This window comes from Hyperoodon ampullatus (assembly GCF_949752795.1).
Source record: "Hyperoodon ampullatus genome assembly, chromosome: 9".
Lineage (NCBI taxonomy): Eukaryota > Metazoa > Chordata > Mammalia > Artiodactyla > Ziphiidae > Hyperoodon > Hyperoodon ampullatus.
In genome coordinates, this window is record NC_136922.1 from 12179729 (window position 1) to 12323907 (window position 144179).

Here is a 144179-nt window from a genome sequence, read left to right on the forward strand (position 1 = left end):
TTGGAGGTAACCACTATTCAGATGACCATGAATTAGTTTTTTGTTTCTGGTTTATTTCACTCAACATAATGTCTATGAGATTTATCCATGCTGTTTTGGGTTCTAAGAACATACAATTTTTAAATTCTTTCTCCTATTGATAAATATTTGGTCATTTTCAGTTTTGACTATTATGAATAAAGCCACTATGAGCATTCTTATACACATCTTTTGGTGGGCAAATACACTCAGAAGTTTTGAGCATATTGCCTAGGACTGGAATTGTAGTGCCTTAGTCTGGTTTTGGTATCAGGGTAATGGTGACCTCATAGAATGAATTCAGGAGTGTCCAATCCTTTTCAATTTTTTAGCATAGTTTGAGGAGGAAAGGTAGTAGTTCTCCGTTATGTTTGGTAGAATTCTCCTGTGAAGGTGGCTGATAGTGGACTTTTGTTTGCTGGGAGTTTTTGTTTTTAAATTACAAATTTGGTCTGTTCAAATTGTCTGTTTTTAATTGATTCAGTCCTGGTAGGTTGTTATGTTTCTAGAAATTTGTCCATGTCTTCTAGGTTGTCCAACTTGTTGGCATACAATTACTTGTAGTATGCTCTTATGATTTTTTTTCATCTCTGTAGTATTGGTTGTTATTGCTCCACTATCTTATCTGGGTCCTCTCTCTTTTCTTATTGGTGAGCCTGGCTGAACGTTTATCAATTTTACCTTTTAGAAAAGCCAGACTTTGGTTTCACTGATCTTTTCCCTTTTTTTTTTTTTTTTGTCTCTATTGTATTTCTTTCCTCTCTGATCTTTATTACTTCCTTCCTTCTGCTGACTTTAGGCTTTATCTGTCCTTTTTCTAATTCCTTTAGGTTGTGGGTTAGGTTGTTCATTTCAGATTTTTCTTATTTCTTGAGGAAGTCTTGTATCACTATAAATTTCCCTCTTAGAACTGCTTTTGCTACATGCAATGGGTTTTGGAGAATTTTAGTTCTATTTTCATTTGTCTCAAGGTATATTCTGACTTCTTCTTTGATATCTGCATTGACCCATTTATTTCGAAGTAGCATGTTGTTTAGTCTCCATATTTTTGTTCTTTTCCCTTTTTTCTTTCTGTAATTGATTTCTAGCTTCATACCACTGTAGTCAGAAAAAATGCTTAATTTTTATCCTCTTAAATTTGTTGAGACTTGTTTTGTGGCTTAGCATGTGATCTATCCTAGAGAACATACATGTGCATTTGAAAAGATGTGTATTCTGATGTTTTTAGATGGAATGCCCTGTAGATATCTATTAAGTCCAACTGGGCTATTATGTCATTTAAGAGCACTGTTGCCTTATTAATTTTCTATGTGATCTGCCCACTGATATCAGTGGGGTGTTCAAGTCCCCCACTGTTACTGTATTATTATCAATATCTCACTTTATGTCTGTATTTGCTTTATATATTTAGGTGCTCCTGTATTAGGAGCATATATGTCAATGAGTATAATATCCTTCTCTTGTATTAATCCCTTTATCATTATATAACGCCCTTCTTTTTCTTTCATTATAACCTTTGTTTTAAAGTATACTTTAATCTGATATGACTTTGCTACCCCTGCTTGTCATTTCTGTTTACATGAAATATCTTTTTCCACACCCTTTCACTCTGTGTCTTTAGCTCTGACACCAGTCTCTTGTAGGTGACATATATTATATATGGGTCTTATTTTTTTTAATCCAATCAGCCATCCTATGTCTTTTGATTGGAGCATTTAGTTCATTGACATTTAAAGTAATTATTGATAGGTGTGTACTTACTGCCATTTTATTACTTGTTTTCTGGTTGCTTTTGTAGTTCTTCACTTTTCATTTCTTCTTTTTGTTCCTTTCCTTGTGGTTTGATGATTTTCTTTAGTAGTATGCTTGTGTTCCCTTCTTTTTAGTTTTCCATTGTGGTTACCATGGGATTCATATACGTTAACCTGTACTTACTTGTTTTAAACTGGGAATCAAATATTTAAGTTCAAACACATTCTAAAAGACCTACATTTTTTACTCCCCTCCCCTATACTTTGTGGTTTTGATGTCATATTATACATCTTTATTTTTATTCCTTGTTTAATTGTAGTTGCTTTTGTAATTTTTTGTCTTGTAATCTCCATACTGCCTTATTGAGGTGGTTGATCTGCAGTCCTTATTATATATTTGCCTAAGTGGGATTTTCCCTTTCCTGTAGATTCTTACTTCTTTTCCACTTAGAGAAGACCCTTTAACATTTCTTTTAGCATAGGTTTTGTATTGATGAACTATTTTAGTTTTTACTTATCTAAGAAGTTCCTTCTCTCTCTTTTAATTCTAAATGATAATCTTGCTGGGTAGAGCATCTTAGGTTTTTCCCTTTCAGGACTTTGAATATATTATGCCACTCCCTTCTGACCTTCAAGGTTTCTGCAGAGAAATCAGCTGATGGCCTTATGGAGACTCTTTACTTTTCTCTTGCTGCCTTTAGAATTCTCCCTTTATTTTTAACTTTCGCCATTTTAATTATATGTCTTGGTTTGAGTCTGGGTTCATTTTGTTTGGGACCCTCTGTGTTTCCTGTACCTAGATATGTTTCCTTCTTTAGGTTTGGGAAGCTTTCAGCCATAAATTCATCAAATATATATTCAACCCCTACCTCTCTCTTTCCCTTCTGGGACCCCAATGATGCAAATGTTATACGCTTGATGTTGCCCAGAGATCCCTTCAACTGTTCTCATTTTTCCTGTTGTTTTTCATTTTTTCTGTTCTGAATTCCATTATTCTATTTTCCAGATCACTCACATTCTTCTGTACCATCTAATGTGCCATTAATTCCTTCTAATGTGTTTTTCATGTTATTGTATTCTTCAGCTGTTTTTTATATTTTCTAGTTCCTTGTTAAAATTCTGTGTTCATCTATTCTCCCTAATTTCTTTAGAATTCTTATTACTAATGCTTTGAACTCTTTATCTGGTAAATTGTTCATTTGTTTCATTAGTTGTTTTTTCAGGGGTTTTCTCTTGCTCTGTCAATTGAAACAAATTCCTCTGTCCTCTCGTTTTGTTTCTCTATGAAATTAGGTGAAACAGTTACCTATTGCAGTCTTGAAGGAGTGTCCTTGTGTGGGAGTGACCCTATACAGTCTGCATGTGCCCAGTTACTTTGCGGGAGAAGCTGGATCTGATGTGAACACGAGTCACATCTTTCCCCGGGACGTGGGTACTGGAGGACGGGGTACTGGAGATAGAGGGGCTAAGGCCAGAGGCAGGTGTGAGCCATGACTTCTCCTCTGCTCAGTGGTCATCATTGCCCTATCAATGAGAGTTCTCTTTAATTCCTCATTTGCATAGAGGTCTTTTTTTAAATCATAGGTGGATTTTGTCAAATGATTTTCTGCATTAATTAATCTTGTGGTTTTCTTCTTTAGTCTATTGACACAGTGAATTATATTGATTGATTTCTGAGTGCTAAATCACAATCCTGAGAAAACTCCACTTGGTCATAATGTATTATTATTATTTTTTTTTTGCAGTACACGGGCCTCTCGCTGTTGTGGCCTCTCCCGTTGTGGAGCACAGGCTCCGGACGCACAGGCTCAGCGGCCATGGCTCATGGGCCCAGCCGCTCCATGGCATGTGGGATCTTCCCAGACTGGGGCACGAACCCGTGTCCCCTGCATTGGCAGGCGGACTCTCAACCACTGCGCCACCAGGGAAGCCCCATAATGTATTATTATTGATACTTTTATACAGTTGCTGGCTTTGATTCAGTAATAATTTGCTGAGGATTTTTGTGTCTATCTTAATGAAGGATATTGGTCTGCAAGTTTTCTTGTCCTATCTTTGTCTGGTTTTGGTATCAGGGTAACCCTGGCCTTGTAAAATAAGTCAAAAAGTGTTCCTCTTCTATTTTCTGAGTTTGTGTGGAGTAAGTATTATTTATCTTTTAAATAATTATTAGAATTCTTTAACGAAGAATATGGCTATTCAGGTTATCTATTTCTTCTTGAATACATTTTGGTTGGCTGTGTTTTACAAGGAATTTGTCCAGTTCATTTAAATAATCAAATTCATGGGCATTCAGAATATTATCTTTCAGTGATTACATTCTATCATACAGTAATGTGTGTGTTCTTTTTTTCTTGATTAGCTTGACCAGAGGTATCAGTTTTGCTGATCTTTCCCTAGCAACAGACAGATTTTTTTCTGTTCCTTTAGCCACTTCTTCCAAGGACTATCAGGGTCTCATCTGCCACTTCACAGCTTTCTCATTGTCTACTCCTCAAATTTCTCCCCTAAGAGGCATTCTAGTGTCAGCCGTTGGGTGAATATATTTTTTCATACACACTATGTAAGTATTAGAGATAATGTATATGAGTTGTCTATTACAGTGTCAAGCACATAAATGTTCACCTGGTAATTATCACCATTACAATCACATAGTTTTAACAGAAAAGAAAAACAAATTTCCATCTCAAATGGCAATATGTGTCCAGTAATCCCTTGAGCTTTTTTCCTCATCTTCCTTACTCAGGTAGTTCTTATTTATTGTAATGTAATAATGGACCCATATTTATAGTTTTAATCATTAGGTAGGCCTGTCAGTTTTACTCTGTTCTGCCTCCTACAACTTTCTTAATAATGAATTGTTTATGATGGGGATTAAAAGAGAGTCAGTGCAAACCAATCCAGCATCTGGAGCCACAACTCCAAACATGTCCTCTACTGAGCATGATTCAGTGGTGGACTTATCATGATTAGGGTAAAAAAAACACAACACAAGATAGATGGATATTTCCAAGAAAAAAAAAAAAGCTACCAAATATCACACACTTAGATATACTTAGAAGGAACCTTTATTTTAATGATGAAATTCAGCATATTATCTTTTAATTAATTTTTACTTCTGAAATGGAAAGAATGCAAATTCCTAGTGGTAAGAACAGCTCTAAAAGAATGGATTTTGGAAATTAACTAACATACTCAATCTATGAACTCAGTATTTACAGGTCATTTTGTCTTGGCTGGGCATTGCATAAATTGCTATATGTAAATCTATGACCCATTCACTCCATTCCTGTCATTTTTCTTTTTAATGTTGCGAAGATTTTTTGAAATTTTAGTATTAAAGTTAGTAATTTAGTATTTGCAATTTCAGTATATAAAAAAAGAAAATTTCACTTTTATCATGAGTCCCTTCTTCCTATGGAAACAAGTAACTGAAGGTTCCTTACAGTTTAGAAGCAACTCCCCAGGGAGGGAGTTTACCTTCTAGAGGGGCTCTGAAGGCTCCTAGGCAGGAGCTCAGTGGGAAGGTAGTTTTCTGACTCAGAAGAGCTGGCCATAATTCCTGCATGTACACATTTCCCTTACACATTCCCATTTAGATACTGACAACCCCTGAATTTTTATCTCCAACCTGGGCTTCTACCCAGAACTCCAGATTTATCTAACTGCCTCCTTGACGTTTCCAATTTGATACCTAACAGAAATCTCCAACTTACCATGTCCACACATGAACTCCTGATCTTATCTCCCCTACACGTTTCCACATGTTCACGTTAAAAACCCTGGAATCATTCCTGACTCTTTCTTTCAAAACTGACACCCAATTAATCAGCAAATCATGCAGACATTTCTTTTAAATTATATCCTAAATCTGACAACATCTCACCACCTCCACTGTTAACACCCTGATCTGAGCCACCATTCTCTCTCACTTAGATTTTTTAATAGCCTTCTACTTTTCTTGCTTCCACTCTATTCTCAATATAGGTTCCAGTAAATCCTTTTCAAAAAATTCTAAACCAGATCATGTGACTCCTCTGCTCAAAACTCTCCCCATCTCACAAAGAATAAGAACCAAGGTCCTATGTCCACTCTATTTTAGATTCTTTTTCCCATATAGGTCATTATAGAGTATTGAGAAGAGCTGTGTATTACAGTAGATAATACTGTGCTATACAGTAGGTCCTTATTCATTATCTATTTTATATATAGTAGTGTGTATCTGTCAATCCCAGCCTCTCAATTTATCCCTCCTCCCGCCCCTGCTTTCCCCCCTGGTAACCATAAGTCTGTTTTCTACATTTGTGACTCTATTTCTATTTTGTAAATAAGTTCATTTGTACCATTTTTTTAGATTTCACATGTAAGTACTCAAATATATGCCCAGGAGCAGGACTGCAGGATCATATGGTAGGCCTATTTTTAGTTTTGTAAGGAACCTCCATACTATTCTCCATAGTGGCCGTATCAATTTACATTTCCACCAACAGAATAGGAGGGTTCCCTTTTCTCCACACCCTCTCCAGCATGTATTGTTTGTAGACTTTTTGATGATGGACACTCTGACTGGTATGAGATGATACCTCATTGTAATTTTGATTTGGATTTCTCTAATAATTAGTAATGTTGAGTATCTTTTCATGTGCTTTTTGGCCGTCTGTATGTCTTTGGAGAAATGTCTATTTAGATCCTCTGCCCATTTTTTGATTGGGTTGTTTTTTTTTCATATTGAGCTGAATGAGCTGTTTGTATATTTTGGAGATTAATCCCTTGTCAGTCGCTTGTATGTATAACTGATACACATTGCTGTACAGCAGAAACTAACACAACATTGTAGATCAACTGTACTCCAATAAAAATTTTTTTAAAAAGAAAGTTAAAATATGCAAATGCAATAAAATATTTACAACCTATTAAAAAAATAACCAAAGTCCTTCAATGCCCTGCAAGGCTACACATGACCTGGCACCCATTACCTCTCTGATCCCATCTCCTACCAAGGTTGTCTTTGCCTCCTGTACTCCAGCAATATTGGCCCCCTTGCAGCCAGAGCTCCTGTGCTTTGGAGGAATGGAGAAGAGATGTTTGATGAGGGTATGTGTACAAGAAACAGTCTGCCACACTAACTCAAATTTTTAAAGGACATAAAATGTATTCCATCTGCATTCCATATTTTTATTTTCAGCCTATTATGCTCTGTGTGGTGATTTAAAGGATGCGTGAAAGTTCTGTGACACTCTTTCTATCAAGAGGTGGGTATAATAATTCCCTTCCCTTTAAATAAAAGGAGGACTTAATCACTGCCTTAATCACAATACTGCAAAATTGATGCTATGAAACTTCTGAGGCTTGATTAGAAAAGGCCATGCAGCTTCTGCTAGTTTCTCTTGGCATGCTGACTTTTGGAACCTCATCACCATTCCATGAAGTGGAGAGAGCACATGAGAGACCATGTGTAGGTATTCCAGGTAGGAGCCATCAGCCAGTGTCAGCCTCCAGACAAGGGTGAGGAAACCGGCTTTCATGTGATTCAACTCCAGTCTCAAGTTGCCCCAAGGGATACCACTTTGAGCCAAGCTCTGCTCAAACTGCAGATTCATGATCAAAATAAATGACTGGTGGTTTTGCTTTGTCATCCAGATACGGATAATGGAACGTCCTGTTTCCACACCATTTCTGATTTGTATTTCCACAAATTAGCATCTACTTCATTGCCCTCCTCCTTCCATACTTCAACTTTTGTCTCTCTCCCCCCACTTTGGTGCTTCTTTTGTTCTTTCTCCCATTTTATTATCATGACAAGCATTTTAAATAAGCAATTCTACTGAAAGAGACATATTGGCCACACATATTTGAGAATTGGTTTTTGATGTTATAGCTTTGAAATATATTGCTTTTCATTATGTTGATGTAGTTTCACATTTTTATATACTTGGATGTAAGTGATTTACAAAAAAAAAAAAAAAAAAACCGTTGTCACTCTAAACAATTTTGATGAAATACCAAACTTAAGTCCTACCAGTCATGTTGCACAGGCTGCTATGAGAATCATTAATCTTCACCTGATCTGTCCTTTCTTTCTCAATATAAAAGACACAATTACCCCTTCTCTTTAAACTACCAGAACAATATAGTAACTAAAGTAAATATACCAAAACTTTTACTTACAGAGGCTATCTCTCAATGTTGTTAACTGGTGATTTTTACTTCTTCATGATTGCCCCAAATTTCCACAGTAAACATGTGTTCCTTTTATAATAATTAAAAACAGATTTTTAAATTATGTATAACAGCATTATTAAAAACAAATTCTAAATTGTTTTCTCTTTAAACAGGGGTGGGGCTCTTTTCATTTCACATTCTGTTTTTTTTTTTTTTTTTTTTTTTTACAGTTTAACCCAGAACTTTTATCATAAAGAAATCAGGCAACCAGCCCAGGCTGCAGGGAGCTGTAGGCAGTGTCCTCTTCTGTTCAACATTTCCAAAGTTTTACTCTTACCTAAGCTGGGGAGTTAGCTCTCCTAGTCTAGTAATCTAAGAAAATTTCTTTTTATTGGTACATGTTTTATTTCTCCCACATAACTTTCAGTTACAATATCACAATTTAAAAAAATCGATTTTTTAGATCTACTTATTTTTCTCTGTAGGTCACTTCAGCTTAATTATTATGTTTTTACACTCAGAGGCATTTGTAGCAGCTGCCTGTTTTATCCCTCCTCAAGCCATGTGGCTCTTTCCCATGTCTTTCCATCCTCTCGATGACTAGGCTTTAGTTATCAATATTTTTCAATTAAAAAAAGAAAGATTGATGTAGAAAACAGCAGGGGTTTCTATTTCAGCATCCTTTCTCATGGATGCTTATGGGGTTAGTGCATCTCTGTTCCGCTAAGGCTCTCTTCATTTCCAGCTGGATGAATCCCATGAACTAGGGTGGCTGAATGTTCCTTCCCAGAGAAAGTGAACCTAAAGTGGTTTCGGAAATTCTAGGGCACACATAAGCCAGTGCAATGCCTCTATTATTATGAAAGTTGGTCCAAAGTGATAAAATCATGTGTTTGGATCTAACATTCTCCACAGAACTAAGACGCTAAGTGGGTCTGGTTTTTCCTTTTGGGACCAAATACTAAATGGGACTTAGCCCAGGTCTCTTACTGCCACTTCTTATACTGAAAGGGATGGGGTTTATATGAATAGTGGAGAACTCTTATTTGAAAGAATAAAATTAACCTGCAGTTCTGTGGTGAGTTGATTAGCAATAGCTATGACCACCTTCTTAATTCATTTCAAGATGGTTTCTCCCTCACTATGTCAAGAACAGTTTTCACCCCTATTCTGGTGACCCCTACATTAATGCTTGGCAGTAACTCTGATCTCTAACTAGATCCAGCTACACACTTCACACTCCACGTGGATAAGCACCTCAGTGGCACATGTTCAAAACTGAACTCATGATCCTCTTCATCCCACAGACCTAGTCGTTCCCTCAGGACTTCCTATTTCGAGGAACGGCTCTCCCAATGCTGACAGCACCTGTTGTCCAGGACAGAAATCTGGCTCCTTTGTCCACTGCTGTATCTCCTACTCCTACACCCAACACAATGCCTGACACATAGATGGTACTTAGTATTTTTTTTTGATGAATACTGAATAATTTTATGGGAACTCCCATTAAATAGGACTCTCAACTTCCTCAAAGACCAATGAAATGGATTATGGTTTATCCAAAACCCCAAGCGAATCTCTACTGCCTCTAAAATCCAGACTCTTTTCTCATGCCAAAGCTACCACTATTTACTCAAACAGCTGAATGCCTCCTAAAATCCCATCATTATTGTGCATCAACATGCAGTTAAATGAATGAATTGATTATAATTTTCTCCACTCTACCAAATTTCTACTTCTCAAACTGTGCTTCAAGAATGTGTCACTGCTGGAAAATGAACACTAACTGTGCATTGAGGGCATTTAACAGCAAATTTGAGTGAAATGTTGATATCTTGATAGCAAAGATTTCTTTGAGCTCTACTAAGCATTTCTGAAAGCAAATTGTGTCAGCAGACTGAAATTACATACAAAATTACCTAAACTATTTTACATATGATACAGTCACACTTTGTAGGAGATGAAGCTTTCAAAGTGTAGGGGATGAAGCTGAATAATATCAACCTCTGGTTAATTACCTCCAATCTAAGTCTCTGCTCATGGAAAAAGGCATAAGATGCAACTATGGTACTCAACAGTGTGAGACTTCAGGTAAAAGCAGAGGATGCTATTACAGCCCTGGTCAAATACATGGGCAGTTGTGGCATTTCATCTACTATTTTAGAGACTCTCTGAGTACTTAATGCAATAAGGGATGCATTATTCCTGGACTTGGTCCATTACTTTTCTTTGCATAGTACAAGCAGAGTAGGGCATACCTTGGAGTAACAAAGGAGGCTTCTTCTTATGCTGAGCTTTCCTTGCTCCAGACCACCTTAATTACATTAAACAGTTGTTGGTTAACTAAATCCGTCGGAGGTATACCACTAATTGTACAGCCATCACACCTTGAGGGCAAACAATGTAACTCCTCAGTCACCTGCTCTCTGATTGATCATTCTCAGTTCATGCTTTTGACTATTCAACAAGATCCTGAAAAATAAGTAATGAAACCTACATGTGAATTAGAACCCAGTAGAAAATCCTTCAATTCTAAAAATAAAAATCCAAGGTATTGCGTCCATTTGAATAGTTCAAAAATTTTTAACAAGAAATAAGTTTCCTAGATAGGATTAGGTAAGAGTACCTCTTCTCTATTTAGTTGGAATGTTGTCATATTCTGTCACTTAACTCCTTTCGCGGTCACAAATATTTCATGATAATAATAGCTAACATTTATTGAGTACTTACAAAGTGTCAAGTACCTTACTTAGATCGGGGTTTCTCAACCTTGGCACTACTGATACTTTGGACCAGATAATTCTGTTGTGGGACATGCATTTAGGATGGTCAGGAGCATCCCAGGTCTCTACCCTCCCCTACCCCACACCCAGCTGTGACAACCAAAAATGTCTTCAGAAATTGCTAAATATTCTCTGGCAGGCAAAACTGCCTCCAGTTGAGATCTACCACCTTAAATATATCAACTTATTTATTAATTCTCCAAACAGCTGCATGAGGGAAGTTCTACTTTCCATTGTATCGGTGAGAAAACAAGAGGCACAGAGAGATTCAATAATTTATCTAACACCACACAGCTCCTAGAGATACAGCTGGTATTTGACAAAGGTAGTCTGACTAAAGAGCCCCAGCTCTTAACTGCTGTCCTAGAGACTTGACCCCTTTTTGACTTTTTAGGGCTTAATGAAAAGAGACTTGTTGGATCAGAATCCCTTCCAGAGTTACTGAAACGGAACTGTTTCAGCAATGAAGACTGATTCAGGGATTGAAACTGACTTGAAAATAAGAGGGGGAATAAGGTCTCCACCTTACTATGTATATCTGAGTCATGGTAATGGAAAGAAGACATTTTTTAAATGGAGGTTCAACCATGTATAAAAAATCTAAAATCCCACAGCCTGGTAACTGTGTTCTTCTACCACCTAAATCATTTTTAGATCTAGGTAGAATAGATGCTTAATATAATTTAGGCACTCCTCTTTTAACAGAAATATCTGGCCCACCAGCCAGCATCATTCTCATCATTAGATTCCCTCCCCTAATTGGAGATTTATATCTTCCAATTAGAAAATTCATTTGCAGATGACCCTTGTTAAAATGCTAATATCCACATTAAGCTCTGTTAAGTCTTCGTTTAAATAAATTAATCAGGTTAGTTAGTGAGTCATTTAGCAAGCCATTAGTAAGTAAATTACAAAACATAAAGTTCTCATGGCCCAGTCAGAGGCAGGGAAAATCTGGTTACAAGGTGTTTTGCAGGGAAGCCATACACAGGGCTGGTGGCACAGTGTGGGGCAGTACAAGATAAGCAAGGTGCTGGGTGGGGGACAGGTGGCCAGCAGTGAGAAGGCAGGGAGAGTCACATACAGGAAACCTTGCCTCCTTTCTGTCTTCCCCAGTTCCCTATTTGACAATCTCTGTGCCCCCTCATATTCCAGAGTTCTTCCCTCAAAAGGCAGACTGGTCCCAGGCTATCCAAGAGAGCTGCACAGCAGACCCGCCACTTTATAGCAAACTATGAGGGGCTGAAAATCCCCGAAGTGGCATTGCTCTTCCTTGAATCAGCTACTCAAACTGCCTTCTACTTGAATGATACACAGATTTCTACGTGCAGTAAGCCTAAGCCTGAATTTGCAATGCACATGGCTTTTCCCTGGTCCTGGCTTCTACGAACATCTGTGGAACACAAAATTTCACCATTTTCCATGGGACAAGAGACACAGGGTGAGGGTGCTCCCTGCTATCTCGTGTAGGCAGACAAAAAGGAATTTCATCCCTTCTCCCCCTACTCAGGACCTCTAAATAAATGCAAGGAGACAACCACTCGTTTTCTTTGATCCAGAAAGTGCCAGTCACTACATGCAAAGGCTTCCTATTTGGGGTGCCTATTGTGAGAATTTTTCTTCAAAAAAAGAAAGAATAAAATGCAACTGAAATTTAAACTAGGCTCCGTAATTAAGCACTTTAAAGCTGCTCAAAATAATTTTCAAGCATTTACATGCTAACAGAAAATGTCTTAAAAAATATGAATAGACAAGAAAATCAGACCCAAGGTTCATAACTGATATAACAGGCAAAAATTTTATTGTGGAACTATTAAAGGCCAATGGTTAAAAAAAGGAAAGAAAACCATGATGCAGATTAAAAAGCTATGTTGGGTAGTTAATTGCAAAAGTGACCAGATAAACCTCACCTAAGCATACTGCAGTTATCAAGTAGGCTTAGAGGTGGAAAGCTGCCCTATATCTGATCAAACTACCTTGCCTTTTGAGAAAATCAGGGTGAAAGATAAGCATATACAAACTTGGATCTTAAGAAAAAAAACAAAAAACTTCTACTTATTATATTTTGCAACTATGATTTTTTAAAGTGGTGGCCTTAGGAAAATCTGCTTTGGCAAGCAACTGCAGAGGCTCCTGTGGAGAGGAAGTGAAAAGACTGGGCTTATATACAAGGGCTGCTGGCACGTTCAAAGTGCAGGGGATAGTTCACAGAGTAAAATGTAGTCCCAAGTAAATGGGTTTCAGGCAATTTCAGTGTTAAGATAACATCATTAAGAGTAGAACAGATTGTGCTCAAACCCTGCTGTTTATAATTAACACGTTCCTTCCAAATACTCCAGGGTCCCTGGTAAATAGTCTTCTGCTCACATTCACCCAGACCAATCAGAGTATTTTCATCAGATTCCATGCTGGGCCAGCACCTGTCTGGACAAATCCAATAGAGCCAAAGAACTCCTCTCCCTGGCCAACTGAGTAGTTGGATGAACACAGCTTGGCTTAGTCATTGTCACAGTGTCCATATGGCTTTGAAGCTTGTTTTCACAAGAAATCATACAAGTATTTTATTATGTCAAAGTTCACCGTCCTATAAACAAAAACAGATAGTATGTTAGCATCCTTACCGCCTAGATTGCTCAGCTTTGTATGTGTGATTCTGAGAATCACATGCAAAATAATTCACAACTATTGCTAAACAATCCTAAGATACTGTCAAAAGCATCATGATAGAATTGATATTATTTTTTTAAATGTCACTAGGAACAGAGTTTCTTTAAAAAGTTTTTTCCCCAACGCATAGTTTGCTTTTCTAAAAAAAGGAAACAAAGTTAGAATTATCCAACATTCTGTATTTCAGTTATACTACAGAAAGTTTGGATTTCATCTGAAAGCTATTTGCTTTTTGTCTAATAACCAGAATAAAGTAATTAGAGATGCAGAAGTATTTAAATCTTCTTTGCTTTTGAACATTGTTTATTTTCCAAAACACTTGTTTTATCATTACATAATGCATAGCTCATCTGTCCTCATTTGTAGTTTTCATTCTTTTCAGTCTTTTAACACTGGCTGACCTGTGTGTGTATTGTAACTAAATCTGTATGATACAAGAATACAATACAACAAACAGACGATGTGAATGTATATTTTTGTACTCTGATGGCAGGCAGAATAAAATAGCAGGAAACAGAGACATATAATTATTTTCCTTTCTCTAAACTCATTCTTCACTATAAATATTCAGACTTGGAGGTTTATTATTTGAATAAATGGTCAAAATAATTAGATATAATGATCTAGCACTAAGTATAAAATTAAAGCCTTAAAGTATTCAACTCTACAAAAATAATCATCCATGTGAGAACAGCCTTTAAAGATGCACTAATTGCATGCTCTTATTTATTAAACCATCATCAATTAGTGTTTTTGTCTACCATTTTGTAATACACTTTCTAAAAAAGTTTCTAAGCAAATGACTGACATATCAAATATTTTTAAAAATCTGGAATGGGGAACTATAGATACTGCTTATGAAAACACATTTTAAAATAGCTCAAATGAGATGCTATGGCTATTGTGGTACCTAATGATGGAATGAAGAGTACTTTAATTGTTTCATTACAATAGTGTCTCTTTGAAGAACACTAAAACTTTCCAAATTAAAAACACTGCCAAAACAATTCTGTTATCATTAGCAGTAATAAAACAACTACAAATAGTTACTAAAATAAAAACTTATCTCAGGCATAAAGACACAAAAGGTATGGTTATTATATCATAAAGCTGTTTATTTTTATGTGCTTTTCTTTCATTCAACTCTAGAGTCCCACCAAATTTACTAGTAACAAGGTACCACTAATAAATCATTTTTTTAAAAATCATGAAAAGGTTCTTCATGATTGGTTGAAAAGATCTTTTTTAGAGGATTTTAGAAGGAGACATAGTAGGCTATTTTTACTCATAGGTAAAAAGGAAGGTTGAATTTGTATATCTCTCCAGGCACATTTCCCCACAATGATTTTGGGTCTTAAGGTTATAAACCTAAAGTGACAAGGTAAAGTGAACTTAATGATAAGTTTTATTGTCTTTTGGATTTTTTCTTTCTTTCTTTTTTTTTTTTTGCATTGAGTGGAAAAGAAAAAGTTTAGAAGAAGCTAATACGAAAACAATTAAAATTCCAACACTATGGGACCAGAAGGCATTATTTGATAGACTATTACAAAGCCATACAAAATGGTCAATATGAAGCCATAACTACAATATTAAGAGAGGTAAGGAGAAAAGAGAATTGCAACTATGTTGTGATAGCTACAGAGAAATGTTTGTATAATGGACTAGTACTAGAACATAAACAAATGAAAATACCGTGATTTGTTAGTGGTAGGACTCCTTCATCTTATCTAATCATCTATTTAACACTGCAGCATAATTTATGCAATAAATTTTTCTTTTTAGAATGAATGGACTGACTTAAAAATACTAAGCAATTTACACTAAAAACACTTAAACACTTAAAAACACTAAGCATTTAGAGGTTCACTACATTCCATTTCTCTGCTTTGCCACTGGGAAGTACTCAAGCAAACTGAATCATACAGGTAAGATTTTTGAACTTTTAAAAAAACTAAATTAATTGTGAAATGAATATGTAAGATCATTCCTCTAAGAAACATTTACTGCCCAAGATGTATGACTACCTTTCTCTATCATCTTTCCACCCCCCAGTATAAACAGGTGACTTACCCAACTGATCCCCGCATATATTATTTTAAGACACAGCAGAATTTGATAGAATAACCACAGGGCAACACTAAAACTTAAATCACACATTCCAAAGATAGTTTTTAAATACTACAGGAGATTCTCTCTCTCATAGGACACAAATAATTATTTTCTAAAGTAAGCATCTAGAAAGAAACAGGATAAACAAAAATAATGTTGGTGGCACTCTGCCTAGGGGGAATTCTTAAACCAGAATTTAGAATACTTTACACTGTTCCTTGGTCAAGAACATTCTCTATGTCCTCCATCTCTTCCATGAATGAATGTTTTTTTTTTCCTCTTCCAGGCTTAACTGAAAGTTGGCTCCCCCCGAAGGACCAAGCCTCTTCTTCAGATCTTTCCAGTGAGGTGAGACTCTACTGCAGCCCAGGCAGTCCTGGCAGGTGGGCTCGGTGTCCCAGTGCAAAAAGCTCGGCTCCTCTGAGACTCAGACAATTCCACTAACCACCCTTTATCCCCTTGTCACCACCTCTTAGTCAGCTAATAATGCAGCACCCCGTTCAGTCTTCCTCTCCATCCCAAGATCTGCCTCAGCTTTAGTGACTTCACGGCACACTATCCCTCTCTCTTACCTCCAGTGGAGACAACTAGTTCACGAACCTCTCTTCGCTTTCTCCTGATCTACAAATAATTACTGAGTATTATGTGCCAGGCACTGAACTATTAGCCCTCTACTGGCTTTACTGCCTTCCTTCCATTCCTAGCTTAGACTCCATGGTTTGTCACTTCAAGCATTCATTTGCTAGCATCCACTGAATTCACCTGGCAAAACCCCAATCCTATGTGATTTCAATTACAGCCCTTTGCTGTCCCAGTACCTGGCATATGGAATGCTGTTGGAGAAGATCACAAGTTTCACAGATTGCTGCCACTGTAAATTCAAGGTCAGGAACCTCAACTGGGCCCTCAACACTAGCATCAAGTTGCTTTCCTTGTCGGCACTTTCTCCCATTCCCCACAGCAGCTATTTCAAATATCCATATTCCTCTCAAACTGCCAGTACTTCTGCCCTTAGTCTCAATATTGCCTCCTCCTTTACAGGCAAAATAGAAAACATCAGATCAGACCTCCTTCAACTTCTTGCCCCCAAATCTCCCAATTCAGCTCCATCTGAATCCACCTGTTCCTCTTATTAGAATGCAAAGGGATTCCTCTCTCTCATCTAGGCCTATTTCTTTAACTAATGTTTCTAAATACCATGTTTTACACCTTTTCAAGGACTTTGTGCTTTAAATTAATACCTCTCTTTTGTATCATTAACTCTCCTTCTCTACGAGTTCTTTCCTATCAGCATTTAAATATGCTCAGATCTTTAAAAAATAATTACCTGCTCACAACCCCACAATCTGTTTAGTAGGTAACAAGCCTCTCTTCCTCTTTATAGCAAAAATAGTCTAGAATGTAGGCACATGAGGATAGGATACAAATCTGTTATACTTCTTGCTATATCCCCAAAGCCTAGCATAGGGATTATAATGGACAACACAATAAATCTCAAGTGAATAAAAAGCATTCTATGTACTGCACCAACTTTCTTATAAATACGACTTAAATGCCCTATAACCTGACTTCTACTCCACTGTATCCCGAAAGTGTTCTTGATAAAGTTACAAATGACTGCTTTACCATTAAATCGGATAGACTTGGTCTGATTTCTTGACAATTTTGACCATTACTCCATTGCCTTAGGTTTTTCTACCTTTCTTGTATAATACACAACTTTTTATATCACTGTTTTGTCCACTTAAGCTTGTATGATGAGTGTTTTCCTGTGTTTTTATCCTTCAAAATTATGATTTTAAATATCCACACAATGGTTTTTTTGGTAAGAATATATAATAAATTACTGATCCATTCCCTTACTTTGGATATTTAGGTTGTGTCCTGTGATCTAATTGTTCATTCTCTGCCACGGGTGTCTGGAACTAGGGCTACCTACTTCATCTGTGCTAACTATCCTCAGGATCTCTGATCTCCACCAAACCTCGATTTGGAATGAAACTCTGTCTCCTTAGTAGCTCCGTTCTTCTTGCCGCCCCCAGAGTCAAGTCCACAATTGTTCCCTTTCATCTGAAATTTTACCGCTAATCATGATTTTTAAAAAACATGCAATACTTTGGACATTTGGCATATATTAAGTTTAAAGTCTTGTGCTGGGTTTGAGTAAGGCAATGACCGACACAGTCTCTGCTCTGAGTTTCATGGACTTATACTGCAGGGAGGAAGTTCTAATTACTGAATTAATTATTTACGTAAAATAATGATAAGTCTCAGAAGATAAGGGGACCTGTATAACTGTTTATAGTGTGTGTGTGCAGGCGTGAGCGATGGGAGGTCATTGTATGTTTGAGATGGCTTCTTCAAGGAAGAGACATTTAAACTGAAATCTAAAGGTTACGCAGCAGTTAGCTAGATCAAGGAGAGGGGGAGTTGGGAAGTGCTGCATATGCAATGAACGATGTATATGAAGAACTGAACACAGCCAGAGCGGCTGAAGTGCAAATACCTAGGGGAGAAGATGTGCGTGGCAGGTGTGGCTGGGCGTAAAGGCCAGGGCCAGGTCACTGGGGCCTCGCCGGCTATTTTAAACATTCTGTCTTTTATCCGAAGAGTTATGGGAAACTATTGATATTAAAGACTTCTAAGTAGGAAGGTGATATTAAATTTTTATAAGATCATTCTGGCAATAGTGTGGACAACAAATTATAAGGGAATAAGAGTAGGCAGAAGACCAGTTAGGAAGCTACCAGAGAAGAGATGATGGCGGCCTGGTCTAGAGGGCTAACAGAACAAATGACAAAAGTGAATGAATCTGAGATACAACAGGAGGGACCCAACAGGCTCAAAAGGACTAATGCTTGGGTACTGCGGGTGTGGGAGTGAGAAATGTCAAAAATGACTCCCAGGATTCAGGCCTGTGCAACACGGCAGACTGCAGTGCTAATCACTGAACCAGGGAACACTGGAGGAAAGCTGCATCACTCCTTTTTTGTTGGCAGGCAGAAGCAGAGGTAGGAATTCCTGAGTTCAGTTTTGTAAATACATTGATATAGGCGGGAAACATCCAATAAAGGTCAAGAATATTAGAAAAAAGGTCTGGCCTTTAAAAACTGGGGAGTAAGATTAGTGCACAGATAGTTGTTGAAGCAGGGGTAAAGCTAAAATTACCTAGGAAAAAATATAGTATGAAAAGAAAAAAGAGCCAAGCCTCACGGACCCGCTACATTTAAAGGTCAGGTGGAGAGGATATGCTGGCAAATGAGCTTCAGAAGAAACAGCCAAAGAATAAATATGAAAACCAGAAGACTGGAATCATGGGCTCTAGGAGAAGAGAGTTCTGAGAGACAGAGAGAGAGAGAGGTCAACCGTGCTGGGTGCCTGAAACAACAGAACAGATAGTCTGAGGACTGCAAACGGTTCTGGTGCAAGGGAGGAGATGGAACTCAGAGCAGAAGTGGAAGAATCCACCTTAGACAGTAAGAGGATCCCAACCTACTGATGAAGGAAAGACAGAAGATGGGCACCCATGTAGGTAGCTGAAGAAGTTCTCAACGGATAGTCTCGATTGAGCTCCGTGAAACAGTGAATGCTGAACTGAGTGAGTACAGACATTAGGACTTGTGGTTTGAATAGAGTCAAGAATCTAGGTTGAAAAGAAACCTATGAACCATGTGCTCTACTGTTCAATACATGAGGTGGAATGGCTGGGAGGCTGGTCAAAGATCATCAGTCATAAGGAGAAGAGGAAAATAGAGCCAGACTGCAAGAGTCTCACAGAAACCCACATTTTCACAAGAAATTGGGGGAAAGTAACAATCTAGAAATGGCAACAAGAAAAAAGGATAGCACTTAAAGAGCATCCAACCCTGAGGGACTGGGGTTTGAGAAAGTAAGAAGCTACCAGTAGAGATAACTCTAGGGAAAGTAGTATCTCCAGGTAAGAATCAGGTTTTCATTAAGGCAGTGACGAAGAATATTAGGGAAAGATAAAAGGATGGGGGAGGGAGGGAAAAAATGGCAGGTTAAATCATCAGAAAAGAAGTACAAAAACATCACTGGGATGAGAGGGTGGATGAGGGCAGATGAGGAAAGAGGGAGGTGACTATTCTTTGGACACTGCCCATGGAAAGTAAGAAAGAGTAAACACATGTAACAAAGCAAGTTAGAGTTCCCAAGCTCTACAGCAAAATTCCAGGTCTACAATTCCTGCTCCCTTCTGAGGCTGTAAATGGATGTGCACTTCTCTGGATGTGTTTAATATCAATGATGCTGTGGATTAAGCAACACACAGTTCAGTTCGGTTCACTGCATATTCATCATATGGGGCACTCACAAACCTGTCCTGTACATGATTATGATGGGGCACAACACAACACATACAGTCACGACAAAATCCCTGAAGTAAACATTCAGCATTCAAAAGTTATGCCTTTGAGCCGCAGAGCACAGGGAGATCAGCCCGGTGCTTTGTGACCGCCTGGAGGGGTGGGATGAGGAGGGTGGGAGGGAGGAGATGCATGAGGGAAGGGATGTGGGAACAGATGTATATGTATGACTGATTCACTTTGTTATAAAGCAGAAACTAATAAAAAAAATAAAAAAAAATAATAAAAAAAAAGTTATGCCTTTGACAGATGCTCTTAAGATACAGAGTTTAAATACCATTATTTAGAAACAGAAAGTTCCTGCTTTATGGTCATGTGGAATGCATTCCAAAAAAGTGTCTGCTCAATTTCCTCAGTGTAAAAGTTTGTCCAGTTTTATCATAACAACACATTTCAAAACCTTCATTTCAAGTTTCAGAGTCTACATGTCATCAAAATATCTCAATACCTGCTTCATAGTATCACAGAACTTTTAACTCAGAAGAGACTTTGGGGCAGAGGCTGCCAACCTGTGGACTGCAGAAACTTTAAGAAACTGTAAAATTCATTAGAGGAGATCTGCGAATCCATACCTATGTCAAGCACTGGTTTTATTTTTAGGCTGAATGATGTTCCATGCCTATATATTATTAATTTTGAAACATACAAAAATACTTCCATGATTTTAAAAGAGTTTTAAAATGGAATCATCATATTCAAAAAGGTTGGGAAGACACTGAGTTACGGCTTGTCTTGTTCCACCTACCAGACTACCCACACACCACCTCTTCTACTACAAGTCTTGACAAACTGTTGCCCAGTTGCAACCATAATGGCTGGAACATTTTGCCTAACAGCAAGTACACCTCTTCATGAGGAAACTCGTTACATTTTTAGATAGCTTTCATTTTGACAGACATACTTTCCTCCCTTGAATTTCTAATGCTCTAGAATTATCAAGAATTCGTTTCATCCATTTTGCACATGACAGCCTCTGAAATACTTGAGGTGGTTACCATATCCTTCCTAAGCCTTTTCTCTCACACCTTGCCCCTCACTCAGGGATGTGACATGGTTCCTCATTCTACTACTCTCCTCCTGCCCCCTCAGCATGTACCCATTCAGTAATGCCCCCTTTTTAAAACTCCAAGCACAGCATAGCATACCACATTTGATCTGCCTATGGCAACACACAGTAGACCTATTATATCGCTTGAACAAGACACCAAGACTTTTAAAACCCTGCAGTCATCTAAAATACTTAGAACTTAAGCCAGGTCTCTTCCATCTTGTTTTAGTACCTATGAGGTTTTTTGTTTTTTGTTCTTTTAATTGAGGTAACAATGGTTTTTAACATTATATAAGTTTCATGTGTAACTGTATTTTGACTTCTGTATACACTACAGTACATACTAGTTTTTTGTAGTCAACTGCCCATTAAATCCTACCTTGCTACTATGTGACCATTATTTCAGTCTGTTAAGGTCTCTCAGAATCTTGATTTTTTGCCATATAACATGTTAGCTAATTCTCCCAATTTTATGTCATTTGTAAATTTGATGAGAGGGTTCATTCTACAGTGAAACTTATGCATTCTTGGCACTAAAATGACCTTTTCTTGCTTAAATGACTAATGACATTACATTAGAAAGATTAATTTTTATATTTAGTATATCATTTACATAATTTGACATTTAAGTTAACAATTATTCTACACTTACCTAGCAATAGCTCTGATGAAGTCTAGAGATACTGTGCATTTGTATTTTGGTCCATCAAGCTGATCGTCATGGCCAACCAGGGTTAATAGCTGAAGAGTCACTAAAGAGGTAATCTAAAAATAAGAAAGCATTTTTATAAGAAAATGGTTTAATCAGATTACATGATGCCCTTGTTTCTGAAATAGTTTATACTTTGATAAAGATATAGAACTGAATTCACAAGAACATCTGCAAAGAATATGACTACTTTGAAATTTGTATATACAAATTTGTACATATGCTTAAAGTCTTAGTTAAACCAAGGATCAACCTTTAAGGACTCCACTAGAGACAAATTTATTTCATCTAATGACACACACGACTGCTAACCTTTAAAAACTATAAACAAAGGACATTCCTTCTCTCCATAAAAAATTTATGAAGTTTCTACCTAAATAGCTCAGAATAGCAAATCTGGACTCCCTTGAGAACTGAGCAGTTAAAATGTGAAAGTGGGCCTTTTTCAGAGCTGGATAGCTGGTTACGTAAGAAATACATCCTTCAGACCTGGACTTAGTCTTCTTTTAAAACTGATCACCAACTAGGTAGTCAGGAAAACAACGGGTGGATTAATACTGGCAAAAGCAAAAGTGTATTTTGACAGGTCAAAATCAAAATAACTTCACATGCATAAGGCCAACAAAAGTGTTAAATGCTCCGAAATCCAAGAAAGAAAGCTGACCCAAGAGCTGAAATTCTTTGAGTAGCCCATTCTCTTCTCCCAATTTTTTATTTTCATCTCCTGCAGGCCAACAGAAAAAAGAAACCAGCAATGGCAAGATCTGGAGACTTGGTGACCTGTAACTGCCCGTGGCAATATAAGGGATAACAGTTATAGTATCCGTAATACCTAATCATGTGTCTTAGGAATAAAAAAATGCTCGCTTAACTTGAGATCAATACCTTGAGATGCAGTAAACATTCTGAGTAATAGTAGTAGTGATTTGCTTCGTACCAAGTACCTATACACAGCATCTCATTTATTCCTCTTGACCCTACAAGGTGGACACTATCATACTCATTTTATAAACGAGCCTTAGAGATGTTAAGTAACTTTCCTCAGATCCCAGAACTGGAGGTGGCTTAACAAGAATTCAAACCTAGAGTGCTAGCTCACCGTATTATGCTGCAAAGACTCCACTGTTTCCCATTACAATTTTTTTTTTTTTTTTTTGCGGTACGCGGGCTTCTCACTGTTGTGGCCTCTCCCGTTGCGGAGCACAGGCTCCGGACGCGCAGGCTCAGCGGCCATGGCTCACGGACCCAGCCGCTCCGCAGCATGTGGGATCTTCCCGGACCGGGGCATGGACCCGTGTCCCCTGCATTGGCAGGCGGACTCTCAACCACTGCGCCACCAGGGAATGCCCTCCCATTACAATTTTTTAACTTTATTATTATTATTATTATTTTGGCTGCGCCAAACAGCTTGCAGGATCTGTTCCCTGACCAGGGATCGAACCCGGGCACAGCAGTGAAAGCACCAAATCCTAACCACTAGACCACCAGGGAACTCCCTCCCATTACAATTTCAAAGGGAAAACTGTTACGCAGTGTTCAGTTGGCTGTCATTACTTTATTAACAATTTTTTAAATGAATATATGGATAGATTACCACAGTATTTTATGTATAGAAAATACTACATTTAGCAAATGTAAAACATTTTTTCAATTAGAAAAACATTTTGTATCAATACATCGAAATATGAAGCTCTGCATTCAAAAGGCTAAGACTTTAATTTCTAATATTACAAATTAGATTATGTCTTGAAACATTTATTTTTTTAAGTAAATTTATTTATTTATTTTTGGCTGCACTGGGTCTTCGCTGCTGCGCACAGGCTTTCTCTAGTTGCTGCGAGTGGGGGCTACTCTTCATTGCGATGAGCAGGCTTCTCACTGCGGTGGCTTCTCTTGTTGCGGAGCATGGGCTCTAGGTGCACGGGCTTCCGTAGTCGTGGTTCATGTGCTCTAGAGCAAAGGCTCAGTAGTTGTGGTGCACGGGCTTAGGTGCTCCACGGCATGTGGGATCTCCTCGGACCAGGGCTTGAACCCATGTCCCCTGCACTGGCAGGCAGATTCTTAACCACTGCGCCAGCAGGGAAGTCCGGAAACATTTTTTATAGATGTTCTATGCGTTGAAAAGAACATGTATTTTGAAGCTGTTACGCTCTCCATTCTACATATATTAGATCAAGCATGTCTGTATTGTTGAAATCTTATAAACATCATTTTTTATCTACTTGAGGGAGGTACTAAAATTCTCCCCTTATAATAAGAAGTTTGTCCTTTTCTCTTTATAATTGTTAGTTTTTGCTTTATATTTTTGAATCTATGTTATTTGATGCATACATTTAAAATTATAATGTTTTGCTGGCAAATTAAACCTTTTCATTATCTAATGGTCCTTTTTTTCAAAAGTAATGGCTTTGCCTTAAAGTGTGTTTTTTTCTAATATTAATATACCTATATCAGCATTCTTTTAGGTGCTAATCTTCTTTCGTATGTACTTTTCATCATTTTACTTTCAGGTTTTGTCTTTTCTTAACTTTAGATAGTGCTCACATAAACAACATGTAGTGTGATTTTCTTTTTATAGTCAGTCTAACAACAGTCCTTTTGGCTGGACTATATATACTCCATTTGCTTTCACTGTAAAGATATTCTAAAATTTTATTTCTACCATTATGTCAAGCTTTCTATTTCTCCTTCTTCTATGTGTCTTTCTTATTCCTTTCTTGCCTTTTATTGAACTGAATTATAATATTTTGAGGACTGCCCTGGTGGTCCAGTGGTTAAGACTCTGTACTTCCAAGGCAGGGGGCGTGGGTTTGATCCCTGGTGGGGGAACTAATGTCACATATGCCGTGGGGTGCGGCCAAAAAAAAAAAAAATTAATCCCCACTGAGATGTAGACATTCAAGAAAACACTTGAAAAAGATGGAAAAAAAGATATGAATTATAATATTTTTTCATCCTACTGTTTTACTCTATTACCTTGGAAATAGTTTTATACTCTAATTTCCATTTTAATTTTTTCTTTGGCCCCCAAGCTATTTAAGAATTCTTCTTTAATTTTCAACTCATAAAGTTCCTCTAGTATTCTTCTGATTCTTTTTTAAGGGGGGGATATCACAGAATGTAGTCTGTATGCTACCAATCCTTTGAAATTTGATGAGAAAGCTGGATTCTTCAGGGGGAAAGAAGAAGGCACAGGGACACGAATGCCACTGTGGCAGAGTGAAATTGACCACAGTGGTCACTCTGCCTGTCCTGCCTGCCAAGCCCCTTCCCTCTTTGTCCCAAGAATGTCTTCAGCTGATGGCAAATGAGTGAAAAACATGCCCACAAAATGGGATGACCATCATAGGCAAACTAGGTGGAGTGAGACAAGAGTTTTCTCTCTTACTTATACACATACTTATATCCTATCCTCCATTTTGCCTCTTGGACTGCAAAGCCTAAAATATTGACTATGTGGGCCTTTTACTGAAAAAGTTTGCCAACCTCAGCATTTAAAAAATTGCTAGATTCAGACAATTAATTTAACCAATGTAGAAATAGAGATGTTCAGTGACTTGTCCAAAATGATAATGACTAGATAATGACAGAAACTTACTTGACTAGGATTTAGGTCTCCTAACTACAATTCCAAAACTTATGAAAAGAATGACTAAAATGCGATCATAGCTGAGAGCTAACTTCTAATAAGTTGTATTATAATCTTGCCTGAATAAAGAATGTGTTAAAAGAATGAGGATGATCTGTAAAAACGGGAGTGTTCAAGAGAACAGACCTGTCAGTGTGCCTCCAGCCAACAGGACCAAGGGATCCTTACCCATTAACTTGGAAATCTGGTATGTGCTGTAAGTATGTGCTCACCGTGGAGGTGTAGTTGTCCAGCTGTCATTCTGTTAATGATTTTCTTAGTAATGTTTTATATGCACATATGAGTAAAGCTGATGAAAAGGTAAAAAAAATGTCAAGTTACTCAACATTTTTATAAATGTGCTCCCATTTACCTAGTTTAGGAGTTAAGCTTAATGAAACAGAAAATTAAGTTGGTTGTTAAAAATGTGTGAAATAGGGGGCTGGAGGAAGATGGCGGAAGAGTAAGACGCGGAGATCACCTTCCTCCCCACAGATACATCAGAAATTCATCTACACGTGGAACAACTCCAACAGAACACCTACTGAACGCTGACAGAAGACCTCAGACCCCCCAAAAGGCAAGAAACTCCCCACATACCTGGGTAGGTCAAAAGAAAAAAAGAATAAACAGAGACAATAGGATATGGACGGGACCTGCACCAGTGGGAGGGAGCCGTGAAGGAGGGAAGGTTTCTACACACTACAAGCCCCTTCGAGGGCGGAGACTGCAGGTGGCGGAGGGGGAAAGCTTCGGAGTAGCGGAGGAGAGCACAGCAACAGGGGTGCGGAGGGCAAAGCAGAGAGATTTTGGCACAGAGGATCGGTGCCCTCAGGCACACATCAGTCCGAGAGGCTTGTCTGCTCAGCCGCCAGGGCGGGCGGGGCTGGGAGCTGAGGCTCGGGTATCGGCTTTCAGTCGGAGCGCAGGGAGAGGACTGGGGCTGGCGGCAGGAAGAGACCCTGAAGGGGTTAGTGCTAGCCCGGAGGGAGTCCGGGGAAAGGGTCTGGAGCTACCGGAGAGGCAAGAGACTTTTTTCCCTTTTGTTGCCTGGTGCGCGAGGAGAGGGCATTCCCCTCCCTCCCCTCTGCCTGAGTGAGCCAGAGCCCCCGAATCAGCGGCTCCTTTAAACCCATCCTGTCTGAGCGAAGAACGGACGCCCTCCGGCGACCTACGCGCAGAGGCGGGGCCAGGTCCAAGGCTGAGACCCGGGAGTTGTGAGAGCAGAGACAGGGAAATCTCTCTGTGCAGCCTCGGAGGCAGCGGATTAAAGCTCCACGGTCCATTTGATGTGCCCTGCGTCTGTGGAGTGCATGAATGGACAGCGAATCATCCCAAATTGAGGAAGTGGACTTTGAGGACAAGATTTAAGACTTTCCCCCCTTTTTTCCTCTTTTTACAACGAATTATCTCAAATTAAGGAGGTGGACTTAGCAAGATTTCAGACATTTCGCCCTTTTCCTCTTTTTAAAACGAATTATCCCAAATCGAGGAGGTGGACTTGGAGAGCAAGATTTTTGATTTTTCCCCCTGCTCTCTTTTTGTGAATGTGTATGTGTAATCTTCTGTGTAAGATTCTCTCTGTATAGCTTTGCTTCCAGCATATGTCCCAGGGTTCTATCGGTCCGTGTTTTTTTTCAATAATTACTTTTTAATTTTAATAACGCTACTATATTTCATACTTTATTCTATTTTACTTTACCTGCTCTTTCTTTTTTTCCTCCCTTCCCTTCCTCCCTCCCTCCCTCCGCTCCTCCTTTCCTTCTTTCTTTTTCTTTCCTCCATCCCTCCCTCCCTCCCACCCTTCTTCTTTCCACTTTCTTTTTCTTTCCTTCCTCCCTCCCTCCCTCCTGTCTTTCTTTCTTTCTTTCCTTCCTCCCTCCCTCCCTCCCTTCTTCCATTCACTCTTCCTTTTGCTTTCATTCCTCCCTCCCTCCTTTCTTTCCTTCTTTCTTTCCATCCTTCCTCCCTCCCTCCCTCCTTTTCTTTCTTTCTTCCTTCCTTCCTTTCTTCCCTTCTTCCTTTCTTTCCCTCTCTCTTTCTTTCTTCTACTAATTATTTCTTTCTACTTTTTCTCACTGTTATTCTGAGCCGGGTGGATGAAAGGCTCTTGGTGCTGCAGCCAGGAGTTAGTGCTGTGCCTCTGAAGTGGGAGAGCCAACTTCAGGACACGGGTCCACAAGAGACCTCCCAGCTCCACATAATATCAAGCAGCGAAAATCTCCCAGGGATCTCCATCTCAACACCAGCACCCAGCTTCAGTCAACGACCAGCAAGCTACAGTGCTGGTCACCCTATGCCAAGCAACTAGCAAGGCAGGAACACAACCCCACCCATTAGCAGAGAGGCTACCTAAAAACATAATAAGGCCACAGGCACCCCAAAACACACCACCAGACGTGGACCTGTCCACCAGAAAGACAAGATCGAGCTTCAACCACCAGAACACAGGCATTAGTCCCCCCCACCAGGAAGCCTACACAACCTACTGAAACAACCTTAGCCACGGGGGACAGACACCAAAAACAACGGGAACTACGAATCTGCAGCCTGCAAAAAGGAGACCCCAAACACAGTAACATAAGCAAAATGAGAAAGCAGAAACACACACAGCAGGTGAAGGAGCAAGATAAAAACCTACCAGACCTAACAAATGAAGAGGTAATAGGCAGTCTACCTGAAAAAGAATTCAGAATAATGATAGTAAAGCTGATCCAAGATTCTATTTCCCAGATCCAAAATCTTGGAAATAGAATAGACAATATGCAAGAAACAGTTAACAAGGACCTAGAAGAACTAAAGATGAATCAAGCATCGATTAAAAACACAATAAATGAAATGAAAAATACTCTAGATGGGATCAATAGCAGAATAACTGAGGCAGAAGAACGGATAAGTGAGGTGGAAGATAAAATAGTGGAAATAACTGATGCAGAGCAAAATAAAGAAAAAAGAATGAAAAGAATAGAGGACAGTCTCAGAGACCTCTGGGACAACATTAAACGCACCAACATTCGAATTATAGGGGTTCTAGAAGAAGAAGAGAAAAAGAAAGGGACTGAGAAAATATTTGAAGAGATTATAGTTGAAAACTTCCCTAATATGGGAAAGGAAATAGTTAATCAAGTCCAGGAGGCACAGAGAGTCCCATACAGAATAAATCCAAGGAGAAATACGCCAAGACACATATTAATCAAACTGTCAAAAATTAAACACAAAGAAATCATATTAAAAGCAGCAAGGGAAAAACAACAAATAACACACAAGGGAATCCCCATCAGGTTAACAGCTGATCTCTCAGCAGAAACTCTACAAGCCAGAAGGGAGTGGCAGGACATAATTAAAGTGATGAAGGAGAGAAACCTGCAACCAAGATTACTCTACCCAGCAAGGATCTCATTCAGATTTGATGGAGAAATTAAAACCTTTACAGACAAGCAAAAGCTGAGAGAGTTCAGCACCACCAAACCAGCTTTACAACAAATGCTAAAGGAACTTCTCTAGGCAAGAAACACAACAGAAGGACTATACCTACAATAACGAACCCAAAGCAATTAAGGAAATGGGAATAGGAACATACATATCAATAATTACCTTAAATGTAAATGGACTAAATGCTCCCACCAAAAGACACAGAGTGGCTGAATGGATACAAAAACAAGACCCATATATATGCTGTCTACAAGAGACCCACTTCAGACCTAGAGACACATACAGATTGAAAGTAAGGGGATGGAAAAAGATATTCCATGCAAATGGAAATCAAAAGAAAGCTGGAGTAGCAATTCTTATATCAGACAAAATAGACTTTAAAATAAAGACTATTAGAAGAGACAAAGAAGGATACTACATAACGATAAAGGGATCGATCCAAGAAGAAGATATAACAATTGTAAATATTTATGCACCCAACATAGGAGCACCTCAATACATAAGGCAAATACTAACAGCCATAAAAGGGGAAATCGACAGTAACACAATCATAGTAGGGGACTTTAACACCCCACTTTCACCAATGGACAGATCATCCAAAATGAAAATAAATAAGGAAACACAAGCTTTAAATGATACATTAAACAAGATGGACTTAATTGATATTTATAGGACATTCCATCCAAAAACAACAGAATACACATTTTTCTCAAGTGCTCATGGAACATTCTCCAGGATAGATCATATCTTGGGTCACAAATCAAGCCTTGGTAAATTTAAGAAAATTGAAATTGTATCAAGTATCTTTTCCGACCACAATGCTATGAGACTAGACATCAATTACAGGAAAAGATCTGTAAAAAATACAAACACATGGAGGCTAAACAATACACTACTCAATAACGAAGTGATCACTGAAGAAATCAAAGAGGAAATTAAGAAATACCTAGAAACAAATGACAACGGAGACACGACGACCCAAAACCTATGGGACGCAGCAAAAGCAGTTCTAAGGGGGAAGTTTATAGCAATACAATCCCACCTTAAGAAACAGGAAACATTTCGAGTAAACAACCTGACCCTGCACCTAAAGCAATTAGAGAAAGAAAAACAAAAAAACCCCAAAGTTAGCAGAAGGAAAGAAATCATAAAGATCAGATCAGAAATAAATGAAAAAGAAATGAAGGAAACGATAGCAAAGATCAACCAAACTAAAAGCTGGTTCTTTGAGAAGATAAACAAAATTGACAAACCATTAGCCAGACTCATCAAGAAAAGAAGGGAGAAGACTCAAATCAGTAGAATTAGAAATGAAAAAGGAGAAGTAACAACTGACACTGCAGAAATACAAAAGATCATGAGATTACTATAAGCAACTCTATGCCAATAAAATGGACAACCTGGAAGAAATGGACAAATTCTTAGAAATGCACAACCTACCAAGACTGACTCAGGAAGAAATAGAAAATATGAATAGACCAATCACAAGCACTGAAATTGAAACTGTGATTAAAAATCTTCCATCAAACAAAAGCCCAGGACCAGATGGCTTCACAGGCGAATTCTATCAAACATTTAGAGAAGAGCTAACACCCATCCTTCTCAAACTCTTCCAAACAATATCAGAGGAAGGAACACTCCCAAACTCATTCTACGAGGCCACCATCACCTTGATACCAAAACCAGGCAAGGATGTCACAAAGAAAGAAAACTACAGGCCAATATCACTGATGAACATAGATGCAAAAATCCTCAACAAAATACTAGCAAACAGAATGCAACAGCACATTAAAAGGATCATACACCATGATCAAGTGGGGTTTATTCCAGGAATGCAAGGATTCTTCAATATACGCAAATCAATCAATGTGATACACCATATTAACAAGTTGAAGGAGAAAAACCATATGATCATCTCAATAGATGCAGAGAAAGCTTTCGACAAAATTCAACACCCATTTATGATAAAAACCCTGCAGAAAGTAGGCATAGAGGGAACTTTCCTCAACATAATAAAGGCCATATATGACAAACCCACAGCCAACATTGTCCTCAATGGTGAAAAACTGAAACCATTTCCACTAAGATCAGGAACAAGACAAGGCTGCCCACTCTCACCACTCTTATTCAACCTAGTTTTGGAAGTTTTAGCCACAGCAATCAGAGAAGAAAAGGAAATAAAAGGAATCCAAATTGGAAAAGAAGAAGTAAAGCTGTCACTGTTTGCAGATGACATGATACTATACATAGAGAATCCTAAAGATGCTACCGAAAAACTACTAGAGCTAATCAATGAATTTGGTAAAGTAGCAGGATACAAAATTAATGCACAGAAATCTCTGGCATTCCTGTACACTAATGATGAAAAATCTGAAAATGAAATCAAGAAAACACTCCCATTTACCATTGCAACAAAAAGAATAAAATATCTAGGAATAAACCTACCTAAGGAGACAAAAGACCTTTATGCAGAAAATTATAAGACACTGATGAAAGAAATTAAAGAGGATACAAATAGATGGAGAGATATACCATGCTCCTGGATTGGAAGAATCAATATTGTGAAAATGACTCTACTACCCAAAGCAATCTACAGATTCAATGCAATCCCTATCAAACTACCACTGGCATTTTTCACAGAACTAGAACAAAAAATTTCAAAATTTGTTTGGAAAAACAAAAGACCCCGAATAGCCAAAGCAATCTTGAGAACGAAAAACGGAGCTGGAGGAATCAGGCTCCCTGACTTCAGACTATACTACAAAGCTACAGTAATTAAGACAGTGTGGTACTGGCATAAAAACAGAAAGATAGATCAGTGGATCAGGATAGAAAGCCCAGAGATAAACCCACGCACATATGGCCAACTTATCTTTGATAAAGGAGGCAGGAATGTACAGTGGAGAAAGGACAGCCTCTTCAATAAGTGGTGCTGGGAAAACTGGACAGGGACATGTAAAAGTATGAGATTAGATCATTCCCTAACACCATACACAAAAATAAGCTCAAAATGGATTAAAGACCTAAATGTAAGGCCAGAAACTATCAAACTCTTAGAGGAAAACATAGGTAAAACACTCTATGACATAAATCACAGCAAGATCCTTTTGGACCCACCTCCTAGAGAAATGGAAATAAAAACAAAGATAAACAAATGGGACCTAATGAAACTTCAAAGCTTTTGCACAGCAAAGGAAACCATAAACAAGACCAAAAGACAACCCTCAGAATGGGAGAAAATATTTGCAAATGAAGCAACTGACAAAGGATTAATCTCCAAAATTTATAAACAGCTCATGCAGCTCAATAGCAAAAAAACAAACAACCCAATCCAAAAATGGGCAGAAGACTTAAATAGGCATTTCTCCAAAGAAGATATACAGACTGCCAACAAACACATGAAAGAATGCTCAACATCATTAATCATTAGAGAAATGCAAATCAAAACTACAATGAGATATCATCTCACACCAGTCAGAAGGGCCATCATCAAGAAATCTAGAAACAATAAATGCTGGAGAGGGTGTGGAGAAAAGGGAACACTCTTGCACTGCTGGTGGGAATGTGAATTGGTACAGCCACTATGGAGAACAGTATGGAGGTTCCTTAAAAAACTAAAACTAGAACTACCATATGACCCAGCAATCCCACTACTAGGCATATACCCTGAGAAAACCATAATTCAAAAAGAGACATGTACCAAAATGTTCATTGCAGCTCTATTCACAATAGCCCGGAGCTGGAAACAACCTAAGTGTCCATCATCGGATGAATGGATAAAGAAGATGTGGCACATATATACAATGGAATATTACTCAGCCATAAAAAGGAACGAAACTGAGCTATTTGTAATGAGGTGGATAGACCTAGAGTCTGTCATACAGAGTGAAGTAAGTCAGAAAGAGAAAGACAAATACCGTATGCTAACACATATATATGGAATTTAAAAAAAAAAAAATGTCATGAAGAACCTAGGGGTAAAACGGGAATAAAGACACAGACCTACTTGAGAATGGACTTGAGGATATGGGGAGGGTGAAGGGTAAGCTGTGACAAAGCGAAAGAGAGGCATGGACATATATACACTACCAAACGTAAGGTAGATAGATAGTGGGAAGCAGCCGCAGAGCACAGGGAGATCAGCTCGGTGCTTTGTGACCACCTGGAGGGGTGGGATGGGGAGGGTGGGAGGGAGGGAGACGCAATAGGGAAGGGATGTGGGAACAGATGTGTATGTATGACTGATTCACTTTGTTATAAAGCAGAAACTAATAAATAAAAAAATAAAAAAATAAAAAAAAGAAAAAAAAAAAAGAATGCTCAACATCATTAATCATTAGAGAAATGCAAATCAAAACTACAATGAGATATCATCTCACACCAGTCAGAATGGCCATCATCAAGAAATCTAGAAACAATAAATGCTGGAGAGGGTGTGGAGAAAAGGGAACACTCTTGCACTGCTGGTGGGAATGTGAATTGGTACAGCCACTATGGAGAACAGTATGGAGGTTCCTTAAAAAACTAAAACTAGAACTACCATATGACCCAGCAATCCCACTACTAGGCATATACCCTGAGAAAACCATAATTCAAAAAGAGACATGTACCAAAATGTTCATTGCAGCTCTATTCACAATAGCCCAGAGCTGGAAACAACCTAAGTGTCCATCATCGGATGAATGGATAAAGAAGATGTGGCACATATATACAATGGAATATTACTCAGCCATAAAAAGAAACGAAACTGAGCTATTTGTAATGAGGTGGATGGACCTAGAGTCTGTCATACAGAGTGAAGTAAGTCAGAAAGAGAAAGACAAATACCGTATGCTAACACATATATATGGAATTTAAAAAAAAAAAAAAATGTCATGAAGAACCTAGGGGTAAAACGAGAATAAAGACACAGACCTACTTGAGAATGGACTTGAAGATATGCGGAGGGGGAAGGGTAAGCTGTGACAAAGGGAAAGAGAGGCATGGACATATATACACTACCAAACGTAAGGTAGATAGATAGTGGGAAGCAGCCGCAGAGCACAGGGAGATCATCTCGGTGCTTTGTGACCGCCTGGAGGGGTGGGATGGGGAGGGTGGGAGGGAGGGAGATGCATGAGGGAAGGGATGTGGGAACAGATGTATATGTATGACTGATTCACTTTGTTATAAAGCAGAAACTAAAAAAAAAAAAAAAAAAAAAGTGTGAAATAGTATTGTGCTCATTAAATGAGGTCATCTGTAAAGCAACTTAACACAGTGCCTGTAACACAGTTAGTATTCAATAATATGAGCTATTATTTATATTATTACCATGTATTAGCACTACTTTTTAATTTCAAATTTAATGACTAGGTTTCTTTTCTAATAGCCCATTAATTTACTGAAAACTCACTCTATTTTATTTGAAAACAGTTTCACATATATATATATATATATATCCTATTGCTTTCTGAATAATATGCCATGCTTGTTTAGAAAATAAAAAATAAAACTATCTGCAGGTTTAATATATGAGATTTATAAATATTGACCACAAACTATTGGTTACCTGTGGGGAGAAAGATGAGGGGAGGGACAAGAGTAGGGAATTAAATGGTAAAAACTACTATGTATAAAATAAATAAATTACAGGATATATTGTACAGCACAAGGAATATAGCAAATATTTTATAATAACTTTAAATGGAGTATAATGCCCCAAAATATTAAATCACCATGTTCTACACCTGAAACTAACATAATATTATAAACCAACTATATTTTAATTAAAAAAATACTTCTGAACAGGTCAAGAAAAGTAATGTGCACATATATAAATTACTTTGGAGAAACACTCAATGTGTCAATTTCACCAGGAAATGAAGATTAAAAAAATGAATTGACCAATAAAACCTGTATGAAAAATATAACAAATTAAAAATTATATGGCAGATTAGACCCAGATGTAGAGAAAATTAAGGAATATGAGGATAGTTCTGAAGAAATGATACAGAATGCAAACTAAAGAGGTTAAAAAAAGAGAAAATATGAAAGAGGTTAAAAAATAGAAAAGACAAAGTGAGAAGATCTAACATATTCCTAATCAAAGATCAAGAAGGAAAGGAGAGATGGAAAGAATAGGCCAGAAGTAATATCTGAAAAGACAACGGATGAAAATTCATTCAAAAAGATTAAAAACACCAAATCACAGAATTAAAGGACCAAATAAATATAAACAAGGAAAAATCAAAAGAAATCCATACCTAGACACATCATAGTGAAAGTACAGAACACCAAAGATAACGAGTTCTTAAAAGTAGCTAGAGGGCTTCCCTGGTGGCACAGTGGTTGAAAGTCCGCCTGCCGATGCAGGGGACACGGGTTCGTGCCCCGGTCCGGGAAGATCCCACATGCCGCGGAGCAGCTAGGCCCGTGAGCCATGGCCGCTGAGCCTGCGTGTCCGGAGCCTGTGCTCCGCAACGGGAGAGGCCACAACAGTGAGAGGCCCGTGTACCGCAAAAAAAAAAAAAAGGAAAAAAAAAAGTAGCTAGAAAAGGAAAAACAGATTATCTTCACAGGACTGGCAACTGGACTGACAGGTGTTTTAAGAACAACGATGACAGATAATTGAGAAGCTAATTTAAAAAAACAAAATGGTGCCAGGTACCACAACAGTAACAGAATTTGCTGTTTTCTCAGGTTTTGTTTTTCTACTTTTTTTTTTTTTAATGGAGTGTGCTGGATGTCTCTATAATTTTGTTCAGATGACTGCAGAACCTGGAAAAGCTGTTGCTGCTATTCATGCATAACATACTGCTATTGATCTTTTTATATAAATAAATAAGTCCATCTATCTATATACATATATATATAATTTGAATTTTTGGAAACTTTAGCTGTGCTGTCAACTTTGGAGAAGTATCCCAGTTGTACTGTGTTGGGTTGGCATTGTACAGAAATCAACAGCCATATTGGTCTAGAAATGTTAAACATAATTTTTTCCATTTGTACAGGGGTAACGCACTGTATTAAATATGTAAGGTCTTATCTACATGGGTTTGATTACAGAAACTAATAAAGTATTTTCTAAATAAAAAAAAGAACAATGATGAAAGACATAAAATAGTGGTGTATTTTCAACATACTGAAGAAAGTAACCGTTAACTCAGAACCGTATGGCCAGAAAAAACAATCGTTTAAGACTGAGAATGAAATAAAAGGCACATTTCCAAACTAAGAACAACCAAAGGTTTGCTATCAAAAGATTCCTATTCACTCAAATTCCTAAAATGTACCTCCAGGTGAAAGTAAAGGAATCCAAGTTGGAAGGTCTGAAGTGCAAGAAGGAATGAAGAATGAAGAAACTGATAAATGTGATGGTAAATCTAAATTAATTTGCCTGTTTAGGTGATAACAATACTATATTTTGGGTTTAAAAATAGGATTAAAGTGCACAATACCAGTAATACATAACTTGGGAGTGGACAAAATGAAGTTAAAATGTCCAAGGTCCTATGGTATCTGAGAGAATAAAGGTACTCACTAAATTTTGACTTTGATAAGTATGAATGTTATAATATTTATAGTAACAACTAAGAGAACAGAAACAAGTGTATGTACTTTAAATTAGAAGGGGAAACCTGAACTAGAAAAATCCAAAAGAAAGTAAGAAGAAGAAACAAAAATAGGTAAGACAAATATAAAGTATAAAACAAGATAATAGATATAAACAGAATTACATTAGTAATTATATTAAAAGGTAACTAACTTTTGCAAATAAAAGGCAAAGATTAAGTGACTGAAAAAATAAATCCAACTATATACTGTTTAGGAGAGATACATCTAAAACAGAAGAATATGGGAAGGTTAAAAGTCCAAGAACAAAATGAGATACATGAAGCAAACTAAAGAGAAAGAAAAATGATGAAGGTGTCTTCATGCCGACAAAAGAGAATTAAAAAGAGATTTAAAGAAGGGCTCACTTAGTAATGACAGAATGCAGGCCCTGAGCTCCTATCTCTCACAAGATGAGTGGCTTCAGACCCTTACTATGAAGGGATGAGACACAGAACAGGATGAGCAGCCAAGGAATAATGGGATCTTTGGGGGAAACTGAGTACTGCTGCAAGTCAGGACAAACTCATTTTCCTTCCCAGTTTAGAAACAGGTAGGGATCATGATGAGAAAGTAGGTCTGAAAGTTTAATGAATGGGAGGCTACACAGAAAAGACTTGACATCATCTCCTATGGCAAAATATACTCATTAACTTTGTTCCTTTCTATCTTTCTACAAGGAATTCATTTGCTAAAGTAGGTTAGTAATAGACATTTGAAACTCAGATTAATCTCCCTTTATTATTAAAAATAGACTTCTTTAGTAGTTCTTTTTCTTTTAATATAGAAGATATTACTTACATTTTACTTTCCCACTGGCATTTCCTTATACTATTTCTCATAACTTCTACTTTCCTGTGATTCAAATACTCTCACATATTTAATTCAATTCTTTAATCCAAACTGTATGCTATATTTACTCTTCTTCCATTTTCTTCATAAACACAAAATCTGTCTTTAATCTAGTTAAGTTAGAATTTCAAGAATATTTTCAGATATCTCACTGTCTTATTACTTTTACCATATTAGTTACAGCAAATTACCAAAGGCAATTAAGTTGAAACAGACAGTCCCTTGAATCACTTTCAGTTCTACCAAGATTCCATGATAAATGAATCACATAAATTACACAAGGGATATAGTACCACTTTAAGATGTAGCAGTCAAAAAGCATTTCCAAAATATTAGTAAGATGACTGCTCAATTTGTTGGGGGGTGGGAGGGTAGGGTCTGATTTAGGAGAAGCTTATACACAAAAAGTCTAAACCAAAGTGAAAATAATTAAATTGTCATGTGATTTTTCACATTAAAAAACACTAACTTCAGAGATCTTTTACTCCTTGAATTTACCATATGAACAAAACCAACATACAAATACATAATTTAGGAGAATGTTACATAAAGCAGGAGTACTTTGCCAGTTTATGAAAATAATGCGGAGTAAAACTGAAAAAATCAAATACAAAGATTAACTTACGGGTTCAACATTTTGAATCTCAAACATATTAATTTATGCCTAGATGAAAAATTCTGGAAAAAATATATGAAACTTTTGGAAAACTATTTCTATACATGTATAAGTACCAGAATACCCACCTTCCTCTCCATTATTGAATCCTGAAAATTACCTAATTTTTATTTCCCACTGCATATCCATGAAACTCTTGAGGACTTGGTCTAGGTACTGTGCATTCAAAGATGAATAGGATCATGGAAAATACTGATTTACTTCCTTGCCCAATGTTAAATGTTCATGACAAAATGATGAGGTCACATCTGCAGGCTGGCATTAATGCCTAAATATTTTGATATGGTCAGTAGGAATATGGCAAAAGTCTGTAAACAGTAAGGGTACTCAGGACCAGACTCAGTTTTGTATGTGAGTGTGTGCAAACGTAAGATAGAGGTGGAATCAGAGTCTTTCTCATCTGCTGCAGCAGCCGAGGATTTAGTAACAACGAAAACAGGCACACGAGTCACTACTGTTGTTAAGACCCCAAATGAAGGAAGTGATTTAGTTCCAGCAAATTAGAATTAACTGGAATATTTTGCAGGCTATAAAATTGATGTCTTAGAAAGATTTAATCTTTGTCGGGGAAAAGCTCTCTAAATAATGGCAAAATATATTTGAATATTTTGAAATCTTTTTTAGCACTGTCCAATTTACAGAATGCTTTTCATCCAATTGAGCTAAAATAACCCTAAAACATATTTCATAAACAAATACTAACAACAAGCCTAGCCAGAAGAAAATATATTTTAAAAAAAATACAGGAGGCCTTCTGGTCCAGATAACATGGCACAGATTCATATTTACAGTTCTTCCCTGCTAAGTGCAACTATAAACCCTGGAAATAACCTAAACAGCAACCAAAGGACTCTGAAAGGTGGAAAGAGGAAGGCAGACTGCTTAAGGACCCAGGAATGGAGGAATAATGTAGAGGCAGGAAGTCTGACGAATCCCCACCCAACAGCACAAGGTGACCCAGGCTCAGCATCTCCTGACACCCAATCCAGAATAGAAAGCTACCCAGGTAGGCTTATTTCTCTCCTGGACTGAACAGGAGTCCTGCCCAAAGGCTGGCAGTTGTACGTTGTATATCTGGCAAAACTATCCCTCGTGAATGAAGTGGAAATAAAGACATTCTCAAATGAGGGAAAACTAAAGAATCTGTCACTAGTAGACCTACCTTTGGAGCATGGCTAAATGGAGTTCTTTAAACAAAAGGGAAATAATAAAAGAAGGAACCTTGAACATCAAGACAGAATACAGAACGGAAAGAGCAGAAATATGGATAAAGTAGACTATCTCCTCATGAGTTTTCTAAATCATATTTGATTAAAAACTGACACCATCTGATAATCAAGACAATGATATTTAAAAAGTGGGAAAGTTAAAATAACCTAAACGTAAGTAAGGTTATCCTATTTCATTGGAAGTAGTAAAACATTGATACCACTTACAGAACTAAACATGCAATTACCATATTACCCAGAAATTGTACCCTTTGGGCATGTTCACACAAAAACCTGTATATGAACATTCATAGTAGTTTTATTTGTGACAGCCAAAAACCGGAAAGAACCCAGATACCCTTCAATGGGTGAATGGTTAAAAAACTGTATATTCCATATCATGGAATACAACTCAGCAGTAAAAAAGAATGAACTATTGGTACATGCAACAATTTGGATGACTCTCAAAGGAATTAATTATGCTGAGTGAAAAAAAATGCCAATCTCAATTGTTACATACTGTATGATTCCATTTAAACAAACTCTTGAAATGACAAAAATTTTAGAGGTGGAGATTAGTGGTTGCCAGGGATTAGGGGAGCAGGCAAGAGAGAGGTGGGTGTGGTTATAAAAGGAGGGGTCCTTGTGATGGTAGAACCGATATATTGACTGTGGAGTGAGATACACAGACCTACACATGGAATAAAATTTCAACTAACCAAATACACACGACATACACAAAAATGAATACATGTAGAAGTGGAAAATTTGATTAAGATCAGTAGATCGCATCAATGGCCATTTCCTGGTTGTGAAACTGGGTAAAGGGCATGTAGCAAGAAAGAGCCCTTATTATTTCTTTCAACTGCACATGCATCTACAGCAACTCAAAAAATGTTTTTAATTAAAAAATAACAACACTGCTAAAATACACAAAATATAGAGGGCTTTGAGAAAGACCTTATAAACTGCCAGAAGGCATTTTATCTCAAAATATTTAAGTACCTATGAAGTAGATACTTAAACCTACTCATAGAAATAAAAACATTTTTGACCTTTATTTACAGGGATTTTAAAGAAACTATTTGATAAAATATTGCTCAAAGAGGGTAAGTTTGAGAATATTATTCAATATTGATAGGTCACTGGGGTGAGGCTATATGGGTTTTTAAAAGTTTATAGATTACAGATTTTCCCACTGAAAGCCAGATAATTAGTTGTGACTTGTGGTTCAGCCACAAGGAGGATTTGTAGCTGCTGGTTTCATGCTGTGAGCCCATAAAAATATCACAATGTTGCTCCAAACCTGTGGCTAGTACAACTTATCACATCCTCTAAAGCACAGAAGGATTATAGCAAAATTGCTATTATATAAATCCCAACCTCAGTGTTCTACATTTCCCCAAATTCTACCTTTTATTTCTATTTTTTTCAATGGTGAAAGTTTTGTTTTTGTTTGTTTGGAGGCTATAGCAACCAAATGCACTTCAAAACTTACTAATTATCATGAAATAAAATTATGAGCTAGCCCATCAGGACTGGAATCCTTGGAGATCAATGCCTCATTTCACAGATGAGAAAACAGACATCATAAAAGGATGACTGGCATTATCAGCCCCTAGTCAGTCACCCGTAACAAATTAATATGTTGGACATGTTAGCAGATGTTTCAAATTATTAATCCAAAAGTCCCAATGAAAAAGAATATCACATATATACCATGCAAGAGGTTTACTAGAAAACATTTTAGAGTTGTGACAAACTTTAAATTAAGTACTTAATCCTAAGAATATTTAACATATTAAACATTTAACATATTTAACATATTAAAAATGCTTAGCCAAAATAATGCCTCACTTTGGGTGTTCATGAATATTAGAAGGTGGTCTGCCAAGACTATGACTACTGTAGTGAAGACCCCAGTCAGTGCCTTTTTTTTTTTTTTTTTTTTTGCGGTACGCGGGCTCCTCACTGTTGTGGCCTCTCCCGTTGCGGAGCACAGGCTCCAGACGCGCAGGCTCAGCGGCCATGGCTCACGGGCCCAGCCGCTCCGCAGCATGTGGGATCTTCCCGGACCGGGGCATGAACCCGTGTCCCCTACATCGGCAGGCGAACTCTCAACCACTGCGCCACCGGGGAAGCCCCCAGTCAGTGCTTTTATCTTTTCTTCTACTGCTCTTCAAAGTTCCTGAGAATGACACATATGTAACTGGCATTCACTCCTGAATGGTCAGTTCTACTGAGTATCAGTGACCATGGGTAATTAGTAGTATAGGGAGTGGAACTTGTTATTGAGTCCAGGCTCTATAGATTAGATATAGACATCGACAGATCTGTATCTACAGGCTATAGATATAGGCGTTGTACTAGGCACTTTATTTTATTTATTTTTAACATCTTTATTGGAGTATAATTGCTTTACAATGTGTACTAGGCACTTTGATTCCTTCAGTCCTCACAACGGCACAGCCACGAGTTAGGCTCTTTTTCGAGAAAAGGAAACATCTTCAGAGAGGTTAGTAAATATTCAAGATCACTGAGCTAATAGTGGTAAGAGTTACATCTGAATTCAAAGCTTATACTCCTTACACTACTCCAAAGGGAGATGCAGAATATAGGGAAGAGATCATCGTATTGAGACAGACTAAGGAAAGCTTTACAGAAGAAGGCACAAGTAAGGAAAAGTGAGTAAAAAGACAACTCTGGGGGCTTCCCTGGTGGCGCAGTGGTTGAGAGTCCGCCTGCCAATGCAGGGGACACGGGTTCATGCCCCGGTCCGGGAAGATCCCACATGCCACAGAGCGGCTGGGCCCGTGAGCCATGGCTGCTGAGCCTGCGCGTCTGGAGCCTGTGCTCTGCAACGGGAGAGGCCACAACAGTGAGAGGCCCGCGTACCGAACAAAAAAAAAAAAAAAAAAAAAAAAAGACAACTCTGAAAGCATTCCACAGTGAAAGGGGATACTGTGAGTCTGCTGGAGGTTAGAAACACAGCAGCAAAGGCACTGCAGATAAAACAGAGGAAAAAACTTAAATGAAATTGTAGCAAAAAGGATAAAGAAGTATCTCAACATAGGCAAATGTCCTGCCCCAGGGATACAGGTAATAGCCTTAAGAATTAACTATCAACAATCCTGTGAACAAAATTATCAGATATGAGAGGTGTGATATTACCAAAGTAATATTAATGTGGAATTTATTAATCTTATGACACTTAAACTTTTCATAAATCAAATTTCATATATTAGACATAAAATTACTGTTTTTAAGGTTTAATTTTTAAAAGGTAAATTAAGGTGGAGGAAAAAGCACAATTTCTTAAAATCTGAAATTATTAAACAACACTGAAAATGGTATCCCAAAGCAAAACTTCCTATACATTTGTGGATTAAAGATAATTTACCAAAAAAATTCCTGACTATAAATCATACAAAATATATAATAGTTGAATAAATTAAAAGTTAGGATACACATTAAAAAATTTTAAAGCAAAGATATGAAAAGGTCTTTCCTGAAACACTGGAATAATTGTCAAGAAATACCATTTTAATTACGTAAGTAAATTTAAATTTCTGTGGGGAAATTATTCCTCCCCTTCTTGGTTTCTATCACCTATGAAGACATATTCCTTTGCCAATAATTTTCAGATTTTAGGGAAGTATACACTGTTTTCCACAGCTGTTTTTGTTGTCTATTGTATCAAGCTCAAATTCAAATGAATGGATTAGCCTAGGAAATGGGTTTTCTTTTTCAAAGTGAGGATTTAGATTTTGTGCTAGGAAATACAGAATAAAGTTTAAAAAGAAAGTTGTACAAAAAGTCAGTCATTTTACCTCTAAGTTTTAGCCATGTTTCCACTGATGTTTCTCCTCAAAATATAAATTCTGGTTTTTACTCTTTGGTTTAAAAATAAACAAACAAAACTAAAAATCTGAAGCATCTTACTATCAAAGAGAATAGTATTTCCGTAGTCTTTATACACACACACACACACACACACACACACACACATATATAAACACACATATATATACATATATATGTAACATACTGACACTAATTAAAGGATTTTATTTTACTTTAGCTTAAAATAATCAGTCTACCTAATTCAAAAGCCAAAATATTTATTTTTCCCCCTCTGACTAGCACCTATGTCATGACTGAGGCATTCACAAAGAAAAATAAAAGCTAAAAACCTCCTTAAACATAAAATGTTTTAAAATTTACATCTTTAATGGGGTTGTACAATATTTGCTTAGTTAATCTGTGCTCTGTGTACTATTATGTTCTTTGTTCTCATCTATCTAGGGGATGAGCTGATTATTTATGTCTTAACAATAGGAGTTCATGTACCACAGGGAGGATTTTTTTCTTAATCTGAGAGGCAGTCACTAACAAGCTTCAGCTGGAAGTGCTTGATGTTAAAACAGTGTGAACCTGTTCCTGGGCTAATAAACTATGTTCTTTCTGCCAACAAAAGGAAATCAATTTACAACTGTAATTAAATTTTAACATGCTCATTATTTTTATACTTTCATAGGTTAGTATATATGTCAATTGATTTGTGAAATATCCTATCCTGCTTATTTTGGAAGAGCTTTACAATCTGAAACATTAAATTATTTAAATAAAAAAACTTAACATGTCAGTGTATGAGGTCCACCCAACAAGCAACACATTTGATCTGATTTCAGGCAATGTGATAATTCATGAACATATGGCATATATCAAGAAGAGTTCAACCAACATTTTTATGCATACAAAGGAGAGGTAGTGAGTGCAGCAATGGAAGGGAGGGAAATACTCTCTTTTATTTTAACTTATTTTAAGTTAATTCAACTTAAAAATCATCACAGTGGGGCTTCCCCGGTGGCGCAGTGGTTAAGAAACCATCTGCCAATGCAGGGGACACAGTTCGAGCCCTGGTCTGATAAGATCCCACATGCTGCGGAGCAACTAAGCCTGTGAGCCACAACTACTGAAGCCCACGCACCTAGAGCCATGCTCTGCAACGAAAAGTCACCGCAATGAGAAACACGCACACCGCAACGAAGAGTAGACCCCGCTCACCACAACTAGAGAAAGCCTGTGTGCAGCAACGAAGACCTAATGCAGCCAAAAATAAATAAGTAAATAAATTTATAAAGAAAAAGCATCACCGTGAATTTGTATTAAAAAGAAAAAGGCAGGGAACGGACTGTTACTCTTCAAAACACTCAGATAAACAAAAAGTGGCATGAATGTTTATACCTAGAGGAATTAAAGATAGCACCTCTAATCTCTGGAACTTTTTAGCGTACAGATGACTGCAGATCTTTAGTATCCAGAAAGACCCTAACTTCATGCTTAGAAGAATGGGAAGTCATTCATTCAATGAGTGAATCCCATGTTCAAGGCACAGTGCAAGAGACACAAAAATGAAGACAAAGTCTGTGCCCTCAAAGAATTCAGGGTATCAGGGGAGACAAACATATAATACAATGGCAATAACACAATACGAGTGCTATACTAGTGATATGGATAAATCCAATTACCTGACTTTAGAAAAGGTAATGACTACTAGGAAGGGAGGCAAAATGTGAATTCATTGAGAAATGGCATTTGGGGGGTGGACCACGAAACGTAAAAGAGAGTTCAACAGTGGGGAGGACAGCACATGTAACAACACAACAAGGAAAACGGGTGTGCTTTCAGTGAAGAAAACACCTTACTGTGAATGGTGTACAAGATGAATAAAGACAGTGGCAGAAAATAGTGCCAGTCTCTGAAGGGCCTCATAAGAAATGCTATGAAATGCAGACTTGTTTCTGTAGATAATGCAACTCACTAAAAAAGCGTAAGCAGAAAAATAAGACCATATTTATTTTTTAAGATTTTTGCTGATGACTGTATGCAAAATGAATTTGAAGATGTCAGTGTCAGGGAGACCAGTTAGGACAGTGTTGCAATGGTCTAACTAAGAAATAATGAAGCTGTGGATTTAAGGCAATGGCAGTGGAGGTGGGAAGACAGGAATAAGTTTGAGACATTTGTGTTTAGGAAGAAAAACAGACTGAGCTTGTTGAACAACTAAGTGAAGTGAAAACAAAAGAGGGTTCAGAGACAATTTTTCCATTTAACTAAACTAAAAACTAGAAACTGTATTATCTTTGTTTTTCTAGTACCTAACATTGTGCATACCATGAAGTATGTGCTTAGTAAAGGATGAACAAGCAGGGCTTCCCTGGTGGCGCAGTGGTTGAGAGTCCGCCTGCCAATGCAGGGGACATGGGTTCGTGCCCCAGTCCGGGAGGATCCCACATGCCGCGGAGCGGCTGGGCCCGTGAGCCATGGCCGTTAAGCCTGCGCATCCAGAGCCTGTGCTCTGCAACGGGAGAGGCCACAACAGTGAGAGGCCCACATACCGCAAAAAAAAAAAAAAAAAAAAAGGATGAACAAGTAAATGACAAGTTTTGAAACTTAGGTAAGGCTGAAAAAATCACAGGAAAAGGTTTAGGGAATACTTTGGTTTTGGATACATCAGGTGTTGATAAACATGGCACATTCAGGTCTGATTGTTCTGTTGGCAATCTGGGCCCAGAGATAGAGGAAAAGGACTAGAAATACAGAATTCAAAAGTTATCAGCATAGGATTTCCCTGGTGGTCCAGTGGTTAAGAATTGGTCTTGCATTGCAACAAAAAGAATAAAATATCTAGGAATAAACCTACCTAAGGAGACAAAAGACCTTTATGCAGAAAATTATAAGACACTGATGAAAGAAATTAAAGAGGATACAAATAGATGGAGAGATATACCATGCTCCTGGATTGGAAGAATCAATATTGTGAAAATGACTCTACTACCCAAAGCAATCTACAGATTCAATGCAATCCCTATCAAACTACCACTGGCATTTTTCACAGAACTAGAACAAAAAATTTCAAAATTTGTTTGGAAAAACAAAAGACCCCGAATAGCCAAAGCAATCTTGAGAACGAAAAACGGAGCTGGAGGAATCAGGCTCCCTGACTTCAGACTATACTACAAAGCTACAGTAATTAAGACAGTGTGGTACTGGCATAAAAACAGAAAGATAGATCAGTGGATCAGGATAGAAAGCCCAGAGATAAACCCACGCACATATGGCCAACTTATCTTTGATAAAGGAGGCAGGAATGTACAGTGGAGAAAGGACAGCCTCTTCAATAAGTGGTGCTGGGAAAACTGGACAGGGACATGTAAAAGTATGAGATTAGATCATTCCCTAACACCATACACAAAAATAAGCTCAAAATGGATTAAAGACCTAAATGTAAGGCCAGAAACTATCAAACTCTTAGAGGAAAACATAGGTAAAACACTCTATGACATAAATCACAGCAAGATCCTTTTGGACCCACCTCCTAGAGAAATGGAAATAAAAACAAAGATAAACAAATGGGACCTAATGAAACTTCAAAGCTTTTGCACAGCAAAGGAAACCATAAACAAGACCAAAAGACAACCCTCAGAATGGGAGAAAATATTTGCAAATGAAGCAACTGACAAAGGATTAATCTCCAAAATTTATAAACAGCTCATGCAGCTCAATAGCAAAAAAACAAACAACCCAATCCAAAAATGGGCAGAAGACTTAAATAGGCATTTCTCCAAAGAAGATATACAGACTGCCAACAAACACATGAAAGAATGCTCAACATCATTAATCATTAGAGAAATGCAAATCAAAACTACAATGAGATATCATCTCACACCAGTCAGAAGGGCCATCATCAAGAAATCTAGAAACAATAAATGCTGGAGAGGGTGTGGAGAAAAGGGAACACTCTTGCACTGCTGGTGGGAATGTGAATTGGTACAGCCACTATGGAGAACAGTATGGAGGTTCCTTAAAAAACTAAAACTAGAACTACCATATGACCCAGCAATCCCACTACTAGGCATATACCCTGAGAAAACCATAATTCAAAAAGAGACATGTACCAAAATGTTCATTGCAGCTCTATTCACAATAGCCCGGAGCTGGAAACAACCTAAGTGTCCATCATCGGATGAATGGATAAAGAAGATGTGGCACATATATACAATGGAATATTACTCAGCCATAAAAAGGAATGAAACTGAGCTATTTGTAATGAGGTGGATAGACCTAGAGTCTGTCATACAGAGTGAAGTAAGTCAGAAAGAGAAAAACAAATACCGTATGCTAACACATATATATGGAATTTAAAAAAAAAAAAAATGTCATGAAGAACCTAGGGGTAAAACGGGAATAAAGACACAGACCTACTTGAGAATGGACTTGAGGATATGGGGAGGGTGAAGGGTAAGCTGTGACAAAGCGAAAGAGAGGCATGGACATATATACACTACCAAACGTAAGGTAGATAGATAGTGGGAAGCAGCCGCAGAGCACAGGGAGATCATCTCGGTGCTTTGTGACCGCCTGGAGGGGTGGGATGGGGAGGGTGGGAGGGAGGGAGACGCAATAGGGAAGGGATGTGGGAACAGATGTGTATGTATGACTGATTCACTTTGTTATAAAGCAGAAACTAATAAAAAATAAAAATAAAAATAAAAAAATAAAAATAAAAAAAAAATTAAAAAAAATAAAAAAAAATAAAAATCCTGAAAAAAAAAAAAAAAAGAATTGGTCTTGCAATGCAGGGGATGCCGGTTCGATCCCTGGTCGGGGAACTAAGATCCCACATGCCACGGGGCAACTGAGCCCGCGCACCACAACTACTGAGTCTGCACGCTCTGGAGCCAGTGTGCCACAACTAGAGAGAAGCCCACACACCGCAACGAAGAGCCCAGGTACCGCAACGAAAAGATTCCGCGTGCCACAACTAAGACCCAACATGACCAAAAAAATAAATCAGTAAATAAATATTTTTAAAAAAAAGTTATCAGCATACACATAGCATTTGAAGCCAAGGGAATACATAAGACACTCTCAGAAAACCTAGTTCCCCTTCTTATTCCTAATTATTGGAAATTCAGCTCTCCGCCACTATTCAGTGGCCAAGGTGAGAGAACACCTTAGGTTCTAGAGGTGACTTGGGAACAAGGACCTTAATGTCTCACCTAGGGGAAAGGACGAGGACTTGGTGCAGCACCAGCTCATGGAAAGTGTCTACTATGGGCAGATGAGGCCAATATCCTCCAAAGGACTAGGATAAGTTGTGAGCTGACAAGGAATCAGGACAATTTCTCATAGGAAACCCCCTTAAGCATCAACATTTCTTTTAATCAACTTTTTACAGAGTATTTTAAAATGTAGCACACATTTCCATAATGTAGATATTTTCTAAATCATTTAACTCCTAAATTGTTCTTATTAAAACTCCTATCCTCATTAAAACAATCCAGTCATAAATCTCTAAGGTATGCATTTGCCTATATAGTCTCTGTATTAACAGATTTACTTGAATAGTCATGTATAAGCACATATCCATATAAACTTTTTTGTGTGTGCTTTCAGCAAAATATTTGCAAAGTCAAATAAAATTTATTGGTGTTCAATATTTTTCCCCAAAAACTGTGAATAAAGGGTATATATTTGGTATATTTATTAGAAAGGTAGTCATAAAATATTGCCTACAAAAGTAAGGTTCCAAGATATTATTTTATTCAACAGTTGAAGGCATAATTTATGCAGTATTTCTACCCCTTAGGCAGTATCTTACATGTCACCCTTAAGCAATGGTTCCATTTCTCTAGAGTTCAGTAAACATGCCTACTGCTGGGCTGATATATTCACAAAGGCAAAGTGGTTACACTGAAGAAATTTAACAGCAGATTTAGGGAAGACAGGAGAAAGGCAGGGGTAAACACTGTCCTTCTACAAATGAAAATGAGAAAGATTTTATTCCTGGGCAACATAGTAAAATATACTTGTGCTTTTTATTACCCTTGGTTATACTTAGTGTTCCTTACAACAACAGTGCAGCTGGTGAAAATCTTAGTTCAACTGTACTCTTTCCAAATATGAAGCACGACAAAACGGTTTTTAAAAAGTCCCCTGAAGGGCTTCCCTGGTGGCGCAGTGGGTGGGAGTCCGCCTGCCGATGCAGGGGACGCGGGTTCGTGCCCTGGTCCGGGAAGATCCCACATGCCGCGGAGCGGCTGGGCCCGTGAGCCATGGCCGCTGGGCCTGCGCATCCGGAGCCTGTGCTCCGTGGCAGGAGAGGCCACAGCAGTGAGAGGCCCGCGTACCGGAAAAAAAAAAAAAAAGTCTCCTGAAATAGACACCTACTACAGAGTGGTCTGATAGGCAGAATGGTAATACATCCACACCAAGGGTAGTAGGAGATTTCAGAATCTAATTTACTGCAGTGGAGACAGAGCATCACGATGGTAAGGCTCTTCCCTGCTAGAGAAGAGCCCGCCTCTATCAAACAGCACCCCTGCTGACCTATTCATCAGCAAAGTAGGCATTAAGTAAGGCTCTCGCACTATCTATGGAATGGAATGCCTCACAATTTCAGTTGTGGTTAAGAAAAAAACATAGTAAGATTATTAGAAAATGTTAGCATTTGGGATATTTCCTGTGATTTACATAATTTACCTTAATGGCATCAAGCATTTCAGTTGTATATTATAGAGACACTGGAATGCTGGTACAAGTCAAATGGAACAGCAAAATTGCAAAAGAGCTTTTCACATTTTCTAATGCTCTAGTAACCAGGGAATTCGTTTTTAGGAAAATCGCCCCTTTTGTTCACCAACTTCATTATCTATAAAATAATTCTCATACTTAAATCACTTCATATGAATATCTTATATATAGCTAGATTTTACGATATTACGTTTTATGTTTACAAGGTTCAAATTCTTATCTGAGCAATATATGCAAAGGACACTATTTCATCAACTATGATTTCTGAAGTTCTGTGATTATCATTTGATAAATATAATTACCTTTTAAAAAATATAAATCAAACTATAGTTTATATAATACACAAACTAATTTTTTAAGATAAAGAGGCTTTATAAGTCTATAAAATGAGTTTATTTGGTTAAAGTGCTTTTGGTTAAAAATCTATAAAAGTAGTTTGAAATACTGCAAATAAAAGAGTGACATAACTTTTAATCATAAGGTATCTGAAATGTAGCCATGTAACTTTAAGAAAAGCCACTTAGTTTATAATATGCTATGCATAATACACTACTTATTGTCCATAACTTAAGTTTCAAGTTTTAACTGATTGTTTGATACCAATGTCATAATTTAATGATTAACAAAATTTAGTTATGACATAGGCATCAAACAACTGTGCTCCATAACACTAAGTTCAAGGAATGTCCGAATGAAAATTTCAACAAATAGGTTTGTTATTTTACTCAGAAGAAGACATTTAAATATCTATATTATCAAATATCATGGACTACTGAAGTGAAAAATCCTATTTTTATATATTCACTTTACAAATTTAAGTATTAGTTTTCACTTCAAGTATTTAAGTATTAGTTCCTTCAGCACGAATTAACTCGTGTATAATCTGGCAGTTGCACACAATACTAAGGAAGGGCCGAGGAAGCCACAGACTGACCATAAGGTCCTTGAGGGCAAGAACTGCATTTTCTTGACTTTTGTCTTCTCTTTACGTAACACAGAGCACGGAACATAATAGGCCCTTAATAAACATCTGTTAAATGGAATTTTAAGCAGACAAAGAACACTTTTAATTCCAACTACGGGGAAAAAAGATCAATACTGACTTTGAATCTGAAGCTTGAATTATATTACGTTTAAACATTTTTAATTAAATAAATATGGACAAAATCCCTTCACCTTAAAAAAAACTGAAAATTATAGAAATGTTCTATATATCTACCTATAGCTGAAGAAAAATGCCAAATCTGTTTTTGGTTGAATAAATAAATGTAACCTGCCCTAAAATTTATAGCAAAAACATCTTCCTACAGCTATAGTAAACTAGAGATTAAGCGTCTACTTCAAAAACTTCCATACGTAAAATAACTAAATCATTTTGCTATCTGATTAATGATAAATTCATTTCAAAAATACCAAAATAGGGCTTCCCTGGTGGCGCAATGGTTAAGAATCCACCTGCCAATGTAGGGGACACAGGTTCAAGCCCTGGTCTGGGAAGATCCCACATGCTGCGGAGAAGCTAACCCCATGCACCACAACTACTGAGCCTGCACTCTAGAGCCCGCGAGCCACAACTACTAAAGCCTGCACACTCTAGGGCCCGTGCTCCGCAACAAGAGAAGCCACCGCAATGAGAAGCCTGCGCACCACAATGAAGAGTAGCCTCTGCTCGCCGCAACTAGACAAAGCCTGCGTGCAGTTAACAAAGACCCAACACAACCAGCCAAACAAACAAACAAATAAAATTATTTTAAAACCCCAAAATAATTAGTTTAAATATATCCTTACCATAAACCAACACTTAAATGAGCAAAAATCATAAGGTTAACTAAATGCTACTACAATTAATGCAACACTTGTGGGAAAAGATCAGGTTGATTTATGACTAAAAAGTTAAACTGATACAACAAACGTAAGTCCAAATATATTCCAATATATAGTATCATGATGTGAGTTCAAAAGAAAATGGAAATGTGTATTTTTGAAAAAATATATATATTACTACACTTTGCTCCATAATGCTTTTTATTTATACTCTTGAAAATAAATTTAAAAGGACATTTTAACTTAAATTTTTTTCTTATTAAATTATGCACAACTAAATAGGAAACGATTCAGAAATTAAATATTAATTACTGAAAAATACAACTTGTCAATTTGGTACACAGAAATAAAGAACTATGCTCCTTTTCTCATTTTTCAGTTGTTTCTTGAAATTAATCCAGAGTGCACTTTCTTACAATAGAAAAGAACTTATTATTTTAAACCTCCCAAACTGTAGAATTACAGCGAACTACCTTCAAAAGTAATTTCTCAAAATGCTAACTGATCAAATAAAATCAATAATAATATGTGATATAAGTATATGTGTAACTGAATGTCCTTAACTTTTTATTTTATTTTTTTAATTTTTTTTTGCAGTTCGTGGGCCTCTCACTGTTGTGGCCTCTCCCATTGCGGAGCACAGGCTCCGGACGCGCAGGCTCAGCGGCCATGGCTCACGGGCCCAGCCGCTCCGCGGCATGTGGGATCCTCCCGGACCGGGGCACGAACCCGTGTCCCCTGCATCGGCAAGCAGACTCTCAACCACTGCGCCACCAGGGAAGCCCTGTCCTTAACTTTTTAAAGATAATTTTCCTTTTAAAAGTCACTTTAGAAACCTGTACCAATAATTTCAGAAATAAACTCTTCAGCAATTTTATCCTCTGGGAAAATATACAGCAATATGGCTTAATATTTTATTTTATTTTTATTTTATTTTATTTATTTACTTATTTTTGGCTGCGTTGGGTCTTCGTTGCTGTGCACAGACTTCCTCTAGTTGTGGCGAGTGGGGGCTACTCTTCGTTGCGGTGCGCGAGCTTCTCATTGTGGTGGCTTCTCATTGCGGAGCACAGGCTCTAGGTGCACAGGCTTCAGTAGTTGTGGCGCATGGGCTTAGTTGCTCTGCGGCATGTGGGATCTTCCCGGACCAGGGCTTGAACCCATGTCCCCTGCACTGGCAGGCGGATTCTTAACCACTGCGTTACCAGGAAAATCCCAATATTTTAAAATAAATGATATATCTGACAATCTTAAAGAACTGTTCTCCTACTGCCTTCACCTAACTACAAGAGTATGGAGGGGCACCTAACTACAAGAATATGGAGGGGGTAGGCAAGGTTGAGTAAGAGAAGATACAGAAATATCAAAACAATGAAATAAATCATTCAAAAGTTTCCAAACAATTTATCATTTTTCTTCAAGACAAAAAAAGATAAATTAAAAGCATAATCTGGTTTTAATATACTTTTGAAAAAAAGACAATTCAATCATATCTTTTAAAGATAATAAATGGTCTTCAAAAATGTATCTCATAGGGCTTCCCTGGTGGCGCAGTGGTTGAGAGTCCGCCTGCCAATGCAGGGTACATGGGTTCGTGCCCTGGTCCGGGAAGATCCCACATGCCGCGGAGCAGCTAGGCCTGTGAGCCATGGCCACTGAGCCTGTGCGTCCCGAGCCTGTGCTCCGCAACGGGAGAGGCCACAACAGTGAGAGGTCCGCGTACCACAAAAAAAAAAAAAAAAAATTGTATCTCATAACTAACTTTTGAAGGTAATACCTTCACAAATTACCATTTCTTGCTTATAAATAAATGGTATTCTATTTATATTCTACCACTTATAAATAAATGGTATTCTATTTACATTCTATTCATGCTGACAGGAGAAAAGAATGAAAACACCAGAATTAATGATTCATCATTCATGAAGTTTAGGTATATATAGAAAGGCTACATTTATTTTATTTGAATGAATTTTTTAAAATGACCCATGATCATGAATGTAAAATTGTATAAGGATTTGGATAAGATAAAATTATCTTAAAGGTCTAAGAAAAATTTCATAACTATATTTCAGTTCAATAAATTTGAGCATTAACCTATTGTAAAATGTTAAATGTGCTGTTATTCCTTTACTTTTTTATGAAACTAAAAAGTTAATGAGAATTTTATCTAAAATTTAATAAAGAATAAAGAAATTGAGAAGAATGCCAACTACAATACACTACTATTACTCAACTATTATGAATTTGACTATTATTCTCAATTGGATTTTTAATAATATTAGAGATTCCTTAAGCTACTATTTTTATAACTTTATGACAGAATAGATTTAAATAGATTTAAATGAATGTGATGGAAATAAACTTTTGCTTCAAAAGGATTTTGAATGTATATACCACATTTCATCAATTTATTATATGTGAAAAATTATAAATAATTATGTAACTGGTAAATGAAGCTATAAAATAACACATTACTGTAAAGCAAATCCTTAAAACAGTTGCAGTTAGTCAAAATGAAAAGAAAAATAATACTTTACCATCTCATACAGACATATTATGACCAATAAAAAGCAATTTGGTTCCAGGTGGAAAATATTCATGCAAAACAATTCCTTACCAATTTTATTTACATTTTCATGAAAGTGTAAAAGTGTGAGCGTGAGTACATAACATTAAATATCTTCAGGCAAATTTGTTTTGCAAATAAACTAATGTGTTAAATTAACAAACAGCTCTCTCTAAATATCAAAGACAATATTAACAAGTAAAGCTAGGTTTTCCTGCTCATTTTAAAGCTAGAATGCAACAATATTGCCATCTAGTGTTCATATCAAGTACTTCCAATACAAATGTCATATTTTTGTTTTGCACTTAAAAAATTGTGTACAGGTTAAATACAAATTGTCATTCCTACGGGCAAGAGTACAGTTTTGATGGATAAATAAAAGGAAATAAATAGAAAAAGTCACTAAGAGATAATGGGAAGAAAAAATATAAGGCACTTGGGAGAAATACCTTTCTTTTGGATGCAATTTCTGCCACATTTTGTTCTTAAACATGGTATATGTTATCTGATTTTCTTTGATACTCTACTGACCAAACAAAAGTAAAGGTAGGGCTTCCCTGGTGGCGCAGTGGTTGAGAGTCCGCCTGCGGATGCCGGGGACACGGGTTCGTGCCCCGGTCCGGGAAGATCCCACATGCCGCGGAGCGGCTGGGCCCGTGAGCCATGGCCGCTGAGCCTGCGCATCCGGAGCCTGTGCTCCGCAACGGGAGAGGCCGCAACAGTGAGAGGCCCGCGTACCGCAAGAAAAAAAAAAAAAAAAAAAGGTAAAGGTAAACTTCCTAGGGCTAGTTATACAGTCACCCCCCAGTATCTGCTGGGGATTGGTTCCAGGATACCACCCACCACCCCTCCATACCAAAACCCGAGGATGTTCAAGTCCCTTATATAAAACACATAGTATTTGCACATAACCTATGCACATCCTCCCATACACTGAAACCTTCTCTAGATTACCTATAGTACCTACTACACTGTAAATGCTATGTAAATAGTTGTAAATGCTATGTAAATAGCTGCCAGTGAGGCAAATTCAAGTTTTGCTTTTTTGAACTTTCTGAACTTTTTTTCTGAATATTTTCAATCTGTGGTTGGTTGAATCTGTGGATGCAGAACCTACGGATATGGAGGGATGACTGTAACTATCCCTTTGTACCGCCCCCCGCCCCACCTTTGTATCCCAAATGAAATCACTGAGATCAAGTCCTAAATGATTTCTCATCAAATAAACATAAGTTCATTTAAAGCAGTGTTTTAAATATACAAAATTTATCATCTTGATTACTGCTAGTTAGAAGAAATAAAGAATAAAAAGACTGAGGTTGTTAACGTTGAAAAGAATTTAGCTTCATTAAAACATAGAGATACATTTGGGGTTAAATTGTTTCATTACAACATTATAGGCATTATTGAAAACAAAGACTGGTGACATTGTTCATCTATAATCAAAGCTTCAGAGTAGCTAGCAGATCTCTAAATCAGCAGCCTATCATTATTTTTGATTGTCCATCCCTATAAACCTAGACCTGCTGCTAGGAGATGCTCTACCAATGTTAGGTGCAATATGTAAGGTGTGACGTGTGGTGGTGGCAGTATTAATACTAGATCAGAACTACAATGACTGCTACTACTGCTACAGTATAACTCCGCTTACTTTCAACTCATCTGGTGTGACACTTCACAACTGTGTCTTGCTTTTTTTCCTAGTCCCACACCTTTGGTCATATTATCCTCCCTCTTAGAGCTCTATAAATTCTATCCATTGGAAACAAGATGTCAGCTAATTTTACTATTATTTTTTTTTTACTCATTTTTGTACAACAAACATGTTGTATATAAATTAGAAATATTTAAAGAAAAAAATCCTACTGATTCTCTATAGCCCGGCCCCATTTTTCACTTTTTCTGTGATACCTTCAAGTTCTCTCCTCTTGTCCAATCCAAAAGTGATCTCTTTCTAAACTTCTCAGCAGCACTATCTAGCATTCACTTACAGCCTTACAATATTACTTCTATGTACGTGTTTTTTAATCAACCCCCAAAATAAATTATAAGCTCTCTGGAAGAAAGAAATGCACATTTATTATCCTTCTTTGTGTCTCCCACAAACGTAATTTTTGGGCACCCAAGAAATATTAATCACATGTGATACAAACACCTTTCTGTTCTGTTTAGAAGCACTGTCTCCTTCACTTCCCTAGGCTTTAATTCTCAAAGATTTACTCATTTTGTCATAGTGGGAAAATCACTTAATCTCTCTGAGGCTCAATCCCTTACAATAAAGATCATAATACCAGATGTCTATTTCACAGTTATTGCAACAGCAAAAACAAAACAAAAACCTCACGTTACATGTAGAAAGCTACTAATAAAATGTACAGTTTGACTAAAAATTAATTTCAGACAAAAGCATTTAAATATATATATACACATGCATACACACACACACGGCAAAAAAATCCCTATAATACAGATTAAAACTGAATTAGATTTTTTAAACTATCAGCATTAGGGCTACCATCCACCTACCCATCTAGCTAGTTATTTACATAACCTAATAACTCACTAGACTACCATTCTTCAAAAATGTAATAAATGTAGATATGATTTTCTATAAAATTGACTTATATAAAAATTATCTAACTTTAATGTTGAGCACATTGAGAACATAGCTATTTTTGGTCCCCAAAAGACTTCTTTAAATGAAGAATCAAAAGTTACTATCACGTATTAGATTACAAAGTCTAATATCCATTCAGGAACCAAATTTATTTGAAGTGAATTAAAATGTAAATGCTATTATTTACATGTTTTTCAACCTAAAAACATATACATAAAATAAAATGCTCACTGAAACATCTGAGGTGACTTTGCTTTTCAATAAATACTAGTTACATCATTTGGTTTTTCTTCTATCCATTCATACCATGTGCTAAGTGCTGTTTTTCTGGACCATTTAAGAAATCTACTGTGACTGTATTTTTAACAAATAAGTTTTTCTTAAATGTCACCTAAAAAAAGAACCTTAGCTACTTTATAAATGTCTTATTTCCTATTTTTATGCTACTGCTGCCATCTAGTGAAAATTTTAAGAACTTAATCATTTTGGAAAATATCAATATATCATTTTTTTAAATGCATACTATCAACCTGCAAAGTATATATATGAGGAATAAGAATATTATGGATTATTTTCTTATAAATACATTTCTAAATTTTTTCATTAAATTATATTTCTATATTATAATTCATCAATTTAATCATGAAGGCACTTTATTTAATCAGCAAGATTATAATCATTTAAAAATTCCTTCATTGAAGAAAAGAATAAGACCAGAAACAACAAGTTATTTCTGTCATCAAATTATACCTTTAAATATATGCAATTCAGTAACACCCTCGAAAATTCTATATTTGGAATTTCAATTACTTACCAAGAATGTTGTTCATTACATAGTTAAATTAGTAACATATGCTGACCAAAAATCTAAATGCCTGGAACTATACTGATCAGATTACCTGAAGGATTCCATAAAGGTAAAGATGATACATTATAACCAATCATTAACATTACCTGGGAGAAGATATTTGCTGTTGGAGCAACTCTGCTATCCACAATACTATATAATATTGCTAGTAATCTGTCTAGTGGAAACGGTTTTGGTCCGAGGAGATGATTGCTTGTCTATAAGAAAAAAAGATCATGGATTTTCTTCTTACAGCAGACCACTCACTTTCTGTACTATAAATTCCAATAACAACTTATTTACATTGTATACAGTTCCCCTAAGAGGCTAATAAATCTAACTTGCAATCTCTAAAACTTTACCTGATATGATCATGATTTATCTTTCAACATTTTCTTCAAGATGTTCTGATTTACATCAACAAACATTAAAGGACTCACAAGTTACCCAGTCTAGGCCCGAACATCACCCCTATTTTGCTGTTGTAACCAGATGTTAAGTGACTTAGCCAAGTCATTTGTCGACAGTGTACAACCAAAACAAGGGTCTAGGCCCTAACCCCTAGAATAGAGCTTACTACCAACTCCTCACCATTCCTTTGTGCCACTGCCTGAAAAATGTATTTGTTCAACATTAATAGTTCTAAAAAGATCAGTTATAGTAAATACTAGCTTAGAAAATGAATGCAGTGTTTCATAATATGTGAATAAGCTGTCAGTCGGAAACAGTAAAATTTATTAAAAATTTTTAAGATTGTAAAATGTTCATACTTGTCTACAAAGTCAATGGTATAATTACTTGTCATTAGAAAACTGCAGTGGCTCAAGGGTCTACAGATAATTCGATAATTCTATTAGATAATTTTAGTAGCAATGTAATAATTTAAGTACTCTATATGAGCAAGGGCAAATAAAATGAGAAGCTTTATTTACAAGCATGGGAATAACTATTTCTTTAAAAGAATGACTGTAAGTAAAAAAAAAAAAAAAAACCTACTCAGAATTACAAAATGAAGTATTTACCTCAGCTATTTATATCTAAAACATAGTTTAGAAATCATTTTCCAGGTATCAGTTTATATGCTTTTCTTATTAAATACTTCAAACATTTAGAAAAGAGATTCATAAATACCGATGCAACCACCCAATTTTATCACATCCAAACATTATGCAATTTGTGCAAAAAAAGCATCAGATCACATTACAAACTGAAGCTCCCTTGCATCCCTCCCACATACCACTCTCCCCTTCCCTCCCTAGAAGGAACCACCATCCAGAATTTGGTATTTTTATCATTTTCATGACAATTTTTAAACTACTACTGCTATATATGTGTCCATAAACAATACACAGCGTTGTCTGCATAATCTAATATCTCAAATAAATGATATCATTTTGGACATAGCACTCTACCAAACTGCTTTTTTCCTTCAACATTATGTTTTTGAGATTTATTCATTTTGATACATGTAGCTCTAGTCCATTTTTAAATTACCCTACAGAATTCCATTTCATAACAAATCACTGTCTACCCTAAAAAATTAATCCCTATAATTCATCACAAAGAATACTGTGATGGCCAGTTGTGTACATTTCTCCTTGCACACGTGTGAACTTCTCTGTGGGATTGCTTGATTAAAGTAGGGGGCAGAGAATGCTATGTGTTCATCAACACTGCTTCTTCTTGGGCATGTAGGAAGACTACATGTCTCAGTCTCTCCTGCAGTTAGATGGACGCCATCTGAGTTCTGGCCAACAGAATATGGGTGGCAGCGATGTGAGCTACTACCAAACCTGGCCTTTCAAACCACTGGATCCTTATTCTTCTTTACCTTTGGTGACAACTTAAGAGACCACCATGTTTCACTAGACGTCACTATACCACCATAAAAAAGCCCATATAACTCATATCCAACTGTGTCGTGAGCAATATATATATACATATGAGCAATACATAACTTTTATGTTAAGCCACTGAGGGTTAGGGGGTTTATTTTTCACTACACCACTGTCCAACCTATCCTGACCAATGTAAAGTACATTCACATATTAACTTTATTAGATATGACCAACCTGTAGAACACGCAGCCTCTTATTCTTCCATATTATCACCAACACTTGGAATCATCAGACATTTTTTTAGTTTTGCCAATCTTAGAGTGTAAAATAATACCTCAGTGTTGTTTAAAGTTGCACTTCTCTCATTAGTGAATGAGGATGATAATCATGTTACGTTTGTTAGACATTTCCAGTTCCTTTTTGTATCGTTTACCCATTTATCTACTGAATTTTTGCCTTCTTCTTAATAGTTTGTATGAGCTTTAAAAATCCTAGATACTAATCATTATCAGGTGTATGAGTACAAGAACAGTGGTTAAACATCATGGGAGGCTTTGGATTCAGAAAGTCCTGGAATTGGATGCTGGTTCTACCATGTTAACTATGTATTCTTGGGCAAGTTACTAAATTTCTCTTTAATATTCACTTTCTTCATCTAGAAAATAAGAATAATGATAGCAACTACATTTATTAGGTCATTGTGAGAATTAAGTAAGATCATATGTGGAGCTTAACAGTGTTTGGCTTATACTGCTCAACAGCTTTTATTATCATCATCATGATATACTTGTTTATACGTATCTTCTTTTCTACACAAATGCCTTGAACACAGGAGATGTTTTATTTACCTTTTTCATCCCTAGCACTTGGGACTGTTAGTTAAATAAATGAATGGATGAAAGGATAATGAATGAAATGGTATTAGAGGGAAGAAAGGAAAAAATAAAGGTAAATGTTGAGCTATCTAAATGGAACTGGTGTCCCTGTCCTCATTAACACTTAGAAGTGAGTTGAGGTTAGTAAAAATTACCAAATTCCTGAAGTGTTGGGAATAAAGTGGGAGGCAATTCAGGCTGAGAATCACACTGTGAAACGCTGCTGACACTTTTCTGATTTTCACTTTTTATTCTGTGATTAGAAAACACATTTCCAATTTAAAATTAAAGTGTTCTAGTGCCATGGAGGGCATATGACATTTATCTTCTTCACAGAACTGATTTTGTACGCTATAAATGCAAACTGGTTTCCCACCTAGAGAGAAAGTCAAAGTGTGAGAAATACCTCACTAGATTCGCTATAGCTTATTAGACAGAATGAAAGTCTGTACGAACGGAAGAAATAAGCGAAAAAAGAAACCAAATAAATGAGATAAAATGGAATGAAAACTGGTATCAAGTTAAACCAAGAAAAACAGAGATGGGAAAATAAACTTAAGAGTTATAGATATTTATACCAGAAAAACTAAAACTAGGAACAATTAAAAGAAGCTTAATTGTGGGGAATGGGACTAGGAGTGAGGAGAGGAAAAATGCTGCTTTTTCACATAAACTAAGTGGCAGATAATCTGGTATCACATACGTGCATTAGGTGAATTGAAAAGCAAAATCTTAAAAAATGAGTGTCAACTGAGGATATACAGAGAAAAAGAATTATACAACTGAAGATACATAACAGATTTAAAACAACTGTTATGATTATTATTCGTGTGGTCTGCTTTTAATGTTTGATGCCCTAACTGAGAGTTTCATGAGGGCAGAGACAATGGTTATTTTGTTCTCCACTATGTCCACAGCATTTAGCAGAGTGCACGGCACAGAGTAAGCATTCAGTAAGATTTCAAAAAGAGAGGGAACAAAAATACAAAGAAACAACTAAGTGTACACAGATTTTAGTAACTAGGCTCAGATTTTAAAATGACATGAACCAAAGACAAAAGAGGCTAACATCGCAAGAACTAGAGCTCACCTAGGACTAAAGACAACTTCACAGTGTCTTTGCTCATATGGCTCCCTCTGTCAAGACTGTCTTCCTAGACTTGTACAAATCCACTCATTCCACAAGGATGGTCTAAAGTACCAGCTCTTTCACAGTCCTCACTGATCAGCACTCATATATCTCCCTCTTCAACATTCTTAAATAATTTTCTCTGTCTAAAGAATAAGGCCTAAAATTCTTAGCTTTATGTTCATTCTTCGGTTTCCTTCTTTCATTCATTCAAATTATTCATTTGTGCAATAAACACCCACCAATTACCACCAAGTGCCGAGATACCAGAGGTGAAGAGATGGGCTTTCTTGCCTTAACTGGTCAGTAAGGAAATTCCTCCACAGTTTGGCCTCAATTGATTTTTCTCTGAAACTCACCATACACTCCAGCCAATTTTATTTCATTATTTCTTGTATATACCCTATACTATCTTACCTCTGTTTCTTGGCTCCAATCATTTCCTCAACTAAAATGTCTTCTCCTCCCATCTTTGCATATCTAATCCTCACCATTCCTGAGTGCCCACTCAAAATGCAAGCACTACTAAACCTCCTTCCCTCCCTACCTCAGCCAGAAGTGCTCTCTCCTCCTACCCATCCTTTATGACCCAAAGCAGCTACATACATAAGAAAGAGGGTACAAAATCAATGACCTGCCTATAGTGGAGAGCCTAATCAGAGATGTCTCGGTGAAAGGGCATACTAGAAAAGTCTTTCCGTGCCAAGCAAATGGATTTGGTGAGGAAATCTGCCTGCCAAACTCTAGCTCTGTGTGAATCGGAGAAAAAAGGCTTCCCTGAGACTTTTAACTAGAAGCCAGAGCTTATGCTGATGTGCGGGCAGAATTCACAATAGCTTTGTGGTCTGCAAGTCCCAGGCTGAGAACTGAATTTCAAATGATCCCAGGTTCCCGGTGTTCACAAGTGCTTGCAGAGAAGTACGTGTAAAACCTTTCAAAGGAACACATCTCAGGCCTCAAAAATTCAAAGATCAAGTTCAGCCAACAATTAAAAATAATAAAATGTTCAGGAAACAGGACATTATGTGCACAAATCAGCAAAAATAGAAAACGTGGAATTAGACTAACAAGGACTTCTAACACTGAAATATAAGACACAGAATATTAAATAGGTTTTTTTATGTTAAAGAAAAATATGACTAGGAAAAACATTAAAGTGATCAGATAGACTTGAAATGAACCAGTAAAACTTCTGAAGATTACATATAACATTACTGAAATTACAAAATTGATGTAAATAGATCAGACAAAGGTGAAGAGAAAATAAGAACAGAGAACTGAAGAAATTACCCAGAATATAGCACGCAGAGATGAAAGGGAATGAAGAATATAACGACTTAAAAAACACAGATGATAGATTGAAAAGGTCTATCATAAGCCTAACCAGTGTCTCAGGAAAACATGTCAGAGAGAATGGAGGAGACGCAATATTTGAAAAGTTAATGACTGAGAATTTACCAGAATTAAATACAGGCATCATTATTCAAATTTAGGAAGCAAAACTAACGCCAAGTAAAAAGAAATTCAATCCCAGATACACTACAGAGAAACTGTAAGAAGACTAAAGTAACAGGAGAAGAGAACTTGAAAGCAGCCAGAGAAAACAGAGGAATAACACAGGAATAAGAGACTCACAGCAGTTTTTTTTAGCAGTAATAAAGCCAGAAAACAGTAAAACAATGTCCTCAATTCAGAAGTGTATACTGAGCAAAACTGCTTTTAACAATGAGAGTGAGAAACAAAACTCACAGCTTCTACAGTGCAAAGTCTACAGTTCTAACTTCTCTATCTTCTGCCAGGAGAAACCGCAGTGGTTAAGATGTACAAGAGAGCTGAACAGTCTAAATGCTCCTTTTGGAAATTTCAACTTGCCCCACACCCCTGCATTCAAAGTTGCTTAGTGCTTCTAATTCCTAAGCTTTTCCAGATTCCTTGGGTCAAATCAGCTTGTTTTGGGGGTTAGGTTTCAGCCTTCTCTGACGTGCTTAGTCACAGACATATCTATCTACTAGTCAATTCCAAATTTTATAGATCTCTCATCTGCTTAGTCCTTATTAGTTTAACCTTTTAAATTTCTTCAATGCCATCTCTGTGGTGTTTCGAAGGGGAAAAGAGGAAACTAAGCCATATTTAATAAAAAATTCCAGGGTGACATTTTTCATCTATTAATTCACTAGAAAAATTTTGTCAACTCCCTTTTATCTCTAGAACCAGCTCACCTGAATTGTGCCTCCCCAATCACTGTATCCAACGTAACAAAATACTACTACAGCATTATGATGGTACCATATCAATACAAGTAACTTCTTAATCCAAATGACTATGTAAATGCATACAATTATGCATTTACCGACTTCCTATAATATACTAAATTTGTAAGTTTTTCCCATTAAAGAAATTACAACATAAATACCTTTTCGTGTTTCTTTAGAAAGTTGGTTTTCTTAATTTTCCCATGATGCTGCAATTAAGCAAAATAATTTTTAAGATGAAAGATAGTACTCCACAAAACCAGAAAGCATAATTTGTTTAAAACATGACACACATAAGAGTAACTTATGTATCTTAGGCTTTTTTATTTTATTCTATTTATCACCTAAAACATCACCTTAAAATACCAACATACTTTAGGCTTTTTAAATCAATTTTGATTGTATACAGGATTACTTGTGCATGTAAAGAAAGAGGTTTCAAAATAAAAGTGATATTTCCTAAAAGAACTTATATTGATTTATTACAGCACATTTATTTCTATAAAAACAAAACTTCCAAAGATAAATGGGTTTTCAATTCATTCTGTAAGGCAGGTTGTCAATTCGCATAAAATTGAGATCATTTAGTTAAGCACTTGGGATTCAATAGTAGGGAAAAAATATAGATGCAGTCCTTGCCCTCTTGAAACCAAAGACCAGTGGTAGAGATAGACAAAAAATAGACAAAAATGTATTATATTTAATAATAAATCAAACTGCATATTATTTGTTTTCAAGAAGAAAATTCTAAAATGAGATTTCTCCAACTAATATACATGCAGAGAGCCTCCTGAATGTTCTGGATAATGATGTATGGAGTACATGATACTATAGTAGGAGCTTCAGAACAATAAAGGAGTTACTATCCTTAAAATCATTCCCATCTCTCATATTTTTAACAAAACCTTAGTTACATTTTTTTAAATGTAGAATTATTACCTAAGGTATACCTGAACTCTTCTGTGAAACTACCTACTTCACCCATTCAGGCTGTGATCTTAAAGTGAGAAGTCAAAAATAAATGATTAAAGGGGAAAAAAAAAAGAATAGGTGGAATTTAAGCATGTAGAGATTGGAGAGGAAGGAATTCTAGATGGAGAAACCAATGTAAACAAAAGCTTGGGGAGTCGGGAGGAAAAACAGCTAAGTTCTGGAAACAGAAAAGTTCAGTTTGAATTTTTTTTATTAATCAGCTTGTAATTGGACTTGCTTAGGATGTGTAGCAAAATATATGTGGTTGCAAGGATAATTTTCACCCACTTGACATAATGCCTTGGTAAGAGAGACCGAGTGGTTATAGGGTGAAGACCACACAGACCACCCGAGTTCACTCTGGAGGAGAGATGGTCTTTGCTTAGGTGGAAGGTGATTGAGGTAATGGCTCACGCATCCTAAAGAAACCCTTTTGGGAAGTTTAAGTGTGAGGAATGCTCCATTGATGGATAAAGTTCTGAGGGCCTCTAGATTTTATTATCAACATTCATTTCAGGAATATTGTTTTTTGCTGTCATTTTCAGACTAATTTGTCTTTCAAAATTCAGCAAGCAATGCTACCCCCTCCATGAAGCCTTCTTTCCTCGACACTTCCCTGCAACTTGTTTATCATATCATGCTTACTAGACACTAATACCACCTCTTTTTTAGCCTGTCTGCTCCACGACTGTCCCCACCCCAAAAGTGGCACTCACTCACCCCCAATATCCTAAAGAAAGTTCTCAGATAACATTGTTGACTGGCAAAGGTAAAGTGGGAAAAAAAGAATAAATGATTAAAGGGAAATAAACAAACAAAATCTTTAAAGAATGAGTCCTAAATACATATTTAGGAATCTCTTATTCTAATCTTTATCCCTTACAAATTTACAGGTGTTGAAGAATTTCAAAATATTCCCTAGATCTGCAAAAATAAAGTGAAAAAGAAATAATGATTACCTTAAGGAAAAACCTTTTGTCAGTTCTTGCTGGATTATAAGAAGCGAGGTATGCAGCAATGAGAATAAACTTAGAGTAATATGGAAGTTCCATGTGAGTATATGCCGAGAGACCTAGACAACAAAATACTTTTATGAAGGTATTTAACAGGCTACCATTAGATTTTAAGTATCTCTTTTCTCACTTATCTTTTGACTTCCATGTGGTACCCTCTAGTCAAAAGATTTCAAAGTGCCCTGAGCTTACCGTGCCACGATAATGATGGTGGTGGGGGAAACATTCTCATTAATGATACGCTCTGCTCGTTCTGTCATTTGTGTTGGGCTCCGCCTCTTCTAAAGTCCTGCCCTTCAAAGCCACACTCTCCATTAAACCTTCCCTGATGCTTCCCTACCACACCAAAAGAGACAACTTGTCTCCACTGTGAATTCTTACTTCATGTGTCTTACTTACGGTCCACATAACTTTATACCTTATATAAAGAATTAATTTAACATAAGTGATATTTCTTTCTTTCTTTTTTTTTTTTTTTTGCGGTACGCGGGCCTCTCACTGTCGTGGCCTCTCCTGTTGCGGAGCACAGGCTCCAGACGCGCAGGCTCAGCAGCCATGGCTCATGGGACTAGCCGTTCCGCGGCATGTGGGATCTTCCCGGACTGGGGCACGAACCCGTGTCCCCTGCATCGGCAGGCGGACTCTCAACCACTGCGCCCTCCGGGAAGCCCCATAAGTGATATTTCTTACTAAGCTACAGTGTTCACTGAAGGAGCCAATTCTACTGTTTCTTTGTATCCCTACAGTACCTTGTACAAAGGAAATAACTGAATGAATGGATATATAAAATAATAGAGTCAGTCAAGCAGCAATGACTTTTATGGGAAGGGAAAAAGGAATCTGATATTTACTGAAATATCTAGTATGTGTAAGACACTGTGCTAGGTGCTTTCCTTAAACATCTCTGAATCTCTGCAGTAACTTAGAAGTAGATATTCTTTCCATTTTAGATAAAGACACTGAGTTGGGCTCAAGGCCACACAGGCAGCAGAGCAAATTACTGCAGATTTTTTTAAACTCTAGTATCTATTTCTTTTCATTCCAACACACAACTGAAAATCACTTGTATGGTACTTCAAGCATTTAAAAACCAAAACAGGGACTTCCCTAGTGGTCCAGTGGTAAAGAATCCGCCTTACAATGCAGGGGACACAGGTTCAATCCCTGGTCAGGGAACTAAGATCCCACATGCCACAGGGCAACTAGCCTGCACACCACAACTACTGAGCTTCAACTAGACAGCCTGCATGCCGCAAACTACAGAGCTCATGCACTCTGGAACCCAAGCGCCACAATTAGAGAGAGAAAACCCAAGCACCACAACTAGAGAGAAGCCTGTGCGCTGAAATGAAAGATCCCATATGCCTCAATGAAGATCCCACATTCCACAACTAATTCCTGGCACTGCCAAAAATAAATAAAATAAACAATAAATAAATCTTTAAAAATAAATAAATAAAATTTAAAAATAAAAACCAAAATGGAATCTCAATACCACTTCATTTCATACCACTTCCCCCACTGACCCAACTGTCTACTGACCCAACTTTTAAATAAGAGTATTTTAGATAGTTGCTTTACTTTTTTTTTTAAAGTAAAAGTAAAGTTGACCCATACGGGGTGGGGGAATGTTAGGGGCACAGACACCCAACTCCTACACAGTAGAAAATCTGCATATAACTTCTGACTCCCCAAAAACTTAACTAGTAATTGCCTACTGTGGACTGGAAGCCTACTGATAACAGTCAATTAACACACTATCTTTAGTGTTAACTTTAGTATCTTGATTATTAGTAATTAATTAAAGAAGTGTCTCTGGTAATTGTCTCAACACTTCCTTTGATACCTTTCAGTTGTCCTGGATCTGTGTCATCTTTCTGTAGCTTTTCCCACTGTGAACTGAAAAAAAAAAAAAGAAAGAGCAATGATGGATTGAAAACATATAAAATCAATGTACTGTACTTAAAACAAAGCCATAGAAAAACTAAAACTTTTTTACTTGACAAAATACATTTAATCGCCTTATAAATAAGACAAATAACATATACATGTTGGTCCCACTACAAAATCATTTAGTGTATATTAGAACAATATAAACTTATATATCAATGCCCAGATGTTAAATTTTTTAAAATCTCTTTTCCTCTGATCATAATTACAAAGCTATCAAAAAGCACCAACAAATAAATAACATCACCTACCATACAATAAAACTCCCAATATTCCAGTTATCATATTAAATACAATTGTTATACACCATTTCTAAACTCCATAACAATTTCTTAAAGTAAGTATCATTACATCAGAAAACTGAGGCCCACAGGTTAAGTTGCCCAAGGACACTCAGCCAGTAAATAACACAAACTCTGCAGGCATGCTACAAGGATTCAGCTCTTAGTTCCACTACCAGGGAACAAGGTTGGGGACTTTTTCATAATTTGTCCAAATTGCTTATAAAAGCTATAAAACCAACATATATTCCCAATAACAGTTTGCTGAGTGAGCATCTAACCTTCTATAGCTTTATTCTCCTTTTCTTTATTCTGCTCATCCCAATTATTTAATCTCAATTAGAAAATATGAAACATGTGATGATTATTATTCTTTAATTTAGTAAAAATTTTATTATACACAGGTGAATGGAGGTTGGGGGTAGCAGGGAAAACAGCTGAGTCATTTACTGTGAAGAAACTTCAAATGGACCAGGAGATATCACCAGGCTTAGAATGCCATTTCTCTACTACACTATTGGAGAGTCTCACTGATCCTTTATGTCACAGTGTGACAAAAAGGTAACTAAGGGCATTATATACGCTATTATTATAAAGGAACAAAAATGTAAACTGCCCTAAATACCAAAATTTTTTTTCAAAAAGACAAAGAAAATAACCACATAGGAAATTCTGCAAATTAATACAACAGTTAATAAAACATATATATTTCCTATCAATAAATATAAATGGGTGTACCCCATTAAAGAAAAACGTTTTCAGAATGCCTCGGTAAGGCAGGAGGTCAAATTAGCAATGCTTATTTCTGTGTTCTATACCTTTTTGTGAAAGAAACATACTAAAGATTATATATTAATTGCATATATAAAGATGTTATATATGCATACTTGTAAAAGAAGATGAGTACAAATCAGAAATTATATATGTGGTTAGGAAAGGAATGAAAGGAATAATGGGGTGTGAGACCTCTTTGAGTACTTTTTTTTTTAATAGTTTTAGGTTCTGAATTATTCTGATGCCCTCTTTTACCTGTACAGCAAACAATGAGTTTATTCTACTTTGCCCTTTCTCTTTCTCTTCTTTTCCCATTTTTTAACCTTGTAACTGTGTTATTCCCATCCCGTCAAAGTATGTAACATATACATAGTGTTCTTCTACCCTCATTCCCATCTTTTCGTTTTGAGCTAAAATTAATCAAAATTTGGTGCTCATCACTCCTTTTGCTAAAGTTCCCCAGTCATCTCCATTGCACCAACACTGTCACTAGCAGACTCTTCAGGAAGTGCTTATGAGTACACTGTTCCCTGAGTTCTCACATGTTTAAAACTGTTTTTCTATAGCCACGATACCTGAATGACAGGTTGCCTAGATATAAAATTCCTTGGCTTACACATCCTCTCTCCTTAAGTTTCTTGAAAATGTTGCTCACTTGTTGTCTTGCTTTGTTACAGATTCACTTTCCTTTGTAAGTGACATATTTTTGCCTTAATTTCCACCCCTTGCTTCATTCTTCACCACCAAGCCTCCAGAAGATGCCACGTCCTTCCAAATCACCTCTCCGTCTCCCCTCAAAAACCGTACTTTCCCCAATCTGCCTTGTTAATCCTTGTCTACATACTCTTGAAACACTTCCTTTTGATTCTTCAGTAGCCGGTGCTCTAATCCCTCAGGTCTCACTTGTTCTCAGGATTATCCCACTCAGGGTAGGACTCTCTTTCTGGAGGTGATTCATTTGTATTTCATCACGTCAAGTCGACCCCATCCCCTGTCCCCACTGTCCTCTCCTCTTTTCCTTATAGTCTTTGCTTAACTTTTCACTTCAGCGTAAGCCCCAGAGTTGGCTTTGCTGGCTTCAGTTATTTATTTCACTATTTACATATAAACTGAAGTTTACAGTCAGCGCTGTAGACTCCTAGTCATATTGCAGGCAAGGGTTATGAGTGATTTTATTTGCTTTCCTTACTGACCTTGTGGAGAGAACTTGATTTAGGTGGCCAACACTACCCTATGGGAAACTGGAAGTCCTTGTATTACTATGTAAGAGTCACTTTAACAAGCATCCAAATTTTTCTATCTTTAAAAGATCAGATCACAAGCTTTTCTGTGACTTCTAAAAATTCTCATCAATTATTAAAAAGAAGAATAATAATATCTTTGTAATGTTTCTACTTATTTAGAAACTATTACATTCTTATAATCAGCTAATTAAATCAAGCACAAAGTAGTTATAGAATAAGGTATTCATGAAAGAAAAATGATAACAAAATTGATTAGAAAGTGAAAAAAGACAAAAGCGTTGCCGTTTTAAAATTTCTATGTTGCTTTGTAATGTAGGCTAAACCTAACACCTATAAGGCACTTTATTATTCACACATCATCTTCACATATATTATTGAAATCTTCTAAGGATTGTTAGAAGAGGGATCCGAGGTCTAGAGGTTTTAGGTGAATTGCTAAGACCTCATAAGGCAGAAAACGGCTAAGCTGGAAATCAAAACTATGTTCTTCTCACTACTCTATGTCTGTGCAACCATGTCTCCTAAGCAGCTTCATTACTATGAAAGTCTAATAACAGACAAATGTAGATTTATGACTTGACTCACACATTTCTTTAATGATCAATTTTTTATTATACCATTCAAATATCTAACATAAATATAAAAAACAAAGCTGAAACTGATTTTCCTGTAGCTTTCCAGATTTAAAAAGGTTAGCAATTATTAGTAATATGACTTGTGTAACATACTGGCTAAAAATTGTTTGTCCTTCCCAAAATAATAAGAAATGATTCAAATCACAAGAGTTTTTTCCCAATGTGAAGAAGGTAAAGGAAAACATGTACACTTTAGTGAATATCCCAAATATAGAAAAAATACATATACTAAATAGAAAATTACCTTGATATCTCCCTGAGATAAACAGTCTGCATGGCTTTTTTCAAATGAGGTTCAATATTTCTCCAGAGTTTGCGAGTATCACGTTCACTTGCTACTCCAAAGAGAGAAAATTTCAATAATTTAGATATTACAGAAACTTTTTTCAAAAGAAATATTATTATAGAAAAATTATAGTTACCTTCTCCTTTAACAACAGGTTCACAATATTTAGGAAAATTAAGTACTGCCTATAAACAAGAAAAAAAAAAGAGAAAAAAGCACTTATCTACCACAGTTAAATATTATTTTTCAAGTAAAAATTTTATTAGAATTCAGGCAATTTTATTTCAATATAATTGCTCAAGTAAAATGTTATTATAGTTTATTACTACAACAATAAAACCACAATTATCAATAACAACAGTAAAACAATATGTAAAATATTCCTTAACTGGCTAAATCCTGCCTAATGTATCAGCCTCTAGATATAAAGAAATGTAACAATTCCCAAAGCAAATTTAAAAGCACATACATCGGGGCTTCCCTGGTGGTGCAGTGGTTAAGAATCTGTCTGCTAGTGCAGGGGACACAGCTTCGAGCCCTGGTCCGGGAAGATCCCACATGCCACGGAGCAACTAAGCCTGTGCGCCACAACTACTGAGCCTGCACTCTAGAGCCCACGAGCCACTACTGAGCCCGCGCGCCTAGAGCCTGTGCTCTGCAACAAGAGAAGCCACCGCAATGAGAAGCCCGTGCACCGCAACAAAGAGTAGCCCCTGCTCGCCACAACTAGAGAAAGCCTGCGTGCAGCAACGGAGACCCAATGCAGCCAAAAATAAAAACATAAATTTATATTTTAAAAAAAGCACATACATAGAAAAGATGCCTAAAAAGAATATTCTGCAGATGATTTATTAAACTCTTAAGAAATATGCCACTTACAAACTTTAAAACAAATAATAGTATCCATTTGAAGGAAAAAGGACAACATATATTTATTATCCTATGTTCTACATACTCAGAAAAATATAGCACTATACTATCTTTTCTCCAATGCTTAAAGATCATTTCTTATATTTATTAGTATTACTAGTAGTAGTAAAGACTTAAACCATACTTCAAGCCTCAAGTTTATGAATGATGTAACAATAACATAAAAAGCTGTAACCTCATCCCTAAATAAAATCATTCCTCAGTGAAATCCAAAGGACTTTATAAAAACCATGTTTAAATTTCACATTTTCTTTTCCTACTAATAGTTTCTCTAAATAATTCCTCCTTCTTGTACTTTATAATCTACTTTGAAATGGCTGCCAGCACAGATTCCCACAGGTTTCAAGGACATCAGTGCTAAGGAGTAGAAGCTACAAGTTATTTCCCAGGAAGGACAATGGATGAGTATTTGCTCCTGACTCCATCTCACACTGAGGCCGTGCACTGACCCTCGCTCCTCTCTGTAAGCCCCCCTGTTGTCATTTCCCTTGGGCACCAGGAGTCTCAGACATTCAACTTCCAGAGAGATGTTAGTGAGGAGCTTGAACTAGAACAGCTTGTCTTCTGTTTTTTCCCTACTCAGAAGATGCTTGAAACGTACAACTAAATCAGAAGAGGCCTAAAGTTTAAAAGTTCCAAAAACATACTAAATGTGAACACAATTTTAAATGGTCATTTTCTCCTATATTCTATCTCAAATACACACTGAATCCCTCTAATACTTTTCAGAGCAAAGAAAAGAGCAAAGCAAAGAAAATGTACCAAGAGATATAGAATCTGTTCCTTTGAAAGCAACTGTTTTGTAAGGTAGATAGATAGTGGGAAGCAGCCGCATAGCACAGGGAGATCAGCTCGGTGCTTTGTGACCGCCTGGAGGGGTGGGATAGGGAGGGTGGGAGGGAGGGAGACGCAAGAGGGAAGGGATGGGGGAACAGATGTATATGTGTGACTGATTCACTTTGTTGTAAAGCAGAAACTAATAATAAAAAATAAAAATAAAAAAAAAGAAAGCAACTGTTTTCTAGCTTTAGATATATTACCATTTTCTATTACATGGAGATAAGACCTTAAGTATTAATAAAAGGTTCTAAAAGTGAAACCAGATATTCTTGCCTCCTCCTTTTCAGATCCCCACAACTAAAGTAGAAAGGTAAAAAATAAATTAAATATGAAAATTAAAGTAAATACAATTATTTTCCGAACTGCCTATGAAGTATAAACAGCTATTCTAATGTTTTAAAAAAACTTTTTAAAGTAATCTTTTATATAAATATCCAAAGTATTCCTTTATATAAAGATTACTAACTCAAGGTCAGTGGCTAATGAAACACCTATATAAAGCTTCTGACCATATTCAAATTCATCTAGATTCCAGACCACTATCAATACATACATAAACCTGAAAAAATCTGTTACAAAAAATTAAAAAGATATAAAATTGCTTATTAAGTTTTCACACCACCTTTCTGTTAATCTTCGTTTTAATTTTAATAAAGTTAAACATTTTCTGCAATTAGAGAAAAGAGAAAGGAGGAAATTAAAAAAACACTCCTAAGGATGTATGAAAAGAAACAACTAAAAATGACTGAAAGGTTTCTGATCAGGTCAAAGTTTGTACTAACCCACAGACTTCTACATTCTTAGGGTGTATTTGCTCCCAAAGGCCATATCCAAATTTCCAGAATAAATTTTCAGCTTCTAGCCTATCTCACACCCTTTCTTTATGGAAAAATATTAAAAGATGTACATTTTTTTTAAGCAAAATGAGCACGGACCAGATGCCGGAGCTCCTTCAAATCTCGACAGACGGTGTAGAAAACTCCAAGAAGAATGTTAATGTAGGCAGCATAGAAATCAGCCGAATACTCTGGAGGATGATCATGGGATAGAATCTTTTGAAGGTTACCTGTTCACAGGACACAAATGAGCAGAAATGACTGACCCATCACCCTAGTTATATCTTCTAGCATTTTATAACAAAGGTTTAAACAATAAATACACAGGCTCAGTAATTATTAGGAACAATGAAACAGTTACAAGATTAGAATGCAAAAGTAATACAAGTTTTGAAACTGAGGTAAAAGAATTATGAACCTAACATTCTAAAAAAAATTACTAAATTTTACTTAAGACAAATACGAAGCAGTGACACCTAAAGAAAATCACAAGAACCTTATAACAGGCAACATCAAATCAAGGGCAAAAAAATAATATGGATTCCACTTATTTTGCTAACAGTTAAGTAAATCAACTAGATAAAAATAAGCGGTACTACATATACTACCACCAAACTGGAAAATGCTCATTTTTTGTAAAATGAAAAGAACTCATGATTTTTTTAATGAAAGTCTTCATCTTTACTATGTCATTCCCTTTTTTATAAAATGTGTTTTCTTCCTACAACTTTGGTATCTTTATTTCTCTTCTACCTTAAACTCCTTATACAGTATCACACGTTTAGAGTCCTAAACTTATATTTTATCCTGCTAGAAATATCATATTGTAGAAGCACAGTTAAAACTAAAAAGAAACCACCTATTATTCAAAATTTCCCAGTTATAGCACATAAATCAGTCATTCATTCATTCCTTATTGCAATTCCCTCTGACTTCTTGATGCAATGGTCTCTTTTAGACTTCTCAGTTAAGAGCTCTTTGAACATGACTAGTACTTTAAGCCTAGTTCCATAGGATTCAAGACTTTCACAATACTTACAAGTGAAAATTCTCATGGGATGTTCTGATCGTGTCAATTTCCTTTTGTCTAAGAATCCCTTTAAGTGAGTATTTTTACCATGGATATGTTCCCATTTACCATCAGCCTTTGATTTTAACTACTGTCTTATTCCTCACAGTCAGTTAGATATAGGTACATAACAATATATATGGCCTATCAACAGATACTAATATACAGAAATTTAGAAATAGCTATATTAATGGGATCTTTTAAACAGGGCAGTTGGCCAAAAACAAAAAAAAAATAAACAAACAAAGGCCCAAAAAAACATTTCAAAGCCTATTCTCATGCCTAGAATGTTATCCTGAAGGAATTTCGGATAGAGGCTGTTACTAGATCTGTATTTTAATATCACAACCACTGAAAAAAAATACACAAAGTCCAAAACTTGACTTTGGTGTCTATGTATTTTTACATGTAATAGCAGTTTTAAATTTATGTTACTAAGCTTTTTAAAACAAATATTTGATACACTAAAAATTTCTAAAGGTGCCTTAAAACTTGGAGATAAAGATATTTATATACTGTGTTGGCCAGAAAGTTTGTTTGGGTTTTTCCATAACATGTTACGGAAAAACCCAAAAAACCCCGAAAGAACTTTCTGGCCAATCCAATAAAAGCTGACAAGTAACTGGATAGATGAAAGAAAGAAGGGAGGGAGGAAAGGAAGAAAGGGATCAACGGTCAGACAGACAAACATACATAGGCAAAAAGGTGGTCTCTAAATGCATGGATGAGGAAACCTGGAAAACAGTTAAGTCTCCAGCTTAGACTGCACTCCTAAGCTTCTCCTGACTCTCTTCTGGATATCCCTTACAGGTGACACTGAGTACCTCGTAAGAGAGTTGATTATATATGACCACTGGCCCATTTCAGTTCTGACTAAAGTCTTCTAAGAATTAGAACTCTCACTGGGTTGCAACAGAAGTAGAACAGCTGCTTAGTTATACAGGCTACAGACAAATTCTCAGAGTACAACTCAACATTAAGGAAGCCATACCAGCTCTAACAGTCAAACTTACTAAAAATCCCATCTCTAACAGAAAGCTGAAAGCAGTGTACTAGCAGGTAATAAATAAAGGGAAGGAGAAAGCACTTGATGGGTCCCCTGCTGTATTAAAATTTCACTATCAAAATATGGTCTAAAACACCAAGAACAACCATTTCTAACATGGAGAGGGACTTCTGCTGCCAGTCATGAGGGAGTAAGAGGGTCCAGAAATACTCTCCTATAAATAACTAAAAACTGGACAAAATATAGAAAACAATTATTTTCAGACATCAAACAACAGGCAACAAAGGACTGTGATACACGAGAAAAGTGAAATGAGGTGAGTTTTACCATCAGCCAGGCTTTCTAACTAGAGGTAATTTTAGAACTGTGGTTCTAAAAAGGAGCCCATTAATCTCAGTGAGTTGATAAGACAGAGACGAGAGAAGAGAGAGCTAAGGTAGCTAGAATGTGCAGGGTAGAATACACGAGAAAAGGAAGCTATGCAGAGAAAGAGCCCCAGAAATCTGCCTACATGTTGCCCTTGATTCTTAGCTGAATACCAGTACTTATATGCCTAGAGTAAAACCTCAAAAGGACAAGAAAGAACAACTTCTGGGGAAAAAACAATTACTGGAGAGCTGTTAAGTCAAACAATTTCCAGAGTTCAGACAGGGCTATAAAACTGTTCATTTTGCCACCAGTAAGAATGGAGAAACTATACTAAATACATGAGGCATTCAGCAGAGAACCCAAAAGGACTGTATCTTAGAAGGGGAGCTAAAATTAGCCCTGGAATAAAGGCTACTCTAGACCCTCTCTTCAAAAGAGCTTAAAAATAACCTCAAAAGGGTCACATATATCTTCAAGTGATTTAAATGCTTAACCAGAAAAGAAGTCCAACATGCAACAAAAAATTTAATACCTGTCATTCAACCGAAAATTACTAAACACATGTGAAAGCATAATGGATACCCATAATAGAGAAAAATTAGTCAATAGAAACATCCCCAGAAGGAAAGAGGTAGTGGAATTAGCAGACAAGAACATTAAAACAACGAATATAAACATGCTCAAATGCTCAAGAATATAACGGAAAACAAAAGCATAATGAGATCGGTAATGAAAATTCCACTGGGTTGGATTAACTGCAAATTAGACACTTGTAGATAAAAAGGTCACTGAACTTGAAGACATAGAAACAAAAGCTATCCCAAAGAAAACACTGAGGACAAAAAAAGATGTAAAATTTAAATAAATACATAAGAGATTCAGCAGGACAATATCACGAGGTCTAACATTCATGTAACGTGGTCCCAGAAAAAGGTGTGGGGAGCAGAGTGGGGGGGACGCCAGGACACAGATAAAATATTTTTAGAAATAATGGCTGAAACTTTTCCAAAATTAAAACTATACACTCACATATCCAAAAAGCTCAACAAATCTCCAGCAGGATAAACAATAAAAGATATTTTCCACCTTGCCTTTTTATTTCTGTAAAGCCCAAATAGTAATATAGTATAAGGTTTATAATAAATGTATATGTTAAATGTAGGACAAAAATAGCACAAAGGTTGTGAGGTGGGAAATTATAAGTCATTGAGATTTTCAGATTGTTAACTAGAGAATAACTTAACTTATTCTGATTGATTCAATAACTAAACCAAAAACCTGATCGACTGCACTATAATCCACCTGAAGGAAAAAAAAAATCAAAAAAAACAAAGCATTACCAAAAGATGAGCAGTCTGTGTGTGGGAGAGAGAAAACAAGAAATCCAAATCAGGGCCCTAGTGATACTGCTAAGAGGAAAGAGTGTCCTGAACATCAGATACCATATTTCTACAGATGACATATGTACCAAGTTATGGTTGGATGACTTAGACACTAAGATTATCCTTTTGCTCTGGTTCCATGCTTACTTATTCTGACTATAATTTGGCTTATCAATTAATGCTTCCTTTTTGAACGTTTTTTTGTATGATTATGATGCTTTTGAATTATTTAAAAAAACCTAATATGTTAAAGGCTCTAAAATTTAATAATCAGATGAACTTGGCTCCACATTATACTCTTTTCAAAAATCTATTAGATTAGGGCTTCCCTGGTGGCTCAGTGGTTAAGAATCCGCCTGCCAATGCAGGGGACATGGGTTCAAGCCCTGGTCGGGGAAGATCCCACATGCTGCGGAGCAATGAAGCCCATGCACCACAACTACTGAGCCTGCACTCTAGAGCCGCGAGGCACAACTACTAAGCCTGCATGCCACAACTACTGAAGCCCGCGCACTGCAACGAAGAGTAGCCCCCACTTGCCGCAACTAGAGAAAGCCTGCGCCCAGCAACAAAGAAAACATAACCAAAAATAAATAAATAAATTTATTTTTTTAAAAAATCTATTAGCTTACACTTTCTAAAATTAGCAAGGTCACTTTAATTATTTAATTATGTCCTCAAATTCTCTCCATCTCTGCAGCTTTGTATCCTTATTTTTTATAAAATTTAATCAAATTCTACAATTCATTATAGCATACTTTAATTTCAACTTCACTAGAAAACCACCATTTTTAATAATTTTTCACTAAAATGGGTCATGAAAATCTTTAACATCTAATGGTCATGACATAAGTACAAAGAAATTCTTTTTATGAAATTCTTTGATTTATTCATTTTCTTCCTACCCTTTTCTCTTCTCCTTGTGATTTTTCATAGAAGAGGAGCTATTAAAAAATTAAGGGTTCCCTTCATCTATTTTGGTTTCCTTTTTGTTATCTCAGTTAATTATCAAAGGCAGGAGGTGTTACCTGATCGCTGTTCTTGTGAAAACAGGCAAAAATGTGTTGATCTTAATAATGAATGTTTGTAGCTGATCAGTTCACAGGGATAGTGTTTCGAGGCCAAGGTCAAGGAATGTTATTTTTTCATAGCCTCTAACCAGCTTATGCTTCAGTTATAATCTTTGAATCTGAAGTATATTTGCACAGTAACAGCACAGTATTAATCTACAAAGCTAATCAGCAAAAAAAAAAAGCTATTGTATTCTTCCAAAGATAAAAATTATTAGGATCTATGAAATTTAAGATTAAACACAAACCAAAAAGGAATAAGAAACACAAGGGCTAGGACAGTTGCTACTGTACGAGTTACAGTAATGAAAAATGAGATTTATAAAATCAAAAGATACATTCCACATAGTACTTAACTCAAGTACATGGTATATAAAGATTTCGGTACAATTTTAATGTGCTTTGCCAATCTAAACATCTCACTTGTATGGATGTAATAATCCCACTTATATATACATCTTACTGTAGTAACTAAAAAAATGTGAAAACACACCTTCATTTACAAATATGTGAGAACTGCTCTTTCAAAAAAAAGTTAGTAATTATATAAGAACAACCTCTGTAAGTGCAGAAATATAAATAACATTTTATTTGAGATTGGCAGCAAACCATAATAGATTAAAACGTCCAAGTATTCCCATTTGAAAATGCTAGCTTAATCTTTCAAACAACAAAAACTATTTTACTGAATATCATTTATCAAAACAATGTTTTCAAATTTACCTATGCTATAATCAGGGAAATACAAGACAAATGGCTCAAAGCATCCAGTATTTGGACGAAACTTTTCCCAAACAATCTCGCTGAGAAAGATAACAGTCACATTTCTGTCAGTCTGTAAAAGAGAGATAAATAAAAATAACGTTGCATTAAAAAATCTTAATCAGAACAGTAATTCCATTTGAATTTTTCTTTCAAAAGAAATCCAGCAAAGTTCCAACATATAACAAATTATTTGCATACTAATAAGCCATATTTAGAAAACCCAATCAAGGAGCTCATCCTTGTATGCAAATTTTCAAACATAATTACTTAGAATTTCCATAGAACTTTTAGGTTAATCGACAATTCAGTTACCCATGAATGCTAGGACAGTCACACAACGACTAATTTTATAGAAATTAAGAAACACATCTGCTTGAATGATTAAGACAAGAACTTTTTATGGGAATTTTCAAAGAAATCACACGCTTTACATCAATAAACTAAAAAAGACAAAACTTAACATCTCTCATTATTAAAATGGCTATAGTACCCAGAGAAAAGAAAATATCAGTTGCGTATTTTAATGTATATTCAAGAAGATGTTGAGTATACATTAAAAACACAAACAAGTGTGAGTATCCAAAATACCAATGTTAAGTAAACAGACAACTTTTGAAATATATGTAGAAATTATAATCACTATTCCAAAAATAACATGAAGAGAACAAGCTCAATGTGTATGTTACCCTTCTACAGAGTGGCCACAAATGCTAATTCTAACGCTAGAATTTATCTATAGACACCTGTCATTCTCAACACAAATTTTAATGCTTCCCATGTTCTTTTTTTTTTTTTTTTTTTTTTTTTGTGGTACGTGGGCCTCTCACTGCTGTGGCCTCTCCCGTTGCGGAGCACAGGCTCCGGACCCGCAGGCCCAGCGGCCATGGCTCCCGGGACCAGCCGCTCCGCGGCATGCGGGATCCTCCCAGACCGGGGCACGAACCCATGTCCCCTGCATCGGCAGGCGGACTCTCAACCACTGCACCACCAGGGAAGCCCCCATGTTCTTTTGAACATCTCCCAAGTTGACAAAACAAGACATATTTGTTTTGTTCTATAACTATTCTTAGGACCCAATCTCATACATAAATTACACCATACTTTGATGGTGATTTACTATTTATTGATTTCTAACTTATGTGTAACCTTATATTCCAATTATCATTATTTAGAGAAATATACTTCTGGCTACCAAAGATAGCTGAGTTCAATAAATTAATAACTCCACAGAAAATGTAGCATCTTTATGAAAGAAAGGAAAAGATTTTTACTTTCAAATGCTCTTTTTGTCTTATTAATTTTTAAGAATTCTTCAATTCATTTCCATAGGGATAAAAAAGCATGCTCTAAACACAATCTTGATTACAAAGCATTGAGTTGTTTTTGCTTTAAAATATGATTACCCGAAAGAATTTTATAAAGTCTGTTAAAAAAAAATACTGAGAGGTTAAAAAAAAAAATAGAGGCATTTATCAGTCTAAAAGGATTTTAAGGACTTCCCTGGGTGGCTCAGTGGTTAAGAATCCACCTGCAGAGGACACGGGTTCGATCCCTGGTCCATGAAGATCCCACATGCCGCTGAGCAACTAAGCCTGTGCGCCACAACTACTGAGCCTGCACTCTAGAGCCTGCGAGCCATAACTACTGAGCCCACACACCACAACTACTGAGCCCACGTGCTGCAACTACTGAAGCCTGCATACCTAGAGCCCATGTTCCGCAACAAGAGAAGCCACCACAGTGAGAAGCACACACACCGCAATGAAGAGTAGCCCCCGCTTGCCACAATTAGAGAAAGCCCACACGCAGCCACAAAGACCCAACACAGCCAAAAAAACAAAAAAAGTATATTAATAATAAATTTAAAAATATATATTACAAAATAAATAAATAAAAGGATTTTAAGTGGGGTAATGTTCTCATCTGTGCATCTGAAAGTACTTTCAGTGTACAGTGATATCTACCATAATTTAAACTTCATTTTAGTCTGATAAGTATTTAATATAAAAAAATGTGAAATGCTTTTGCTATATTTCTCTTAAATGAAATACACATTTAAAAATCAAGCATGCTTTCAGAAACATCAAAACAACAATTTTCTTTTCTGATGGAGTTGAGCTTACTATGAATTTTTCATTTTCTTCAAATAACTTCCATAATTAAAACTAAAAAAAGTGAAAGGCCTAAGTACTGTGACAGGATGCATGATCAAAGGTCTAAATACTGTGACAAGATAAAAATAGTGGGGTAAGTTTTACTGGAAGGGTGAGAGGACAGCAAGAATGCACTCTGGCTACCAGAGAGGGAGTCCTTGAGCAAAACAATGGGAAACAGTGGATGGATTTATGCAAACAAACCACAAACACAACACAAAATAAATAAAAAAAAGAGAGAAGGAGACCTTTAGTCAATGAGGATGGGTCCCTGGTGTCAGCAGTAAAATGCCAAGAGTTAATCAATCTGGGAAAGGCTAGACTGCATGAGGAAACTTCCAGGATAAGTCACCAACAGCTACACTTACTCTTCTCTTGTCCTCTCCACATCTTCCCCTCAAGACTATTACTAAAAGAGGATTTTAGGAGTCGGCCTTAGGCACACAATGATTTCAGTGGCAATCAGTTGACAACTTCTAGCAGTTTCTCAAATTTGAGTAATATACTTAACTTTTCGAAGGTGGTAATGCTCTAGACACTGTCTCCCCAAATATTCACTTAATTTTTATCATAATGTTCCTTAATACTTAAATAATACAGACATAAAGCTAAGTAAGTATAAACTATTTATGCTCAAGGTGCTTACAAAGTTATAAAACCAAATATTTTTATTTATAAGTTAAATATAAAAGTATAAAACCAGTAAAATTTAAATTGACATTATTTGGGGCTTCCCTGGTGGCGCAGTGGTTGAGAGTCCGCCTGCCGATGCAGGGGACACGGGTTCGTGCCCCGATCCCGGAAGATCCCACATGCCGCGGAGCGGCTGGGCCCGCGAGCCATGGCCGCGGAGCCTGTGTGTCCGGAGCCTGTGCTCTGCAACGGGAGAGGCCACAGCAGTGAGAGGCCCGCGTACAGCAAAAAAAAAAAAAAAAAAAAAAAAAAAAAAAAAAAAAAATAAATTGACATTATTTGAATATGATGAACATTACTGTTTTGCCTAAACAAAATCTTTGCTCACTTCATGAATATGGTACTAACAGGAAACAGCCGCAGTCCTTTTGAGTTTAGCATTCCTATAGCAACTAGTATTGGTAAAAACTGAATTCTCTCACCAGTTTCCTTTATTCAAACCACTACAAACTACTGCCTGTTGTTGCCATCACATTACTATTTGGCTTTCACCTGACATATACATAGTAAGTCTCTCCCTGTTCTGTTCTCATTAGGCCATGACAATCACAGTAGGTGTTATTCAGTGCCAACACAATTCTAAGTTGAAACACAAAGCTCATTCCAAAAACTGAGTGGCCATGAGACAGAACATCAGATGATCCAGAACAGACCTATCATTCTTTTTTTAGATTACTGAAATGAAAATTTTAAAATTCTTGCAGAGAGTTCAAAGTCTAGCCCATCCCCACCATTTACTCTAGCAAACACCTAAAATTTTTTAATAGAAAGCAGTGTTAGCCACTTCACAATCAAAAATAAAAGCTAAAATAGTTGAAGAATAAGTCTTATCAAATCACAAATTGTTTTAACTTTGAAAAAATCCTCAACTTCACACGTAATAGCGAAATGCATATCAACTTTATATTAAGAGATTATTTCTCACCTATCAAATTGGCAAAATGAAAAAATGTGACAACACAGTTCTACTGATTAGGCCATAGGGGAAAAGGATTCATTCATCACTTACCAATTCTTGTAACCTAAGAAATCCAGGTAAAAGATATGCTTCCATATCTCTTAGATACTCTGCTTTATCAAGAACCTTATAAAAAAAAAAAAGCAGTGTCAAAATTGATTTAAAAAGCCCTTTAGCAAAACATTTACATAATATAATGCACAATTCAAGATCTGAGCTTCCCATGTTAAAAAACATGGAACTTATGAATTAATTTTTTAAACAGTATTTACATTTGTGGAAGACATTTCAAATAGGTCAAATAAGTTAAAAAATGAACTACTAACAACACATTTCAACCAAGATTTTAGAGAATGGGTCATAGTTATATAAAAAAAGTTTGTTTTAAAGATAGACCATCAAAAAGATAATGAATTAAGATGCTCTAAGGACCTTTTCTTACAGGTATACAAGAAATAAAGCTATGTGCATTCTTAATTACATTTAGTAAAAGATAAATGTCTACCACATACCAATAATTACAAAGCTTTCTGACCTGAGAGATAGAAGAAAATTCTGTATTTCATCATGTAAAACTTTTCTTGCTTGAACTTTGTAACTCGATACTAAACCCTGTTTAACTAGAAAACTGATCATGTTAAGAAAGATTAAATTTTTGTTCAGTGTTATGGTAATGCTACTGGGATTATGTTGCAAATTATAATCATTTAAATCAGGAATAAAATTAAAATGCAGGGAATATATTATTTCCCTGAATAGTCCAAATTGTTTTTTATGTTTTATTGATTAATAGACAGCTTGAAACAATGTATGAGAGTAATCAACTTATTTCATTCCTAATTCATTTAGACAAAAAAAAGCTAAAATTATTTACCACTAAAAAGATACAAATTAGTTTCTCCACTATGTATTCTCAATTGCAATTTTCCCATCAATTTCCATTTAAAAACTCTAATACAGGACACAGATTAATTCAAATAAACTGGCCCATTTGTATGCCCATTTTAATGCAAAACACAAAGCTGAAGCAATAAGTTAATAGTTCATTCTTCTGACTGGGTACAATTAACCCACTGTAATTAATGGTTTTATGGTATTTTAATAAATGATCCTTCTTCAAAAGCAATTATCAGTGCCCGCTTCGGCAGCACATATGCTAAAACTGGAACGATACAGAGAAGATTAGCATGGCCCCTTGTGCAAGGGTGACACGCAAATTCGTGAAGCGTCCCATATTTTTGCTGATTCACTTTGTTATACAGCAGAAACTAACACACCATTGTAAAGCGATTAAACCCTAATAAAGATGTTAAAAAAAAAGCAATTATCAAATAACTAATATTCAAAGAAGTTAAAATTTTAATTCAGATTCAAACATTTAAAAAATAAATTACCTGAAGGTATTCTAATAGACTCTTGATTTGTAAGCTTGTTTACTGACTAGAAAACATTCTCAGACATCTTTCTGCATTATTTCCTAAGTGCTGAAACTTACCAATTCATTTATTAGCTAGCTGAACATTCTACGATTTACTCTAAATAATGTTCTATGCTAAACACCTGCAAACTTTTCCACCGTAATGTTTAGTCATCTAACAAATAACTTATTGAATGCCTACTTTGATCCACTGGGCCTGAAAAGTGAGTTGGGTCCTACTTACTCCTCATGGCTCTTTGCAGAATATTGATTCTCCCTCTTCCCTAAAGACACAACTTTGAAACTCTACTTGTTGGAGTCATCCAACACTCTGGGGTCATTCCTCCTTGGTCTTTAAATTTTATAGTTTCTGACTATCACATCTCTAATATAACTCCTGTATTTTTGGATATTTCAAAATCCACATAAATGACCTCCTTCTGATACGGTAGACTCATTTCCTTAAATCCCTCTCTCCACCAGTGATCTTGTTGCCTACGCTACCCAGTGAAAGATCAATTTATTTCCTACATCACTGGTTTTTGAAGTGTAGTCTGTGGCCCCCTGTGAGGTGAGGGCAGGGGGGGTGTGCTGTTTCTGATACTCTGTCAGGAAGTTGGTGAGGTCAAAACTATTTTCATAATAATACTAAAAATTTATATGCCTTTTTCATCATGGTGACATTTGCACTAATGGTGCAAAAGCAATGGTGGGTTAAACTAGAGTCGCCTTAGCATAAGTCAAGGTAACAGTGCCAAACTATACTAGCAGTTATTAATTCTGCACTACGTACTTGCTCTTAAGAAAAAAAAATTAGACTTTTGCTTCTAAGATGGAGTAGATGTACTTTTTCCTCTTCCTCCTGAGTAAAACTAAGAATCTTGAGTATTACATGTAAAACAAATGGGGCTCTGAAAGGTGGAAAGGAGGCAGACCAGCTAGAGACCTCAGGACCAGAAGAATGACAACTCACTTCAGAGGGTGAATTGTCTAAGTTGTCTTTTTGCCTCACATATCCCATTTGTGGAGCTGAAGAAGCCGGCAACACAGGAAGGCCAAGCAGCACAGACCAAAAGAGCCCCAACAAAAACCTTACTTTCTCTAGCCAAAGGACCAGGAAACGGGCAGCTTAGAGAGATTTCCAGGACTATGCACTCTCCAAGTTTTCTTTGTAGAGGACATCAGTACATCACTGATTTCTTGTCTCCTCATTTCTTCATCCCCTAAACACTGGAGCACCAGAATACTCGGTCACTGGCCTCACCTCTTTTCTAACTCACTCACTCTCTCGGTGACCTAATCCTGTCTCACAGCTTTAAGTACTACTACTGTATGCTCAGAAGTCCAAAATGGTATCTCCATGTTGGACCTCTCTTGACCTCAGACTCAATCATCCAAGTGCCAACTCAACATCTCTACTTGGACTTAACATGCCCCAAACCAAATTCCTCATCACTCCTTCTCCCCCAGCAAGACCCCATCTGCTGCAGTTTTCTCCACTCGGATAATGACAACCTTATCCCTTCAAGTGCACAAAAACTTTTTTTTTTTGAGCCATGCTTGACTTCTTTCTTTCTCTGCTCCTCCACACTCACTCTATCAGAAGATTCTGTCAACCCTACCTTCAAAATATATCCAGTCCATATCTTACCACATCCATTGCTACTATCCCGGTCTAAGCCAACATTTTGTTTGCCTAGATTAATACAAATGCTTCATAACTAGTTGTATTAGCTTCCTAGGGCTACCATAACAAAGTACCACAAACAGGGTGGCTTAACCAACAGAAATTTATTATCTCACAGCTCTGGAAGCTAAAAGTCCAAGATCAAGTTATTGGCAGGGCCATGCTTCCCATGAAGGTTCTAGAGAAGGATCTGTATCAGGTCCCTCTCCTAGCTCCTGGTAATCCCCTGCCTTGTGGCAGCATAACTCCAATCTTCATGTGGCACTTCCTCTATGTGCGTGTCTGTCTCTAAATTTCTTCTTTTTATTAGGACATCAGTCATATTGGATGAGGGGCCCAATCTACTCTGGTATGACCTCAACTTAACCAATTAGAACTGCAACGACCCCAGTTACAAATAAGGTCATATTCTGAGGTAGTAGGGGTTAGAATTTCAACGTACGAATTTTTGGAGGAAACAAATCAACCCATAACACTAGCCTGCACTAGTGTACTCTTGTACCCTTCGTTTGATCCTCAAATGAAGAATCAAATGTACCTGTACTCTTCGTTTGATTCTCAACATCACCCCTCTCCCCCGTACTTAAACTAGATCCCAGCCAAAATGGCCTCCTTCATATTCTCTGAATACACAGGCATGCTCCAGTCTCCTCTGTACGCTCACGTAAATCTCTTCGCTTGGAATACTCTTTTTTCAGATATTTTCATGACTTGCCCCTCGCTTCCTTCAGGTTTCAGCTCAGTTATCGTCATCTCAGTGAGATCTTCTCTGCCTTCCCCACTTAGAAATAACTAGCCTCCCCCGCCCAGTGGATTCTCCCTTACTCTCATGTACCACATCTGACATACTACATATTAACTTGCTTACTACCTAGCTTCCTCAATTAGAGGAATTAGCCACAAGTGGGCAGACACTATTTCGTCTCTGTTCCATCTCCAGTATCTAAAACAGTGCCTGGCACATAAGAAGTACTCAGTAAATATTTGCATAAATAAATGAACAAAGTTAAAATGTGGAAGGAACTGTTTTATACATTTAAGGAGATGCAAGAATGCATAAGATGTGGTTCCTTCAGTGATAAACTTAGCTATTATGAGAAGATATTATATTAAAATTTAATTTCAATTCCAGAGATAATAATTTTTTAAAATAAGGTTAAGGTGTTATAAAAACTCACTAATGTAAAACACATTATATATTTTCAGTTGTCTGCTAGTCATTTTCACATTGATGTAACAACTAAAACTTAAACTTAGCCAACCTAAAATCAAACAATTCATCTTTCCCAGACCTACCCCATACATAATTGACAAGTTTGACCTTTGCTGTCTCTTCCATTTATTCTTTTCTGCATCTTCTGCCCCAACTCTAGTCCAGGCCCAAATTTCCTCTAATGGAAACAGTTACAAGAGCCTCAAAACCATCTAGCCTATGTCTTTCAATCCCCCCAAATTCACCTACTCAACACGCCTTCATAGCAGTCTTCCTAAAGCGTGTTTGTTGCTCTAGTCTTCACTAGTCCTTGCCCCTCACTGCCTAAGAAATGAAATAAAGCTCATTAGTATGGTTTTCAAGACACTCCCTGATCTACCCCACCCTCCTTTCTACTCTTCTTTTTCTTCCTTCATACTTGAAACCCACTAAGACCAGACTATTTGGCATTCCCTGGCCTCCATTCCCATCTGCATGCCTTTGCCTAATTCCCTCCATAGGAAATTCCTCTTCTTCAGTTTCTTCCTAATGATACCCGAATCATTCTTTTGGATCTATCTCAAACTATCACCTTATGAAGCCGTAGCAGATGTGCCTGAATCAGTGCTTTTCATATCGTGGTTATTACTAATCACATTCTACATGTAGTCATATGTGAGTACGTCACAGCTTTTCTACTAAACTGAAACTCCCTTTAGATAAGAACTACATCTACAGACTCATAGAAAAGAGAACAAACTAGTGGTCACCAGTGGGGAGAGGGAAGGAAGGAGGGGCAACATAAGGGTAGGGGATTAAGAGGTACAAACTACTACATATAAAATAAATAAGCTACAAGGATACATTGTACAGCACAGGGAATATAGCCAATATTTTATAATAGCTATAAATGGAGTATAACCTTTAAAAATTGTGAATCACTATGCTGTACACCTGAAATTTATCTAATGCTGTACATCAACTATACATACCTCAATTAAAAAACTATACCTCGATTAAAACAAGAAATATATCTAAAACATTTTTATATTGCATAAGCCCCTTGTACAATACACTGTACATAAGTCTCAAAAGAAAAATATGGAAATTGATCTAATAAATCAGTTTTCAAATAAGAGATGATACTTACAATATATACAGTCTGATCCTTGAGACTTTCAGCTTTGGTTATTTGTTTAAATAAGCGAACGAAGTCATTAAATGTTTCACAGGTTATTTGAGTAGAACATTCACCCTCTGAAGAACTAAGATGATTCAGCTTGTTTAAAATTTGTTCCAAAAGCAGCCTCAAGGTGAAGCATTCAACACAATTCACAAAGACATGTGGAAGCTGAAAACAAAAACCAAAAAAGTGTGAATAGAAAACACATATCCACAACAATGGCTCTGCTGGATATCCGCCATTTGCCCTTCTAAATCTATACTCCACCATTCTCCAAACTGTTCTGTGCCCCAGGAGGCTGACCACTACAGACTCCATCGCCCAGACTCATTTTCTGGCTCTTGCTGGATTCAGCCAACGGGAAGAACCAGGAGACAGAAGCAAGGTGGTTAAGAGAAAGAAGTTAAATATTCATTCCCTTGACTCCCACCACCATCCCACAGCTTGACAGTGGCTGCATCTTCTACCAAAGGCTACAGCTCGAGTCAGGGAGCCTCTCATCAAAGGCTACACCTCTTGCTGGGGCCTGATTACAGCTCCTTCCTGTGCCATTCAGGTCTGAGGGAGGTAAAGGCTCTCAGCACATCACCATCCCTTATTGGTTCCCTTAATGTTTCTTCAACCTTTGTAAAATATAACATAACTATATAAATAACTATATAAATATAAACTATAAAAACTATAAAACTATAAAAAACTATATATTTCTTCAACCTTTGTAAAATATAACATAACTATATAACTATATAAATATAAACTATAAAAACTATAAAACTATAAAAACTATATAAATATAACATAACATATAACATAATATAACATAACCTCCATTAAACTCACTTTAATTATTTGAGTTTTCATTTGTTTCCTACAGGGATTGAAAGCAAACCTGTATTTCCCGCTAAAGAATTCTTACAAAGAAACCCAAGAACATGTGAATGTTAAAATTCTTAGTGGGAATTTCTTACTTATAATTTTAAAATAATATTTTAAATCATGGACACACCTAAACCAAAAAAACATTTTTAAGAGTTAAAAACCAGAGTAATCCCCCTATGAGGACTTAGAACTAGCTCTTCATTTAGAGAACTATCAAAATGGAGGTAATTCCAGAAGTAACAAGGGAAAAAAGGATTTATAAACATAGTCTGTTCTTAAAATGAAATCACAAAAGCAGTACTGATCACTCAGAGGAAGACAGCTCGTGGCACCTGGCACAAATAATGGAACCTGTAACTATTTTTAGCGACATTCTATAAATCTCACCCAGTAAAGAGGCTTTTCTTTCTCAGAGTAGCAGTGTAACTAAGGCTACATTATGGTTACTTAGGCACAATTTCACCAGCATCTTCTGACCTCCTTTACCCCCACTCCTTTATGAACTAGAGTCCACAATAGCTCTGTTAAGACTGTCTTGTTTACTGCTACCTGTGTGCTATCCACGACCTTTAATGGCAGCATATTCTAAATGTCTCTCTGTGTACCTATAGCAAAAGTGGTGATAATCATCATTACAACGTTTAAGTAGCAGCAAAAATCAAGATACATTAAAAAATGAAATACAGCCCTTAAATATGGAACTTCCATATTCAGTTTTCATGCTTTTATTCAATATAGATATTTTTGGACACTTCATGCAGGGAGTTCCAAATGCAAATGCCTAAGCCAGGACCTTGTACACTCAGGTTCTGAAGCCTGGTATGAACCTCAGGCATCTGTATTTTAAAATGCACAGGCAAAAAAAAAAAAAAAAAAAATGCACAGGCAATCTTCAGGATCAAAGGCTAAAATCCCTAAGTTGATATACGCCAAGAACTGTGCTGGGAATAATCTCAAGAAACAGTTTCAAGCCAGGGGAACACAAACATTGATCACAGCTGAAAGGGATAAATATTATGACAGAATTAAGCACAGAGTGCTGAGGCTGCACAACAGAGGGGCATCTAACGCAGCCTAGAGAGTCAAAAAAGGCTACCCAAAGTGTAAACACAAGAAAACCTAGCAAAATAAATAAGCATTTGCCAAATAATAGGGTAGAAGAGTTGGAGTGAATGAGTACAAGAAAGCCATTCCAAGCAGTATGTGCCAAGGGTTGAAAGTAAGAGACAGCAAGAACTGTAAGTAGTTCAGTATGCCACACAAAACACGCATACTCTGAGTTAGAGTTAGGACCGGGGGTAGCAAACTATAGCCTTTGGGTTAGCAATCTGTTTCGATATATACAGCCATGCCCATTTAGACAGATACTGTCCATGGCTGCTTCCACACTAAGGAGGAGTTGAGTGGTTGTAATATAAAGTACCTGGCCCGCAAGCCTAAAATATTTACTATCTGGCCCATAAGAAAAAGTTTGCCCACCCCTGGCTTAGAATATGAAAGAGGGTGTGGCAATAATCACGAACAACAGCAGCTAAACTTTATTGAGTGCTTACTATATACTAAGTATTGTGGTAAGTACTTTTCATGTATTAACTCACTGAATTCTCACAACAATTCCAAATGTTGTCACTGTTAGCCCTACTTTTCAGATGCGAAAGCACTACGGGGTGAACCCAGAAGAAGAACATGAGTCTCCCAGACTCTATCTCAAATTCTTAGGCATTACGTTAAGAAAGATAAACTGGGGGACACAGTTTTCGAGGGCAGGAGCCTGCTGTGTCCCCCTTTGCCTGGCAAAGCAATAAAGCTATCCTTTTCTATCAATACTTCATCCCAAACTCTGTCTCCAAGATTTGATTCAGCACCAGTGTACAGAGAAGCTGAGCCTTCGGCATCATTGGAAATATCGACTTAAAAAATAAAAGAACTGCTGTATCTGGTCACTTCAATGGCCCATCCTGTCAGATATCCAGTGCCTATCGACAGCTCCAGTGATCTGTCAGAGATCATTTGTGATGAAACTGGGTGTATAATAAACACATAAATATCAAAAAAAAAAAAAAAGAAAGATAAACTGAACTCAGCTCATGAAGGGTCTTATATATCAGGCAAAGCACCCGAACATTTTCCTAAAGATCTTATTTAAGATTCTCATGGACTAGGGGCAGGGTGGAGAACAGACTGCACTTAGGAAACTGTTTTGGAAATAAATGAAAGAAATAATGGTAAATGAAACTCAGGTAGTAGCAATGGCTATGATTCAAGCTACATGGAGTCAAGACATTAATGATACGGAATCAACAGGATGTTTACTGTTCAATTTACTGAGAGAATAAGGATAAAGAAAGAGTAAAGAGCAAGTTTAGACAACTGTGTGAATGGTGAAATTCACTGTCAGAGGCAATATGGGAAGAAGGGTAGGGTGAAGGTGACATATTTAGTTTTGTACTTGTGGAGATTCAGACTTATCACTATCAATATTTCAAATATGTACAATAATGGAGAAGAAACAGATTTTAGTTTTTTTAGTTTTTTTAGTTTTTTTTTTTTAGCTAATTGGGCCTCTCACTGTTGTGGCCTCTCCCGTTGCGGAGCACGGGCTCTGGACGCACAGGCTCAGCGGCCATGGCTCACGGGCCCAGCCACTCCACGGCATGTGGGATCTTCCCTTACCGGGGTACGAACCCGTGTCCCCTGCATCGGCAGGTGGACTCTCAACCACTGCGCCACCAGGGAAGCCTGTGATTTTAGTATTTTTAAAGAATGTATTATTATGTGTGTTTTCCCCCAAATATTATCGTCCAATGAAAGTTAGAGAGAGTAATTTGGCTCAACTTAAAAAGTACATTCTAACATCAAGGCTCAAGTTATTTAACAATGCCTTCTGAAGCTTACAGTCTTTGAAGGTCTTCAACAAAAAGTTGGTCAGAAATGTTTTATGTAGAAGATATTCCTTCAGAGAAAGGTAAACTAAACATCTCCCAGATCCCTTCTATTTCTAGGAGTCTATGAATAAAAATCAATTAACACTGAGTTTGGGATATTCTTACCTCTAAAGTTTTCAACAAAGTTTGTGTTACATAGGTCTTTCCACTGGCAGTATGTCCATAAATAAAAATGGATGGAAAGCTGAAATGATGTCTCTAGCAGAGAAAAGACAAATATCAGTCTGCACGTACAAAACAGAAAATAAACATTCATCAATTTGTGACAAACTTTTCCATGATAAAGTGAATTATTCAATCCAAATGATTTCAACAGTGAGCATTTAGTGGATTCATCACTACACCTCAAACCTACTTGAATTCAACTCTACGCTTTCTCAAAATTTCTGGAAAATCACATTTGGCCTATTTATTATATATGATATATTACTAAACATATATATATTCAACCCTTTTTATTATTATACAGGTGTATATATATAAATGTTGGTATTTTCAAATTTATGAGAGATTTAACAGATTTTTCAAGAATGATTTTGACCATACTTCATTTTTTTCTTAACCCTTTTTTATAGAATCTAAGCCCACAGGCTGCAACTTCATCTACATTCTAAAGCTTTTAAACTAAGCATATGTAATCACAGGACTAGAAAGAATTTCAAGAGTCCTCTCTTCTAAGGAAAACTTACAGGATACTTCTGAATTATGCGTACTACATTTCCCTTGGCCTAAATGTGTACATTTCATCATTGTTTTCAATGATCAAATCTACACAGCATATATTTCAAAATACATATTCCCAAGATTCTCCTGAAGTACATTATGAGTCAGCAGCCTAGAGAAAAGTAAAAATTGTCAAACACCCCTATCCTGGTCTGGTCAATACTACAAATATGTTTCATTCATTCAATGAACATTTATTAGACAGCTACTAAATGCTGAAAACCATGATGCACTAAGGAGTACAAAAATCAGTTAGAGATAAAACCTGCTTTGGAGGAATTCACATACACTTAAAAAATAATTATAAGAAAATTGGATGATGCAATTTCCGTGAAAACGTAGAGTCTCTATGATCATCATCTACCACTACAATAGTACAGTTGACACTTGAACAACACAGGTTTTGAACTGCTTGGGTTCATCTATACATGGATTTTTTTCAATAAACATGTTCGAAACCATTCTGGAGATTTGCAACAGTTTGAAAAAACTCACAGATGAACCGCGGTGCCTAAACACAGGAAAAATTAAGTATGTCATGAAGTGTAAAATATATGTAGATAATAGTATATCCTTACAAAGGCATAAGGTGAATGATATTTAATATAAAATTAATAATGTGTTAGTTTTCTGTTTTCTAGCTTTGCTTCCAAAGGATTACATTACCACACATACCATATGGTATGTCTGTGCCTCCCAGCCTCTCCCCTCTTTCTCTCCCTCTCCCCTCCCCCCTTCTTCCGACCCATCCTTCCTTCCTATAATTGGAGACACTGTGTATTAGCCTATCATCAGAGGGAAGCGGTTTTTCAAAAAATGTAACCATGTGTTTACAATACTGTATTATGAATATGACTGGAATACTGTACGCCATGAAACTTTATAAGGGTTCATTCATTAGTATACAGGTAGGCTACCATGAAGGAATTCTATCCGTAACAGAAGCCTACCATAAAGCAATCATATCGCTGCTTCTTTGTTATCAATGTATGAATCATTACACCTGTAAATAGATATGAATTTCTTTTTCACATTATCTTTTCATTTTTAATGTCTAGTTAGTAATATGTATAACATGCCCAGTGTTTTGTATTATTAAGACAATATTGATGTAGATATTGACAGACGATTCATCTTATAAACAATGTAAACTAACAGTATAGTACTATAAATTATTTCTCTTCCTTATGATTTTCTTAATAATATTTCCTTTCCTCTAGCTTACTTTATTGTAAGAATACAGAATATAATACATATAACATACAAAATATGTGTTGACTGTTTATCGGTAAGGCTATTAGCAGTTAAGTTTGGGGTGAGTCGAAAGTTACACACTGATTTTCAACTCCACGGGGGGTCAGCACCCCCAATTCCCACATTGTTCAAAGGCCAACTGTAGTCACAAACATTTATTACATTCTAGCCACCAAGTTACAAATTTCCTTTTAGCGAGACAAATCAGGAACTCAGATTTAAATAGGAAAATACTTTCTAATGGCAAATGCCTATGGCAAGAGCAGCCCAACAGATTAAAAATGGATGTTTCATACAGGGATTCTTTTCTTAAGTTTATATATAACACTCTTGTAAATTAACTAGCTCAAAAATTCTGTAACAAGAATTAAACGCATGTTTGCTGAGCATCTCTGCTAATACAATACTATATTTCACCTTGAAAGAGAAGCACAAGATATCCTCAGGACATTTTTCCAAGCTACACTAAAACTCTCCTTTCCTGGAATCCCGCCACACTTATCTGCATCCATTATTTGGTGCTTAATAATATTCCACCTCACATCATCTTTTCTACTGTTAACTAGAACTGTATTGAACTCTTGCCCTGTTATTTAACCTTTCATCTTCATAAACCTAACAAACTGTAATAAGCCAGGATCTGGCACAGTGCCTGGAACAGAGAAGGTGCTTACTAAATATTTATTTGCTGAATACATAAATGAATCTGCTAAGAAATATGAACCAGTTTTTTATAGATCTTTGCATCTCCTACATGCACAGCACCTTACAGAAAAGTGCTATTAAAATTGTTAAATATGATTTCTTCCTGTGATTTACACCAAATCGATACCACTCATCTCTATTTGCCAACATTCATTTTCAGGAGGACCACTTCTGTTTGTAGTGATCTGGTTTCGTCTACTCCAGGGAAGGAATGCATAAGGTACAACTAAGAAAATGTTTCAGTTATAATACAGATAACTATTATAACTGGGCTTCCCTGGTGGTGCAGTGGTTTAGAATCCGCCTGCCAATGCAGGGGACACGGGTTCAAGCCCTGGTCCAGGAAGATCCCACATACTGCGGAGCAACTAAGTGGCCCGTGTGCCACAACTACTGAGCCTGCGCTCTAGAGCTCTCGTGCCACAGCTACTGAAGCCCGCGCATCTAGAGCCCCTGCTCTGCAACGAGAAGCCACCGCAATGAGAAGCCCGCGCACCGCAACGAAGAGTAGCCCCCGCTCGCCGCAACCACAGCAGCGAAGACCCAACGCAGCCAAAAATAAATAAATAAAGTTAAAAAAGACCCAATGCCTTTAAAAAAAAAATCTGATATTAAAAAAAAAGCGTTATAACTAGAATACTGACTGAGGGTGCAGTCCCTGACCTCTTAGTTCCCTTACTAATGTGCCCCTTTAGGAGGGTGGTGCTTTTCCACTAATACTTCACAGGCCACCCCAGACTGCCACCCAGGTAGTTGGATGAAAGCAGTACTTACGAAAGCAAACCAGAGGTGTGAGGGAAGAACGTGAGTGTGACCCTAAACTCTCATTTACTCTCCTTACAGATGAGATCCAAGTGTGATCAATTCCGAGTCTAATTAATAAGTCTGAAGCAAAAGGCTCACTAAAGGCCACCAGAATATAATCAAAAACAGATTAAGTATGGAATTGATGAATGCTACCTCCTATGGAAAGGACTCCGTAGCAGTGTTCATCCAGAGGAAACATTTAACCTCTTCTCTTAGGCATCACCTGAACTGCTAGTCAAGAAGCCTAGACTAGACCCCTTCTGTGCTTTAACAACGCTGGAAAAGCCGCTGACGTTTTAAACCTGAAGCACCGCGTTGGCCCTCACAGGTCTTGACAACTACCCATCCACACAGGACTTACACTAACTACCTCACTGAAACGTGGGGACTCACTTTTGAATAAGTAACACTGGGCAAACACATCTGTTGTATAAAATCCTGTTCAGCTGGGGTAAGAAGCAACTTCGAGTAGCTACTGTGGACTAACACCCTCTCAAAACCGTGGCGTGCATAAAAGATTACGTCCTGGGCCAAGGAGCCCTAGTGCAGGCCGGTCCTTCCCGTGCAGTTTAAGAGACCGCTCACAAGTTACTCTCGGTGAGGAGTGGGAGAGACCTATAACACCCCCTACCGCAACGCAAAAGACGGTCTACGGCCCCTCAATCCGAACGAAAATTTAAAAATTGGAACATGTCGCAAGACCACGGAATTGTTTGCCTCCGGGATTTGGAAGAGAAAAGATAGCTGGACCACAATACCTCTCCAAACAGGGACTGCAAGGTGGACACTTGGGACTCGCGACAAAGCACCATGTTTTCCAGGTGAGGCATGCTGGCGGGTACCAGAGGACAAAACAGCCGCGTTCGCAGCCGCAGCCTCACCCACGCTCGGGTCTCCGCGCTCCCGCCGGAAACCGGACTCTCGGGCTTGTGGGAGGAGCCGGCGTGCCCGTGCGTCCGCGTGACGTCAGCGCGCAAGAGGAGCGTCGGACCCGCCCTAGTCTTCCACAGCCTGAAGCGGTAGGGCTCTGAGCGCCGTAGAGGGGTTTGGAGAGCCGGCTTTGTGGGGTTGGGCGTCTCGGGCTGCGGCCTTTGCCACCCAAAGGTTGAGAGGGGGATGCAGGGATGGGCGAACAGAGAAATCACTTGAAGGAGCTAAGGGGGCCCTGTGGGCTCCACTAAGTCGAGAACCTGTGGCTTCGGTTTTCCCGCCTAAAGGCCCCAAATTTAGAAACCGTAAGTGCTGGGGAGCTTTATCGTGTAGCCCCACCCAGGAGGGGGAGGCGGTCGTGGAGCCGAGGCCCGCCTCCTTACAGGGACCTGAGGAAAGCGGGCTCAGATAACCAATATTCTCAAAAGCTGCGGGGTTTTTTTTTCCTGAGGAGGGTGTGGAAAATTGGCGTCCGGTGCAAAAAAAAAGACTGATGGAGTCGAACAAACAACTTGGAATTACTAGTCTTACTCCAAGCCTGAAAACAGATCTGGAAATGCCTCTCCCTCCTAATGGGAGGAAGTTCTAGTGTCAGTTGCTGAGGGCAACAAGAGTGAAAAATAATGCTACCTTTAGCATAAGGCTTTCCGTTTATTTGTTCGCGGAACACCTGCTAGAAACCAGACGCTAGAAGATTCTGGAAATAAACAGCTATAGGCGTAGACAGAAATGTATGGTGAAAAGAGGGTTTGGGATCCTGAAGCTGCTGGCTTGGGGCCATTGACTCAACAGAGAGACCTTGGAAGCATCGTTGAACCATTCATTTTGAACTTTAACTTCTTTATCTATAAAAGAGAGATGATAATAGCTGGGTTATTGCTAGGGATAAAAGATTATATACTTAGTGCCTGATGTACATAGATTTAAGTCATGGGTATCAGAATCAGAATCTTGTATTTGTGATAGCCAAAAGGATCTTTTGGTAATCGTGGTCTCCTACAACTTATCCGCTGGTCAAAATCATATATTGAAAGCAATTCAAGTGCAATTTCCTAAGTACTTTAAGAAAGAATTATAAAGGGTACAATGGCACCAAATCTTTTAGTGTTTCTTCCTAAGGGAAGCTATCCCTTGACCACTCTCTCAAGACGGGGTTATACATTCCCATAACACTGTATCTTTATAGCATTCAACAAAATTATAAGTAAATTATCTAAATGTTAGTCTCTGTCTTTAGCTGCTTTGTGAGGGCGGGAAACCTTGTCTTCTTCACAGCTCCATTTTCAGTGTATACTATACTGGCTGGTACATACCTAATTAGCAGTCAGTAAGTAATTGTTGACCTGGGAGGAAGTGCCTTACTGCCTGCACAGGTGTAGGGAAGTTTCTCAGAGGAGGGAACTGGGATGCTGAGACTTAGGAATAAGGGTTCACCTGTGAGACCAACAAAGCAATTCTAAGCAAAAGAACAAAAAGACAAGCTAAAGACATAAAAGGGACAAGTAGGCAATCATACAGGGACTAGCAAGTAATTTTTAAGAATAAACCTAGAGGGGCTTCCCTGGTGGCGCAGTGGTTGGGAGTCCACCTGCCAATGCAGGGGACACGGGTTCGTGCCCCGGTCCGGGAAGATCCCACATGCCGCGGGGCGGCTGGGCCCGTGAGCCATGGCCGCTGAGCCTGCACGTCCAGAGCCTGTGCTCCGCAACGGGAGAGGCCACAACAGTGAGAGGCCCGTATACCGCAAAAAAAAATAAATAAATAAAAAATAAAGAATAAACCTAGAGTGGCAGGAGGTCAGGCTGGGGCAAGTGTATGTTATGCTTAGAGGATTGGACTTTATATAGGCCACAGGGAGCCAATGAAGAATTTTAGGCAAAGAAGCAAATGACAAGACTTGACTTTTAGGAAGTTCCTTTTGGCTACAGCATGGAAAATAGAATCAATTTGACTTGTTAAAAAAACTATTGCAAAGTTCTAAACAATAAATGATAATGTCCTAAACTAAAGCAATGGGAAACAAGGTGACAGGGAATGGCAATTAAGGTTTATTAAACATAATGTGGCAGGCACTATGATAGATACATTATCCCATTTAAACTTTGCAGTATAATAGATTTGCAAATGGAAAATCTAGCTGAAATTTATCTTACAAGTAGTGTATACTCGAACCTAGGTTTGCTTCACTCCAAAGTCCTAAATCTTTCTACTACATCATACTGGGAAGAAGCTGAATCTGAGAGAGATTTAGAAGTACATTTAATAGAAATCAGTGGCTGCTTAAACGAGATGGAGGGGGAAGTCTTTGAGAGTAACGTTTAGGTTTCTGATTTAGCTGATTTTCGGCTTTGCCAGTAATAAAATCAAAAATAAAGTAGGAGCAGGCTTATAGATTTGGTGATATCTATACGGGATTTAGTTTTATCTTTAGGACCAAAGTGAGTTTCTCACATTAAATTTGAAGTGTCTACAGGATAACCAGATAGGTCCAGTGGGAATAGAATCTGAAGCTCCCAAAGAGAGTGGCCTAGAGAAGGAGATACAGAAGTTATCACCACATAGGTAGTTGAGCCAGTCCTCTGGATAAGATTACACACAGAGAATACATGTTTGTTACACATTAAACCTGCAAATAATCCTTTAAAAAATTTTAATAGTAGTAGATGAAAGTTGGTGCTCAAGTACTGTAAATTATTTTTTCCACAGAAAGAGTGTGTCTTCAAAAAATATCTCAATAGTAAAAAGCTCACTGAAATCCTTTACAGTATATTTAATAGCTATAGTTTGGGGCCAGTTGTATTAGAACTCAAGTTTTAGTTGATGGAAAAAATCAGGACAACCTACAATCACAAGTAGATTGTTTCACTAGGTTTTCCACTTATCAGAATTAGTTTTATAAACTAAAATTTTGGGTAATATATAAAGCACTAGTTTAAGGAGTATGAGAAAATAATGTGGGTACGGTTTCCTTTAGAAAAAAAGTGAACACATCACAAGCCATGCATCACCAATAGTTATGCACAAGGGATGCTTTAAAGAGTCCTGAAAATTGCCAAGTCTATCAATATGTAAACATAAGGAGCAAAAAGTATAGTTTTTATGTGTTAAAAGGGTCTTTAACCATAATTTTAATCTTTTAAAGTTAAAACATTAAGCAAATAACATGAAACAACAGGAAAATTTATTTTTTATAACAAAGCTCAAATAACTTGTTTATAAGTGTTTATGAGCCCAAAAAAGGAACCTAATGAAGCTAACTTTACTACCTTTATTTTTAATTTTTTTAACAATACCTCTGTGCTCTTTTAATCTTTGGTTACTTATTCTGTAGTTTTTAACTTAATGATTTGTTTACTAAACAAACATAGAAGCTTTAATCCTAAAATACTCGGTGATAAAATGGGCTTTCAAGTTAATTGTTTTTCAATGCCATTTTGAAAGTCTGGTTTACATTGTGATGTACTGGCATTCCAGGACTAATAAAATATAAATTGTTTAAAAAGTAATCAAACAGAAAGAAAATCTTTAATAATAGTTGTGGAACTCAGTCATGGCATCAGATAAACTAGCGGTAAACCCAAATATAGATGGAAAATTTCAAGATGATTTTATTTTAGCAAATTAATCTAATTCTATGAAAGTAATTCCGGTTCATCCCCCTGCTCAAATCCTTCTCATTTCCCCTGCCAGCCAGATCCTCACAATGTACAAGACCCCATAAAACCTGCTCCCCACCTCACCCTTTACTTTGCTCACCTCATGTTTTGCTTCTCCTTAAGCTTGCTCTCTTTCAGCCACACTGGCCTCCTTGCATTCTCTGGACTATGCTGGGCATGCTCCAGCTTCCCGTGACTCTGCTCTTGCTATTCCTCCTGAAATCCTTTTCTCAATCTTAATTCGCATGGCTCACTCCTGATCTCCTTTAATCTCTGCTCAAATGTCACCTCACTAAAGCAGCCTTCTTTGACCACTTAAGTCTGTGCTGTCCCCCACTACCCTTTTTTTATTTTGATTCACAATACTTATTCACAGTACTTATCATCTACATATTTTGTTATTGTCAGTCTCTCACACTAAAATGTAAGGCCTGTGAGGAGCTCTATCAAAAAAAGTTCCTGGTGCATAGTAGGTGCTCAATAAATATTTATTGAATTAATTAATTACTTCACTTATCCCAAATGACTAGCACGAGCTCTGATACAGCGTACGTGTTTAACCACATTTGGTTAATGAAATGAATTACTAAGGAAAAACTACTGAAAAATTAAACCACCAAAAAACCCCCAAAAGTTCTAGTTTTAGTTGCAATGATGATTGTTTTCTGTGTCTTTAAATATGGCATCCCACCCTTATTCAGCAGTCTGATTATTGTAGTTTTAGCCACTTTGAAGACTACCCTAAACCCAAAAGAAGGAATGAAATGGTGGTTGTGCAAAAAATAAATAAGCATGTAAATAAATAAAATTGGATTAAAATCCAGGCAGTTTACTCTGAAATGAAGTTAACTTTAGGTCTTTTGGACATTTACTCTTAAGGAAGTTTGAGTGTGAAGGACCAGCATGGTCTTTAGAAATTGGATAGTGTATCCTCAGCACCATTAGACATTTGTGAAAGTCCCCACAGGTGGATGAGAACATTGTTTAGGGTATTATCTGAAAATAAACCAAATATTGACTTTTTTCTAAAGTAAACATATTTTAATAACATATAAATACTGATTAAATAATAATTACCTATGTTCACATATTCATATTAGGAGAAAACATGAAGTAGATCCGAAAGCAATGTCATACTTGGGCAGATTGCTGTGTTATTTTATGTACCTTCTCTAACCTTAACTCTAATTCAATCTAAGCATGATGTCCACCTTTCCTGCTCCCTCCATTTACCACCTGTGATAGGCAGAATAATGGCTTCCCAAAGATAGCCACGACCTAATTCCAGGACGTGTGAATATGTTAGATTACATGGCAAAGGGGAATTAGGTTGCAGATGGGAGGAGGTTATCAGCTGACTCTGAGATGGGGAGATTAGACAGTACTTATCTAGGTGGGCCCAGTGCAATTACAGGCATCATTACTAGTGAAAGAGAGAGGCAGAAGAAGAAGCAGAGAGATGGCAGTGTGAGACTTGGTCTGACCTTGCTGGCTTAGAAGTGAGAGGAATGGGGACAGGAGCCAAGGAATGCAGGCGGCCTCTAGAAGCTGGAAAAGGGAAAGAAATGGATTCTTCCCCAGAGCTTGCAGAAAGGAATGCAGCCCTGCTGAAACCTCGAAATGAATGAGACTCATTTCAGACTTCTGACCTCCAGAACTCTAAGAAAATAAGTTTGTGTTGTTTTAAGCGACTAAGTGTGTGGTGATTTGTTACAGCAGCAAAAGAAAACTAACCCTACCTATTACATGAGAGTTCATTCTGATCTTTTTGCTAGGATAAAAATTTATATGTACTCCAGTGATTAGTACATTCGGCCCTCTGGATCTGCAGGTTCCATATCCATGTATTCAACCAAGCTCAGATTGAAAATATTCAAAAAAAAATCAGAAATTTCCAAAAAGCAAAACTTGAATTTTCCAGTCTCTGGCAGCTATTTACACAGCGTTTACATTGTATTAGATATTATAAGTAATCTAGAGGTAATTCAAAATATATGGGAGGATGTGCATCGGTTATATGCAAATACCACGCCATTTTATATACGAGACTTGAGCATCTTTGGAACTAATCCCATGAATTCTGACGGACTACTGTACTCGTATTGATTAGTTTCCATAGTAATCATGTTTGGAAACGACCCAGGGATATTACGTGACTAAAATGGATACTTATCTCTTTCATCAAGAGTGAGGGCCATAATACAATATACTCTGAAGTATAATAACTTTTATTGCATCAAAATTATGGAACAACTCTATTAAAATTACACCAAAATATAAAATGCAAAAAATGGTGGAAATTCAAGGAAGAGTTGACAAATCCAGGAGATTTCAACAGAGTCTCTGTAAATTACTGTTAGGTTAAGAAGACAAAAATTGTAAGGATATAGGAGATTTGAAAAAAAACATAATTAACAGGCTTGATTTACCACATAGACACCTTTCTAAGCACATGCAGAACATTTACTTAAGTTGACCACCATGTACAAGGGTATAAAACAAGTCTAAACAAATATTAAAGGATTGGTATAATAAAAATCATATTTCTCATTATAATGCAGTCAAAATAGATGTCAGTATTTTAAAAATTCATAGGTTTGAGAATTCAAAAACATGCTTTTAAATAACTCAAGTTAAAGAAGAAATATATTTTTAAAAATATTTAAGGGCTTCCCTGGTGGCGCAGTGGTTGAGAGTCCGCCTGCCGATGCAGGGGACACGGGTTTGTGCCCCGGTTTGGAAAGATCCCACATGCCGCGGAGCGGCTGGGCCTGTGAGCCATGGCCGCTGAGCCTGCGCGTCCGGAGCCTGTGCTCCGCAATGGGAGAGGCCACAGCAGTGAGAAGCCCACGTACAACAAAAAAAAAAAAAAAAAAAAATTAATACTGGGCCTCCCTGGTGGTGCAGTGGTTGAGAGCCCGCCTGCCGATGCAAGGAACACGGGTTCGTGCCCCGGTCTGGGAGAATCCCGCATGCCGCGGAGCGGCTGGGCCCGTGAGCCAAGGCCAATGAGCCTGCACGTCCGGAGCCTGTGCTCCGCAACGGGAGAGGCCACAGCAGTGAGAGGCCCGCGTACCGCAAAAAAAAAAAAAATTTAATACTGAGTGATAAGAAAAATAGCACATATCAAAACTTGTAGAACGCAGTGAAAGCTGTACTAAGAGGGAAATGGAGCCTTAAAAGCTGGAAATTAATGCTGAATTCAACTTAAGTAGTAAGACTTAAGAATAAACAAAAAGTGTAGGAAGAAGGAGAAATAAAGATTAAAACAAAACTTCTAAAATAGGCAACAAATATCAAATAGGGAGAATCAATAAAGCCAAAAGTTTGGTTTTGAAAAAAGTTAACATACCAGAGGTACAAATTAATAATAAGTGGGAAAGTTTTCATAAATAAATATACAGCTAAAATTACAAAGAGAATACTATCGACAAACTTTATGCTAATAAATTTAGTTCTATGGTCTGAATGTTTGTGTCCCCCTGCCCACACCCCATCACCAAATTCATGTGTTGAAATCCGAATGCCCAATGTGATGGTGTTAGGAGGTGGGGCCTTTGGGAGATGCTTAGGGCGTGAGGGTGGAGCCCTCCTTTGGGGATTAGTGCTCTAATAAAAGAGGCCCCACAGAGATCTGCAGCTCCTTCCTGTGCACCTGCAATTCCGAGATGGTCTCTCTACACATTCTTGCCTGTCCCCCAGAGACAGAATGCTGCTTTTTGTGACTTGGTACTGGCTTGTCTGCCTGGAGGTTGGTGCAGTATCCTCTGTTGTCCTTTTCTGCTTCAGGCTTAGGCGGGCCATGAACCTCAGGAGTGGTTTTTTCCTCAATAAACCTGTCCTCCTCCCCAGAGCAGCTAAACTCTGCGGTGTGTCTTTGGGGGATCTTGTGTGGGAGACTGTTTCGTGCTCCTTTTCTAGGAGTAGAGGGGGTTTTCCTTTCATTCTTCTCCAGCTGTAGTTTTAGCTTCTCACATGCACCGTGAAGGTGACAGGGTTTGCTGCCTTTCTTCCAAAGGCTGAAAACTTTTGTTTTATACAGAACAAGGGTCCAGGCAGTGCTTTTTTTAGTCCCTAATGCCCGACATTTCTCAAAGTTCATTTCCCAAAGGAGAGGTGGCCACTTCCTTTCCTCTAGACTTGCACCTCCGAGGGAGGCTTTCTCTGCTCAGCCCCCCATCTTCCTGGCGGGCATCCAGTAGGGGTCTGTGGAGATGAGCCTGTGAGTGAGTGTGAACTCCCCTTGTGTCTGTGGCTCTACGTTAGTCACAGTCGGCCTTTAACAACTTATTTAAAATTTTAGCTGAATGTTTTTGCCCGCTTGTATGGCACCTATCTTACCCCCACCTCCTATTTTGCCACAGGTGAGTCAGGGCTCCCATCCCATCTCTCCTTGGAGGAGCCTGTCTTTCCTGTTGCCAGGCTACTTGGTTTCCCTGTGATCTTAGCTCTGATGGGTTACAGAAAAATTATTTTTTTAGTTTATCCTGCTTTTTTTGTTGTTAGGGTCTTTCCATATGTTATGCTCTTTCCATAATTTTACAGTCTAGATAGTATAGTGGAACTCAACTAGTTATTTTTAAAATCCAAGCTCACGTATGTTCTCCCATCTCATTTTCCTTTTAACTCACCCTTTCTGCCCTTGGTTTGAACCTTCCATCTGAAAGCACTTTCATCATTGACTTAGGCTGTGTTTTCTAGGAAACCAAATCTAACACATCTGCCTATCTTAAGTGCAAGCTATGAAACTCCCCCAATTTTCTCAACAAAATTTTCTAATCTCTCAAGTCTCACAGGATTTCTCATTTCAACCTTGTATTATGAATATTTGTGCCTATGGTTTTTCAGGCACCAATTGGATGAAAATACCCAGATTCATTTATTAATTCCTTCATTCATTAGTCTAGCATTTATTGAGGACCTATCATGCCAGAGTTCTGGGGGAATGAAGTATGACCAAAAGAGACATTGTACCATCCTTGTGAAAATTGGAATCTAGCAGGGAAGACAGGCAGTGAAGATGTATTGATTTGGCCAAAAATTTCCTTTGGGTTTTAAGTAAAAATAAAAGACATATTTTTCATTTTCACCAAGAACTTTATTGAACAACGTATTCATGGTTTTGTTCCACTACTGCCATTTTTCAGGTAACTTCATAATTCCATCTTCCCAAAACTTTTTTCTTTAAATTAATTAATTAATTAAATTTTAGCTGCATTGGGTCTTCATTGCTGCACATGGGCTTTCTAGTTGCAGTGAGCAGGGGCTACTCTTCATTGCAGTGCACGGGCTTCTCATTGCAGTGGCTTCTCTTTGTTGCGGAGCACGGGCTCTAGGTACACAGGCTTCAGTAGTCGTGGCATGCAGGCTCAGTAGTTGTGGCACACGGGCTTAGCTGCTCCACAGCATGTGGGATCTTCCTGGACCAGGGCTCGAACCTGTGTCCCCTGCACTGGCCTGTGGATTCCTAACCACTGCGCCACCAGGGAAGTCCCTTCCCAAAACTTTTTATCTTTTTGAGCAAAGAACTGTTCCAGGTGCCTTTTACAGTCTTCCAGGGAATTGAAAGTTTTTCAATTAAGAGAATTTTGTAAAGACCAAAATAAATGGAAATCTGAATTCATTGTCTGGTGAATATGGAGGATGAATCAGAACTTCCCAGCAAAGCTATAAGAGTTTTTGCCTGGTCATCAAAGAAACATGTGGTCTTGCGTTACCCTGATGGAAGATGATGCGTTTTCTGTTGACTAATTCCGGACGCTTTTTTTCAAGTGCTGCTTTCAGTTCGTCACATTGGGAGCAGTACTTTGCTCAATTGTTTGGTTTTCTGGAAGGACCTCTTAATAGAGGACTCCCTTCCAATCCCGCCATATACACAACACCACCTTCTTCGGAAGACTGGCCTTTGGTGTGGTTGGTGGTGGTTCATTTAACTCGCCCCACATTCTCTCCCGTTCCACATTATTGTACAGTATCCACTTTTCATGGCCCATCACAATTTTTTTTAAAAAAATGGAACGTTTTCATCACTTTTAAGTAGAGAATCGCATGCAGAAATACCGTCAAGAAGGTTTTTTTCGCTTAACTTATGTGGAACCCAAACATCAAAGCAATTAACATAACCAAGCTGGTGCAAATGATTTTCAGTGCTTCATTTGGATACTTTGAGTCCGTCGGCTATCTCCCGCGTGGTACAACGTTGATTGTTCTCAATTAATGTCTCAATTTGATGGCTCTCAACTTCAAGTGGTCTACCAGACCGTGGAGCATCATCCAGCGAGAAATCTCCAGCAAGAAACTTTGCAAACCACTTCTGACACATTCGATCAGTCATAGCACCTTCTCCGTACACTGCACAACTCTTTTTTTTTTGCGTTTCAGTTGCGTTTTTACCTTTCTTAAAATAATAGATCATAATATGCTGAAAATGTTGCTTTTTTCTTCCATCTTCAATATTAAAATGGCTACAAAAAATTCACCAATTTTGATAAGTTTTTTTTTTAAATGCACACTGTCACATGACAGCTGTCACAATACAATCTAAGAAAATTGTTTTGAATGAAGTTAAAGACAACTAAGCGCTACTAGAGCCATCTTATGGAAAAACCGAATAAACTTTTTGGCCAACACAATACTTAGGTTACTGCATGCTACAAATGCCATCTCATTAAATAACAATATTAATATAAATACTTACAAAATGAATAAATGAGTAGTTGAATAAATGTGTTAGTAATAACCCCTTCTCCACAATTTTTTCCCTCTTCTTTATATTACATTTAGCCTAAAATATAATGTTTCTTAAGGTCCCTGTCACATTATTGAGAATTTCACTATATATAGCCCCAGGGAATATTTTTCACAAAACTTTTTCTTTGATAAATGGTCAAAAAGTACCTCTTTTTAAGTGTTGGGTTTTCATTACAGGACCACAGTTTTCAGTGCTTCATACTCTCTGAGAGCTACTAACATACATTAGAAGTCTTTTTTAATGTTCCACTGAATAGGACAAATATTTTGAAATTCACGTTTACTCAAATTCATTTCAATGACATAATTTGAAAAAGTATGCCACAAAGGAGAAAGAAATAAGGATATGTAATGAAACTATATTCAAAAGTAATTTATGTCATGAAATATAAGAAAATCCAATATCAGTGTGAAATTAAATCAATATTAAATTGAAAAAGCAATTCAGTTACTTTTCCATTGCAATAGCCAGATCCGTTATTTTTACATTGCTTTTTTTTAAACTTTCAATATTGCATTTCTGAGGAAAATTTATTGGATAGGCTAATTTAACACTTCTGAAAAGACATTATATTCACTTTTACTAGTGAATATTCATGATTACATTCGTATTCACAAGGCAAATAATGAAGCATAGGCTCTAGAGTTAAACAGACGAGTTAGCATCTTGGCTCCAACACTTGTTAACTGTGACCTTAGGCATATTACTTTTCTAAGCCTTCTTTTCTCTCATCTGTAAAGTGGGGGAAAATAAAACCTACCTTACAAGGTTGACATCTCTGTATCTCCAGGATGAGTTGATCCCCACTCATTGAATTTCCCCAACAACCTGACTGTCCTTCATTACAATGCAAGCACCACAATGTAAGGCAGAGATATTGCTGGCTTTGTTCAATACGGTGGTATCTCCAGCTCCTAGAATAATGACTAGCATGTATAAGGTGCTCAGCTAGTATTTATCAATTAAATGCATGTGATGTGTTTAACACAGTTCCAAGCACATGGGAAATACCCAATAAATATCATTATGACTGTAATTATTTTGTTGATTAATTAGCCTGACCAAAACCACATTTATCTTTCCCTGCTGCTCCCACAGTTGTTCCATCTCAGTAAATTGGCATTACATTTTTTTGGTTGCTTAGGCCAACAATTTTGAAGTCATATTTATTTTTCTTTTTTCTTAATACCTCACAAATCCATCATAAATCTTGGCTCTATCTTCAAAATATTGTTGGGAGTCACTCCTCCATGGGTCTCTCAAATTTCTGCATGTCTTATGAGCAAGACACTGACTGCCCTTTTTTCGGGACTATCTCCTCCAGGATGTTTAGCCGGTAAACAGCTTTGGAAGATATAGTGTCTCTCTCTGGAGCAAAGGGGCAGCCAAGCTTTCTGTCCAGTATAATAAAGATAATACCCCTCTCAGGAGTAAAGTGAAGGCATGTTTACTACCCATTATAAAAGATCCAGGTTCCCCAAGCTCAGGGTTCCCTTTCATGTAACAAAACCCACTGCATGGTTCTGTGGAAATTGGGGCTTGGGCCACTCACACAAAAATGCTGTGATTAGGACATAGAATCAAAAGTGCACATCATGGAAGGCTTCCTAGAGAAAATGACATGATATAAATGCTGAAATATAAGTAGGAGTTAGCCAGGTGCATTAGAAGAACGTGTAAAGGTCCAGTGCTAGAAAGAGCATGAAAACATTAGAAAAGCCACAGATGTTTCAGCAGAGCCAGAGTGTTGTGTACAATGTAGAGAGAAGGAAATGGAGGAGGAAGGCTAGGGGAGCATATAAAAAAATTTTGAAGAGGTAAGAGTATCCTGGGTATAAAAGGTCATGTATGCCATAACATGGAGTTTAGACATAATCTTGAAGACTATAGGGAACCATTGAAGGATTTTGAGCATGGATCTTTGCATCTTGGAAAGATCACAGTGGCAGCAGTATTGAGAACATTAAACAGGCAAGATTGGAAACACAGAGACCTTTTAAATCTCTGATTTAATCAACTGGCTTAGAGTTTTTGGGAAATTCAAATAGGGAATGGCAGAAGCAGGGTCAGATAAGATTCAAATCTTGCAAAAGTTGTGATGTTTTCAAGTTTCCCCCTGTGTGCTTCAAAGAAAAGCTATATTAAACCATAAAAATATTGGCAAGGAAATTCAATTATGTCCTGATATTGTCTTATGTTGAATATAATCTTTTTTTGATATATCAAATATTCTTTTTCTAATTTTTTTCCTTTTAAAAAAATTCAGGGTGTTTTAGAGAAATTATTGGTCAAATATCAAGGGAGACTTCCTCCTACTTGTCAGGATGTAAATTAATTACCTAGTTTGAAAGACTCAGAACATTGTGACAGAAATCAAAGAGTTCTTTAAAAAAGAAAAAGGCTTTTTTCATTTCTCTTTAACATTTTCATTAAATAATAACAATGTATTATCTACACACTGGTTTCTCAGTTCTCTACTGGTGAGATTTCTCTCTTGGAACTGTCTCATAGTTTTATTAATGAATGCCTCTCCTGTCACAGAAATAGCTGATAAAATGATGCCCATTTACAGTTAACCTCTGGACCTGATCTGGTCACTGATTCCCTGGGTTGGGGCAGGTGTATTCAAATTAAGTGCCTCTCTCTTTTATATCTGAGATGATTGACAGAATATCTGAGTACAATTTTTCCTTTCTGAATTTGGAGCACTGAAAGGTGGGCTTCCTCTATTGTTTACTAAAAATATTACAAAGTAACAAGTATGTAAAAATTCCCATGGCTAAGAAAGATAAGACTTTGAAGAGCACCTAATATTTTAATATCTTACCCTTGCAGTAACGTATCAGTTGTTTCTTGGGAACAGGACAGGGCAGATCTTTGTCTTCTGGTGTCCATTCATCAAGTTCATCTTTTTCTCAGATGAGGGTAGAATTCTTAAATGACAAATAGCCAAGAGTCTTGGCTGGCAATGTGGGAGTTTCTGAGGGCTCCCTGGGACCCCATACTCTGCTAGTGCTGTGATCCTGTGATGAAGTTAGATAATCCAACATCAGGAAGAGGATATGAAGAGAAATACAGATTAGAGAGCTATTCAGATGGTAGAATTGACAGGTTTGTTTGGTTAAAGAGAGGGAAAAGGCAACAGTGCCTATCAGGATGCAGGTAGTGGCCATCACTGAGGTGAGAAATACTGGGGGAAGGGGTTTGGGGAGGAGAGAGAAGATGAGTTCTGTTCTGGGCAGGCAGAGTTTGAGGAGCCTGAAAGACATCCAAATGGTCATGCGCAGTTGGCTAAATGGTTCTGGAGTTTAGAAAACCACTTGAGCGAAACACTCAGATTTGAGACTCATTAACATCTAAATGGCAGTTAAATTCACGTATTAAGTGAAGTCATTCAAGGAGCATGGATAAAATAAGATGAAAGAAGGGGAACATGTATACCTAAAAAATATCTACATTCAGAAGTGAGCAAACAGAACAGATTAACAGATTGAGAAGGCAGCCAGAGAGAGCACAGGAAAATTAGGAGTGAGGAAAGTGGTGTCATGAAACTAAGAAAGGTTCACAAAAGAGAACAATCAGCAGTGTCAAATGCTTCGGAGGTCAAATGAAATACACACTGGAATCATATCATATATGCTGCTCTGTAGACTACTTTTTTCCTTACAAGATACTGCAAAGATTTTTTTTTTCATTTCAATAACTGAAGATGTGCACTGTAAATTTAAATAGCTACATGTAGCTGCTACCTAGAATTCAATTATATGGGTGCACCATAATTTAGCCAATCACCAACTGAACCTTAGAATTATTCCCAATTTTTGCTTTTATAAAAATTTTTATGAATACCTTTGTATATAGATCTTGACATGCATTCACATATATCCCTAGGTTAAAATCGTATAATTGGAATTATTATGTTGTCACCCATAACAGCCCCTGAGAGCTGATCCTTGCCTTGATTTATCTGTGTTTGTTACAAAAGCACCTGGTATTTGACAGAGATGTTTTGCAGCTGTGCTTTAAGAGATAGGCATGGTCAACCACCTGAACTGGCTCTGACTTGACCACAGGAAAGTGCTTGCGCAAAGGAGACCTAGGTGTGGCTAAAGGTTACCTATGCTTCATTACTATGCTAACATTTCTGCTCAATGGGGGGTTCTGTACTCTGCTAGGCCTTAAGAAGTGTGTGCAAAGAAGCATGTAGGACTGCAAATGCCCCAGCTGCTCCTGGAAATGTCTACTCCTTTCCTAGAGCCCTTATGACATCTTCCTCCCTTAAAATTCCCTTACTCCCTTCCATCCCAGGAGAAGGTGTTTTTAGAGCACAAGCTCTCCCTTCTCCATTCCTTAATCAATGAATAAAGTTACTGCTGTGCTACACCGAACCTGGTTTCATTTGATTGGCATTTGTGACTCCAGGCAAAGAATCCATTGAGTGGTCACCGACCCCTTGGGGATCAGCAACACAGTCAAAATATCTACAGATTATTTACCAAACCACCTTCCAGTAATTTGCTCCAATTAGCTAAATTTAGGATTTCTGAATTAAACCAGGGAGACTGGAAAGGGGTGGGTGGTCACAAGCTAGTAATGCCACCTGATTCTGGACAAAAGGACATGAACATCCTCTCTAGAGAAAAGCGCCTATGGACAGAGTCTCCAAGGGTGAAGATCTATCAATCCTAGGGCCTGCTGCTACAGGATAAATTGCTGCACTGGCCAAATAGGAGGCAGCAGGCATGCCCTCCCCATTCTTGAAGAGTATGCGGGAAGCCAAGGCACATTCTCCGAGCCTGAGGCTGCACCATCTGGAGTCAATTTAGGAAAATCCCTCATCTGAGCGGCCGGATTGTCAAGGAATGGTGTGTTTCTGGCTCTGGGCAGGGTATTTGCAGGCAGCTGCAGCTGTAGGGTAGAGAAGAAAGCCAGAAGACTGATAGAAAAACAAGTTGCCCTGGGGCTGGGTAAATGGGAAAGAGAAAAAAATAGAGCAGTTTTTAGGGAAAGAAGCCCTCCTAGAAGGTCAGCAAAGAAGGAAGAAAGCCTTGAAGAAGACAATGAGGTAGAAGGCGCTGGGGATGGGAAATTTGATTCCCTCTAGGGATCAGGACCTTTAAACTTGCCATCCAAATTCACAGCCTCCCAGTCAATGAAGGTGAGGGTGACCAACCCACGCCTCTACCCAACCATCCACCCAGCTCTAGGGCTGCCCTGCAAATCCGGGCCAGTCCAGAGCCAGAGGATCACCTTGCTGGTTCGGTCTGTTAGGACTACAGGAGGATGAGGGTGGGGCTTGGTCATCTCTGCCCTCCCACCCCGACCCCTGGGGCTGCTGATGCTGAGGGAAAGGAGCAGGTAGTACTCCACTTACCGCACTTCGTTTGCGGACTTTTTGCTAAACCATGAGAGTTCATCACATTGCCCCGCTGACGGCTTTTATAATGGAGGGTCAAGTCTAACCAGAATGCAGTCCGAAATGGGCAAGAGTGGGTCGGACATTAAGCGAGCAGTCTCTGCCCTTGGCCACTCTGCCCTGGCAGAAACCCTGGTTACCAGGGAAAGAGGGCCACAGAGGATGGCTGGAAGGACGATTCAGATACCAATGGCTTCAGCTAGCTCTGCAGCTACTCGCCTCTGCCTCTAGATGTCGCCCTTGGAGTCAGAATAATAACTCCTGGATTCCCTGAGAACGTAGGACTCCAACAATAGGACATGGAATCTATTGTACCTTGCTCCTCAGGCGGGATGAGAAACCCTGACTGACTGAACTTAGAGACGCATCCCACCCCGAAACTGAAGGGCTGCAAGGTGGGAGTGAGGGGCAAATAACTGCTCGCTCTCTCTTCCCGTGTCAGATATGTAGGAGACCAGAGGTTAGCAGCTGGAATTATGCTACAGCAACTGAATCATCAGAGACTGAGACTTCTGAGACTCCAGAAGTCTCTTTGTTGCCTGGACAATAAACTAGTTTGGGTCGGGAGCTACCTCCAATCCCCAAAGGAGGTGCTGCAACTTCTCATTGACCCCGAGACCTCCAAGGTGCTGGGCAGCTGAGCTTCCCAGAAAACTCTCTCTAAATAGCTGATACCTGCATCATCACTTCCTGGAAAACATATCTGTGTTTGCCCCACTGAGATTATTCTCATGCTTGCTCAATAAAAAAAGGAGAGGGGATGAAGGGGGTGTCTCTTCACTGCAACTTGGTTGTATGGCCCACAGAGATGTAGATCTCTATGGGGTGGAGGAAGAATTGAGACACTTAGGTCCTTGCTTGGTATCCTTGGCTTGTGAGTGTCCCCCCAGTAAAGCCTGTTTCTTACCACGTGATACTGCAAAATTCACCATTATCTACTTTACCACACTGTGGAAAAGCAAAAACAAACAAAAGATCATAAAAACAGCCGGAGAGAAAAGTCTAACAAGAAATCACAAATAGACTGACAGCAGACTTCCTACTCAACAATGAATACCAGGAGAGGAAGAATATTTCTGAGAGCTGAGAGGAAATATCTATCTCAAATTGTGTGCCAAGAAAACCTTCTTTCATGAATGAGAGAAAAATAAATTTCTCTTGATAAGTAGACACTTAGAGAGTTTGTCACCAATGGATCTATACTTAAATTACACATAAAAGCTGTACTTCAAAAAGAAGGAAAATTATATCAGAAGGAAGGTCTGAAAATGCAAGGAGCAATGGTGAGGAAAGAAAGTGGTAAACATAGCTGAATCGAAAACATTGTCTGCAAAAAAATAATGATAATAGTAATAGTAATAATGTCTAATTTAAGGGTATTAGAAAAAGACAACTAAAATATGGGGTAAGACTGGCATGCAAGGTGGCAGGGAGTTGACAGGAATCTAAGTGTTCCAAAGACCTTTTTCAGAGGGGAGTAAAGTTAACATATTAACTTTAGACTTCAACATGTGTTGTTCTTTAAATATATTGCTTTGTATAAATCACGTCTTAACTAAACTTCTTTCCAAAAGGAAAAATAAAATGTACATCTGAAAACTTAGGGAGTGTATAAAGTGAAAGTGTCTCCTTAATTCTGTCATTTATGCTCTCCACATGGAATTTTTTTATTACACATGCACACACACATGCACACAAGCATGATCAATTTTTTATTTTATTTTTTATTGAGGTATAGTTAACTTACAATATTATATTAGTTTCAGGTGCACAGCATAGTGATTCAAAATTTTTATAGATTATACTCCATTCATAGTTATTATAAAATATTGGCTATATTCCCTGTGCTATAAAATATAACCTTGTAGCTTATATATTGTATACATAATAGTTTATACCTCTTAATCCCATACCCCATCTTGTCTCTTCCTCCTTCCCTCTACCCACAGTAATCACTAATTTGTTCTCCATATCTGTAAGTCTCTTTCTTTTTTGTTATACTCACTAGTTTCATTTTTTTTAGATTCCCACATATAAGTGATAACGTACAGTATTTGTCTTTATCTGACTTATTTCCCTAAGCGTAATATCCTCCAGGTCTATCCATATTTTTGCAAATGGCAAAATTTCATTCATTTCTATGGCTGAGTAATATTCCATTGTGTGTGTGTGTGTGTGTGTGTGTGTATACACATGTTCTTATCCATTCATCTGTTGATGGACACGGTTTGCTTCCATTTCTTGAATGTTGTAAATAATAATGCTGTGAACAATGTTGTGCATGTATCTTTTCAGATCAGTGTTTTCATTTTCTCCCCAGGAGAGGGTATATATCAAATCAGTGTATAAAGAACAGATGAGCATCATGATCAGTGACCAGTCACATCACTACTTTCAAAGTCTGTCTGTAATTTGTCACTGTGCATTTGTTACTAAGTTCAAATACAGACAGCAAAGTATGTAGTTGTGCTGCCTTCTTGTCTCTCAGTGATAACCCAACCCACATGACATGACATTTTACAAAAATGAATACTCAAAAGAGAGAATTGGTCACCAAAGATGAAAGTGCAGCAAAGAAATGAAAAGTGATAGCATTGGAAGAGAAATTTGAATCACTATGAATGGAGTTATATAAGAAATAGCTGTGGGTATGTTGACAATGCCACCATTCAAGAAACTCTTGACATACAACAGAGGAACTTTGTGAAGGTGAATGCATTGACATAAATAAGGAAAGTGGTTGTAATGAAAAAAAAAAATGAAGATGTCCCAGAGAAAGCGACATTGGCAAATATCCTTACCTTAAAGGAATGCTCAGGAATATTTCACAACATCGATAGCACAAAGGATGAACGTCAATAACATTTTTACACACTAGTAATAAACAGTATAAAATGTAATTTAAAAAATTATTTGCCAAAACAACAATAAGTTCCTAGCAATAAATCTTAAAAAATAAGCAAGGCTTTTAAGGAACTGTGAGCTTATCACTCTAAAAACATATAGTACGTGTATGAAAACTTTTAACTATTTGGTCCCACCTGCAGTCGCTTGGGACCAACACCAGGAAAATCCTCAGGACCACTTGCAGGAAGACCTAGGGGTTGGGGAAGCAGGATGCGAAAAAGCCTGATATGAAGCTGGATGTATGTCCAATCAGGGAAGCCCTCAGCCAGGTGTTGCTCCTCTTTCACAACACCTTCCAGCCAGACAACGATGGAATGATATCTGAAGAGTCTACTGGTGGCTTCTTCATATGGGACATACTACGACATCTTGGGAAGCCCTTCCTAAATCCTAAACACTCTCAATATATGATTACTGAGGTTCATCCCTCACCTGTTTTTTTCTCAAAGACATAACACTATTGAATGGTGCCAGTCATGGAGTATAATCACAGTTATGGAAGACTTTGTTCAAGGCACTTTGTACGTATTTATACTGCTATTTGCTGTCAGCCCAGCAGCAAAGAACACAGATCTACTAAGTGTTCAAAGCCTTCCCACTCCCGCATCTAGTTCCTGCTCCAACATTCCAGCCCAAGCCAAGAGGACACAGATGGGTCAAGGGTCTCAGGTAGAAACAAATGTAATTGAATAGTTTGTTTTGAGTTATATGGAGCCACACTCAGGCTCTCACCTCTACCCCATGTCCTACCTCTATTTTTGTCCTACTGGGTCATCCCAGAATTTTCTGAGAGGAGATTCTTCCTCATCAAGAAAAGAGGAGAATAAAATGGTTGGGTAAGGAAGAAATATGCAGAAGTGAAAAATGTAAAATATAAGGCATAAAAAATATAAATCAAACCATAGGTATAAGGAGTGAGATAGCAATGTATCTTTAAAAAGCAGCCAAGAAATAAGAGAGAGAGAGAGAGTTATTGGAAAATTAATGATGGCAAATAAGAATCCACACCCTCATATATACAAAATATTTACCTTACTTTATTTTTAAAAATCTAATTTAGTATGAGTTTGGTCCCAAGTTCCATGACCAGGTTGACAGAAAGCTCAATCTCAATCATATTGGAACCCCCTAACCCCGCCCCAGTCTTATGAAGTACTCCAGGGAACTTACCAAATATTATGAGTGGCACTTCCCATCTTCAGTCCAGCCTGGTTACTATTAATATTCATATTATCCTTGCTAGACCTTTGAAAAGCTCTTCTACTTCTTGGGCATGTGAATATTTTTGACCTCTGATCAAAATCAGAATGCTAGGTGGTGACTGCCTTATCTTGGGCTGCTATAACAAAATACCATAGACCGGGTAGGTGAAGAACAAAAATTTATTTCTCAGAGTTCTGGAGGCTGCAAAGTCCAAGATCAAGCTTGGAAGATTTGGACCCTCCTCTTGGCTTACAGATAGCTGCCTCCTTGCTGTGTCCTCACATGCAAGAGAGAGAGAGAGAGGGCTCTGGTCTCTCTTCTAAGGACACCAGTCTCATCATGGGACCTCACTCTCATGACCTCATGTAAACCTGATCAGCTCCCAAAGGCTCTACCTCCAAATACCATCCCACTGGGGGTTAGGGCTTCAACATATGGGTTTGGGAGGGGGGCACAAACTTTCAGTCCACGCGGTGACCATGCAGTCAACCTCCCACCCAAGTTCTGTCACCTTTCCCATTCAGCCTTAGGTCCCCAGTCCCTGTGGAGCCTGCTGACCTCCAAATACTTCCAAGTGTGTAGAAAATCCACTTTCTCTCTTTCTGTCTCTCACTCCTCAAAATCATTCACTTCTCTCCATTTCTTCCTAATGTCATCTCCTCAAGGATTTCAGCCTTTTGGGAAACAAATGTCAGAAAAGGAGGTTGCCTATCCAGAGGCAAAGGAACATAGAGGATCTGGGGGATTGGGGAAAATGCTGAGAGAAAAACACAAATGAATATCTCAACAAATTATCCTTTCACATTAAAATCAAAGAAACCTTGTGTAATCTCAGCCAGGCTCAGTACCTTGATTAGGCAAAAAACAGACCACATAGGAATGGGTGCCTGCACTTCCCAGACTTAAGAGAAAAGCAGTAATGAGTGGAGACCTCTGATCAAAATCCCCAATGCACAGTGTTCACAATGCAACAACCTCAGCAGGTGACTGGCCAATCTTAGATAAACAGCCAGGTTCTGCAGTTGGTACCCAATGCATTACATATTAGCTATTGTCTACAATACATGTCTAAAATCTAGAAAGCTTGGAAAACTGAAAGTTTTTTTGGTAATCATTTGGAAACAATATCTGACCTGATATTACTTAAAACTCTTCATAGTCTTCATTTGCCTTATTTCATGTGAGTAGTTACATGTTTTGCTGGTAAGATAATAATGTGCTGGATAATAGCGTGTTGTCTTAGACTTGCAGGGGATATTAACTAGTATATGACCCATGCACCATATTTTCTTTATCAAATCAGAAACATTCTGAATGCCAAAAGATTAAGCCACAAGGGTTTTAGAAAAATGATTGTGGAACTTGTATACTTTGATCGTACTGGCTCATGCACAGAACTGTTCCACAACAGACTCCTAAAGTCACTTATTTCCAACCACAGGGACATATAACATTGAGCAGATGTGCAGGGTAATCACACTTGAGGTTGATTAACCTGAAGGCCTGGTCTGTCCTGAGGGCAGACAGGGAGCAATGAATCGTGAGGAGAGGTAGCATGTGGCCAGGGCTCCCTGGCTCTCTGTGTGGTGTGTAAGTCTGCTGGGCAAGGAAGCAATAAATCCGGGATAGTAATAACTCCCTCTCTGTGGCTGGGCTTTATTTGCACACTGGGAACTAAATTGGAAGCTGAAGCTTTGTTCTATGTCCTTGAGATGGAAGTGAAGCGTAGGAAGAGACGGGAGTGGGCAATTGCTGTTAACCCAGCCTGAAGCTTGTTAGCAGAAAGGGAGCTTTGGGGGAACACAAATCTACGTCTTGTGACTTATCAAGGGGTTTTACCAGGTAGAGACCACAAGCTTATTAGACCTCGGTTTTGTATGACAAAGAAGATGTAGTTGGGGAAAAGAAAGCAGTAAGGAAAATGAAATAGGAAGGCCCTTCAATAGGAAATGGTTTATTCCTTTACACAAGGAGACCAGGGGTAATACACAAAGAGGTAAAGATGCAGGCAAGAATCCAAGAAAATCAAGAAGAAAAGTACTTTCAACATTCATGGGCCTCCTTGCAGCTACTTCACAGTATGAAAAGACATCCAGGAGTTATTTTCACAGTTTGAGGAAGCATCCATAATGTGAAGTCTTTTTTGTATAATAAAGCATAAATATGAGCTGGTTCAAATGCATTGGTAAACAGAAGAGGTGTAAATAAGTAAATAAACAAGTATAATTTAAAGTTATCTGTCACAACATATAAGAATCTGGATTCACATTATTTTTGTTGACTGGCCTGAGATGAATGGTGCCATGTAAATGGTAATAATGACTAATAAAGATGTGCTATCACTATTCCTAGTTAGCCTTATAGAGAAGTAACACTCACCAATGCATCAATCAAATTTCCTGGGTGCAGACACCCACAATATGGTCTGCCATCATAACAGACTCTTCTTCCTGAAAAGTCAGGGCTCAAGGGGAAGAGTGTGGAAGTTTAAAAAAAAAAAAATAAGTGCAAGAAAGTCAGCTGATTAAATTTGCTTTGTGACATTACAAACAGTTCTGGTATCCTGAAGTGTCGCATTTCGGTTCTTTCCTGTGTCAGAGCACAAATGTAAATTAGAGATGTTAGACAAGTGATAATACAATGGCCTCAGTGATCTTTCTTAAGTAATTGTTTCTTGCCTAAAGATTTCATTATGTATAGAAAAGGCATATTTCTCTCATTAATAAAAAACCTACAGAGATAAGCCTCGTTACCCCTGCAGATTTTTGTCTACCTTCCTCTTTAATATGCTTCAGGATAATTCATTAGTTTCTTCATTGTTTTTCACAGGAACACTAACGAGACTAGCAGACTCGAGATCATTTGTCTAGGAGACTGATGTCTTGGTAAGTTTTCATTATGCTCCAATCACTCCCACCCTTTGGTGGAAAATGCAGTGAGTTATGGGAGAGCTGCAGAGATGTTGTATACAAGGCCTTCAAATGCATATATTCAATTCATTGTTCTGGGGGCTCCAGGGCAGTGGCCACAGAGGGGAGAAATATGCGTAGCATCTGTTCTCAAATGATTGATGGAGACCTTTGGGGAGGGATGCCTGGGTACAACCAAGTAGGCAGAATAGGGGAGGCAAAATAGTAGGCAGTTTTACACCCAAGAAAATAACTATTTTTGAAATGTTAGAGTGGCCTGTTAGCCTTGGCATTTTTTTTTTTTTTTTAGATTTGGAGGAAACTGGGGTGAGTAATTACAGGCAGTGACTGTCCTTGTCAAGATATTTCTGTAATTAGAGAAATACACAATATGTCTCATTTAGAGGCACCTCAAATAGAGCCATGGGGACAGCCATCAGTTGGAAAAGGTTCATAAGTTCGAAACAGTCAGACAACGGTGCTGAAGCTAAAAGCTGGCAATGTCCGGGACAGGTGAGAACATTCTGTCATCCTAAAGCATGGACCCTGCTTGAAAGCAAATCTGGACAGAGCAATCTGGAAAGAGAATGGGTCTTGGAATCTGCAGTCAAATTGAAGGGAGGGCACAGAGGAAAAGACTACTAAACTTCTGTGCATTAAATGGTCATTTTTAAATCCCATTTGCTTTAAGTTAATGGAATAAAAAGTAGTTTGGAGGGGAGGAGAAAGATTCTTTCTTTAGACTCGTAACACAGTTGGAATCCATTTTTGCTCAAGTGTAAATCTAATGAAATGGTTGAAGCGAGGCAGCTCGCTGTCTAAGCAGCCAGTGCTTTTATAGGCATCAGGCTGAAATCTTAACTGCCACACAATTTGGAAAAATGAGAAAACTTCTCCCATGAAAGATTGTAGGAAACAGATATGTATGAATTAAGGTGCTAGTTGGAGGGACATAATCTTCATTGTTTAATTTCAAAAATAGAGAAGCAGTTGAATGCAGCTGCCCCCTGACATCTGGTCCAGAGTTATGGGTGCCCAAACGGGCATCCTGAATTCTAATGAAGACATGTGGTCAGAATAACTGATTGCACAATCTTGTTACATGTGGTTTTTGTTTTGCTTTTTAAATTTAGAAATATCCCTCTTATTCTTACCACACCAATGAAAGGAGCTTAAGAAAAAAACATATATTTATATTTTTATGTAATCACATGCTTAAGCAGATTTTCAGAATATATGAGAAGTCTAAGGAAGTTTGTTTCCTCTAAAACCAGGTAACATAGTCTTCCTTCCTCCTTCTCTGCTTCCTTTATTCCACTCTCCTTTCCTTTGCATTTTATATTTAGGATATGAAATCTCTGTAAGTGAAATGTGAGAACTATGTGAAAATTAGGCTAAAATGGAAAGCTTTATTTATTTTGTTTAAGAAAGCTTTATTCATCAGCCACAAATAGATGTGATTTTTAAATACTAGCACCATATCTTAGTCCAGATGTAAGAATAATTTTTTAAATTAATTAATTAATTTTTATTTTTTTGTTGCTGCACGCACGCTTTATCTAGTTGCTGCGAGCAGGGGCTACTCTTCATTGCAGTGTGCGGGCTTCTCATTGTGGTGGCTTCCCCTATTGCAGAGTACGGACTCTAGGCACGCCGGCTTCAGTAGTTGCAGCATGTGGGCTCAGTAGTTGTGGTTCACAGGCTCTAGAGCACAGGCTCAGTAGTTGTGGCGCATGGGCTTAGTTTCTCCGCGGCATGTGGGATCTTCCCGGACCAGGGCTCAAACGCGTGTCCCCTGCATTGACAGGCGGATTCCTAACCACTGCGCCACCAGGGAAGTCCCCGAATGTAAGAATAATTTTAAAAGTCGTGTCTAAAAAGGAAGACCAAAGTATTAAGATGTCAACTGACTACATTGGAGTGAAAGTATCTGCCCACGTGTGTAAAATTTCCCCTTCTTATTTAATGTTCAGTGTAATGGAGTCCAGTTTTCATTCCAGCTTGAGCCAATGATATCGTAACCAACTCAGTGCTTGAGCGTGGAGAATGTTACTTGATCACTTCTCGTGTACTGGGTTTGAAGAGGGACAGACTAGAGGCCAAGAGATCCATCAGCATCTCACTCAGCTCAGTTCTTGACAGTCTGGCTCCCACTCCCATAGGCGATGAAAATGCACTTGAGAGCAACATTTCAGAATACAGGTGGCACGTGTATTTCTGGTTTGCTGTCTAGCTCCTCTCACCTATCATGCCAAAGGACTATCTTATATCAACCAGGGTGCTCATGGACAAGTACTAATCACTGAAGCCCACTCTGCATGCCAGGCAATGCTTTAAGGATGGGTGGCCTTAAGAGGCTATGTTTACTGGCCCATATTTAAGCACAGTAATTAAGGAGGTCAGGGCTCAGAATTCTGGCTCTAGACAAGAGAGGTCATATTCAGCATTATACACTGTTACACACATGCTTTTCTAAAAGGCCAGACTCCACAGGGAGCCTGCCTCAGAGACCAGTTGCTATACTGATAAACATCTTAGATGAGCTCACCAGAATAATTAGTACAACTTCACCCAGGCAGATAGGAGTAGACTGTAATCTCAGTTTCCTTATCTGTAAAATAAGCATAGTAACCACCCTCCAGGCTGCCTGACAGTTTCTTGTGCTAGCTAAATGAAAACATATGAGTTCGCTTCATAAAAACTAAAGCAGTAAACCAGTGATCTCAGCCACGTAGCCCAGAGACATGTTTGGGTTGATAGAAGAATGTGTTTCATGTTCTCTAATTTGGGTGCCTTCAGATGAATGATAGTCCCCAGCAGGTTTAACACCTGGTATAACATTAATTTATATAAACTGCCTGACCCTAAAGGCTTTTGACTTTGTAAGTTTGCTTATGCAAATCTAAGATATTATTATTAACAGTGCTTTAAGAGAAACTTCTACTATTACAATGGTGCATGCATCAATGTCTAATAAATTATAAATAAATCTCTTTCTATATCAAATGCATCCCATCTGACTGTGAACTCACTGAGGAGAAATGTAATATCTTATTCATTATTATATCTCCAAAACCTAAGATAGTGTCTGGGCATAGTAAACGCTCATTAAGTATTTATTGGGCCTAATTGAGCCAGATGGTAGGGAAACTGGGTCATTGTAATAGGGTACATGTTAAAGAGGAGCAGGATATGGAAATGCAAAAAAAGAAAAAAAGTTCTAGAAGTATAAAAAGTGTGGAAATAAGTGGTCAAGTAGAAATTGGGCTTCACTCCTTTAAAGAGAAAAGAACAATACTAAAACAACAAATATTGAGCACCAAGGGGACACTGGGACACATGCAGGATAGTTTAGACTCCAGAATATGAGGTTCCGAGAAGAGGACATGGAGTAGGTATTTTAAAGACAAAAAACAGAACAGGGTCTGTCACATAGTAGGAAAGCCCATCTGAGTGTTGCTGCTTGGTGGGCAATACCTGAGCTTGTTGGCTGGGCAGGTACTAGCCTGGCTGGAGGTGGTCTGCTGCATATGTGGGGATTAGGATTAGGATTAGGATTTAGGATTATGACGTCAGGTGCCTCTGCCGCCCAAGTAAGATGCGTGTCTTTGATCTGTATGCAAAGTGCTCAAGTTGGGGTTTTGTCACACAGTTGTGTCTGCGCAGGTGGCCAGGTCATGGTTGATCAGCCTCCAATCTTTCTCCTTCCTTCAGCTTCACATCAGCGATTCACTAAGGTCTTTGCTCTCCCTCAGTAGTGTAATAAGCCACAGCTGGGACTAGAGTAGACCTTACGTGTGCCATACCCTGGACCATTGGTCTAGATGCATGTTGGCTTCCAGACTGCAACTTCTTCCTGCCTCAACTCTTATTACATTGGGTCTGTCTCTCCCTTAGATCCCCTGCTTGTTTTTCAGATTGAATCAGAATTTCAACTCCAAAGATTCATGCTCATCTTCCCATGGAACCCTCCTGCTTTGTTCATTCATGCCTACGCATGCCCTTTCTTCCATCAGGCTGTTCCTCATACCCTCATATTCTTAGTGAGTCGAGGCCTATTCTGTTTTTCATTTGCAATGGTTTCCCCACTTTTCTTTACCGATCATTCGTCGTTTTAATTTAAATTAAATATTTTACTTTTGCAATGTGGGCTTCTGTGTGGTTTCATGGACGTTCTGGCACAGGAATGCATTAACTCAAAAAGTCATTGCCCCAAGCATGGCCTACTTATCTGGAAAAATGGCCTTGTCGTTTTGGAAAGGACACACATCCTATGGCGAGACAGGGAAGGGATTCCTATTCTGGCCATCCGTAAGAGGGTGCAGATATAGCAAAATTGCCCCACCTGGGGCCTCCCTGGTGGCGCAGTGGTTGAGAGTCCGCCTGCCGATGCAGGGGATACGGGTTCGTGCCCCGGTCTGGGAGGATCCCATATGCCGCGGAGCGGCTGGGCCCGTGAGCCATGGCTGCTGAGCCTGCGCATCCGGAGCCTGTGCTCCGCAACGGGAGAGGCCACAACAGTGAGAGGCCCGCATACCACAAAAAAAAAAAAAAAAAAAAAATTGCCCCACCTGAAGCAGAGGCCCGTGAACCAGGGCCTGCTGGTCACGTTCAGCCTGCTGCCTCGTCTTGTAAATGAGGCTGTACTGGAACACAGCCACATCCATTCCTTCACATATTGTCCGTGGCTGCTTTCGTGCTACAATGGCTGAACTGAGTAGTTGTAACAGAGACCACATGGGCTGCAAAACCTAATATTAAAATTCAGTATCCAGTCATTTACAGATTGTTTGCTGACACCTGACCTTGAGTTTTCTTGATAATCTTAGCTTGTCTGGTCCCCTCCATTACATTGCAGCCTGCTTAAGCCCATACCTGTTTCCCTTGCTGCAACTTGTAATACATTCCACACAAGGAAAGAGTTGACTTTCTGATTGAATGACAAGCACTCATGCAAGAAACATTTTTTTTTAACATCTTTATTGGAGTATAATTGCTTTACAATGGTGTGTTAGTTTCTGCTATAAAACAAAGTGAATCAGCTATACATATACATATATCCCCATATCTCCTCCCTCTTGCGTCTCCCTCCCACCCTCCCTATCCCACCCCTCTAGGTGGTCACAAAGCACCGAGCTGATCTCCCTGTGCTATGCAGCTGCTTCCCACTAGCTATCTATTTTACATTTGGTAGTGTATATATAAGTCCATGCCACTCTCTCACTTCGTCCCAGCTTACCCTTCCCCCTCCCTGTGTCAAGTCCATTCTCTACGTCTGCGTCTTTATTCCTGTCCTGGCCTAAGTTCTTCAGAACCTTTTTTTTTTTTTTTTTAGATTCTATATATATGTGTTAACATACGGTATTTGTTTTTCTCTTTCTGACTTACTTCACTCTATATGACAGTCTCTAGGTCCATCCACCTCACTACAAATAACTCAATTTCGTTTCTTTTTATGGCTGACATCTAAGAAACATTTTTAAGTGCACCAAATGAGCAGGAAAATCCAGAGATGATTTATATTTTATGTGGTGGAAAGGCTATTCCCATGCCTTTTCTTCTCAATACATTGATTCTTTTAAGTTTTACTCCACAGGGACACCGTGATAAAATCATCTCAAACTCTGTTGAAAAGTTTTCAGGAGACATAGCCTCTTTGAGGAAGGGGACTCTGGTTCACTGCACCAGCCGCTGCCCTACTGCAGTGTTTGGCACAGAGGAGATGCTTGACAGATATTAGTCAAATGAGTGATGAATAAATGAGCTTCCTCTTCTGCAAATAACTTTATTTAAAATATGTTGTTTGAAAACATATGTAAACTTGAATTTCACAATGTTCATAGCTAGACAGTTAATTAACTAACGCGCAGGCATCTGTTTGTTTGGAGAATGCCAACATATTTTACAGGGAGATCATCTAAAAAGCAAGCACTGGTAAAAGAAGCCCATCAGGCCAATTCTCTGTGTTATGAAGACCACTTCAAATAACAGTATGATGATCAAAATGAACACTGGCAGCCTCCATTTAAAAAACAGATTGTGTTTCAGAATTACATTTGTAAGTCAAGACTTTGACTTACATTTCCTCATAGAAACAATCTTATAAGAAATGGCTAGATCCTAGTCCAAAGAAACCATTGTGGCAAGCAGGCTTTGCTTGGAGGAAAACAAACCTGGTTTCAATCAATCCTGGCCATGTCACTAAACAGCTGACTTGGGCAAGTTATTCTCCGTTGCTGAGCTCCTGGAGTTTGTTTTTGCTTTTGCTTTTGTTTTTAAATCTGTTAAGTGGGAAAAAAATAACACAAGGATTTTGGGGAGAATTAAGTGTCATAATAATATACATGAGTTGACTTTCACAATTCCTGGCACATATTAAATATTTTTTAAATTTAGTTTCTCTTTTGCTAGGTAGTAGTGAAATTTATATTTGAAACCCTTCCTTCCTTTCGGCACTCCTCTTTCACCTCTAGTACCCTCACCCCCCTAGAGATCGGTGATTTAAATCCTTTTCCAGGTCTATCTCAGTTCCCAAAGTACTCCAAGCTCCAGAATAATTAAAAGTCTCGTTTCTCTAATGCATCTGATCTTGCACAGGGGTTAGAAAGAAAGCAATCTGAGTGAATTTCCTTACACTCCAGGGTTAATGGCTCACCATTCTTTTACTCTCCCAAGATTGTTAATGTTTTCGAAAGGGACTACTAGATCACCCAAATGAATCTCTAGCAGTCAAATTAAAATGCAGGCAGAGGAGAAGTACCATTCCGTTTCACCTCTTAAAATGATCTCCCCACTTTTCACCCTAGTGGTGAGGTGAGAGGCTGCTGCCGGGGTCAGTTCTTCTAAGTCTGGGTTTCTGTGGATAAAGAGGTCTGGAAACACCCTGAAATTGTACATGAGTAAACAGAGGTACATTGTTCTGGGGAGAAGGTCTTCAGCTTTCATCAGATCCCAAAAGTGATACCTCGTGACTCCAGAATGGTCAAGGATCTCTGCTCTAAACTGTACCTGATTTCACAGTTTCTCCCCTGCCTGTACTTCTGAACCCTTAGATACTCTAAACACTCAAGTTCTGATTGTCTTCACCACAGGAATCTGTGAACTCTTAGTGACTGAGCAAGGGGATGGCAGGCAGGATATGAATAGCACTGGCTATTTTCTCCATAGGAATTTTTTAAGACATTATTTTTCCTTATAAAAGTGAATTCTCACTAAAGGCAATTTAGAAATTAAGGAAAAATCGAAAGAAAAAACAGGAGAAAACACTTGTTCTAAGCATATGTGCAAATTGCTAGCTGTGTTATTAGCTTAGTTTCTTCACTTATTATTCTAGAATTTTTACTTAGTTTATTTTTTTCAGAACTCATAAAGCATTTATTTATTGAATGTAGAACATCGCATTAGTAAAACATGATGTGGTAGAGATTTCATATACTATTCAGAATTAGTGTATTTTTTGCAGCTTTATTGACGTATTATTGACAAGTAAAAATTGTGTATATTTAAGGTGTACAACATAATGATTTGATATACATATATATTGTGAAATGATTACCACAAACAAGCTAATTAACACATCCCTCACCTCATATAATACCAACATCATATGGTTGTCATTTATGGATAAAATACAGTTCTGGCACATGGTTGGCACCAATAAATATTAGTTATTTTGTTATTCTCATGCCTGAGTTTCATTATAAGATCGAGATAGGGACTTCCTTCCCTGGTGGTCCAGTGGTTAAGACTCCGTGCTTTCACTGCAAGAGTCACAGTTTCGATCCCTGGTCAGGGAACTAAGATCCCACATGCTGCGTGGCATGGCCAAAATAAATAAATAAATAAATATTTAAAAATTTAAAAAAAAAATCTAGTTAATGATAACTACATTTCAGCTATAGTGGAGATTAAAGATACACCTGTATAACACTTGACACATAGCTATTATTATTTTGGTTATTAGTATCATTATTATAACTCTTTATAACTATAACTTTAATTCTAGCGCAATATCCCATTGATATGAAGGCACCATCTTTCACTTAACCATTCCTCCATAGCCAGCATGTAGGTCTGGAAACATCCTTGGTCCTTTTGCAGGGAGAGGGGGCAGCAGCTATATATAATTTTGTATTTAGGCTTATTTTCTTAGTATATAGTCCTAGAAGTGAAAAGTAGTGTTCAAAGTACTTTATTTTATTTTATTTTATATATATATATATATATATTTTTTATTAGTTTCTGCTTTATAACAAAGTGAATCAGTCATACATACACATCTGTTCCCACATCCCTTCCCTATTGCATCTCCCTCCCTCCCACCCTCCCCATCCCACCCCTCCAGGCGGTCACAAAGCACCGAGCTGATCTCCCTGTGCTCTGCGGCTGCTTCCCACTATCTATCTACCTTACGTTTGGTAGTGTATATATGTCCATGCCTCTCTTTCACTTTGTCACAGCTTACCCTTCACCCTCCCCATATCCTCAAGTCCATTCTCAAGTAGGTCTGTGTCTTTATTCCCGTTTTACCCCTAGGTTCTTCATGACATTTTTTTTTTAATTCCATATATATGTGTTAGCATACGGTATTTGTCTTTCTCTTTCTGACTTACTTCACTCTGTATGACAGACTCTAGGTCTATCCACCTCATTACAAATAGCTCCGTTTCATTCCTTTTTATGGCTGAGTAATATTCCATTGTATATATGTGCCACATCTTCTTTATCCATTCATCCGATGATGGACACTTAGGTTGTTTCCAGCTCCGGGCTATTGTGAATAGAGCTGCAATGAACATTTTGGTACATGTCTCTTTTTGAATTATGGTTTTCTCAGGGTATATGCCTAGTAGTGGGATTGCTGGGTCATATGGTAGTTCTAGTTTTAGTTTTTTAAGGAACCTCCATACTGTTCTCCATAGTGGCTGTACCAATTCACATTCCCACCAGCAGTGCAAGAGTGTTCCCTTTTCTCCACACCCTCTCCAGCATTTATTGTTTCTAGATTTCTTGATGATGGCCATTCTGACTGGTGTGAGATGATATCTCATTGTAGTTTTGATTTGCATTTCTCTAATGATTAATGATGTTGAGCATTCTTTCATGTGTTTGTTGGCAGTCTGTATATCTTCTTTGGAGAAATGCCTATTTAGACCTTCTGCCCATTTTTGGATTGGGTTGTTTGTTTTTTTGCTATTGAGCTGCATGAGCTGTTTATAAATTTTGGAGATTAATCCTTTGTCAGTTGCTTCATTTGCAAATATTTTCTCCCATTCTGAGGGTTGTCTTTTGGTCTTGTTTATGGTTTCCTTTGCTGTGCAAAAGCTTTGAAGTTTCATTAGGTCCCATTTGTTTATCTTTGTTTTTAGTTCCATTTCTCTAGGAGGTGGGTCCAAAAGGATCTTGCTGTGATTTATGTCATAGAGTGTTCTACCTATGTTTTCCTCTAAGAGTTTGATAGTTTCTGGCCTTACATTTAGGTCTTTAATCCATTTTGAGCTTATTTTTGTGTATGGTGTTAGGGAATGATCTAATCTCATACTTTTACATGTCCCTGTCCAGTTTTCCCAGCACCACTTATTGAAGAGGCTGTCCTTTCTCCACTGTACATTCCTGCCTCCTTTATCAAAGATAAGTTGGCCATATATGCGTGGGTTTATCTCTGGGCTTTCTATCCTGATCCACTGATCTATCTTTCTGTTTTTATGCCAGTACCACACTGTCTTAATTACTGTAGCTTTGTAGTATAGTCTGAAGTCAGGGAGCCTGATTCCTCCAGCTCTGTTTTTCGTTCTCAAGATTGCTTTGGCTATTCGGGGTCTTTTGTTTTTCCAAACAAATTTTGAAATTTTTTGTTCTAGTTCTGTGAAAAATGCCAGTGGTAGTTTGATAGGGATTGCATTGAATCTGTAGATTGCTTTGGGTAGTAGAGTCATTTTCACAATATTGATTCTTCCAATCCAGGAGCATGGTATATCTCTCCATCTATTTGTATCCTCTTTAATTTCTTTCATCAGTGTCTTATAATTTTCTGCATACAGGTCTTTTGTCTCCTTAGGTAGGTTTATTCCTAGATATTTTATTCTTTTTGTTGCAATGGTAAATGGGAGTGTTTTCTTGATTTCATTTTCAGATTTTTCATCATTAGTGTACAGGAATGCCAGAGATTTCTGTGCATTAATTTTGTATCCTGCTACTTTACCAAATTCATTGATTAGCTCTAGTAGTTTTTCGGTAGCATCTTTAGGATTCTCTATGTATAGTATCATGTCATCTGCAAACAGTGACAGCTTTACCTCTTCTTTTCCAATTTGGATTCCTTTTATTTCCTTTTCTTCTCTGATTGCTGTGGCTAAAACTTCCAAAACTAGGTTGAGTAAGAGTGGTGAGAGTGGGCAGCCTTGTCTTGTTCCTGATCTTAGTGGAAATGGTTTCAGTTTTTCACCATTGAGGACAATGTTGGCTGTGGGTTTGTCATATATGGCCTTTATTATGTTGAGGAAAGTTCCCTCTATGCCTACTTTCTGCAGGGTTTTTATCATAAATGGGTGTTGAATTTTGTCGAAAGCTTTCTCTGCATCTATTGAGATGATCATATGGTTTTTCTCCTTCAACTTGTTAATATGGTGTATCACATTGATTGATTTGCGTATATTGAAGAATCCTTGCATTCCTGGAATAAACCCCACTTGATCATGGTGTATGACCCTTTTAATGTGCTGTTGGATTCTGTTTGCTAGTATTTTGTTGAGGAGTTTTGCATCTATGTTCATCAGTGATATTGGCCTGTAGTTTTCTTTCTTTGTGACATCCTTGCCTGGTTTTGGTATCAAGGTGATGGCGGCCTCGTAGAATGATTTTGGGAGTGTTCCTTCCTCTGATATTGTTTGGAAGAGTTTGAGAAGGATGGGTGTTAGCTCTTCTCTAAATGTTTGATAGAATTCGCCTGTGAAGCCATCTGGTCCTGGGCTTTTGTTTGATGGAAGATTTTTAATCACAGTTTCAATTTCAGTGCTTGTGATTGGTCTATTCATATTTTCTATTTCTTCCTGAGTCAGTCTTGGTAGGTTGTGCATTTCTAAGAATTTGTCCATTTCTTCCAGGTTGTCCATTTTATTGGCATAGAGTTGCTTATAGTAATCTCTCATGATCTTTTGTATTTCTGCAGTGTCAGTTGTTACTTCTCCTTTTTCATTTCTAATTCTATTGATTTGAGTCTTCTCCCTTCTTTTCTTGATGAGTCTGGCTAATGGTTTGTCAATTTTGTTTATCTTCTCAAAGAACCAGCTTTTAGTTTGGTTGATCTTTGCTATTGTTTCCTTCATTTCTTTTTCATTTATTTCTGATCTGATCTTTATGATTTCTTTCCTTCTGCTAACTTTGGGGGTTTTTTGTTCTTCTTTCTCTAATTGCCTTAGGTGCAGGGTCAGGTTGTTTACTCGAAATGTTTCCTGTTTCTTAAGGTGGGATTGTATTGCTATAAACTTCCCCCTTAGAACTGCTTTTGCTGCGTCCCATAGGTTTTGGGTCGTCGTGTCTCCATTGTCATTTGTTTCTAGGTATTTTTTAATTTCCTCTTTGATTTCTTCAGTGATCACTTCGTTATTGAGTAGTGTATTGTTTAGCCTCCATGTGTTTGTATTTTTTACAGATCTTTTCCTGTAATTGATGTCTAGTCTCATAGCATTGTGGTCAGAAAAGATACTTGATACAATTTCAATTTTCTTAAATTTACCAAGGCTTGATTTGTGACCCAAGATATGATCTATCCTGGAGAATGTTCCATGAGCACTTGAGAAAAATGTGTATTCTGTTGTTTTTGGATGGAATGTCCTATAAATATCAACTAAGTCCATCTTGTTTAATGTATCATTTAAAGCTTGTGTTTCCTTATTTATTTTCATTTTGGATGATCTGTCCATTGGTGAAAGTGGGGTGTTAAAGTCCCCTACTATGATTGTGTTACTGTCGATTTCCCCTTTTATGGCTGTTAGTATTTGCCTTATGTATTGAGGTGCTCCTATGTTGGGTGCATAAATATTTACAATTGTTATATCTTCTTCTTGGATCGATCCCTTTATCGTTATGTAGTGTCCTTCTTTGTCTCTTCTAATAGTCTTTATTTTAAAGTCTATTTTGTCTGATATAAGAATTGCTACTCCAGCTTTCTTTTGATTTCCATTTGCATGGAATATCTTTTTCCATCCCCTTACTTTCAATCTGTATGTGTCTCTAGGTCTGAAGTGGGTCTCTTGTAGACAGCATATATATGGGTCTTGTTTTTGTATCCATTCAGCCACTCTGTGTCTTTTGGTGGGAGCATTTAGTCCATTTACATTTAAGGTAATTATTGATATGTATGTTTCTATTCCCATTTCCTTAATTGCTTTGGGTTCGTTATTGTAGGTATATTCCTTCTGTTGTGTTTCTTGCCTAGAGAAGTTCCTTTAGCATTTGTTGTAAAGCTGGTTTGGTGGTGCTGAACTCTCTCAGCTTTTGCTTGTCTGTAAACGTTTTAATTTCTCCATCAAATCTGAATGAGATCCTTGCTGGGTAGAGTAATCTTGGTTGCAGGTTTCTCTCCTTCATCACTTTAATTATGTCCTGCCACTCCCTTCTGGCTTGTAGAGTTTCTGCTGAGAGATCAGCTGTTAACCTGATGGGGATTCCCTTGTGTGTTATTTGTTGTTTTTCCCTTGCTGCTTTTAATATGATTTCTTTGTGTTTAATTTTTGACAGTTTGATTAATATGTGTCTTGGCGTATTTCTCCTTGGATTTATTCTGTATGGGACTCTCTGTGCCTCCTGGACTTGATTAACTATTTCCTTTCCCATATTAGGGAAGTTTTCAACTATAATCTCTTCAAATATTTTCTCAGTCCCTTTCTTTTTCTCTTCTTCTTCTGGAACCCCTATAATTCGAATGTTGGTGCGTTTAATGTTGTCCCAGATGTCTCTGAGACTGTCCTCTATTCTTTTCATTCTTTTTTCTTTATTTTGCTCTGCATCAGTTATTTCCACTATTTTATCTTCCACCTCACTTATCCGTTCTTCTGCCTCAGTTATTCTGCTATTGATCCCATCTAGAGTATTTTTCATTTCATTTATTGTGTTTTTAATCGATGCTTGATTCATCTTTAGTTCTTCTAGGTCCTTGTTAACTGTTTCTTGCATTTTGTCTATCCTATTTCCAAGATTTTGGATCATCTTTACTATCATTATTCTGAATTCTTTTTCAGGTAGACTGCCTATTACCTCTTCATTTGTTAGGTCTGGTAGGTTTTTATCTTGCTCCTTCACCTGCTGTGTGTTTTTCTGCTTTCTCATTTTGCTTATGTTACTGTGTTTGGGGTCTCCTTTTTGCAGGCTGCAGATTCGTAGTTCCCGTTGTTTTTGGTGTCTGTCCCCAGTGGCTAAGGTTGTTTCAGTAGGTTGTGTAGACTTCCTGGTGGGGGGGACTAATGCCTGTGTTCTGGTGGTTGAGGCTCGATCTTGTCTTTCTGGCGGACAGGTCCACGTCTGGTGGTGTGTTTTGGGGTGCCTGTGGCCTTATTATGTTTTTAGGTAGCCTCTCTGCTAATGGGTGGGGTTGTGTTCCTGCCTTGCTAGTTGCTTGGCATAGGGTGACCAGCACTGTAGCTTGCTGGTCGTTGACTGAAGCTGGGTGCTGGTGTTGAGATGGAGATCCCTGGGAGATTTTCGCTGCTTGATATTATGTGGAGCTGGGAGGTCTCTTGTGGACCCGTGTCCTGAGGTTGGCTCTCCCACTTCAGAGGCACAGCACTGACTCCTGGCTGCAGCACCACGAGCCTTTCATCCACCCGGCTCAGAATAACAGTGAGAAAAAGTAGAAAGAAAGAATTAGTAGAAGAAAGAAAGAGAGAGGGAAAGAAAGGAAGAAGGGAAGAAAGGAAGGAAGGAAGGAAGAAAGAAAGAAAGGAGGGAGGGAGGATGGAAAGAAGGAAAGAAAGGAGGGAGGGAGGGAGGAATGAAAGCAAAAGGAAGAGTGAATGGAAGAAGGGAGGGAGGGAGGGAGGAAGGGAAGAAAGAAAGAAAGACAGGAGGGAGGGAGGGAGGAAGGAAAGAAAAAGAAAGTGGAAAGAAGAAGGGTGGGAGGGAGGGAGGGATGGAGGAAAGAAAAAGAAAGAAGGAAAGGAGGAGCGGAGGGAGGGAGGGAGGAAGGGAAGGGAGGAAAAAAAGAAAGAGCAGGTAAAGTAAAATAGAATAAAGTATGAAATATAGTAGCGTTATTAAAATTAAAAAGTAATTATTGAAAAAAAACACGGACCGATAGAACCCTGGGACATATGGTGGAAGCAAAGCTATACAGAGAGAATCTTACACAGAAGATTACACATACACATTCACAAAAAGAGAGCAGGGGGAAAAATCAAAAATCTTGCTCTCCAAGTCCACCTCCTCGATTTGGGATAATTCGTTTTAAAAAGAGGAAAAGGGCGAAAAGTCTGAAATCTTGCTAAGTCCACCTCCTTAATTTGGGATAATTCGTTGTAAAAAGGGGGGAAAGTCTTAAATCTTGTCCTCAAAGTCCACTTCCTCAATTTGGGATGATTCGCTGTCCATTCATACACTCCACAGACGCAGGGCACATCAAATGGACCATGGAGCTTTAATCCACTGCCTCCGAGGCTGCACAGAGAGATTTCCCTGTCTCTGCTCTCACAACTCCCGGGTCTCAGCCTTGGACCTGGCCCCGCCTCTGCGCGTAGGTCGCCGGAGGGCGTCCGTTCTTCGCTCAGACAGGACGGGTTTAAAGGAGCCGCTGATTCGGGGGCTCTGGCTCACTCAGGCAGAGGGGAGGGAGGGGAATGCCCTCTCCTCGCGCACCAGGCAACAAAAGGGAAAAAAGTCTCTTGCCTCTCCGGTAGCTCCAGACCCTTTCCCCGGACTCCCTCCGGGCTAGCCGTGGTGCACTAACCCCTTCAGGCTCTCTTCCTGCCGCCAGCCCCAGTCCTCTCCCTGCGCTCCGACTGAAAGCCGATACCCGAGCCTCAGCTCCCAGCCCCGCCCGCCCCGGTGGCCGAGCAGACAAGCCTCTCTGGCTGGTGTGTGCCTGAGGGCACCGATCCTCTGTGCCAAAATCTCTCCGCTTTGCCCTCCGCACCCCTGTTGCTGTGCTCTCCTCCGCTACTCCGAAGCTTTCCCCCTCCGCCACCTGCAGTCTCCGCCCTCGAAGGGGCTTGTAGTGTGTAGAAACCTTCCCTCCTTCACGGCTCCCTCCCACTGGTGCAGGTCCCGTCCATATCCTATTGTCTCTGTTTATTCTTTTTTTCTTTTGACCTACCCAGGTATGTGGGGAGTTTCTTGCCTTTTGGGGGGTCTGAGGTCTTCTGTCAGCGTTCAGTAGGTGTTCTGTTGGAGTTGTTCCACGTGTAGATGAATTTCTGATGTATCTGTGGGGAGGAAGGTGATCTCCGCGTCTTACTCTTCCGCCATCAGAGGAAGTCCTCCAAAGTACTTTATTTTTAAAGGTGATCTTATTTAAAGTTATTTTAAAATATATTCATATTTTAATGATTTACAGTATGTTGCCAAGTTAATTTTCAAAATTGTATGATATCACTTATATGTGAAATCTAAAAATTAATACAAATGAATGTATATGCAAAGTAGATGCAGACTCACAGATATAGAAAACAAACTAGTGGTTACCAAAGGGAAGAGGGAAGGGGGGAGGGGGAAATTAGGGGTATAGATTAAGAGGGTCAAAAACCCCAAAACTGTTGCAACAATTTGCCACTGCCAGCAATGTATAAAAGATCTACTTCACATCATCTCACCAGCAACAAATACTGCTTTTAAGAATAATTTCTCTTAATCTGATAGGAAAAATGATATCTTGTAGTTATTTTAATTTGTAATTGCCACTTATTGATAACAGAATTTTTTCCTACCCATTTGTTGACCACCTTCAGTTATTCTTTTGTAAATTGTTTAAATGCTTTGTTCACACATTTAATATGGTCTTAATGTTTTTATTATCAACCTCTACATCAATTTTCTTTTTTTTTTAGAGATTTGTCAGTTTAATAGATTAACCCAAAGAAAATAATAATGTAATCACACTTCTGTAGGTGCAGAAAAAGCATTTGCTAATAATTAGTACCCAGTCGTAGTTTTTGTTTTTATTTTTAATTTTTTTACCATATTTACATAGTAAGAATTAGGCGTTTGTTTTGTTTGGTTAATATTTTACCCCTACTTCTTATTTATCTTTTAAGTCTAATGCAGTGGATTTTTAAAAATAAATTTATTTATTTTATTTTATTATTTTTGGCTGTGTTAGGTCTTCGTTGCTGCACGCAAGTTTTTCCCTAGTTGTGGCTAGCGGGGGCTACTCTTCGGTGCAGTGTGCGTGCTTCTCGTTGCGGTAGCCTCTCTTGTTGCAGTAGCCTCTCTTGTTGCGGAGCACCGGCTCTAGGCATGTGGGCTTCAGTACTTGTGGCTCACGGGCTCTAGAGTGCACGCTCAGTAGTTGTGGCGCATTGGCTTAGTTGCTTCGCGACATGTGGGATCTTCCTGGACCAGGGCTCGAACTTGTGTCCCCTGCATTGGCAGGCGGATTCTTAACCACTGTACCACCAGGGAAGCCCTAGAGTGGATTTTTTAATGGCCAAAGTAATTTTTTTTATGTAGTTAAATAATCCCATTTTTTCCATCCATGTTTTAAATTTAGTATTCCTCCTCCTTCCAGAAATATCCCATTCCCAGTTCTAGTTTTTTTTTTTTTTTAATGGTTTGAAATTTGTATGCGTGGCTCTAAATGTACCTTAAACTTATTTTGATATATATCTGAGAAGTAAGAGCCTAAATTGTGGTTTAGATTACTAACTCACCATCTCAGACCATTTATTAAATAATCCTCCCTTTTCTCAATTAGATGTATCATTTATAAAATGGGTGCCTAAAAGCAAGGACCAGTGGTAGAGCTTAAAATATGGAGGGTTCTGAAAATAAATTTTATTTCTAGAGATCCCAAATGCAACTACCTGCAGGGATAGGCAAGTTACATGAAACATAAAGTGACTGTGACTATGGGGTCTGGAGCAAAGCACAGACTTCCTGCCCTTCCTAAAGACATTCAAATTCAAAATGCTGGATTTGTCACTTTCCTTTTCAAGTGAAAAATGAGAAGAGAGAACCTTCCTATCTCACTTGCAATGTTTAGGCATATTTTATACTGAAAAGTAAAGAAACCTATTTGTTTAGAGATAATGAGTTGAAATTAAGGGTTTTCTTAGACTCTTAGTCTTAGAGATGTTCAGGATTTTACCTTCTACAAGGTCACAAAAATGTTCTACCTGAGAACCTGAGCTGACTGAAGAGTCTTAAGGCCTCTGGGACTTGCCACCCCTATCTGACACCCCCCAATCCACCAAATTGTCTGGAGTCTGTGATCAGGAAGCCAAGAAGACTGGGTATGAAGTTATCCATTTTCCATGTGGCCAGCCCTGAGCCACATTTCTCCTGGGCCTGTGTCACCTGGCAAGCTGTGCTCAGTCACAAAGGGCAAATCTCCATCCTGATTAAATTGGCCTGTGTATCAGACCTGAGATAAAAGAGAGGGGCTTGTCATGGCTTTACAAAGGACAAGTCATTCTACTTTGCATAAAATGTGGAGAGTGCCAGGGGAAACCTCCAGAGGAGAAACAACTTCAAACGGGAAGACCAAAAACTAGAAGGAAAACCACAAGAAAAAATAACTCTGTTGTCTTGCTGATATTGGAGGATTAGGGGAAGGAACATATTTACCTGATTGGAATGCTTAAGCAAGTTCCTTTATTCATTCATTCATTCATTCGTTCATTCAACAATTATTTCTTGAGCTGCAACAACTGTCCTTGCCTGTGGTATGGGAGATAACAGGAGAGAGTATCTAAATTTTTTTCTTTAGGTGGTAAAAATGTAACTGGAAGATTGACAATTCACAATATAGTGATTGTTTTATAGGGAGTATCTCAAGGTTTGATGCGAGTTAGAAGAGGAACGTCTAAGTCTGGCTGGGAAATAATGGAAGCTTTTTCAGAGGATGATGCTTCTGTGCTAATACTTGAATAGAAAAGAGATTGTCATCACTGACCTTCCAGGGCTTTATCTATTTGATACTAGGTGCCAATTATTAGCATGGAAGGACTACTTCCTCTCCCAAACCCCAAATAATCAATACTTTAGTGAATTTCTTTTTGCTTACGTATTATTTTCTTTGGACTGTTTTATTTTAAATCAGAATGTGTATCATATAGGAGTCACTTAAGCTGCATATAACAACCAAACCAAATTAGCAACATATCAAATTTTAAAAATCATATAGGGGAGGGATGGATTGGGAGTTTGGGATTAGCAGATACAACTATTGTATATATATTCTTTTTCATATTCTTTTCCACTATGGCTTATTATAGGATAATGAATATGGTTCCCTGTGCTATACAGTAGGATCTTGTTATTTATCCATTCTATATAATATATATAGAATGGACAAACATATATATATATATATATATATATATATATATATATATATACACACACACACATCACTTTGCTGTACAGCAGAAATGAATACAACATTATAAATCAACTTCAACTATACTTCAATAAAATAAATTTTTAAAAATCATAAAAGTGGCTTAAACAAAATAGGAGTGTATATCTTTGTACTTCTTTCTCTTGTAAGGAAGTCTGGAGGTAGGAAGTTTAGGGTTGATATGGCAGCTACATGGTTGTCAGGGGTCTTGGTTTCTTCTGTGTTGCTGCTATATCATCGTTGGTGTGCTGTTTCATGGTTCAAGATAGCTGTCAGAGTTCCAGCTCTCACACTTCAGCCAGCAGGAAGAAGGAAGGGAGATGGAAGGAGAGCTCTCTCTCCCTTTTAAGGATATTTGGTTAAATTCCATGGATAATGCAGTTTACATCTCATTGGCCAGAACTTCGTCACAAGCTTAGAACACGTGGCAAGGGAGGCTGGGAAATGTTGTCTTTTATCTAGCTAACAATGTGTCAAACTACAAATTGAGCTTGTTACTAAGGAAGAAGGAATGAGTTGATATTGGGAGGCAACCAGCAGTATCTGCCACAGATTGTCAGTTCATCTGGACTCGAATACATACTACCTGAAGACCACATCACAGTCTCCCATAGCCCCAGAGGGGCAGCCTGGTGGAGCAAGGCCAGTAGAGTAAAAGTTTTGTGAAAAGTGGATTCTGTAGAAAATACCTTTGGGAAAAACTATGTTACAAAGTGAAACAGGTTTCTTTATTGCAGGATTTCTCAGAATCATTTATTTGCTAATGTCCATTAGGCATCTCTAAAGGGTCCCAGGGGAGCTCTATAACAAATTTCCCAAGTATATTTAACAAGTAAATAATTTATTTTAAAAAATCATTTCTTCCCAGGAGTTTTTTTTTTTTTTTTTTTTTTTTTTTTTTTTTTTTTTTGTGGTACGCGGGCCTCTCACTGTTGTGGCCTCTCCCGCTGCGGAGCACAGGCTCCGGACGCGCAGGCTCAGCAGCCATGGCTCACGGGCCCAGCCGCTCCGCGGCATATGGGATCCTCCCAGACCGGGGCACGAACCCGTATCCCCTGCATCGGCAGGCGGACTCTCAACCACTGCGCCACCAGGGAGGCCCTTCCCAGGAGTTTTTAATGGGTTTAATGTTCCACAGGACATATTTTGAGTAATGCTGATCTAGTGGAAAGATTAGGGTTTTGCAGCCAAACTAAGATATAGTAAATCCCTGCTCTTTTGCTTACTAGTAGTGTATCTCTTGCAGGTTGCCTTTGAATATAAAATAAAGTAACATTAGAATTAATCCAAGTTTAGTGCTGGCAAATAGCATGCATGGATTTTTTTTTATAAATAGACTAATTTTTAGAATGGTTTTATTTTTTTTTTATTTATTAATTTTTTTTTTTTTTTTGCGTTACGCAGGCCTCTCACTGTTGTGGCCTCTCCCGTTGAGGAGCACAGGCTCCGGACGCACAGGCTTAGCGGCCATGGCTTATGGGCTCAGCCGCTCCATGGCATGTGGGGTCCTCCTGGACCGGGGCATGAACCCATGTCCCCTGCATCGGCAGGCGGACTCCCAGCCACTGTGCCACCAGGGAAGCCCTGTTGTCTCTATATTTTTACCTTTTCCAGAACATCATATAATTGGAATATAATTACAGAAAATCATATAATTAGAATCATAAGATCTGTTCATACTCACATCTTTCACTTAGAAATATGCCTTTAAAATTCCTCCACATCTTTCTGTGGCTTGATAGCTCATTTCTTTTTATTGCTGAGTAATATTCCATTGCTTGGATGTACCACAGTTTGTTTACTCATCACCTATTGAAGGATCTCTTAGTTGCTTCTACGTTTTGGCAATTATGAATAAAGCTGCTATAAATATCCCTGTGTGGGTTTTTGTGTGGACATATGTTTTCAACATGATTGGGTAAATACCTAGGAACATAATTACTGGATCATATGCCAAGACTATGTTTAGCTTTGTAAGAAACTGCCAAACTGTCTTCCAAAGTTTTTATTCCATTTTGCATTCCTACCAATGATGAGTGAGTGTTCCTGTTGCTTCACATCTTTGCCAGTTTAGGGTTGTTTAGTATTGTGATTTTCTTTTAAAATTTCACCCATGCTAATAGATGTGTAGTGGTATTGCATTGTTGTTTTAATCTACAATTCTCTAATGACAAATGATGTTGAGCATCTTTTCATATGCTTATGTGCCATATGTATACATTCTCAGGTGAAGTGTCTGTTTACATCTTTTGCCCAATTTTTTATTGGATGGTTAGTTTCCTTACTGTCGAGCTTTAAGAGTTCTTATTATACTTTTTTTTTTAATTTTTATTTTATGTTGGAGCATAGTTGATTAACAATGTTGTGTTAGTTTCAGGTGTACAGCAAAGTGATTCAGTTATACATATTCATATATCTATTCTTTAAGAGTTCTTAGTATACTGTTGACAAAAGTTTTTGCCAAAAGAGTATAGTCATAGTTGGGATGTATTCTTTTTATACACAGTTAATACTGTAAAGAATTCTCACTAAGTATTGTTGACTAGTATTGTTCAAGCAGATCATACATAGCTATTGACTTTTAACATAATTATTTTATTCTGAAATTTATCTAATTATCCAGACTTTTCTGATTAATTTCTTCTAAGCATTAACTCTTCCATTCACTAGAGTTTTTTTTTTCTTCCTGTAGAACAGCTAGAAAATAATATAATCTATGTGTAAGGATAAAGACTGACTGAAATTGTATGAGTAATAGAAGGGTAAAATCAGACCTCCACCTCCAAAATAATCTACTTCTACAATATTCGGTCATTAAAAATAGGAAGATAGAATTAGAGTAATCCAAAAGGTTCAAAAAGGCATTTAAAAAAATTGCTTTGCACAGATAATAATAATTTCACTATAGAGCCTTCATTGTAAAGTCAAAGGAATAGAGAATAAATGGTAAAAGTCCAGGAACAGTTGAGAGTGGCAATTAATATTCATAACAACCATCATATAGCTATAAAATATTACTGGTTGTTATAGCTAGTATATGAAATCCAATTGACTTCCTCAGAATTAGTGTAGTAATGTCATTATAGTCTGAAATCATGTTATAAAACTGTAATCATGCTGGCCTAAATAAAATGAGAATTTGCACCAGAAAAATTCATCCATTTACTTACATTTTGCATTTGACTTAACTCAAATGCCTCCTATCTAAATTGTACATCACATAGTCCTATCAGTACAAGCTTAGTAAGAAATGGAAGCATCAGCCAAGGTGCCATCTACAGGATATCATAGAAAATGCAAAGATTATCTATTGTGGGACTATCTGGTTAACAAGAAACAACCCTATAGGCTACCTTCTGGGATGGGGGACATGTAGGATCAAGGTCTCATAAGGCAAAGCAAAATACAGAATCAAAAGAGTTAGTTAATTACTTTTTTAAGTTGACTGGATGGAGTACACTGTATGGTTCAAATAATGCATTACCATTCTTATTTGTACATGACTTTATAGTTTTCTATGCACCAAATCAAATGAAAAAAAATGTTGAAATAAAGGCTCTCAAAACAAGGAATTAAGAGATTTGGCTCCAAATCCAAATGCCACTTACTAGTTGTGTAAACTTGGATTATAATGTTTAAAATTGTGGGCTCTGGAGTCCAGCTCTTGGATTTGAATATTTTACATTTCTTTCTCCCCCAGTTCTTCTCCCTTCCCTCAAGTCTACCTGACTTCTAGTTTCTTTCCTATCAACATGTTCTTTAGGGCTTCCCTGGTGGCGCAGTGGTTGAGAGTCCGCCTGCCGATGCAGGGGACACGGGTTCGTGCCCCTGTCTGAGAAGATCCCACATGCCGCGGAGCGGCTGGGCCCGTAAGCCATGACCGCTGAGCCTGCGCGTCCGGAGGCTGTGCTTCGCAACGGGAGAGGCCACAACAGTGAGAGGCCCGTGTACAGCACAAAAAAAAAACAACAAAAAAACCAAAAACATGTTCTTTAACTTCTTTCCTCTCCTTCCTGTTTCTCTCTCTTCCACCTCTGCCTTCCTTTTTTCTCCTTTTTTTCCCTCTTACTCACTGTTCTCCTCTGTCTTTCTCCTTTCATTTCTGAAATATATTCACAAGTTGCCCTTTTCAGCATTCACCAAATGTTAATAAAATAGTTAAGTATACACAGTTTCAGGTCTTTCGTTAATGTTTTTGTTTTTCTTCCTTACCACTAAAAACTCATGTTACACAAGTCAATTATGGAAGTGGCTACAGGCAACAGAATCTCTGAAAAATGGAGAAAATCTGGAATGGGTTATCTGAACTCATTGGACCTGGTGGCTCCTAAAATCCAGCTAATAACACTAGATAGATTCTGGCATCACACAGCACACACATAGTGGCAAAAGAGCTAATTAAGTTAGGTAATAACAATTAACACCTACAGCAACATGGAATAAAATGCCCATTGAAGGCAATACTTTGAGTGACCATGTAGCTGCTACCATAGAAAAAAATAGGAAGGTTCTGAGGGCCTTAAGGGCTGTAGGATAAGCTGTTTGCTTCTAATTGCACTGGGTAGCTTAAAGAAAGAGAATAAAAGCCTCAACTTATTATTTTTTTTTTTTCGGTACACGGGCCTCTCACTGTTGTGGCCTCTCCATTGTGGAACACAGGCTCCGGACGCAAAGCCCAGCAGCCATGGCCCACGGGCCCAGGCGCTTCGTGGCACACGGGATCCTCCCGGACCGGGGCACGAACCCGTGCCCCCCGCATCGGCAGGTGAACCCTCAACCACTGCGCCACCAGGGAAGCCCTAGCTTCAACTTATTAAATTCCCAGCTCACAGAAAACCATGGAATGTCCATAGTTAAGACATAAAATTCTCTAACCAAAAGTAATTACAGATTATTCAACGTAGTACTGGAAGTCCTAGCTACGGCAATCAATCAGAAGAAAAAGAAATAAAAGGAATACAAGTTTGAAAAGAAGTAGTAAAACTCTGTTTGCTGATGACATGATACTATACATAGAAAACTGTAAAGATGCCATCAGAAAGCTACTAGAACTTATCAATGAATTTGGTAAGGTTGCAGGATACAAAATTAATGCACAGAAATCTGTTGTATTCCTATACACAAACAATGAAAGATCAGAAAGAGAAATTAAGGGAACAATCCCATTTACCCCATTGCAACAAAAAGCATAAAATAGCTGGAATAAGCCTACCTAAGGAGGCAAAAGGCCTGTACTCAGAAAACTATAAAACACTGATGAAAGAAATCAAAGATGACATAAACAGATGGAGAGGTATACTATGCTCCTGGATTGAAAGAATCAATATTGTGAAAATGACTATACTACCCAAAGCAATCTACAGGTTCAATGCAATCCCTATCAAATTACCAATGGCATTTTTCACAGAATTAGAACAAAAAGTTTCACAATTTGTATGGAAACACAAAAGACTATGAATAGCCAAAACAATATTGAGAAAGAAAAATGGAGCTGGTGGAATCAGGCTCCCCAGCTTCAGACTATACTACAAAGCTACAGTAATCAAGATAGTATGGTACTGGCACAAAAACAGAAATATAGATCAAAGGATAGAAAGCCCAGAGATAAACCCACACACCTGTGGTCACCTAATCTATTACAAAGGAGGCAAGAATATACAGTGGAGACAAGACAGCCTCTTCAGTAAATGGTGCTGGGAAAACTGGACAGCTACATGTAAAAGAATGAAATTAGAACACTACCTAACACCATACACAAAAATAAACTCAAAATAGATTAAAGGCCTAAATTTAAGATGGGACACTATAAAACTCTTAGAGGAAAACATAGGAAAAACGCTCTTTGGCATAAATCACAGCAAGATCTTTCATGACCCACCTCCTAGAGTAATGAATATAAAAACAAATATAAGCGAATGGGACCTAACTAACTTAAAAGTTTTTGCATAGCAAAGGAAACCATAAACAAAACGAAAAGACAACCCTCAGAATGGGAGAAAATATTTGCAAACGAAACAACAGACAAAGGATTAATCTCCAAAATATACAAACTGGGGGTTCCCTGGTGGCGCAGTGGTTGAGAGTCCGCCTGCCGATGCAGGGGACACGGGTTCGTGCCCCGGTCCGGGAGGATCCCACATGCTGCAGAGCGGCTGGGCCTGTGAGCTATGGCCGCTGAGCCTGCGCATCCGGAGCCTGTGCTCTGCAATGGGAGAGGCCACAGCAGTGAGAAGCCCACATACCGTAATATATACAAACAGCTCATGCA

At 37.8% G+C, this 144179-nt stretch overlaps 1 protein-coding gene across 1 annotated transcript; it reads right to left on the reverse strand.

Moving 5' to 3' along the window:
- Positions 1–13197: 13197 nt before the first annotated feature.
- On the reverse strand, positions 13198–96422 carry ORC5 (origin recognition complex subunit 5; the record flags this gene model as incomplete). Its single annotated transcript, XM_079711767.1, has 14 exons — positions 13198–13298; positions 21576–21688; positions 57588–57698; positions 63736–63783; positions 65506–65618; positions 67406–67458; positions 70688–70778; positions 70866–70914; positions 73435–73565; positions 78955–79066; positions 82852–82926; positions 88247–88447; positions 92209–92301; positions 96351–96422. 14 exons carry the CDS (start codon positions 96420–96422, stop codon positions 13253–13255), a joined length of 1308 nt encoding a protein of 435 aa, XP_079567893.1. The 3' UTR covers positions 13198–13252.
- Positions 96423–144179: the final 47757 nt, after the last annotated feature.